Source organism: Hemicordylus capensis, chromosome 2 (genome assembly GCF_027244095.1).
Source record: "Hemicordylus capensis ecotype Gifberg chromosome 2, rHemCap1.1.pri, whole genome shotgun sequence".
Taxonomy (NCBI): Eukaryota; Metazoa; Chordata; class Lepidosauria; order Squamata; family Cordylidae; genus Hemicordylus; species Hemicordylus capensis.
Window position 1 is genome coordinate 64,621,261 of NC_069658.1, and position 120,303 is coordinate 64,741,563.

General features: G+C 43.0%; 1 protein-coding gene and 1 long non-coding RNA gene across 8 annotated transcripts; both read left to right on the forward strand.

The window, feature by feature from the left end:
• Positions 1–21,432: 21,432 nt before the first annotated feature.
• LOC128346687 (uncharacterized) lies at positions 21,433–27,509 on the forward strand. The gene is made up of 2 exons (XR_008317133.1): positions 21,433–25,278; positions 27,318–27,509. It is a non-coding gene; the product is annotated as an uncharacterized LOC128346687 (long non-coding RNA).
• Positions 27,510–36,151: 8,642 nt separating this feature from the next.
• Positions 36,152–118,434, forward strand: LNPEP (leucyl and cystinyl aminopeptidase). Of its 7 annotated transcripts, XM_053296112.1 has the most exons (19): positions 36,152–36,712; positions 58,176–58,269; positions 68,880–69,720; positions 70,650–70,788; positions 72,964–73,095; positions 73,953–74,073; positions 75,661–75,815; positions 76,791–76,904; positions 80,785–80,916; positions 84,588–84,719; positions 85,714–85,874; positions 87,366–87,451; positions 100,521–100,704; positions 101,720–101,876; positions 102,837–103,027; positions 103,390–103,551; positions 110,779–110,919; positions 111,496–111,577; positions 112,654–118,434. In XM_053296112.1, exons 3-19 carry the CDS (start codon positions 68,903–68,905, stop codon positions 112,783–112,785), a joined length of 3,039 nt encoding a protein of 1,012 aa, XP_053152087.1. In that variant the 5' UTR covers positions 36,152–36,712; positions 58,176–58,269; positions 68,880–68,902; the 3' UTR covers positions 112,786–118,434. The 7 variants fall into 7 exon arrangements, with proteins under 7 accessions (XP_053152087.1, XP_053152086.1, XP_053152088.1 ...); XM_053296111.1 differs by lacking the exon at positions 58,176–58,269 and having other exon boundaries at positions 36,153–36,712; XM_053296113.1 differs by lacking the exons at positions 36,152–36,712; positions 58,176–58,269 and adding an exon at positions 36,903–37,136.
• The last annotated feature ends 1,869 nt before the right edge of the window (positions 118,435–120,303 follow it).

Here is a 120,303-nt window from a genome sequence, read left to right on the forward strand (position 1 = left end):
CTTTCTTCTTGGTTGGCTTGTTATCATACAAATCAAGTGTTTTCATGGGCAACTGTGCCTCCATTGGCTGGGGGGAGGAAGGAGGGGAGGGAACATAAAAGGAGGGAATTTCAAAATGTATTCAAAGGGACTGGGAGGTACAGAGAGCCCTTCTACTGTGCCTGCCTCTCTTGAAGAAGGAGTACATCAGGAAAAGAGGAGGGAGGAATAAAGGGAGGTTTGATTTTGTGCTTTTCTTTTCTTAGCACTTTTAAAAGGTGCAAAGAGGCACCTTTTAAAAGCGGTGATTCTCTTTATTGAGGAGTGGGGGAGCAACTGGCCCTATCCATTCCCAGCACAGCATCCCTCCACTGGCTGTTGTTGGTGGCTGTCTTATGTTTCTTTTTAGATTGTGAGCCCTTTGGGGATGGAGCCATCTTTATTTATGTAATTTTGTTGAAAAGTGGTATATAAATAACTGTTGTGGAGCTATTGCTGCTATAACTACCTGGTTTTGCTGGATCTCAGATTAACAAAGGCAGAACTTGGATGCCTGCCTTGAGTTATGGTTTGTTTTGTTTATGAGATCTATCTATCTATCTATCTATCTATCATATCTTTATACCACCTGATATGTACATCTGTAGATAGTGTTGTGGTGAGAAATGCTCAGTAGCAGCTCTCTCTCCCTCTCTCTCTCTCTCTCTCTCTCTCTCTCTGATAGCTGTGATGAGCTCCATGTCTGGCCTTGACAATAACTTGTGCTTCACTCACTGCTCTGTCAAAATGTGGCTGAAGTTGCTCTAACTGAGCTTATGGCAATGCTTGCTTCTGAGGGTGCTGCTGTGGCAGTTGTTGCAATGCTAGGATGTAAGGATTCACACTTGTGTGAGAAGAGAGCAACTTGTGCCAATGATGTCACTGCAGCATAGGCACTGTGGCTGGCAGTGGATTCTGGGACAATGATTCTGTTTTTGCCATTTTTGGACTGCGTTTGAAATGTACTGTGTTGGGAGGGACAGATTCCCCTTTACTGTGTGCTTCTAATCTGCAGTGTTTTCCAAAGCAATGTTGCAAAATGCATTGCAAATTGCAATGCATAACTTGCAATTTGCATGCACTCTGTGTGTGCAGGCTGTTTCAGCCATAGTGAACATGGAAAACTCGAAACACCCCCATTGTTCCCCATGGGTAACTCCTAGGGACACCAAAGTGGGTTGAGTGGTAAGGCATGATGGGTCCTACCTACCACCCAACCCACAAAATAAATGGGCAAGCAGGTGGTTTTAAACAGTTTTTAAAGATTTTCCCCCAACCCCCCATAAGATCCTATGGGGGTTTGGGGGAAATATTAAACGTTTGTTTAAAATCACCCGCTTGGGTGTGTGTAGGAGCTACCCATGGGGAACAATGGGTTGTTTTGAGTTTCCCCATTGCTTCCTATGGCTGAAACACTCACAACACTGGGCAGTAATGGGCTGGATGAGGGATAACCCCTGCTAACTGGGCAAAGAGGCACCTTTTAACATGGTGATTCTCTTTATTTAGCAGGGGGAGAGTAACTGGCCCTATCCACCCCCAGCATAGTACTTCCAGTGACTGTTGCTAGTGTCTATCTTATGTTTCGTTTTAGAATGTGAGCCCTTTGGGGACAGGGAGCCATCTTATTTCTTTATTATTTCTCTGTGTAAACCGCCCTGAGCTATTTTTGGAAGGGTGGTATAGAAATCGAAATAATAATAATAATAGTAACAACAACAACAACAACAACAACAAACTGAGACTGACTCCAGATAAGATGAAGGTACTTATTTTTTGGAGTTGGTACCCAGAAGATTCTAGATAGGATCACACTTCTCCAGAAGGAACAGGTGTGCAGTCTGGGAGTGTTTCTGGATCCACAACTCTTGCTGCTGGTATCCCAGGTTGCAGCAGTGGTCAGAGGTGCTTTCTATCAGCTTTGGCTGATATGCCAGCTGCATCTGTTTCTTGAGATGAATTTTATTTATTGATTTATTGATTTGATTTCTATACCACCCTTCCAAATATGGCTCAAGGCAGTTTACACAGAGAAATAATAAATAAGAAGAATCCCTGTCCCAAAGGGCTCACAATCTAAAAAGAAACATGATAGACACCATCAACAGTCACTGGAGGTATTGTGCTGGAGGTGGATAGGGCCAGTTACTCTCTCCCTGCTAAATAAAGAGAATCATCACTTTAAAAGGTGCCTCTTTACCAAGTTAGCAGTGGTATGCTAACTCATAGGGGAATGCCCTCAGAACAGTGATATATATCCTGCTAACTTCCAGACTTCATTGCTGCAATGCGCCCTATGCAGGGCTGCCTTTGTATGTAGTCTGGAAACTGCAATTGGTACAGAATGAGGCAGCCAGGTTGGTTTCTGGGTCATCTCAAAGAGACCCTATTACTCCTATATTGAAAGAGCTACACTGGCTACTAATAAGTTCCTGGGCAAAATACACAGTGCTGGTTATAACCTATAATGCCCTAAACAGCTTAGGCTCTGGGTATTTACGAGAACGTCTTCTTTGCCATGAGCCCCATCTCCCATTGAGATCATACAGAGAGATCCATCTGCAGCTGCCACCAGTTCATCTGGGGGCTACGTGGGGGGTGGGCCTTCTTTGTTGCTGCCCCAAGACTCTGGAATGCACTCCCTGTCGAGATGAGAGCCTTCCCATCTCTGCCATCTTTTAAAAAATCATTAAAGACCTACCTTTTCACCCAAGCTTTTAAATTTAATTGTGGTTTTAAACTGTTGTAAGGTTTTTATTTCTGTGTTTTGACTTTTTACGTTGTTATGAGCTGCCCAGAAATGGAAGTTTGGGGCGGCATACAAATTTGATAAATAAAATAAATAAACATTTCAAGTTGGTTCCATTGAAACAGTTAGGGTCAGCTGCTGTTTCGATGCAATGTTTTGGCCATCTGCGTTTTGTTTCGAGCTCAAAACGGAACACAAAATCCATTTCGTGGACATCCCTAGAATCTGGAAATATCATGGTTCTGATCGGAAGATTTCTGTGGGCAGTAGTATATCATGCAGAAGGAGCTAAGTAGTAGTATATCATGCTAAGGTTGACTCAGCCTTCCATCCTTCTGAGGTCGGTAAAATGAGTACCCAGAATGTTGGGGGGCAATATGCTAAATCATTGTAAACCGCTTAGAGAGCTCCGGCTATAGAGCGGTATATAAATGTAAGTGCTAAGTGCTATTGCTAAATGTGTAGCTGCCAAACAGCTGGCCAGCGCTCATGTATTTGTTAGAAACTGGGGGTGGGGGAGAGGGCCAGGTTTCAGTTGCCCCTACACTTCCAAACAGGTGGTCTGTGCTGTCAAAGCTAGCAGCACAGTCTGTCCTTTTTCAATATTGTGTGATTCCAAACTAACAACTATTTCTTAGTTGTTTATTAGCCACTTTTCCATGGCAAGCCGTGTCATGCACAACACAATGTGCAGATAAAACATAATTTTAGAAATACACACTAGATTTTAAATATCTTAAAAACAGTATCTAGACATCTAAAATAAGAAAACACTTTTTTAAAGCAATAGACGATAAATTAAGTAGGACCATGTGTGCACATTGAAGGGGTATGTAGGTCTCAAGTTTCATAAGAACATTTAAAAATAAACTCCTATACTTATGGCCACTTAGCACATAATGAGGAAGTGATAGTAGAGGATTGTGAATGACACCTGCATCCTCTTTTCATGCTGATGGGTATTGTGCAAAGCTTGTTCCCACAGTGATAATATGCTTGCCTCACCATGGTGGAAGTGCCTAAGTTCGCCCCTTTGCATGTAACATTTAGTGACCTTTAAGTCTCTGACCACATGAATCTACTACTGCTGCAGTATTCCTTATTTATATTTTCCCACCATTTCTCTGCAAACCCATCTATCTCCCCATGTTTTACCTGTGGCAGATTGTCAAAATATGAAACAATTAATATTGAATCCAAATTAAAGATGAGCTTTATATTGTAATGTGCTTGTGGTGGTGAATCCCCTGACAATGACAGATTGCGCTGCTGTAATAGCTTGTAGTGTTCTGTTGCTCAGAGAACTTTAACAGTTGCAGTTCAGCTTCTGTGAGGGAAGGGGAATTCATGGATTTGGCTGGAATTAAACCCAATGTGGGATGGCTAAGGACTGCGGCCCCCAAGGGTAGGGAAGCTGCAGGACTGGGAGCCCAAATGCAAGGGTTCTGAAGGGATAGAGAATGAAAACAAGGAACCTGAAGGAAGGATAGGTGGAGATTGCACCCAGGTCCCGAATGAGATGAGACTGTTGTATGGGTTAAAATTCAGGCCACAATTTTAATTAAGCTTTGAACAAAGATCAGCAATGTCAGTCAACCTGTAGTGCAGGTATCATCCCATGGCTGAGACAGAAATAGCATTGTGATTATGGTCTCCTCCTTTCTTGGGAGAGCAAACCAGGCTTGCTTTGCCTGCCTAAAATATGCTAGCATCTCTTCCTCTGCAGTTCTGGGCATGTTGAGTGTCGGAGTCAAGGGAGAGGAGGGGCAGCTATGTGGCTTGAAGAAAAAGACGGAGGAGACTAGGAGTCTAGAAAAAAAGACGAATGAGAGAGAGAGGGAGCTCTGTAGAAATTTCACAGGGCTTAAGGAGTTCATTATGCTGTGGGGGAGGGGATAAAAAGGGTAAGAGAGGCTGGGCAGGAGACATGGTAGAAAAGCAGAAACTTGAGAAAATTTCTCAAATGGGGTGGTGGTGATGTGGAGTTGGCAAAGGATAAAGTGGGACAAGGGCAAAGCTGTACATACTAGTAAGGGCTAGAGACACAGAAGGGGCTGTGCCCGGTTGGCAGAAAGGAAGTTCATATGCAAAGAATAGCTGGAAACTGTGGGCTAGGGAGAGAAGCTGGGGAAAGGATTGCTAGGTCTAGAGATCTTGACATGGGTCTGGCCAGAGGTGATCAGAAGCGGGAACTGAAGATACTTCATATCAGTTAGTAGAAACCTAAGGGCAGAACCCTCTTGAGCCAGGTGACAGTGTGGGGAAGTCCCCGATGTACCTCAATGTGTTCTAGTTTTGTACTCCAGAATCTGCTGCAAGTCTTCAGTCCGACCAAATTGTCACTAGGATAATCTACTGGGCTGCTTACATTTATTTATTTATTTACTTACTTACTTATTTATTTGATTTGATTTGATTTGATTTGATTTGTACACCGCCCCAAACTTTCATCTCTGGGTGGTTAACTATAGCATAAAAAGTTAAAAACATATACAAAAAACTTAAAACAATTTAACAATTTAAGAGCCCCTGGTGGCACAGTGGTAAAACTGCCGCCCTGTAACCAGAAGGTACAAGTTCGATCCTGACCAGGGGCTCAAGGTTGACTCAGCCTTCCATCCTTCCGAGGTCGGTAAAATGAGTACCCAGAATGTTGGGGGCAATATGCTAAATCATTGTAAACAGCTTAGAGAGCTTCAGCTATAGAGCGGTATATAAATGTAAGTGCTATTGCTATTAAAAATAAACCAGAGATAAAAACCTAATTTAGGAAGCTGAGAAAGCTTGGATGAAAAGATGGGTTTTTAGGTGTTTTTTGAAAATTGCCAGAGATGGGGAGGATCGTATCTCAGCAGGGAGCACATTCCACAATCTTGGGGCAGTAACTGATAAGGCCCATCTCTGTGTAGCCACCAAACAAGTTTGCGGTAACTGGAGATGGACCTTCTCAGATGACCTAAAAGGGCGGTAGAGCTCGTAGTGAAGAAGACACTCTCTTAGATACCCAGGGCCTAAGATGTTTAGGGCTTTATAAGTTATAACATACTTCGTATTTTGTCCTGAAACCTATTGGCAGCCAGTGTAGCTCCATCAGTAAAGGAGTAATGTGGTCTCTCCGAGATGACACAGAGACCAACCTGGCTGCCGCATTCTGAACCAACTGAAGTTTCCGGACTACATACAAAGGCAGCCCCACATAGAGCGTATTGCAGTAATCCAGTCTGGAGGTTACCAACAGATGTACCACTGTTTTGAGGTCATTGATCTCAAGAAACGGGCTCAGCTGGCGTATCAGCCGGAGCTGATAGAAAGCACCCCTGGCCACTGCCTCAACCTGAGAAACCAGGGAGAGGTGTGAATCCAAAAGTACTCCCAGCAGGGGCGTAACAAGGCTGGAGTGGGCCCAGAGACACAACTTTAAAATGGGCCCCTCGTTGATACACACACACACATTTCACATGTGACTTGCCTCTGGGGGGGCCCTTGAGGCGTGGGGGCCTCCAGGCAGCCGCCTCCCCTTGCCTAATAGTAGTTATGCCCCTGACTCCCAGACTGCGAACCTGTTTCTTTTGGGGAAGAGTGACCCCATCTAGAACAGGTAGATAAAAATCATCGCGAGAGTTCTGACCCCACACAGTAAGTACCTACATCTTATCTGGATTCAGCTTCAGTTTATTCTCTCTCATCCAGCCCATTATTGCTTCCAGGCAGGCATTTAGGAAGGATATGCCAGCTCCTGAAGAAGTTGACGTGGAGCAGTAGATCTGGGTGTCATCAGCATACTGGTAACACCCAGCTCCAAATCCCCTGATGATCTCTCCCAGTGGTTTCATGTAGATGTTAAAAAGCATTGGAGAAAGTACGGAGCCTTGAAGGACACCATACAAGCTCAGATTTTGAAGAGCAACAATCTCCAATCGACACCATCTGGAATCTGTCCAAGAGGTAGGAGCAGAACCACTGTAGAACAGTTCCTCCCACCCCCAACACCCTCAGATGTTCCAGAAGGCTACTATGGTCAATATTTATGGAAAGCCGCCAAGAGATCCAAAAGGACCAACAGAGTCACACTTCCTCTGTCCATTGCCAATTGGAGATCATCCATCAGGCCGACCAAGGCAGTCTCCGCCCCATAGCCCGCTCGAAAACCAGTTTGAAATGGGTCTAGATAATCAGTTTCCTCCAAGATCACCTGGAGCTGAGAGGCCACCACGCTCTCAATTACCTTGCCCAGGCATGGGAGGTTGGAAACAGGCCTATAATTGCTCAGTTCTGAGGGATCTAATACAGGCTTCTTTAGAAAAGGTCTAATAATTGCCTCCTTAAGACAAGGAGGCATCCTGCCCTCCCTTAGAGAAGCATTTATGATTTCCCCCAGGCTGTCTACAACAGCCTCCCTGCTAGATAGAACAAGCCATGTTGGACAAGGGTGAAGAGAACAAGTGGTAGGCCTCACTGCTCCAAGCAGCTTGTCCACATCCTCAGGAGTCATAAACTGAAACTGATCCAGTCGAATTACATAAGAGGAGTTGTTGGGCACCTCCAGTTCAGACATCAAATTAATTGTGGGGTCTCCATCTAGGTCAGCCCAAATCCGAGAGATTTTATCTGCGAAAAACTCTAAACACATCGCAGTGGGTAACTGATGACTCCAAATTTTGGTTCAAGAGAGGGGGAGCAGATACTAGTCCCCTCATAACCCTGAACAACTCCACTGGACGTGAACTCACAGAGGCAATACGGGCAGAAAAGAACTGCCTCTTTGCCGCATATATTGCCTGAGCATAGATCTTTAGATGTGCTCTATGTCACAATTTGTTGGATTCGAGTAGAGTCTTTCTCCACTTGTGCTCCATTCGCCTACCTTGCCGCTTCAGCCCCCGTAGATCTTCCGTATATCAAGGGGTCTATTTTGAAGCGGGTCGGAGGGGACGCTTTTAACTGCTGGGCTACTCTTTTACCTTCCTTTTTGCCTCCTACTTGCTGGGCTTCACTTCACCTTCATCCAATACTTTGTGGATTCACTTCCTTGGCTTTGGATCCCCTTCAGCTGTCCCAAAGACACCACATTTGTATTCACTTTTCAGCCAGGATTGATGAAAAGCTTTCTTCTCTCTTAAATACCTGGAGACCTTGGATCCCTCGGACTTGAACAACAACAGGCCTGTCTCCAACCTTCCATGGCTGGGCAAGGTAATTGAGAGGGTGGTGGCCTCCCAGCTCCAGACAGTCTTGGATGAAACCGATTATCTTGACCCATTTCAAACTGGCTTTCAGGCTGACTATGGGGTGAAGACTGCCTTGGTCGGCCTGATGGATGATTTCCAACTGGCAATTGACAGAGGAAGTGTGACTCTGTTGGTCCTTTTGGACCTCTCAGCGGCTTTCGATACTATCAATCATAGTATCCTTCTGGAGCGTCTGAGGGTGTTGGGAGTTGGAGGCACTGCTTTGAAGTTGTTCCGCTCCTACTTCTTGGGCAGGTTCCAGATGGTGTCCCTTGGAGACTGCTGTTCTTCAAAATGTGAACTTTTGTATGGTGTTCCCCAGGGCTCCATATTGTCTCCAATGTTGTTTAATATCTACATGAAACCGCTGGGAGAGATCATCAGGAGATTTGGTGCAGGGTGCTACCAGTATGCTGATGACACCCAAATCTATTTCTCCATGTCAGTATCATCGGGAGAGGGCATAACCTCCCTAAATGCCTGCCTGGAGTCGGAGATGGGCTGGATGAGGGATAACAAACTGAGACTGAATCCGGCTAAGACGGAGGTACTCATTGTGCGGGATTGGAACTCGAGAGATGATTTTGATCTGCCTGTTCTGGATGGAGTCACACTTCCCCAGAAGGAACAGGTACGCAGTCTAGGGTTCCTTCTGGATCTGAGCCTCTCCCTGGTGTCCCAGGTTGAGGCGGTAGCCAGAAGTGCCTTCTATCAGCTTCGGCTGATATGCCAGCTGCGTCCGTTTCTTGAGGTGAACGACCTCAAAACAGTGGTACATCTGCTGGTAACCTCCAGACTGGATTACTGTAATGCGCTCTATGTGGGGCTGCCCTTGTACGTATTCCGGAAACTACAGCTGGTCCAGAATGCGGCAGCCAGGCTGGTCTCTGGGTCATCTCAGTGAGACCATATAACTCCTTTATTGAAGGAGCTACACTGGCTGCCAATATGTTTCCGGGCAAAATACAAGGTGCTGGTTATAACCTATAAAGCCCTAAGCAGTTTGGGCCCTGGGTACTTATGGGAACGCCTTCTTCTGCATGAACCCCACTGCCCACTGAGATCTGCTGGAGAGGTCTGTCTGCAACTGCCACTGGCTCGTCTGGTGGCCACTCAGGGACAGGCCTCCTCTACTGCTGCCCTGAGGCTTTGGAATATGCTCCCTAGTGAAATAAGAGCCTACCCATCTCCTACAGCTTTTAAAAAGTCTTTAAAAACACATCTCTTCACCCAGGCTTTTAATTAATGTTGTTTTAATTGATTTTAATGCTGTTTTAAAATATTATTTTAAAGGTTTAAATTGTTGTAATGTGTGTGTTCCCCATCCCCCATTTTTGTCTTAACGAATGTTTTATTTTGTTTTTGTTTTGTTGTAAACCGCCCAGTGGCGTAAGTTTTGGGCAGTATAAAAATGTTTTAATAAAATAAAAAATAATAATACCTGGACTTAAACCTGGAGAGAATTTCATCCAAAATGTACAACATACATACTGTAAAGCATTGTTCACTTTTGATGACACACTTACATGACACCTCTGATCCAGAGGTTCCTTGTGCAATCTGAGAGCTAGTAGAGGACAGTAGCTAAGAGACCGAGGTATGGATGAAGGGAAGTCCCTTGTTTGAATCTCACCTCTGCCAGGAATTCACTAGGTCGTTTTAGAGATGTCTCTCAGTCTCAACCCCCAGCTGCAATATGGAGATAACAATACTCACCTTACAAGGTTGTTCTAAGGATTAAAATAAAGATAATTACTATGACTATTGCTACTGCATATAATGTATTTTGAATACCCCCAAATCCTGCGCAAATCTTTATTATTATCCTGAAGCTCCTTTTCATGGCACAAACAAGATTATTTTAAACACTGTTCAGAGACACTGAGGTCATTCACACAATCAAAAACAGTATTCTGCTCAGGTTTGGGAGCTGTGTGTGCTTCCAATTTTCGATTGTGTGGAAGCAAGGTAGAAGGAAAACCTGGATAGAATAGACTGTGTGGAAGCAAGGTAGGAGGGAAACCTGGGTAGCTTTTCATCCTACTTTGCTTCCACACAACTGAAAATTGGGAGTACACACAGCTCCCAAACCTGAGTAGAATACAGTTTTTGATTGTGTGAATGACCTCACTATATTGTACCTGCATTCAAATTGTTTTTATGAATGAAAGGTTTATGAATTAAAATCCATTTTAAAAGTGAATCAGCCCTTTCAAATGCAGGTAACAGAATCCATATTCACCTGCTATGTTCAGCACTCATACAATTTGTGTACAGTGTAAACAGGTACAGATCTGTACATACATACAGATATTCATATGTCGTGTTGAACACAGATACAGCAGTACACTTCCTATCTATATCATGAATTTAAGAGACAGGTTGCTAGATTCACTTTTCAAGTGAATGCAGGTACAGTCATTCACACAAAAACATGTAGATGTGTACAGACATTTTAAAGCAAATACAACAAAATGAGGCTGTTCTCACAAGCAGCTGTGAGAACCACCGGGATCCACACAGATCTCAGTGGTGCTGTGGCACCAAACCCAGCACTGAAGCCCTGCTCTCAGCCATGGTTTAGGGTGCAAACACGGATTGAACCTGAGATCTTCTGCATGCAAAACAGATGCGCTATCACTGATCTATTCCTACTGTGTAACAGAACTGCCCCTATTAGTGTAATGAGTAATGAAACCAATGCAGGCTCATTGGAGTTCAGGATCAGGCTGAATTTTTGTTTTGAACAATACTGAGTGAAATCACCCTTGAAATATTGTATAGCTGTGGGCTGCTGGCCAGACATGTCTTTTGTTAGGGAGATTCCTGGTTAAGAGCCCATGCTGTGTGGTGTGTGTTTCTTAATTGGAACCTTTGGATAAGATATCACTTTGGAATGTGAAAAGCCACCAAACTTTGAAAGAGGTGGTGACCCCGCCGCCCCCCCTCCATGCTAAGGGGTGGGGCTGATGTAAGGCATGAGTGTAAAGAAGCAGCAATTTACTGATTTTGAGACCAACAGAATGAGAGACTGAACCAGGAAGAGAGCAGAGAGCTGAAGGCACCTTGGAGTGCAGGGAAAGAAAAGAAAAGAAAAAGATAACAAAACAAAAAACTGCCCCTAAAACAGGGGCATAGCAAGGCTGCTGGTGGCCTTGGGATGAGCCACTGAGGCCATTGCTGAGTGCGCTATCCCATGCCACATGTGGATGCAGGGACATGGCTGGTGCTGAGCACAAATGTGTGGTGGCCACTTGCGCTCTCCAGCTGGCAAAGAAAGCACTTCACTGACAGGAGATGGACAGAGGCCACCACACGTGTGTTTGAACTTCCCAGTGCCAGCCACACCCCCTGCACTGATAAGCTGATGCAGTGGGAAGAGGCATGGCCAACATGGAGTAGTCTGCCTGGTCTTGGCCGCAGGGGATGGGAAATGCAGTGGGGCTTGCAGGGGTACCCTGGGGGCCTAGGGGGTGCTGGGGGGGCTAGTGGAGACTCCACTGGGCCTTGCAGCACAGGAACATCCCCCCTCCCGCTTCGTTCCATTGTTCCTACATGCCCTGCCCTGATGCTTCTCACCATTCAGAATCATGGGGAGTGTGTGGCAGAATTTTACCCTCTTGAAAGTAAAGAGAAAGTAAAGAAATGGGGGTAGTACTCACAATGAAGTAGAGAAGAAAGAGGAAAACAGAGTACTCATGTATGAAGAAGATCAAAAATATATTTATAACAATGTCAGAATCTGTAACCATATACTGAATAATACAATAATAAATAGAGACAGGAACCATATTATAGACAGTATCCAAGTTTCCTATTTTTGCAGTGTCAGAAATTAAGAGAGCTATTCTACTGTAAGCCATGTTCTGGTCTCCATGAAGTATCTATAGTTGTGGATGAAGGTGATTGTTTTTCTTAAGATAAAAATTAGGTAGATAGATAGATAGATAGATAGATAGAAATGGGGGTGTTTTCATATTATTGAATTTTGTACACTATTATTACATACCTTTCAAGTAATTGGCGACGTATTGTTCTATGCTTTGTAGATTTACCTTGAGATTTGTCTGCTCTGAGCTTTTCCACTTGATGTATATTGTCACTCTGATGAAGAACTCGAAAACAATGTTTAGTGGTATGCATTTATGGTTTCTGTTCAACATTGTATAACTTAGTGCATGACTAAATATGGTCCTTATTTTGATTTTCATGTAACACTGTACTATGATGTTTTCTATCTATGGCTCTTACTTTGTGGCCTCTACTTAACATTGTATCACTCATTGTATGACTCTCTATAATGTGGTTCCTGTTTTGATCTCTATTTCATATTGTATTATTCAGTACTAGCTGGGTCAGGCACAAAGCATCTGTGCCTCTAGTTCTCCCCTGCCCACCTGCCCGCTGCTGCTGTTTTCTTTCCCTGCCTGCCTGCCACAGCCATTTTCTTCCCCACCCGCCACTGCCATTTTCTTCCCCCACCCGCCTGCCACCTTTTTGTTTCCCGCCTCGCCTGCAAGCCTGTCTGCCAGTGCCACTCCTTTCTTCTCCCCCTGCTGGCAGCTCACTTGCAAATTCTCGCAAGAGCTGCCACGCATGGGATTTGCAATGGGTACGCCTTAGAGAAATATATAGAGAGAGATGGTTACAGATTCTGACATTGTTGTGAATATATTTTTGATCTTCTTCATATATTAGTACTCTGTTTTCTTCCTTCTTCTTTATCTGTTGAAAGTAAAAAGTGTTAGCTTCTTTCTTGAGGAAAATAACTGACTATTAATGAGAAGTGCTATGACACTGAGTGGTAACCATTTATCCTAATTTTCTACAGTAAACATAAATCCAAGTACATTCTGTCCTTCAGAATTGGCATCATGATAACTAAGGGCTTACATAAGCACATAAAACTTGACAAGACTATCTGCTTGTGAGTCAAATATGTATCTAGAGCTTTCTGTGAAACAAGAAACACTTTTGATTGTGGAACTGGTTAGGCTGTTTGCACATGAGAATTCTGATGAACTGAATGCAGCAGATGCTGCTCTGCTTTCAACCACAGTCATTGCCTAATGTCAGCCATAGCTTACAATTGCTCTCAGAGTGTGGTATCTAAGAATTCTAGCTACTACAGTCTAGGAAACTCTTTAATCTGCTGTCAAGACCTGCATGATCAAAGATCTCTAGAGGTTTATAGGGGTATGCATTTAAATGAAAACATGAATGGAATGGGGCCCATTCATTTCATTTGTTATGAATTACGAAATGAATGCCAGAGGTCCTGAATAGCTCAATGAAGAAATGTAATTTGTTTCATTTGGAAATATTCAAAATACTTTTGCACGGGTGGCGGGGGGGGGGGGGAGGCTACCTGCTATAGGCAGCTAAGCACTGACCGCATGATTCTTTAAAAGCTGCATCATTTCATGGCATTTTGTGGGGAAAGGGCTGCCATTTTTGGTGGCAGCTGCCATTTCTTCCCCTGGCAACCTGAAATGATGCAACATCTGGGGAATCTGAAGGGGAAAGGACAGCCACTGAGGAAATGAAAGCAAATGGGAATGAAAACACTTGGGGAAAAATAACCAAAATGAATGAGAGTTCAAGAAATGAATCTTTTGTCTCAAATTACTGAGTCCCTGTCACAAAGCCTTATCAAATATTCAAAGATATGTCTTTCCACCAAATTAAAACTTGTAAATGTATGTAGGGCAGGGTATAAGCAAGCAAAGCAGAAAAACAAGTTGCAGTATTGCCCCCTTGTGGCTATGAGTTGATATAGTTAGTTATACGAAGGTTGCCTTCACACATAACGGCAAACCACAGGTCTAGTGGACCCATGGTTTGTCTCCATTCTCCCCCCCCCCCCAATCATGCTTCCAGATGATCACAATTTGGAGTCTGGGAAACTGCAAGGGGGGAAGAACTGGCTGCACCAGCTTCCTCTTTTGCATGAAGGAAAGCTGTGGCAGCTAATAGCAAAGGAGGGAGGGAAGAGCTTCCTACCCTCAGCTCCGGTTTGACACAGGCAGAACTCAGATGACACAATGCCACTTCTACACCTGAAGTTACAGCAGGAAACCAAGAGGTAACCGAAGGTTCCAATTCAGGTTTGGGGTCTAAAACTGACCTTCCATTTGGTTATGAAATGGCAGATTTGCACAACCAGATGGCCAAAATCTTAAACCTCTGGTACGGTTGCCTCTGGTTTTGTACTGTGTCCGAAGGCAGCCTAAAGGTCAAGGGATAGTGGTAGTTTGCACTTCTTTGAAGGTTGTTAAGGCAGGTCATGTATACCAAACATCATGTTGTTGAGATCTTTGGAACAAAGAACTTGAGTGCTTCCAAATCAATGGTGGGTTGCTTTGAAGGCATAGAAACGGACTTCCTTTGATTTAAGAATGAGGCTAATACAGCAGAAACTTTATTTTGTATTTATTGGACACCTCTGAGAATGTTTTAAAAAGGTTGGTTGTGAATTCTGAGACGTTGGAGGTGTAATTTAAAATTTAGTTTTATTACTTTTATTGTATCTGTGTTTATCTTATTGTTGTGAGCAGCCCCAAGCAGTAGAGCACTGGAGGGGTGGGGTATAAATAAATAAATAAATAAATAAATAAATAAATAAATAGGGTGTGGGGACATTTACATGTATAGTTTGGGTTTTTCATGTTATTGTTCCCTTCGGTTATCCAAAACCTTTGGTTTAAGATGAGAGTTAAGATGCTTTACATTTTCATTCATGTTCTAAAAAAGCATGGAAATTCCAGTTGAAAGTGGCCATCTTAACTTCCATGCCATATAAGCTGTAAAGACTTTGTACAGTCTGGCATATGATGCTGGCTTTAGAAATGAGGCTCCATGCACCCATACATTGCCTTGATCTTTCAGCTGGACATTGATCTGTGGATGGATGCATTCAGGTACATAAGAAAATAAGAACATAAGAAAAGCCCTATTGGATCAGGCCCCAGGCCCATGTAGTCCAGCATCCTACTTCACACAGGGAAGCCCACTGCAAGAGCTGAGAACATACCGTCTCTCCTACTGCTGCTCCCCTGCAATTGGTATTTAGAGGCATCTTGCCTTTGAGACTAGAGGTGGACTATAGCCCTCAGACAAGTAGCCATTGATAGACCTGTCTTCCATGAATTGATCTAAACCCCTCTTAAAGCCATCCAGGCTGTTTGCTGTCACCACATCTTGTGGCAGAGAATCTCATAGGTTGATTATACACTGAGTGAAAAAATACTCCTTTTGTTGGTCATAAATTTCTTGGCAATCAGTTTCATGGGATGACCACTGATTCTAGTGTTATGCGAGAGGGTAAAATTTAACAGGTATAGCTTCCTCAATCACTTCCTAGAGATGCCCCTGATGAATTTCTGCTTGGTGCATCTCTACAGGGCTCAGTGCTTCCCCAAAATATTACCATATTGTAACTCTGGAGCCATAAATTCAACATGTCCCTAATCCAGCCACAATCTCTTTTTACAGATACTCCTGATGGATTGCTGTCTGATATACCTCTAGAAGGCTTCCTCCAAATGCTATATTATAGTAAATATCCTGACAGAATGTCAAGATATATAGCAGTTTCACATATAATTCCTTCAGGAAGCCTTTCTTCCTCCTACCTTTGGGCTGCTAGAATTCAAGGACTCACTTGGCCTTCAATCTGAACAGAAGAGGGAGGCAAAATTGCAAGGACAGAACTCTTTCTGACTTCCTGCACTGTGTTTCAGGACATTTCAGTGCATATCAACTCAGAACATAAGATGGAAAGCATTGCCTGATTGCCTTACAACATGCTGACACATTTCCTCCCCTATAAGGGGGGGTGGGGATGAAATCTATTTTAGTGGCAATTAATATGTTTACAAATTATGTTCTATTCTTTATTTGGTGTAACTCTGAATGAACTAATTGTTGCCCTAGTTGCTCAATGTTTGCTCCTGTCCTTCAGTTTGTAGTAAAAGATAACTCCTCAATTTGCTTTACTCTTTAATATAATCAAAATATATTTCATTACTGTATTGAGTATTATTGAGTTCCACAGATCAGTTTGTAAAATAAATGGTAACTAGCTGGCCCAGGTACAGAGCATCTGTGCCTCTAGTTCTCCCTCGTTCTTGGGCCCCCTCCCTCGTTCTCAGCCCTCCTCTTCCCTCTTCCCCCCTCCAATGTTTTTTCTCTGTGGCCAGCTACCTGGCCAGCCACTTTTCCCGGCTGCCTGCCACTTTCTCCCCCCACTCCCACCATTGCTTTTGCTTTCTCTTTTCTCTGCCACAGCCACTTTTGCTTCCCCCCGCACTGCCGTGGCTTTCTCTCCCTGCCCGCCTACCCACCCACCTGCCTGTTTGCCCGTTCACTGGCCGGTCTGTTGATCTTATGTTCCCCACCGCTGTCACTTTCCTCTCCTCTCCCCTTGCTCGTGAACTCTCATGAGAGCTGCTACACATGAGATTAGTGAAGGGTACATCTAAGAGAATTATATATAGAGATAAATGGCTATGCAGTCTTTTCTATTTGCAGACACACGATTAATACATCACTTTTCAGATTTGAAGAAAGTTCCTCTTAAATGCTTAAAGGAATCAAATATGTGATCTAGCTTTCTCCATTTTCTCCAGCTGCTGTTACTAGCTTTGGCTGAGGTGTGAGCAATTAGTGTCAGCCTGGAAAACTTTCTGGAACTGAAACTGCCTGTTGAATCCAGAGCAGGTTATTTAAGGACTATAGCTGTACAAGTGACATTTTAGGGAAGCAGTGTGCCTTGTAGTGGATTGTAGTCAAGTGAAGTTTCCATATTTACAGGCAGTTTGGTTCTCATGTAGAACTTCCATGTTCAAGAGCAGTCTACTACTGAATAGTAGTCTGGTGCTACATGGTTTGTTTCTCACCCACATTTTAAAAAGAATGTTTTAGTTATCCCCCCACCCCAACACTATTATTCAGGGATTGTTTCACTATTCTCTCATTATTTGGAAGCAGGTTGCACTGCATTTAATGGTGTTTACATCCCTTTAGGTGTGTGAACATAGAACTGCAGGTTCAATTATTAAAAAGCTGCTTGAAAAGACATCTGTACGCCACCCCAGCATCCTCTTTCTCAAAAGTGCTCAAACACATGCTTCCAGAAACCTCTAAAGAAGTGCAGCAAGGAAATCCCAGAAACCATTCCCACCCAGTGCCAACAAACTATTATTCTGGTGTGCACTACCCTTGAACATGGAGGTTCTACATGAGAGCCAAACTTCCTGTGAAGATGGAGGCTTCATTTTCTAAGTATGGTCAAGTGAAGTTTCCACGTTTACAGTTTGGCTCTGGTGTAGAACCTCCATGTTCAAGAAAAGTCTGTACCAGAATAGCGGTTCTGGGAATGGTTTGGGGAATGTCCTTCCTGCACTTTGCAACTTCTTAGCATGGGATCCTTGGTCCCAATTCTCTACATATTTACTCCAAAGTCCCAGAGGAATAAATGGTTCCCACCCGCTCAATGAGGCTATTCCCACGACCAGCCAAAACTGGGCTAAGGGAGCCCAGCTTTGTTTTGGCTGGTCGTGTGCTGCCATGAGAGCCGTACGGCTCCTGGCGACCAGCCCTCTAAAGTGTCTCCCCAACGAGGTCTCCGCTATCCCCATTTTTGTGATCAAGTCACTGCAAGCGCTCTGCTAACCCCGTTTGTGTGAGCGTGAGCCGCCACAGCATGGTAACTCATGTGAAGACCCCCAGCCAGGAGGCTACAACAAGCCTCCTGGTGTCAGGGAGCTCCCCAGAATGCCGCACACACTCACATGGGGCATTCTGGGACTTCTGGGGACTGAGCAGCCCACGGTCCCCACCGCCCCAACCGGTGCCATAATGGAACCAGTAATCATGTGGGCAGCCAATCCAACCACCCAGGGTGGGCCCTCTGCTCATCTGTGGGGACAGCGGGCCAAGCCCACTCTCCCCACAGAACCATCTAAAGCAGGGATTCTCAACGTGTGGGTCCCCAGATGTTCTTGGACTTCAACTCCCATAATCCCCACCCCCAGTGGCCTTTGGTTGGGAATTATAGCAATAGCAATAGCAATAGCACTTACATTTATATACCGCTCTATAGCCGGAGCTCTATGGGAGTTGAAGTCCAATTACATCTGTGGACCCACACATTGAGAATCCCTGCTCTAAAGCTCTCCACATTGCTTGTGCGGTGAGCCTTAATAAGCTCTTCTATGCTTTGCTGAGGGCCTTTGAAGAAGAGGAAAGAGAGCCCACATTCTTACATAATATCCCTGCTGGTCCCAATTCCTATGTGCCATTACTCAGAAGTAAACTGCAGTGAAATCAATGGACTTAGTAATTTATTCCAAAACTTTCTGAGTTGTTTTGCTTCCCCCCTTTAGTGGGGGTAAGAGAAAAGAGAGAAAGGAGCAAAAAGAGAATACAAAAGCCCATAAAAGGAAAGGGAGGGTGAGGGAATGGTTCTTTAACTATACAAGTTTCAGAGTATTCATGAATTCTCCTGAACAGGCACCTGTACAGGTGGCCCTCATCACCTGTGGTCCTGACACATGCGGTTTCATGTATCCTGTAGTCAGGCAATGGAGGACTGAACTTGGTATATGTGCTTTTAAAAAGTTTAAAATTTGCCTATCCCACATTTCCTAGTAATACGCAGCAGCGTATCTAGGGAAAATAGCGCCTAGGGCAAGCACTGAAATTGCGCCCCCTGTCCAAACATCTGACACACATCTTTCAGATAACTTTACCATAATATCAGCTCAAAAATACAAGTCAAGCTCGTTAATCTTTTAATATTTCAAAAACTATTTAGCAGTGGACGTAGCCAGACCAAAAAATGCTGGAAAATTACAAATTTCAATGTGCTGGGGCTCATGAAATAGCCAAATACTATGTGGAGGTATACTTGGAAAACTAAACAGAAGTGCCTGTCTAATTCTCTACTATGCATTGTAGCATCACTATTATATAAGTTGAAAAAATAAATGGAGAATTTGACTTTTCCCAGATACTCTGAAAATAATTAAAGGATATGCAGAGTAAACTGTGTCACTGCTTGGGATATATTCTAGTATTTCAGAAAGACAGTTAAAATGAGAGAAAGAGAGCAAGAAACGCCCAGTGGCCTTATTAAGGATGTAACACTGATTCAAAGACAAACTCACCATTAATAGCCATATTATTAAGACATCACATTTAACTCACTTATCACAAGAAGCAAAGTAAGAGCAAATGAATCCAATTCTAGCTCATAAGCTTCAGCTCAGTATTCACAAGCCCTGATTCTCTGTACATAGTGCCGATCTGAATATGTGTACAGTGCCTTATATTAATTTTTTAATTTTTTTTTTACTGGTAGCCCCTTTGGGGGGCTTTCTAAAGACCATGGGGGGTCTGCAAAGGTAACCCCTCCCCCCTGCTGGCCTCTAGGGCCTCACAGAGGCCATTTGAGCATGCAGGGTGGTTATTTTGTTTTCGGCAGCCATTTTTTTAATTTTTAAAAATGGCGCCCCCTTCAAGTGGCGCCCGGGGCACGTGCCCTGCCTGCCCCACCCTAGATACGCCCCTGGTAATACGATAAGGAATGTGTGGTTGGTGGTGGTTGATCTGCCCCTTATCCTACTACACGCAGCCAACAATCTGCCTCAAATGTCCGTTTTCTGAGATTCATGGGTGATTTTGGAGAAGGAAAGAGGACACACATACACACTCACAACTGTGAGTTTTAATGGGCTTTATTAAGGCTAATGATTACAAGTGTAGGTGATTAGGCAAGTAGTTATCAATTTCATTTTTCTATGATTGTAGTGCAGTGTTCAGTAACAGCTAAAAGCATTCCTAAAATCCTTTCCCCTTTTGCCAAAATGCAGAGCTGCTAGCTAGGAAAGAGTTTTGGCCTCACCAAGAAGCTGGCAGTTGTGTTATCAGCTAAGCAAGCTGACAAATTCAGCTTCTGTGTGCAGGAGTGCCTTATCTTGTTGCTACTTAGCAGCAAGCCAAACAATTTCCTCAGCCTGGCAATTCAATCAGTGTTTCCCTTTTAATTTTGTCTAATAATTTCTATGACAGTAAACTCATACCAGTAATAAGTGCAAGGCATCTTTGACTCTTAATAGAAAAAGCATTTCTTTCTAACCCTGCTACTAAATGCTGAATAGTTTGAAACAGTTTCCTTTCATTAGGAGCAAGTAGTTGAAGCCCTTTTGCTATCTCCTCTTGGTTCCAAAACAATCCAGAAGCTGTGTTGGCAGAGACCAAAAAAGCTAAAGTACAGTTTTCAAAGAGGGAGGGAGACCAGCAAGAGGAATGTCCATTAAGGCAGCTTAGGAAGGGGGAGAAGGAGGGGCCAGAAGGAGGAGAGAGGGAGACAGATGCCATTTCTTGCCACCTGGCAAATAATGGCTGCAGCAGGGACTTCACTGGAGCTCAGGATAGGTAAGAGAGAAGATCCAGGGACATAATGGAGAGGGAGGAGGGAGGTAGATAAGGGGGAGGGAGGCAGGTGTATTAATCAGAAATGGTTAGTTGTGAAGGCATGTCTTGGGCAGTATTTACCAGTTCCTCGTCGGCTGGAAAGATCTCTGCTGGCTACTCTGGTGGGAGGGTGACTTGGCTCTGAAGGTGCAGGGAGAGGGCTGCACAGTACTATTTTCAATTAAAGCAGCACCTAGCATTCCCCTTCTTCTTTTTAAAGGAGAGGGGTTACATGGTGCCTCTTCTATGAAGTAAGCCCATGCCTACCCTTCCCCCATGAATGGCTGTCAGCAGCTTTTTATACCTCCTCCAGGGTGTATCCAATTTGATAAACGAACTCTGGCCCTGTTCCCCGAGTCCCTCTCTCGCCCTTCAGGTGGTGAGGGACTCGGGGAACAGTGAGGAGGATTGGTGAGGAGCCAATCAGGGGCTTGGTCTGGCTCTTTGTTTGATTAAGTTCAAGATAGAGACACCTTTTTTTGGTCCAGCCAACCCTGTCTTGTAGTCATCTCAGATCCTTGTTGATGTTCTTCAGCCCAGAGGAGGGGCAAAGATGGCGTTCTGGAAGGAAGCACCCGACTAACCTCTCTCGGGTGTTTTTACTCCCATTTGGTCTAACTATCTTTCATCGGTAAGATGAAGATCGGAATGTTTGCAGAGCTTGCCCCCCTGCTGGGGGAGTCTGGGGAGATTCCAGGCTTGGAAAAGTCTGGAGAACTCTGGATGAGTTCTGGAGCATCAGGCTGAACAGAGAGAGACTATCATCAGCCTTGTGAAGAATGACCTTGCCACATTTTTATCTCTTTTCTCTTTCCTATTAAATCTCTGAGATGACCATGGCTTAGCACTGGAATTTAAGTTAACAAGATTCCCTGCGTTTCTCTCTTTGATATTTTGATTTTATCTTTTTTGAGCCTCCATGGACCCCCCCCCCACCCCAGTAGATGAAATGGTGTTAAGAGGAAGATTGACTGGGAGAGAAATAGAACTTTGCATGACCCATGCTTGATTTTCCCCCTGCTTAAGTTTTCACAGAGCCCAGCATTACATTTCAACCATTTCTTAGTTGTACTTTGAAGAATCCCTGTGAGTGGTTTCTGCAAAACGTTTGGAGGCTTAATGGCAAATTACTTTTACTTTGAACTCTAATCACAGCACTGGAACTTCAGCATTAATAGAAGTGTTTTATGGCTGGTAATTAAGTTCTTTACTCTCAGTCTGTTTGGAACTTTTAGCAATATTATTGGAACTGAGATAGAGAAGGAGGTTTTTTTTAGCTTTTAGCAGTTTGACCACAGCATGTATGTGGAAGTTTGAATATTGTAGTTTTCTTTAAGCCCCTGTTTTTGGAACCTTCTGTGATACTATTAAAGTTGGGATTTTAGTTGTTAACGGAAAGGGGATTTCCCCCCAAAATTTTTAGCTTTGGATGCCTTCCTTTTATTAAACAATGGATTATGGATTATGGAGTTTGGAAAAGAAGGGAAAGAAAAGATTTTCATCATTTTAGTATGCCTTGGGGCTCCAGCAATTTCTTAATTTCCTGCTGTTTATTAATTGAATGAACATTTTCCACTACCACTGATGGAGTAAATATTATCCAGTACTGCAAATACTTTACAGAGATCCGACTTGAAGTTCAACATTTGAAATTAGAATGATTAAAATAGAAAGCATAGACCTTTTCTGCTTTTCACTGAAGTCTAATAACAAATTTTCCCATGCGTAAGCTTTCCTGTGTATGGAGTTAGATCCGGTGATGTTTTGACTCAGCTCTGCTTATCGGCACTCCATAGTTTTTATTTATTTATTTATTTATCCCCCCACAATCCGCCAGAGTATTTTTAGGTTAACCCCATGATGGACTGCTGAAGATTTTCAATAGTATCTACTTTATTTCCTTTGGGATTCTTTCTGTGTGGCTCTGATGTTGGGAAGTAAATGATGCCTGGGAATTAAATTAAATGGATAAAATACCCCTGAAGGGGCTACAGGTACTTTAATTTAATTTTTTTATTTAAAAATGTAAAAAATATATATTGTAGAACCCCCTGGACCAGACCGGGGGCGGGGGTTCGATGGGGGCTGGACTGAAGTTGGCCGGTCTGGTTTGAGTCCAGTCCAGACTCAAACCAAACCAGGCCAGCTGGTTCCGTGCACACTCCTAGAAACTATGTCTAGATTCCTTCTTCTGTTGTTTATACTATGAATCCATAATTAGAGAGATAGAAGTAGCTGAACAGAACTTATAGTTATTTACTGGGGATGTTTAGAGCAGAAACTTTCTTTTTGAAATAGGTCATTTATCTTGGATTTTTTCTGTCCATCAGCTTAATAAACAATATTATTCCTAGAACTTGTACTCACTGCATAAATCATTAGATTGGAATTTGCTGTTTAGGGAAGCTGGGACAGAAAGGAACAGAGGGTTTAAGACTACCTTACAAAAATTTTCCTTTTTAATTTAGCATTGGGGAACGTTGTAAACATTTAAAATTCATTTCTTTCTGTTAAACTTAGGATTGTAGCATCTGAGCATTATTCAATAACTTTTAACTTTCTTTCTTCCATTATGTGGGCTTTAAATCAGAATAGAGGATGGAGTTGGAATGAGGAAATTAATATCTGCTGTTTTGAGTGGATCAGTAGGTGGTAGATTTCGTGTGAATATTTAATGAAGGTTTCATTTAAATGGGCTTAAATAGTATCTCTCTTTCATTTGACTGCTGCTCTTTTACCTATTTTTATAAATTTTTAAAATCCTTTTCTTGTTTCCTGATTCTTTTGTTCTCCCCTCTTGCTCTTCCTTTATGGATTGGAGAAGCTAATCTTTAACACTTAATGATACCTTTTGGTCTTTTGTGAGCGAGAAGGAGGTGCTTGGTGCAGAACACTGTCGATGTTTGTATGATTTAATTTCTTTCTGTCATGGCTGGACTGGTTCTCTTCTTCTCAAATTACTTGATGGTTGGACGTTCAGCTGGTCCAAGGGGAGTCTTTCTTGTGAGGTTCAAAACCCTTTACTGAAGGTTAGATTTTAAATTTTTAGATTTACGAGATCTGTTATTCTAATATTTTTTTCTTTCACATATGTAACCATTCTTATTGTATTTTTCCTATGTATGGGGAATGATGGAAAAGAGCTTGTACTTGTGAATAAGTATGGCTATGTCTCAGAGATATAACATTTTCTGTTTCTACATTTTAAACTAATAAAAGCATTTAAATGATGATGATGATGATGATGATGATGATGATGATGATGATGATGATGTTCTTCAACCCAGAGAAATATGTTAGAAGGACAGAAAATGTTACATAAGCAAGGGGGAAAGGTTTCAGTGTTATATGAACATAATGTCCCCCATAGTAGAGCGTAGGCAGACTTATCTATACATGGTTTCTTATAATTTCCTAAATCAGCTAAATATGATTATACTTGACCTATGTCAAACTAGTTCTCATGATTGGTTTTAGCAAATCAACAAGCAGCCCAAGGCTTTTAGCAAGGCAGTCAACCGGCTTCAAGGCTGGGAGAGTGAGAGAAAATTCCTCTTCTCTCTCAAACCTCAAGAATAACATTTCTGTTCATTGGCTTGGCTGAGAGAGAGAGAGAGAGAGAGAAATCAAAGTCATGTTTCAGCTTCCTGCCAGAATCACAATCTAGACACAGGCCTCAATCTAGTATTTTGGCTTTTGGGGGTTTCAGAGCAGGCCCTGGTTCTAAAAAGGCGTCCACCTGCCTGTTCATATCACTAGCTGGCTGGAAATGACCTCCAAGGTCATTTCTGGCCACCGTTTTGCTGAAAGGAGCAATTTTGTGGCTCTTTATAAAAAAGATCCCCACAATTTTTCATGGAAAATTGCTGAAATTGTGGGTTTGTGGGTGGGTGGGGGGGCATTGCTGGACAGCTGGAGACCTGCAGAGTATGGTATGGCACTTTATTTTTCTTATTTCTTCCATTTTAGCTGTTTTTAGCTCTCCAGGAACCTAACCCCCCAATTCCCATTGTCTCAAGCTCTTGTTATCTGCCATTCTATTATCCTTGGTTGTAGCCGAGAATGGAACCCCTGCGGATAATGAGGGTCACTTGTATTCAGAACTAGGAAATCACTGACTAGAAATTGCCAGGAATTGCCTCTCTCAACTCTGACTTCAGAACCCTCACTGGGCAAAATCACTAGGTAGATGGTTTTCAAACCAACAAAAGGCACTAGTTCAGCATGGAGCTGAATTTTGGGGGAATTCTAAAAAGGCAAAAAACCCCAAACCCATTAAAATTATCTGCAGTGCAAAAAGGTTGCCAACACTAAGACTCCTCTTTTTAGGAGTTAAAAATTTAAAATGCTGTATTTTAGCCAGTGTTCAACCGTTTTGCACCAAATTTGGAGGGGTAGTGTCCCTTGCCCCATTGTTGATGTGTGCTAGATTTTAGGAAGATTGGACAGATACATTTGATTTTATAAGCAATAGAATGTTCAGGGCTTATAATGGTGGAATGTTGGATAAACCTATTTATTTATTTATTTCTCAAATTTATACCCCGCCCAAACTTACATCTCTGGGCAGCCTTCTCATCTTAACTATACTGGCACTACTGTGGCATATAGATTTTATCTCTACATCAGTAATTATGGATTCTTCAAGCACTGGGAGTTGCCAGAAGGATTATTATACATCACTGGAATGATAAATTGGCTTCTGATTTGCACCAGTGAATAACTGATATATATTCCTTTTCAGCATTCAAACTGTTTCCCCACTCCATGGAAAGGTAAAGAAGAGGGTCCCTTAGCAATTTGGTACGACTTTAATAAACTGCCTATATTGTGAAGAAGTATTATGTATCCTTTTTTTAAAGTATGTATATGTAGATAAATATAGCTAAAATAATCTTTTTAAAAATTCATTAATTTCACTGCAATCAGAATTCCCTCCTGAGTGAAGGGAGGAAATGTCATATTGGAAGCCTCAGTAATGCAGTCCACTTAGGGGGGGAAAGAATCTTTTACAGTATTTGTCATGCTAGAGGGTGCTTCCAACAATCACTGAAAAGTGGGATAAGGAAGCTCAGCCCGCTTTCCGGTGATCATGGGAATAGCTTCATTAACTTGATCCTAAACACACTGCAGTACAAGTCAATCCAACTCATTCCTACAGAATTTAAAATCTGCCTACTTAGGAGCACAGCCTCAGAATGACAGAGAGTTTTGATGTCATCAAAATCTTCCATTCTGACTTCCATGTTAACTTTCATCTTATCAAAATGTAAATGACATCTTCAGGAAGTCTGTAGCATTATTAAATGTTTATTTAACTATTTTTTCCCTAAAACTCTGAAATTTAATAACATTATGAAATTTACTAACATCAGCATCCCACTGGTCCCCCACCCCCAGAGTAACAGTTACAGTAGGAGACAAATTCTGCCACTTTTGTTCCTAAGCGCATAACCTTCATAAAATGTTTGGTGTTAAAACATTATCTGTCCTGCTGTCCTGAAATCCCTCCTCACTTTTAAATAATCCATTTGCCATTGTATAGAGGAGATACTATTACAATGAATGTAACTGGATGAAATATGATGACAGGAAAGGATGCAATCATACACACACCAGTGCACATCAATAAAACTGTATCTAGCCGTGCTTCCTGAAGATCCAATGTGAGATGAATGGTGCAGTACCCTTCTGTCACTGAAATTGGGAATCATAAAACTGGAAGGGACCTTAGAGGTCTTCTAGACCCACCATCTGCTGAGGGCAGGAAATGGCTACCATCTGTTCCTGTCAGTGTTATGTGGGTATTATTTCACAGCAGTAGTGGCTGGTGGGCATTGGAGTGGGGGAGCACTGCTGTCCCCAGGAATAAGGGGGAAATGTATTTAAAATATACTGCCTGAAGCAACCAGGAGGTGCATTTTAAACCCATTTATTGTTGTTCTTCCTGGGTGCAGTGCCAGGAGGAGCCCCCTAGGAATCAGATTGGTTGGAGCGGCTTGTGTAACAGCTGTTCCAGCCAGTAAGACCAAAACAAGAAGTAACAGGCAGAGGTGGGGCTGGAAGATGCTCCCTGTTCTGAAGGTTTTTCTAGCTGCTGGTTGGTTTGATCCTTTATTAGCTTGTTTGATTTTGTGGCAGTGGGTCCATCCTGCCCTTACTGACCAGCCACACTGGTTCACAGCCAGTGAGGCTATTCTCACGATGCGGGAAAACCGGGATAAGCCTGGTGGTTCTCTGGTGTCTAGCCTGCCAAAGTAGCCCTCCCCTTAGCTAACCCGGGTTTTCTGATTGTGTGCCACTACAGTGCAGCTCCGCGCCATGGTGGCACATGAGGAGACCCCTGCCAGGAGGCTGCAAGCAGCCTCCCAGGCTTGGGGATCTCTCCAGGATGCTCCACACACTTGTGCGGGGCATCCTGGAACTTTTGGGGGCCACGCAGCCCCTGATCCCCGCAGCCCACACCAACTCTGAGACACAGCTGGCAGTCGTGTGGGCGGCTGTTTGATCATCTGCAGGGAGAGCGGGCTAAGCCCACTCTTGCCACAGAACTCCCTCCGGCGCTTCACACCAACTGTGTGAAGCGCCTCAGTGACTGTTATGTCAGTGGGATAAGCTGGCACCAACATCATTACAGACACAGTGTGCATTCCAACATTGCAAGGGTACTATCAACCCTTTTTGCATTGTAGATTGCGTCCAGCAGACATCTCCATGTAAATCCAGCCCACACAGCACAGAAGATAGCACAGGTTTACTGTTTTACAGATTACAATGTAGAGGTTATGTTGAAAAGATTAATTTTCGTTCTTCTTTCCCTGATGCTATGCCTTTTCATCAAGGATACTGAAGATATACTACTCTATTCAAGCACAGAAAACAGCAGGACAGAATTATGTCAAGCCTGTTGATGTATGGCACAGAAAAGAACACAATCTCCTTTGCTCTGAAACACTGTGTGTATTGTGGAAAAAGTCACAAAGAGAGCCAGCAACTGAATTTGCTGAATTATTAAATAAAAAGTATATATGTTTGCAAGATGTTATAAAAGCACAGGCTTTTCACGGTCAGTTCTGAATCCTGTCAAGGAGTCATCATGTTATGTATTTTATTTAATTTATTTATTATTTATTTATTAAAACATTTTTATACCGCCCAAAACTTACGTCTCTGGGCGGTTTACAACAGGAAACGGTCACTTTGCTGGTCTGCAAAATGAAGGTTACCTGAAAAACTGTCTAAAAAATTCCATCCCTTACGTTATGTCAAAATATGCTGACCAAATTAGGGCCTTCATCTGACTTCATTATGGCTCAGTGTTGCTAGAAAAAACTTCTTGGCTACCAAAATCATACCTGCCAACATGTCCCTATTTTCCCATCCACATGAATGGAAAAATAGGGACATGTTGACAGATATGCCAAAACATGTCCATGATCCTACTGCTGAGTCCAATGCAACATTCAGAACTCTAGCATGGTGCAATGAGCCAAGAATTAACTATGGTGCTAAAGAGAGCATGTAGAGAAAACATAACAGAGCCACCTAATGGCACAGTGGGGAAATGCTTGATTAGCAAGCAGAAGATTGCCAGTTCGAATCCCTAGTGGTACTATATCGGGCAGCAGTGATATAGGAAGATGCTGAAAGGCATCATCTCATACTGTGCAGGAGGAGGCAATGGTAAACCCCTCCTGTATTCTACCAAAGAAAACCACAGGAGTCGAAATCGACCTGACGGCACACTTTAAGCTTTGGGTAATTCCCTCCACTCCACCCGTGCTAATAATAATTTCTTGAAATGCTGTTCTACTTCCCTTCATTTAAATTAATTTTGTTCAGTCTGAAAATGATGTCAAATCATGTTTTCGTTTTTCATAATTTAGACTCTGATTTAAAGCTGGGAGTTTCAAGAATTAGGACTTGCTTGCCAATGGAGTATTTTGAAGTGTGTGAAACAAAGCAGGAAAAAACATATTTATTGCATTTTTTGGCCTACTTTCTAGTAGGCTTATGAGATCACCCAGCATTCCATGTTTCTGTGTGTCCTTCCCATCAACTTTGCAATGCCTGGACCAATATGAACCAAACTGGGTACAGTTGTAGGGACACATAAGGACACCTCAACGGCGTTGTTTGTGGTGTCATCCACCCCGATTCAAGATAGCGGTCGAGTAAACTTTTGAGGCACAAGTGGGTTAACTTGTGGACTGTCTAGTCGATTTGAACCAAATTAGGTACATTTGTAGTGAGTGACACACAGGGACACCTCAACAGCATAGTTTGTGATGATGTCATCCACCCTGATTCAAGATGGCAGATGCATAAACTTTTGAGGCACAAATGGGTTAACTTGTGAACTGCCTAACCAATTTGAACCAAATTTACTACAGCTGTAGGGACACATAGGGACACCACAACTGCATGGTTTGTGATGATATCATCCACCCCAATCCAAGTTGGTGTGTGTGTGAACATTTGAGGGGCAAGAGATCTAACTGGTGGACCTCAATTTGAACCAAATTTAGTCCAGTTGTAGAGAAAGTGAAAGGAAAGTGGGCAGATCCTTACTAGAACAACTTATATCCTATTGAGGATGGGACTGTAGCTGAGTGGTGGAGCTTCTGCTTTGCATATAGGAGGTCCCAGTATCAATCCCTGAAATCTCCAGGTAAGACTGGGAAAGACTCCTGCCTGAAACCTTGGAGAGCCGCTGCCGGTCAGCATAGACAATACTGAGCTACATTGACCAATGATTTGACTCTGTCAAATGGGAGCATAGGGTGAGCTCTGGACTCTAAGGACTTTGGTGCAACAGTGGGCATGCAGGAGAACTGGGGGAGCTGCATGAAGGCTCCCAGCATGCCCTCACTGTTCCTCAAATCATGCCTGCTTCATTAGTTGGGATGTCAGCCACTGTAGCAAAGATTTTCCATAGGCCACTTGAACCTATCCCATGGACCACCCCCCGCCCAGTAGATCCAGGGACCCCAGGTTAGAAACCCCTGTGTTATAGCAAGAGGAAAGGTAGGGCATAAGAGTACTAAATAATACATCTGGGATTTTAAGAAATCTGATATATTGTGATGTTACTGTCTCTTCTTTCATTAAGAAATCAAAGAAACTTCAAAAGGCACAACTGCTTGACTGCTAAATAATCAGAAAATGTAGATGCATATTTAAAAATGCAGGGTAGTTCTTTGTAAATTTGCATACACTTTTGTTTTCCAGAATACAAATGAGATGCACCAGAACACAAATGAGATGCAAACAACATTATGCAATTTAGCAGTGGTTTTCAAAAATTGTAATGAGGAGTCCTCTATGGACAGGATGGAGTGGGGGGAACCCTATGAATTTAATTTCAAGATCCAGAGCTTTTTATAGCTCATTTATTTTTGTGTGTGCAACAAAGCAGCAAAGGAACAACAATATATATAAACACACTAATACACCACAAGAAAGGCTTAATGTTCCAACCCTTATTTAAAAGGCCACATAAAATTAGATGTAAATCCTGCTCCACGATTCTTTCAGGGCACTGGACAGAGGTTTTGCACAGAGCTTTTGAGGCCTGGGGATAACATCAGGAAGGCCAGTATACAAGAATAGTAGTGATGAATAAAGATGGTACGCAGGCAGAGAGGCATCCAAAGGGGGGCAAGCAAGGATCAGTAAGGGCAGACAGGCTACCAGGAGGGTCTCACTACTTGGGCAGCATGGAAAAAGAAGGGTCTTTATGTACTATGGGGAAAACTGATGAAGGACTCTGAGGTTATTTTCTCCTGTTTAAAGGGTCATGAGGGCCCATCTGAGGACACAGTGTCATCAGCTGTTTCGACCTCCTTATTCATTTTGGAAAAGCTGCTAACAGTGAAATTGAGTAAACTGGGGAAAAAACCATTGAAGGTACTATTATACCCTATATGGTTAATTGAAGAAGTGATGTTAAAAATCTTACAAAAGATAGCCACTAACTGGAAAGATATCTTGGGGACCATAGATGATTCTACGGGACTGTCTCCTTTTCTAAGAAATGGGAAAGATACACAGTCAATTCTGCCACTGAATACCTGGCTGGAATGGATGGTCTCCCTTACCAGATATCTGAAACAAAGGGTGAAAGCCATAAAGGGGAAGAGGGATCAAACCTTAAAGCTAATTGACAAAGAAGACATGACAACAACACTTGGCGACCAACAAACAGGTGGGAAAAGGAAGGGAAAACATCTGAGTAGACAAGAGCCTCAGGTAGGGGTGATGACTGCAACATCCTTTCTTAAGCACACAAACCAGTCAGGGTCGATCTTCCCTACGCCCAAAGAAGATGGAATAGAAGCACCCAACTGTGGAACAACTAAACGACCATGTTTTGACAAATCTGTAGGAAACATAGGAAACTGCCATATACTGAGTCAGACCATTGGTCTATCTTGCTCAGTATTGTCTTCACAGACTGGCAGTGACTTCTCCAAGGTTGCAGGCAGGAATCTCTCTCAGCCCTATCTTGGAGAAGCCAGGGAGGGAACTTGAAACCTTCTGCTCTTCCCAGAGCGGCTTCATCCCCTGAGGGGAATATCTTGCAGTGCTCACACATCAAGTCTCCCATTCAGATGCAACCAGGGCAGACCCTGCTTAGCTATGGGGACAAGTCAGGCTTGCTCCTGTCCCCAAAGAAGGCCACTTGCGCTCAACCTCCCCCATGCACGTGGAGGGAGAAGGGTGAAAATTGACAGCATGCTGGATGCACCTGCACCCTTTGAGAAACGGGGGGTGAAACCCAAATCACCAGCTAACCTGACTATGTCAACAACAGGCGTGATGACAAGATCAAGCACAGCATTGGGTAAGGCTGCATGGGGAGCCTCACGAACAGAAAGGGAAATACTGGGAACAGGATCTGGAAGTTTAATGAAGGAGACGGAGGGAACTCAGTCTACTACATCGGCAACTACATTGACAACTACATCGGGGATGGCGAAGTCATATGCTGCCATGGCTAATCCTATCAAAAGTTGGAGACCAATGGGTCTGAGACAAGGGAAACCTATAGCAGGGGTGGCTGAAGATGGACAAGCCTCCTTTGATGTAGAGGATGAAGCAATGGCAGCCATGCCAGATACAGTCTTCGAAGAGGAAGTTCCAAAAAAGAGGTATGTTATCAGATTTCGCTATTTGAGGATAGATCCACAAAAATGCACCAGAGCCTATGTGATTAGGACACTGAGTCACGACACAATGGATTTTCCCTTGGCGAGTCTGTGGGTGGTTATTCACCAGGCAGGCTCTAACGAGATAGACTGTCTTCGAACGCAAGCTGCTTATCATAGGTTTTGGACAACTTGTAAAAAGGTGGACACTCTGCATCCGAACTTACTTCCAGGGTTTCGTCTCATACCCTTTTAAAAGTCCAATACAAGGGTTTTGACAATCGCCCTCAGGACCACCATTCCGGCGGAGGATGTAGCCAAGTGGTTGGGACGCCATGTCAACGTTTTAATGGGGCCACATGAACAAAAAGATACTTATGGGATATGGACGGGGGAATACAGGTGCGTAGTAGCTCTGTGCACAGACCCACTCAACGGAAACATCATGCACCTACCAAAGTATTTTTCCCTCGGAGCCGATTGGGCAAGTTTACGATATAGTGGGCAACTTCCTGCCTGTTATCACTGTGGAGCATATGATCATATCAGCAGAGAATGTAACACCTCACTATGTGGAGGTGGAGAACGTGGACACAGTTCACAAAATGTGGAGTACGGAGACACAGTTCAATGAGCTGTAAGAAAAGTATAAGATGTAACCTATGCTTAGAGTGGGGTCACACGTATTTCTGGTGCCCCAAGGCCCACTACAACAAGACAAATGTGGAAAGGGCTGAGAAAGCAGTGAGAGTAGCTGAATCTGGGAAAAAGAGAGCACAGCGACAGGAGGAGAGAGGAGAAGACAAGGGTCTGGACACCAGCAATGGCAGGGACCTCGCGAAAGGACACCTGGGGCAAGAGATGGACATCAGCCCACCACAGAGGATGATAGGGAAGAGGGAGCTGGTCTCGAAGGGGAGGAAAATAGGCCCGAATCAGTGTGGGTTAAAGAAATTTTTGAAGATTTTGGTCAAATCTTGGGCTCTGAATTAAATGATGCCAAGAATAACCTGGTCAAATTGGATGCTAACAGAGGCCAACTCCTATGTACGCCCATCACGGGATGTGGAGAGGGAGACCGGCCGGCACCCGAACTGGCCTGTGCAGATTCTATTAAAATCTTAGGAATCCTCTTTGGTCTGAAGGCAAACAGTTGGGAAGAAAACTGGACTCTGTGGGAGAAAGCAGTTGAGATAAAGATAAAAGCAGTTGAGATAAAGCAGTTGAGATAAAGATAAAAATGTGGAGAAAGTGGGAACTACTGATGTTCCAAAAAGCAGTTTACGTAAAAACATATCTACTTCCTAGGGTATACAACCTCGCGGGCTGATAAAAAGAGTAGAAGCCCAAGTGTTTAAACTGGTATGGCATATGGTGTCCTTCCCCTTGGCCAGAGCCAACGCTTACAGGGTGATAGAGGATGGGGGATTAGGCCTACCCACGTTACATCTGCGGCTTCTGTCAGACTTTGTTGCTTATAATTTTGGGACTTGGGTGATTGCTAATGTTTTGGGGAAATGTCATCTGCTGCAGAAGCTCTGGGTCTCCCTTTTTGCCACTGACTGGCAGGGGACAAAGTGGGGCAAGAGCTGGTGGGACAAGGGGTCTTTCACAGGCTGGGTCACGGAGGCCGTGAAAGCGGCCCACCCAGATTTTTTAAGGGACACTCTATCCATACTTAAAAAGTGCAAAGTGACACCGGCTCTCCTTAAAGAGGGTACCACGATGAGAAATTTTAAAGTGAGAATCTATGAGGATGTAGTGGATACCATATATGTGCAGCCAGCTATGAGATGCAAAAAACAAAAAGCAAACTATTCTCAGTAGCTCTTAGGGTTGGAGGGGCCTATCCCCCCTTTCACAGAGAGGAGGAACAAAACCCCCTACTACTTATGGAAATTGAGATGGAGACTTTTTCACCAGGTCTTGCCCCTGTGTGGGGCTATGCCCTGGTTGCCTTCTGACCAAAAAAACATGCCCCCGTTTGAAGTGCCAAGATGAAGCAATCATCTTAAATGTCACTTACATAGAGGACCACCCGCACTTTTTAAAGCAGTGGGTATAGCTTTAGATTGGCCTACTGGAACATCAGTCATGGGAAGACATAGCTTCAGGCCATAGTAGCACGTCAAGTTTCCAAGGTCTGAGATGAAAGGCTCCGGTGAAGAGAGGAAGGAGGGGCGATACCATAAATACTCACTGGTCAGTACCGTTATTAGTTATCTGGTTGGTTGGTTAATTTGTTTGTAGTTCAGGCCATGCAGCTGCACAGAAACAGAGAGAGGAAAATGGGTAATGAAACTAGCGAGGATGTAACAGTAAAGGTCTTTTGGAAACGTTTCATTAGTTATGTTAATGGGGAGAAACGTACCAACTCGAGAACTGATTGGGAGGGGTGGACGGAGAAGGTGACCCCAGACCCCCCCCATCACTTGGATCTTTTTGTTCCATATCTCGAGAAGTGTACCCAAAACCGATTTATATGTCTAATTTTCACAATGCTGTATGTTTTCCCAGTGGACTGCTCTGTATTTCAACCTGTAAATACCTCTGTATGTATATAGTCTTTTATCTATATATATTTTGTATGGTGCTTTTGCTTCTGTAAGCATCCTAACTGTACCATAATTTTTGAGTAGTTTGATATTTCAATAAAACCGTTGTCCTAGAAAACCATTGTCCTGGGGAGCAACAGAGAACAAGTCCACCCCCTTCTGTGTGCTACGTGATCTCTCTCTGCCTCCCCACATGAATGAGTAGAAAAGGGCTGGGGCCTTTGACTCTTTAACTGACATGTCAGGGGGACAATTTGTAGGGTACACTTGGGAATATGAGGCAGGTCTCACTTGTGCAGCTGTGGGCCTAGACAGATGCGCTCTTACCTCTGGACTTCTGGGCCGAAGTCAGGGCCTAGGAACATAGGAAGCTGCCATATACTGAGTCAGACCATTGGTCTATCTAGCTCAGTATTGTCTTCACAGACTGGCAGCGGCTTCTCCAAGGTTGCAGGCAGGAATCTCTCTCAGCCCTATCTTGGAGAAGCCAGGGAGAGAACTTGGAACCAAGATGCTCTTCCCAGAGTGGCTCCATATCCTGAGGGGAATATCTTACAGTGTTCACACTTCTAGTCTCCCATTCATATGCAACCAGGGTGGACCCTGCTTAGCTAAGGGGACAAGTCATGCTTGATACCACAAGACCAGTTCTCCTCTCAAGGAGAGAGAGACCCCTGTGGGGCAGGGCCTCCACACCTCCTGTGTCCCCCCCCCCATCCTCTTTACTTTGCCTGGCCAAGTAAGATGATGCTTAATTTGGGGGTGGGGGCGGGGCTCCAAAGGCCTTTAGGTCCAGGCTCCAAATTATCTAGGTCACGGTGCACCTCTGGGCCTAGAGAGACTTCTGGTTTTATGGAAGGTTTTATGATTTCAAATCCAATTTTTAATGTTTATTTTAAATCCTCGTTGATCACATATTCAGGTTACTATTTGTGAATGGTTTTGTCAGCAGATCAGGGCTCCAGGTGATGACATCAAAACCATTACCCGATCTGGAAACGAAACAAATGGGGATATCTCCATTTTTACTGATGTTGACTTATCCTTTTTCCTGGCAAGACTCCAGAGCCCTAACAGCTGCGTGAGGATAAATCCATCAGGTGTCATTGTTCTTATCGCTCACTTGCACTCTGGTGAACTCTGCTGAATTTCTACTTGTTATGACAAAAGTCACAGGAACCACAGGGGCAGAAAGTTGCTAACTCCACTGGTAAATCTATGCACTATGCCTTACCAATGGTGCAGCGGGGAAATGACTTGAATAGCAAGCCAGAGGTTCACAGTTTAAATCCCCGCTGGTATGTTTCCCAGACTATGGGAAACACCTATATCGGGCAGCAGCGATATAGGAAGATGCTGAAAGGCATCATCTCATGCTGCACAGGAGATTGCAATGGTAAACCCTTAAAGCAAACCATATGGCTCTGTGGTTGCCAGGAGTCGACATCGACTCGACAGCACACTTTTATGCCTTACCAGCCTAGCTTCATTTTATAACTGTTTTGACACACTAAGAATGCAGGCTTTGTAGAGGTGGTGACGTGTGTCAGGGTCGGCGGAGGGTTTTATGTATAAAGATAGCAAGGAAAGTGAACAACAGAAATCAGGAGTGCATAATTTGACGTAAAAAGTAACCCCTAAGAACTTGTGAGCTATAGCGCTCACAATTACGGCCACTAAAGGGTGGTTTTAATGGAAATTTATGAAGTCCGATCACTAGCGTGTTCACTCGTGATTCAGTCGCACTGGATCCAGTGGATCTTACTCTCTAGTAAAGTTTTGCAGTCCAACTCGAGTCGAATCCGCTTATGAGAATTCCAATCAATGGTGGGGAAACCGGGAACTAGGGTGGCAGCTATCTAGGTGAATTGAGCCGAAATGCAAAGCAATGGTGTTATATGCCGTGTAAACGAAGCGTGCGTAAGAACTTGTCGTCTTGTGGATATGGCGGAGGAGATGCCACTAGATCTAAGACTCCAGTGTAGGCTAAAGGCTTGCTCTTCTCATTGCCTGCTCTTGGGAGCCCCCGCGGAGAAGAGGCGGCCGCAGCAGAAGCGGCTGCTACTACTCCTCGGTCTGAAGCAGCCCAGCCCTAGCAAGGGGAGGGGTTGGGGAGAAATCCCCCAAGTGGAAAATGGTCGGAGCGGGCTCGCTCGGAGGGCAAAGCTAATAAGAGCCGCGCGCGCCGGAGTCTCCTTTGCCGCGAGAAGGAAGCGGGCCGAGCCAGACTCAGCGGCGACCCTCGTCTTGGCCTTCTTCCTGCTCCCATCTGAAGAGCTCTTGTTGTTGTTGTTCTCCCGTTGGCAGCGGCGACTGCAACTGCAGGACCAGCAGAAGCGTTTGCTCTGGCAATATGCAGCAGCAGAAGCAGCAACAGCCACCCCGGGAGGAGGAGGAGGGCAAGAAAAAGGAGTGAGGAGGAGCCGCGGCGGCGGCGGCGGCTTCTTCTGCTTCGCTCTGTGCGTTTCTTTCCTCCTTGTTTGGGCTTCTGGTCGCCCCGCAGCAGGAAAATGGAGCCCTTCTCTAACAGCGGTGAGTACAACAGCCCCTCTGCCTGGCCTATCTGCGCGCCAGCTGTAACCCGACTCCCCCGCGCTTGGTGCTGAAGGACCTCTCGCCCAGCAGGAGCCAACTGGCCCTCAGGCTGCAGCCCGGGAGGGGCCGTGCCCCGGGCGGCGCCGCTGCCAGGAAGAGAAACTTGCTGCATCCCCAAGGCCGCACCGCTACAGGCCGCCTGAAGGGCAGGGGGTCTCCTCCCAAACGTCAGCTAGAGAGGCCGCCCCCGGCCTCCAGGCACAGTTGTTGAGGCGTCGGTGCTTCAGCCAGGGAGGTGGTGGACGAGGAGAAAGTGGCGGAAAGGAGAAGGCGTCTCCTTGGCTTGCCTGGCGCGAAACCGCCTTGTGTTAAAAGCTCCTTGGCTCTAGGGTGGTGAAGTGACCCTTTCGGAAAAGGAAGGGTGGGTTTACATGTTTTTGTGGAAGTGGAGAGGCTTGCTGCCTCTTTAAAGTGCGGGAAGGTGACTGATTTGACCACCTTATCCTTTGAGCTGTAAGCCCTCTCTAGCCAGCCCAGAGCTAAAGTGAGTGACAGTCGTTCTTCCTCCACACTTGGCTTGTCAGAAAAAGCACATGCGCGAGCAATGGAGACGAATGGACTCCCTTGCCCTGCCCAAGAGCCCACATGCTCTTGTTTATTTCCTGAATGAAGCCATGATAAAACATGGGGACTTGAGAAGGACTGACGTCCTTTCAGCAGGCCCTGATTCTGGTGGGTCTGCTTCAGTAGAGTGGGGTTCCTAGAGGCTGAGTTACTGAACCAATTACTGAACCACTTTAAGTAATCTGGGAGGAGAAGCCTTCTCCTCCACACCTAATCAGGAGCTCAAACCGAATATAACGATCGCTGCTATTTATGTAGTGTCAGTAAACCAGCCCTCATCTGAGTAAAAGGAATAAGAAATGAATACTTTTTTAGTTCTCGATGCAAGTGCTGTGAGCGGTTTGTGTGTGTTTGTTTATCCTTCGTAGAGATTCAGTGTCGTCATTGCTAAATTAATAATTTTCTCTCATACTGTGTACATGAGATAAATGTAGCCTTCATCAGTGTGTAAGAACTATATTCGCTGCAGTTATTTTGGCTGTAGTTAAGGTGGATTGCAATAGATGTCTTTAAAATACCAAAATTACACAGTAGTTTAGGATCAAAAATGTTGTTTCAGAGGGAAATCTATTGAGCAGGCTATAAGATTGACATAAAGCAGCAGGTGTGAAAATGTTTGCTTTCGTTTCAAAGCAACATTCTAGGTTCTAAAAAAGAGAGATGGTATCTTGGTAAGTTTTGTTTTAGAAGACGATAGATTGAAAGTTAAAATGGAAATGGTGGGATGTTTGTACAGCTTTGCAACTTTTTTTGCATTTTTAATTGAAACTCATTTAAGGGCAGGCTTGCCATTTATTACTGCCTTGTAGCTGCCCCCGGTAACAAATGATGGCATACATTCATGTTAGGTAAAAGGTGCCACTTTATTTATTTATTTATTCAATTTATATACCGCCCTTCCAAAATGGCTCAGGGTGGTATATAAATAATCTAGGCGAATGTAGATTTGAGAACATGCATTTGCCTAGACAACATGTAGTTCCATGTATTTCATGTTTTCTAGCAATAACATGTTCTCTCTGCTCTCACATCTGCATTTGCCAAGAAAATGTGAGGGAGCACTTAGGTAGGGGAGGAGTCAGTTTACCTTTGCAAGGGCCTACCTTTGCAACTTTAAAGTTCTCCCCTGCAAGTGCTCCCCTGAGGCTGTCTTTTCTCTTGCTAAGTTTGCCTTTTGGTTTCAGAACCTAGCTAAAGCAAAAATTATTTAGAACAGCCTGGAAGAAGCATTTACTTGAGTTGGGGGTAGAAGTGTGATGCACTGCTTCCTGCCTACTAATTTCCTGTAAATGACCCTTGCATTTAGTGTTGCAAGGAGAACATGGGGGTTTCCCAGTAACATAGTGAGTGGCGGGGGTGGGGGGACTCCTTTAGCTCTAGGATAATCTATGTGGCATTGCCTGTACATGAAATGCTCCCCTGGGGGCAGCCTGCTGAGACATGTCAGGGTTGTTTGTAAAACTCCTGTGGAACTCATTACTGCAGTTCTTGAACCACATAGATGGAAGTGTCTTTCTATGATGGTGGTAAAGTATGGGTGAGCAGAGTTACATTTTTTTTCCCTAATAAAGGAAATACTTTTGTACAGATGTAGAAATGCCTCCCTTCCCAATAATATTTCAGATGCACAATATTATCCTAAAATCTCTTTGGTTTGGGGATAGAAAGAAGCAGCTTTGAGGAATGTTACTTTGGATGTGTTTGCATGATCATTCATCCTGGCATAACCTATTTAAAACATTTATACCCAGTTTTTTTGTTCACCATACTCTCAAGGTAGCTTTTGAATTTCTCTTTCTTTCTTTCTTTCTTTCTCTTTCTTTCTCTTTCTTTCTTTCTTTCTTTCTTTGGCTCAGGGTGGTTTACATCAAACTAAAAACAATTACAATCAGTTAACAATTAAAATAAAAAACTAAATCAATCAAACAATTAAAATCATTTAAACATTAAAATCATTAAAATTAAAATCATTTAAAACCAACATTAAAAATTTAAACCATAAATCTAATTAAAAGCCTGGGTGAATTAAAATGTGTCTTTTAAGAAGTTGCCAAAGATGGGGAGGCTCTTATTTCAACAGGGAGCACATTCCAAAGTCCAGGGGCAGCAACGGAGAAGGCCCATTCCCGAGTAGCCACCAAATGAGTTGGCAGCAACCACAGATGAACCTCTCCAGAAGATCTTAAGAGGCGGTGGGGCTCATGGTGAAGAAGACATTCTCTTAAATACCCAGAGCCTAAGCTGCTTAGGGCTTTATAGGTCATAACCATTACCTTGTATTTTTCCCGGAAACGTATCAGCAGCCAGTGTAGTTCTTTCAACACGGGAGTAATATAGTCTCTCATAGATGACCCAGAGACCAACCTAGCTGCCACATTCTGAACCAACTGGAGTTTCTGGACTATGTACAAAGGGAGTCACACATAGAGCGCATTGCAGTAATCCAGTCTAGAGGTTACCAGCATATGTACCACCGTTTTGAGGACATTCATCTCAAGAAATTTTGGTTGTATAGCTTTTCATCAATCCTGGCTGAAAAGTGAATACAAATGTGGTGTTTCTGGAACAGCTGAGGAGGATCCAAAGCCAAGGAAGTGAGTCCACAAAGTATTGGGTAAATGTGAAATGCAGCTCAGCAAGTAGGAGGCAAAAAGGAAGGTAAAAGAGTAGCCCAGCAGTTAAAAGCATCCCCTCTGACCCACTTCAAAATGGCCCCTTGGTATACGGGAGATCTCCGGGGGCTGAAGCGGCAAGGTAGGTGACTGAAGCGCCAGTGGAGAAAGACTCTACTCAAATCCAACAGATTACAACATAGAGCACATTTAAAGATCTATGCTCAGGCGATACATTTGGCAAAGAAGCAGTTCTTTTCTGCCTGTATTGCTTCTGCGAGTTCACGTCCAGTGAAGTTGTTCAGGGTTGTGAGGGGACTAGTATCTGCTCCCCATCCCTTGAACCAAAATTTGGAGTCATCAATTACCCACTGCGATGTGTTTAAAGAGTTTTTCACAGATAAAATCTCTCTGATTCGGGCCGACCTAGATGGAGACCCCACAATTAATTTGATGTCTAAACTGGAGGTGCCCAACAACTCCTCTTATGTGATTGGACTGGATCGGTTTCAGTTTGTGACTCCTGAGGATGTGGACAAGCTGCTTGGAGCGATGAGGCCTACCACTTGTTCTCTTGATCCTTGTCCAACATGGCTTGTTCTATCTAGCAGGGAGGATATTGTAGGCGGCCTGGTGGAAATCATAAATGCTTCTCTGAGGGAGGGCAGGATGCCTCCTTGTCTTAAGGAGACAATCATTAGACCTCTTCTAAAGAAGCCTTCATTAGATCCCTCAGAGCTGAGCAATTATAGGCTTGTCTCCAACCTCCCATGGTTGTGCAAGGTAATTGATAGGGTGGTGGCCTCTCAGCTCCAGGCGGTCTTGGAGGAAACTGTTTATCTAGACCCATTATCTAGACCCATCTGGGTGGGCTATGTGGTGGAGACTCCCTTGGTCAGCCTGATGGATGATCTCCAATTAGGAATCGACAGAGGAATTGTGATTCTGTTGGTCCTTTTGGATCTCTTGGCAGCTTTCGATACTATCGCGACCATAGTATCCTTCTGGAACGTCTGAGAGTGTTGGGTGTGGGGGGCATTGTTTTACAGTGGTTCTGCTCCTACCTCTCTGATAGATTCCAGATGGTTTTGATTGGAGATCGTTGCTCTTCAAAATCTGAGCTTAAGTATGGTGTCCCTCAAGGCTCCGTACTCTCTCCAATGCTTTTTAATATCTACATGAAACCCCTGGGAGAGATCATCAGGGGATTTGGAGCTGGGTGTTACCAGTATGCTGATGACACCCAGATCTACTTCTCCATGTCAACTTCTTCAGGAGCTGGCATATCCTCCTTAAATGCCTGCCTGGAAGTGGTAATGGGCTGGATGAGGGAGAATAAACTGAAGCTGAATCCAGATAAGACGGAGGTACTTACTGTTCAGGGTCAGAACTCTAGAGACGATTTTTATGTACCTATTCTAGATGGGGTAACACTTCCCCAAAAGGAACAGGTTTGCAGTCTGGGAGTACTTCTGGATCCACACCTCTCCCTAGTTTCTCAGGTTGAGGAGGTGGCCAGGGGTGCTTTCTATCAGCTCCAGCTGATACACCAGCTGCGTCCGTTTCTCGAGATCAATGACCACAAAACAGTGGTACATCTGTTGGTGACCTCTAGACTTGACTTTTGTAATGCACTCTACGTGGGGCTGCCTTTGTACGTAGTCCGGAAACTTCAGTTGGTTCAGAATGCGGCAGCCAGGTTGGTCTCTGGGTCATCTTGGAGAGACCACAGTCCTTTGCTGATGGAGTTACACTGGCTGCCAATAGGTTTCCAGGCAAAATACAAAGTGCTAGTTATAACTTATAAAGCCCTAAACGATTTAGGCCCTGAGTATTTAAGAGAGCGGCTTCTTCACTTTGAGCCCCACCGCCCATTGAGGTCATCTGAGGAGGTCCATCTCCAGTTACTGCCAACTCTGATGCCTACGCAGAGACAGGCCTTCTCGGTTGCTGCCCTAAGATTGTGGGATGCACTCCCCACTAAGATATGATCCTCTGCATCTCTGGCAATTAAAAAAAAACATCTTTAAAATCCATCTTTTTAACCAAGCTTTCTCAGCCTTTTAAATTTGTTGGTTTTAATTTTGTGGTTGATTTTAAATTGTTGAGTTGTTTTAACTTTTTATATGTGTTTTAATTGTTTTATGTTAACCACCCAGAGACAGAAGTTTGGGCGGTATGTAAATGTGATGGATAGATAGATAGATAAATAAATAAATGAGGCTGTTCACATGAGCAGGCTGGCACAGCCCTACCTGGATAGGTCTACTTGTTTGCAGCACTGGGATCGGGCCTGATCCCAGCACTGCCCTATTGGATAGCCCATGTTTTTTACTTGGGCTTTTACTGAGGTAGAAGGGTGTGAGCATGCCCTTCTACATCCTTTTCTGCTCATGTGGCTGCTTGGGCTACCTGCAGCCCAAGCAGCCACAAAACCGAGTGCCCAGCAGTGGGGAATCCCCCAATGCATCATGCTCCTTGTGCATTGTATTGTGCGATTTCTGGAGGCTGGTCTGCATTTCCCTGGCCTCCAATTGGCTGCGCTGCTCCTGGCAGCACAGTTCATGTGGGGCACGCAAGCCGCATGGCCCAAGGAAGGGAAAATATCATCTGGGAGGAAGGTAAGTGCAATCCTGCCTCCCTCCCTGCCCCACTGTACAGGGTTGTGTGAATGACCTTTAAGTTCTTGTTTTCTCACTTCTAGGTTCTAAAAATATAGTTCAGTCCATCTTTATTAATAATAAAGGTGCATTTCTCAGTCTTGATGTGAAATGGTGTTTGGACAGGGAAAGGAGGCACAGAGTAAGGAGGCACATGTGCAAATGAACTAATCCAGCCATGTTTTGTTTTGTTCTCTTCAAATAAAAATCCTTCTCGGTAAGATACAAATGAGTTGGTTTTCAGCCAGGACCTCTCTCTTTCCCTTGACTGCCTTGTTATGCTTATTTTCAATCTCTGGACCTGAGGGACAGCTATCAAAGACATCCCTGCAAGTTTTTAGCAGAGTCATAACTTTTTAAAAGAAATTGTTGCAGCCTTGTTTCTTCAACTCTGATAGGTAATCTATCCAGTTCAAAATAATATTTTTAAAATCTGCTTGACTGTGTATTCCAAACTTGCACAAAATGCAAGAGTCTGATTCTCTTCATTTGCATGTACCAGCATCCTCTGTCAGACCCACACTAACACTAATGAAGTTACCCCAAATTAAGGTATTGCTTACCATAAGCCCATGGTAAGATTCTAGTTTTACCTGAAATAACATTGTGACACTGGAATGGACTCGAAGGAAACCTATTTTATTCTGTTTAAGGCAAGATCTTTTGTGTACAATATCTGTAACAGATTATCATTTTCACTTAGATCAACTGGTTTGTGTGTTGTGTTCCAACAATCCAGTAGTGGGTTTTTTTAAAAATTTAACAAAGCCTATGTAACTAGTGTACCTCAATCTGTGCTTGTGCTTGCTCTTGCACACTTCCTTTAAAAAAAAAATTTACTTCTATAAGCACATGAACTAGACTATTGGCATAATGAACCAATTGGATTTGAGGTGCCCCAGCTTTTTCCACCTTCAAACTACACATCTGGAATGGAGGCTATAATGTGCCAAGAGTAGGCTTTAGCAAGGCTCTATGTGTCCAAGTTAGGGCAAGGGCACACAAGCCTTTAAAAAACACACACACACACAAGAAGAATAGAAGTTACATTTATATTCTTGTATTCCTTGGTAGTTATGGCCATTTTCCATAATTGGCTTATTTGCTATAGATGAAAGTACATCTGAGACTATTGAGCAGTGAACACAGAAAAATATTTGGATGGCACAGTGGGGAAGCAACCTAGAGAGCCTAGAGAGCAGGAGGCTGTTGGTTCGAATCCCTCCTGGTGTTTTCCCCAGAATATGGGGAACTCCTATATCGGGCAGCAACGATATAGGAAGGTGCTGAATGGCATCTACTCGTACTCAGAAGGCAATGGTAAACCACTCCTGTATTCTTCCAAGAGAACCACATGACTCTGTGGTCGCCAGGAGTCTACACTGACTTGACAGCACAACTGTTTCTTTCCTTTACTAGTATGAAAGGCAACAGCAGGATCGAGATTACATAAATAATGCTCCAGGTAATACAAGCAATGACACTGGATGTATGTACACCCTGGGATTGCCATCTCTTCCTCATGCAGAAGTAGGGGACACACCAGCCTATTCAGATTTAACTAATATATGGAGCATGGGAGAATATAACTACACAAATGATTGATGATGAAATTAAGTGTATTGGCAGACTTCTTTCCCCTGAACTTTGGGAATACACCAGTATTGCTATGAGACTGAGGGAAAATGAGACACACTGATAACTTCTGATTCAGTAGTTCTGTAAACATTTTCTGCTGGTACATTTAAATGAAATGGATTAAGAGTGCTGATAAGCATAATCCATATCTCATTTGGCCTGATTTCTGTCTGCTCTGTTGACATTTTATATGCTATCTTGGTCTAACTTACCATAAAAGCATAAGATAACTTCCTCTCAGAACATTACTGTATGCATATTCTCAAAAATAATTCTGGCATAGTGGAGGCTGGCAGAGATATTGTTATCATCAGTGACCAAACATGATTATGTACAAGAGACTGGGGGCAACTGAACAGCACCACTATCCTTGGATTTCACTGTGGATTGCCAAAAAGAATAATATGATCTACTGATGAAACTTCTGATAGAATTGTTATGCATATTTAATTGCACGCAGCTTCAAGAATATTGTACAAATTGTTCCTTAGGTGTGAAAAACATAAACTCTCAGATTTTTAAGTGTATGCCTGGCTCACTTTCTGAAACATCAGAGCTAGAATATTTCAGGAAAATATTGAGGATTCCTCACTCTCTTAAAATGGGAACCTGTAGAAGAAACTTAAGTGGAGCTATCATAATTTTTTAAAAAAACCTTGAATCATTCCAAAAATGCTTTTAATTGACCTTTATTAGAAATTTAATGATGTACAATATACAAGTGTGACTTGCAACAAAATTTTGCCTTGTACTCCAAGCCTCTAAGGAGTGCTCTACAGGGCTCCAGTCAGCCTGGAATAAGAAGAGCCTTGTAGTGTTGTTTGGGTATTGTGGGTGAGAGAGTTTCAGAAGGAAGAAAAGAAAAAGGTCACCCTTTCCCTTTCCCACTTGAATTTATAGCACAGCAGTGGGATGCCTAGAGGAAGTGGGCCACTTCTTCTAGGCCTTCCCCTGCTGTGCTATAAATTGCAAAATGGACACATTTCAAATTGGGCATTTATTGCTATGTAGCATGGTCTGGAGAGCGAGAAAACGAAAAGATGACCCTTTCCCTTTGTCCTGTAACATCCTTGGTAGATGGAAGAAGAGTAATGGAATACTTGCCCCACATCCCTAATCCTCGTTGTGGATCACTCTCCATGAAGTTTTACAGACAGGGCTCCCCCCCTCCCCTGCCAAATCCAATCCTGATCGGAGTGTGCCACTCCACATATCCGCTGGATTTAATCTGACCTCCCTGCGGGCTATCAGGGACCAGGAGAGACAGGATTTAGATTCTCTCCGAATGGAGGCTACGAATTCTTGCTTAGCCCGAGTTATGTCCGGGGTAAAAAAATCCTCTATTTCCAGCAGCTTTTGAAAAAAAACAACAACTCTGGGGCTTCTGCTTTCTCTGACAGGTTTTGATGGCTATGCGAAGGAGGTGCTGATGGCTATGTGAATGGTCCATCTAATCCCTCGAATTAAAATGTCTCAAATCCTCTGCAAAGCAGATTCGTTCTTCAGATACCCCGAGGCATAGAGCCATGTGTGAAAAACCTCCATGAGACTTGCTACAAGCCTGTTCCATCCCACTTTCTTACCCTCAGTTTTCTTTCTTTAAAAAAAAAAAAATTGCTCTGACTAGAGTTCTGAACAATATGTAGGTTCTGGAAGCTTGCAAAGCTATGTATTTGTAGATATTTTTCTTTCAATGTATAAACATACTTCTGCATTATAGGAAATCTACCAAATATATAGAAACCAGTACTTTATTTTTGGTAGCCCTGATTTCACTCTAATCTGTTGGACACCTGATCACTGGAGTTCTGTATGAAGGGGAATGGTATATAGATTTTAAGAAAGGGCTTGATAACTATCAATTTCTATGGATATTTATCAATTCTATTGATAAATATCTATTTATCATTTCTATTGATAAATATCAAGTTCAGTTTCAGAGTATATATATATTACAAAGAACTCCAAAAGGCTCTCTAATCTTGGCAACACATTGGCAAATGAGAGTCAATGTAAGTGTAAAGTGATTTACATTGAGGCAGAAATTTCTAACCCTGATGGGGTCTGAACTGGTGGTAACTAACCAGGAAATAGATGTTGGGGACATAAATGGATAGCTTAGTGAAAAAGACCCAGTGTGCAACAGCTGTGAAAAAGGCAAATTCCATGACAAGAATAATTAGGAAAGAGATTGAAAATCTATGGTGTGGCCACACCAAGGATGTTGACTGATGTGCACATATGTGTGGGCCACTTCCAGTATGATGTTGACTGGGGCTGCAGGGAGGTATACTACAGCCCCGCACCAGTGGTTTTGGGGAAAGCGCCGGTGGGGGGAAAGCAGCGGGGAAGGTAATGGCACCCTCCCTGCCCCTTAAAGGGCCCCCCTGCCGCCGAACCGGCTTAAATGCTGGACTGGTTCGAGCACATTCCTATTGGCAACCTATTTTTGGCCAAGAGTAGCTTGCCTGTCTTTCATTCTTGTCCCTTTAAATACGTTCAGAAATTTGGGTCAACTGTGGGATGCGTTTTTGTTGTTTTGGAGGGGGGAAAGTGACAAATCAATTTTTCATCTTATTAGCCTTTGAAGACCCTCTGCCAATATGGCTTTGTTGAAAAAAGACAGTGCAAGCTTAAAAATGGGTATGGGGAGGAGACTGCAATCCACCCCAGACCTTTCGCCTCAGAAAGTTTTCAAAAGTGGATTGCTCTGATTTTATTGGAATTGTATTGGCAGCAACCAATTTTATTTTGTTGCATTCTAGTGCAAATGGTAATGCTATGTATATCAGTATAATGGTATATTTAAAAATAGTGCAAAAATAAATTAAAATTAAAGGAGAGCAAAGAGCATTTTTTAATCAGCTCCAGCTGATATGATGGCTCCATCTGTTCCTCGAAGAGAATGACCTCAAAAGAGAGATGCATCAGCTGGTAACCTACAGGTTGAACTACTGCAATGTGCTCTAGATAGGGTTGCCTTTGTAAGTAGTCCAGAAAGTTCAGTTAGTCCAAAATGCAGCAGCCAGATTGGCCTCCAAGGTAGTCCAGAGAGACCATATCATGCCTGTTCTTAAACAGCTGCATTGGCTCTTCCCAGGCAAAATATAAAGTGCTGGTTATTACCTTTTGAAGTCCACAATTGCTTGAGCCAAGATTATCTGAGAGAGTGCATTTCTCTTCAAAATCCCCACCACTCATTAAGATCATCAGGGGAGGTCAGTCTTCAGGTGCCATCAGTTCATCTGGTGGCCACTTGGTATCAGGCCTTCTCAGTAGCCACCCCTTGGCTGTGGAATGTGCTTTCCATGGGTATGAGAGGTCAGTCTTCCTTGGAGAGCTACCTAATGGCGCAGTGGGGAAATGACTTGAATAGCAAGCCAGAGGTTGCTAGTTTGAATCCCCGCTGGTAAGCACCTATATCGGGCAGCAGCAATATAGGAAGATGCTGAAAGGCATCATCTCATATTGCGTGGGAGATGGCAATGGTAAACCCCTCTTGTATTCTACCATAGACAACCACAGGGCTCTGTGGTCACCAGGAGTCGACATCAACTCGACAGCATACTTTATCTTATAGATAATTTTATTTTTGTATTGTAACCGCCATGAGCTATTTTCTGTTGGGTGGAACATAAATGAAATAATATATAAGTTCTGGTAATGCCAAAGAAAGGGTAGCTGTCAAAGTGTCATTGTTAATGACATTCAGGAGAGTTGATATAAAACAGAAGTGGCAGGGACAGAATTGATGGGGATAAGACGGAAAGGACAGATGGAAGAAGCATGGTCATAGGCTGGGCCCAACACACATCACTGGTCATTGCTTCATAATGGTGGAACATATGTGTTAAATATTTTCTAAACAGGACACGATCAGAGTTAGGGATGTGCACGGAACCTTGGAGGTGCGGGCCGGCGCTGGCGGGGGTCTCCCTTTAAGGGTGGTGGGGTTTGCACTTACCCCTCCCGCTGCTTTTCTCCTGCCGGCGTGCTGTTTTTGCGAAATGTTTTGGGAGCGGCAGCATTCCTCCCTGCCCCCATTGTTGTCCGAAAAAACCAGAAGTAGCGATTGCTTGTGTGCTCGCTGACCCGCGCACGCCTACTGCGCATGTCGCAGGTTGCATGCGCACACAACATGCGACGTGTGCAGTGGGTGCACGGGGTGGCGAGCACACACGCAATAGCTACTTCTGGTATTTTCGGACAACAATGGGGGCAGCAGGGAGGAATGCTGCTGCCCCAAAAACCTTTCGCAAAAATGGAGCGCCGGCGGGGGGAAAGCGACGGGAGGGGTAAGTGCAAACCCCCCGCCCTTAAAGGAAGACACACACCCCCGGTGCCAGACTGCTGGCCTGGCCCACATTCAAACTGGTTCGGAGGCCTCTATAATGGCCTCCGGTCTGGTCCATGCACATCCCTAATCAGCGTCCAAAAATAAACATAAATTAGTTATAGGAAAATAAACAAACATGGTAAAAGACTGGATAAATAATGTGACCAGTTCTGTATGGACACTTCATAAAAAGAAAAAACAAGTGGTGGCAATTTGAGCGAAAGGTCAGTGTGGATGGCCCCAGAGAGAGGAGAGATATTGTTGAGTGAGAGAGTGAAAAAGAAAAGGAGTGAGTGTCTACTCAGAAGTAAGCTCCATTGTGCATGGTAGAGATCTCACCTAAGTCTGTGTTGGGCTCTACCACTTGCTTACTGTATTTACCTGAATCCAATACTAGTTTTTTCCAAGTTCTTTGATGTTAGAAATTGCGGGGTTGTCTTAAGAGCAGAGCCCTCTTCCTTTAAGGTAAATACGACTAAACCTGTATTTGACCTTTATTTTTTAAGAGGGCTGTCTTACATTCAGAGTTGTTTTCTATTAGGTAGATAAGGTACTACAAATCTAGATGTGCAATCATAGCACTATAGGCTTTTTGGAAAGGACTGTACCAGTTGTAAAGCATTAAAAGTCCCCCCCCCCCCAAAAAAAACATATAAGCAGTAGGGATGTGCATTGAACCGTATCAAGAGGAATAACAAAAACTTCTTTAAATACATCAGAAGCAGGAAACCTGCGAGGGAGGCAGTTGGACCATTAGACAATGAAGGAGTGAAAGGGATTATTAAGGAGGATATGGAGGTTGCAGAGAAGCTGAATGAGTTCTTTGCATCTGTCTTCATGGCAGAGGATACTGAGTATATACCTGTTCTTGAACCAGGCTCTTTAGGGATGGAGGCTAGAGAGCTGAGTCAGATAGAAGTGACAAGAGATGATGTTTTAAACTGTCTGGAAAAACTGAAAGCTAACAAATCACCAGGGCCGGATGGCATCCATCCAAGAGTCCTCAAAGAACTCAAATGTGAAATTGCCGACCTCCTTGCTAAAATATATAACTTATCCCTGAAATCAGGCTCTGTACCAGAGGACTGGAGAGTAGCAAATGTGACACCGATTTTCAAAAAGGGGTCCAGGGGCGATCCAGGAAATTACAGGCAGGTTAGCCTAATATCCATTCCAGGCAAATTGATGGAAAGCATCCTCAAGGATAAAATTGTAAAGCACCTAGAAGAACAGGCCCTGCTGGGAGTGAGCCAGCATGGCTTCCGCAAAGGTAAATCTTGCCTCACCAACCTTTTGGAGTTCTTTGAGAGTGTCAACGAGTGTGTGGATCAAGGTGATCCAGTTGATATACAGTAGTATACCTGGACTTCCCAAAAGCTTCTGACAAAGTTCCTCATCAAAGACTCCTGAGGAAACTTAGCGGTCATGGGAATAAGGGGACAAGTACATGTGTGGATTGCTAACTGGTTGAAAGACAGGAAACAGACGGTAGGTATAAATTGAGAGTTTTCACAATGGAGGGAAGTAAGAAGTGGGGTCCCCCAGGGATCTGTACTGGGACCGGTGCTTTTTAATTTATTCATAAATGATCTAGAAGTAGGGGTAAGCAGCGAGGTGGCCAAATTTGCAGATGACACCAAACTCTTCCGGTTAGTGAAATCCAAGACGGATTGTGAGGAGCTCCAAAAGGATCTCTCCAGACTGGGGGAGTGGACAACAAAATGGCAAATGTGGTTCAGTGTTAGCAAGTGTAAGGTGATGCACATTGGGATGAAAAACCCCAACTTCAAGTATATGCTGATGGGATCTGAGCTGTCGGTGACTGACCAGGAGAGGGATCTTGGGGTGGTGGTGGACAGCTCATTGAAAGTGTAGACTCAATGTGCGGCAGCTATGAAAAAGGTCAATTCCATGCTAGGGATCATTAGGAAGGGGATTGAAAATAAAACTGCTAATAGTATAATGCCCTTATACAAAATTATGGTGCGACCACACTTGGAGTACTGCGTACAGTTCTGGTCACCACATCTTAAAAAGGACATTGTAGAACTGGAGAAGGTACAGAAGAGAGCAACCAAGATGATCAGGTGCCTAGAGCACCTTTCTTATGAGGCAAGACTACAACACCTGGGGCTTTTTAGTTTAGAAAAAAGACAACTGTGGGGAGACTCTCCCCAGTCCTTAGTTATCCCCCCCCCCTTCGAATCAGCCAAACTGCTGGTCTGTCAAACCAGTTCGGAGGCCCATAAAGCACCTCCGAACCGCTTCCATGCACATCCCTAATAAACAAAGATCTGGAATGTAGTTGAAACAAAAGTCATTATAGGATTTGGTTTAGTTGTTTTTGCATGACACACTATTGATCCGTGGAACTCAGTGACACTAGATATAGTAATGAAATATTTTTTATTATGACATTAACAAAGCAAATTGAGCTGACATCGCTGAGTAGAACTGAAAGAACTCTAAGGAAGAAAGGTAGCACTAGCTTTTCAAATTAAAGCTAACTTGAATGGGGAGAGGAACATGGCTCACAAACGTTTTCAGTTGCACTGCAACAGAACTCCAGTAGTCTCCTTGCACTGAATTTCCTTGCCAGCCAATGCAAAGAAATTCTTCTAAGAGTTTATCCTAAGAAAGTACTTAGAAACCAACTGCAATGAGGCATTTTAGCTTAAAGTCTTATTGTATGAGATCCCAGGTGGGCAAAAGAAAGAGGCTTGAGAGATGGGGCCCAAGGACTTCTGGGCTGCAGACTTTGGCTCCTTCAGCATGGTGGGGAAGCAGGAGAGTTGTGGAGATTAGTAGAGGGAGGGATGCCCACGAGAAGGGTTTCTCCACGGGTCCAGCTTCCTATGGGTGTGAGGCAAGCTGCATGGATTGGTAAAAGGACTGATCCAGATAGTGATTTCAAACTCCTTGTAGGTTGCAGGAGGGCAAAAGCAGTGCCCAGTGGAGACCCAAGTATAGCATACGAGGGAGCACAAAGATTGCTTGATGGGGCCTTTGGAGTCTCCAGTGTATAGCACGGGAGAGCCCACTGAGTCATGGAACTGGGGAGACTTATATCCCAAAATGTGCCTTGGGGACACATTCCTACTGTCATACTTGGCTGTCTAGAAGTGTCAGGGTGGACCTGCACGGAATGCACTGTGTCTAATTGTTCTTTCCTGGTGTAACAATAGGGGGCGGGGGGGGGGGGTAGGCCTTTTGCAAGTAAGGCTGATTGTGATGAAAATCAGAGTATGCAGGTGTGCCAGAGAGTTTCTGTGCTGGGATGGGCTCTCCAGTAGTCCTATCAATGATTTCAATGGGGTACACCTTTAGGTCTATGACTCATCTCCTTTGTGATGGGGAGACCTTTGCCTCGCTGCCTTACCTACTTTTCTTCCTGCTTGGAATAACTGGCTCCTTAGCATGTTGTTATCTCTTGTGAGAGGATGAGGGGAGTTAAGATAGTTCACTCTGCATTCAAAGCGGCCTTGGATGTCAGTTAACTCGCTATAGTTAACTCTTGAGTCTACTTAGTTGGGGCTCCCACATGGGGAGGGATAGTGCATCTGGTCCCTGTTCCAATTCTCTTTGTTTGCAGCCAAATCTAGGGGTGACTAGCCAACTGCCAACTAAGTGACCTGTCTCCACTTGTACTCTAAACTGAGAGCTCACATTGCAGTGAAGTTCCTGAGCATATCCAGAGTGCAATCTCCAAGCCTGGAGATGCAACTGCAAACAGGAGGCTCCTAGTAGCCATGTAGAAAAAGTGTAGCTGGTAATAGTATAAATAAATGGACAGTTTTCACAATGGAGGGAAGAAACAAGTGTAGTCCCCTAGGGATATGTACTGGGACCAGTGATCTTTAATTTATTCATAAATGATCTAGAAATTGGCATTAGCTGCGAGGTGGCCAAATTTGCTGATGACTAAACTATTTAGGGTAGTGAAATCCAAAACAGATTGTGAGGTGCTCCAAAAGGATCTCTCCAAACTGGGAGAGTGGGAGACAAAATGGCAAATGCAGTTCAATGTAAGCGAGTGTAAAATGATGCACATTGGGTCAAAAATCCCCAACTTCACACTGATGGGGCCTGAGCTGTCAGTGACTGACTAGGAGAGAGATCTTGTGGTTGTGGTGGACAGCTCATTGAAAGTGTTGACTCAGTTCGTGACAGCTGTGAAAAAGTAAAATTCCATGTTAAGGATCATTAGGAAGGGGATTGAAAATAAAGTTGCTAATATGATTTTCCATGGTTTTTAACTGTTTAAATATTTTAATTGTTAATTAGTTTTATGCTGTTTTATAGTTTTGTTTTTAATTGATTTTAATTGTTTTATTTTGATGTAAACTGCCCTTAGCCACTTTTGGAAGGTATTTAAATTGAATGAATAAATAAATATTATTATGCCCTTATACAAATTTATGGTGTGGCCACACTTGGAGTACTGAGTACAGTTCTGGTAACCATATCTTAAGAAGGACATTGTAGAACTGGAAAAGGTACAGAAGAGGGCAACCAAGATGATCAGGGGCCTGGAGCACCTTCCTTATGAAGCAAGGCAACGGTATCTGGGACTTTTTAGTTTGGAAAAGAGGCGACTATGGGCAGACATGATAGAGGTGTATAAAATTATGCATGGAGTAGAGAAAGTGGACAGAGAGATTTTTCTCTCTTTCACACAACACTAGAACCAGGGGCCATCCCATGAAACTGAAGGCCAGGAAATTTAGGACCAACAGAAGGAAGTACATTCCCTTTTCACACAGTGCATAATTAATCTATCGGAATTCTCTGCCATGGGATATTGTGATGGCCACTAGCTTGGTTGCTTTTAAAAGGGGCTTGGACAAATTCATGGAGGACAGGTCAATCAGTGGCTAGTTTGGTGGCTATAGACCATCTCCAGCCTCAGGCAAAATGCCTCTAAAAACCAGTTGCAGGAGAGCAACAGCAAAAGAGAGGGGATGCCCTCACCTCTTGCCTGTGGAGGCATCTGGTGGGTCACTGTGTGAAACAGGATGCTGGACTAGATGGGCCCTGGGCCTGATCCAAGCAGGGCTGTTGTTATGAAAGTGGGATTGGGGAAGCTAATTCTGCAGAATTCTGCCAGGACATTTTACTGCAGTAGGTGACATTTTGGGAAATCACTGTGCATTGTACAGATAATCAATCAGAAGTTCCATTAAATGCAGATATAGCATGTGATTGAAGCTGTACCTGTTGAATTTCTTCCTGCATACATTCCTTCCCAGCCCAGTATTGAGTTGAAAGACCAAGGCACAATATGGGTGCATGGAGCCTAATTTGTAAAGCCAACATACTATACAAGTCTGTACAATGTTTTCTGTGCTATTTAAGCAGTAAAGATGACTAGTTAACTCACAATTTCCATGCTTTTTGGAATAATAGTTAAAACTGCAAGTCACATAAATCTCATCTTCAAGTGATTTTTTTTTTTTAATTTACCAAGATTTGTTATGCAGGGAACATCTTTCTTGTTCACCAACTGAATAACTCTCTGAGCATGTTGACAGAAGATTTAAATTACTAGCATAATGTTGCATATCATCTTGTTAACTGCATCCATTTTAATAAATTTATTTTGGTGGAATGCAGATTGTGGGGGCACACCCTGAATTCTCCAGTGAGATTTGTGTGGCCCACTTTGAAGTCATGCTCAGATAATTTCAGGGAGATTTCATATGAAATATAATCCATTATAGGATTATATTGTACGCTGCCTTGAGTGCCTTTGGACAGTGAAAGTGGGTAAGGCATGGAATAGAAGATGCAGGGAAAGCTGAATAGTGGTTGGCTTCAAGGGTGCTTTTGTTCTTTTTTCGGATATGATTTGGAAAATAGTATTTTGCACGTGTCTCATATTTTGAAGAATTGGTTTGGTTGGTTGCTTTGCATGAAATAGACATACTTTCTGATGACCTGCTTGGTTGATTAAGTGCCATCAAGTCAGTGTTGACTCTTAGCAACCACATAGGTAGATTCTCTCCTGGATTATCTGTCTTCAACTTGGCCTTTTGTGTCTCTCAGTGGTGCATTCATTTTATCGTAATTGAGTCCATCCACCTTGCTGCTGGTTGTCTTCTTCTTCTCTTTCCTTCAACTTTTCCCAGCACTATGGACTTCTCAAGGGAGCTGGGTCTTCTAATAATGTGTCCAAAGTATGATAGTTTGAGCCTGGTCATTTATGTCTCAAGTGAAAAATCGGGATTGATTTGTTCTATGATCCGTTTGTTGGTTTTCCTGGCTGTCTACAGACACCAAATTTTGCATGAACAATCCTGCCACTTAAATTTGCTGAATACACTACTACTTACACTAGAATATGCTTGGAGGGAAAAGTTTAAAGAATGGTTTTTGTAATTTTTTAGAAGAAATTTTGAATATCATATTTTAATAGTTCTCAGTAGATATTTTTAGCACTCGGTATTCAGATCAATAATTCCAAAATGCATCATGCTCAAGAAAAGCAAAAGATACTTCTCAGACTCAAATTTACTATGACTCAAACTTACCATATATGGTAATTAGCTGATAAAATGAAGAATATTTGATGCTAAAATCCTACAAATTTCAAACTTTTTACTTCCGTTTTGCAAGCACATTAATACATAATTCTATGACGTATACAGGTGGCCCTTGAACAGCAGTTTTGCCTGTTGCAGGCCACCTCCCTGTATTATTAATTTTGTTACTGCAGGGGGTGGTTTTGGTTATTCATGCTTTTCTATTCCCTTTCACTAAATTGATATACAGTTTAAATAGCCACTCTCCCCACTTCTCAGCTGGCATGTAGGAAGAGTGAAAGAAGCAGTTCAAGAGGTGTGTGTTGCTCCATCCCCTCTTGCCTCTTTCACCCCTTCTTTAAATGTCCCTGTGCATTAGCTGAGCGGCAGGGGGAGTGACTATTTAATCTTTACACCTCCCTGCGCTTCTCAGAGGATGTGTGGCAAAGTTTAACGTTTAAATAGCTTCTCTCTCTCTCTCTCTCTCTCTCTCTCTCTCTCCTTCATCCTCTCTTTCTGCCGAGTTCATTGTTTAGCTAAGGAACCTAACCCCATTTGGGGGGTTAGGTCAACCACTCCATTATTGCAGTTTCTGTAAATGTATTAGAGCTCCCTGGATTTCATTTCTTGAACTTTCTTAGCATTGTAATCTACACAAAATGACTTTGCCTGGTCAACAACAGGCCTCACTCACTCTCTCATCTGCGCTCTCTCATATTCGACATTCATCTCTGGTCAGCAGTTCTCAGGTTTTTGTATAGCTTAAATCCGATGGCAGTGGGGCAAAAGAAAAGTCCGTGTACAAAGCTTCTCTCAAACTCCTATCAGTTTCTGCCCTGGGTCAATTTCACTTTGCTTGAAACCTGGTCTTGCACAGGTCCAATTCATAAGATCAAAATCTTGCATGAAAGGCACAGGAAACTGAATTCCAAATGTAGTTTTGCAGGTGTGGCTTCCTGCTGTGATTATATCCAGTGAATAGGACTTTTATGTATTTGTCACAAGACTAATTGTCCATGGGATTCCTCTTGTTTTCTACATGAAGAAGTTAATCTTCAGGCTGGTAACTTTTACATGATTGGGAATGGAAAACTCTTCTTTTGGCAGCAGTCTGGCTCTAGATATATGACTGCAACATCTTGCACAGTTGGAGCAACATTAGTAAGTAATAATTTGTTACGGTCAACATACACACCAAAATATAAATCAGCATAAAGCAAAACAAGATCAAAACAGTAAAACTTGATAACACCACATGAGGTTATGCAAAAATCTCTGTTACAATTAAGTTGTTACCATCTCAGTTTTCAGGCTGCTGCACAGAATCTTGCTGGCAACATTATTTCCATATAGAATGCAATATTCTAAAACTCCCCTTAGCACGCTGATTGTGAAACAAAACTGGGATATTACAGACTGTGCCCTAACAAACATTTAATGGTATGTACTGGGGAAACCTTTTGAACTTTTCAGAAGAAGCTAGCCATATGGGCAAGGCTTTCTGACAAAATGAGTGCTGGTTGTGATAACCCCACACTCTTTGAGAAAGTAAACTATGTTCACACTGCATAAGGTACAGGTTTATGTGTATCATGGTAGTTGTTGTGTTTTGTTTTTTTCAAAGAGGTACTTGGGAAATGGTGGGACTCCTGCAATATTATGCACATCCTCTTAGAAGACTGTGCAGGCAGCCAGTAGAACAAGGCTTCTCTGCACACATCACACCAAACCTGAGGTACAGTGGTGTGTCTGGAGCCCTGAGAACGTGCCCTACTTTCAGTTTTGAGAAGAATATGCTGAGATCAGGTGTGTCATATAGACCTGCTAATCTTGGCATGTTCTTCCCTGTTTGTGATTCAGAACCCAACATCTGTCCCTCACACTGTGTGCATGAACTCCTAATTGGGGCCAACCCTGTTTTTGTTATATTGTAGCTTTTAAACAACATTTAGAAAGCTTGACAGACTAACTCTCGTTTTCATGTGCCTAGACAGAGATCCTGCTTTGTTGTATTCTCTGTCTCAACTTGCTTCAGTATCCTGAATCTTCCTCATTTTTTATTTTTTATTTTTGTTGCCTTGTATAGTTTTTCCCTAGTTTGCATATTTCTTATAAATACTACTTTCATATCCTCCTTTCTCCCGAGGAGACAACGTCATGCACCTCTGGTCCACAAAAGCTTGTCTCAGTATGTTTATGATGATGTGCTACAGGATCATCACTGTTCCCCACCCTCTTGTATGCCTTTAAAAAAAGAAACCACACTCTCAGATATAATTCATATAAAATGTGAAAATTGTTTTTTAAAAAAGCAGATTTCTCTATGAAAGCCTAAGCACATAGATTCACATACTTTCTAGGAAGCAGGTCTGTTATGTTACAGGCAAGATCTCTAGAGACTGGTGGAAAGGATGATTATATATAACGAATCATTGAAGATACATTGGGGCTGTGATAATGGAGTTGGAGAGGATGGAATCAATAGACTGATTCCCATACATAGCTTTTGTTGCATCCAGCAATGCCGTAAAAGCATATTGATTATGTCCTGAATATATGTGCCAAAGTATGTTTCATTTAGTTTAGCTTTATGGGGGGTTTTTTGGTTTAGTTTAGCTTTAGGGTTTGTTTGTTTTTGCTTTAGTTTAATTTTTTTGGTTTAGTTTAGCTTTAGGGGTTTTTTTGGCTGGTTCTATGGGGTACAATTTCAGGGTGCTATGTTACTTGTCAATGAAACTGTACAAAACAGTAGTAATAATAACCTGACTCTGATATGTAAATGTAATTTCTACTGATCGCAACACACTGATTCAGATCTGGACATGACAAATCCTGTGTATTAGAAACTTGCTGAGCTTTGCATTGTGGACACCATAAAACTTAATACAGGAGAACCTTGATATCTACAGATTCATTATCTACAGGTTTGCGTATCCGCAGTTGGGTAAAAGACAACTGACCTTGGAATATGGGGGTGTGGAGGGAAAAGACCACACTCGCATATCCGTGGGTTGGAGGTGGCCAGATATGATCAGGGAGGCCATTTATGGAGGTCATTTTGTGTTTCAGAGCTTCAAAATGGCTCCATTTTTTTCAATGGCCATTTCCAGCTGATTTGGAGGAGATTTTCGGACAGTGCAACTCAGGGGACCAGTGAAGCATGGTAGGGAGCTCCGCCCCGCATTTCCCACCAAAATTTGGCTGATTTTCTATCATTTTCCCGATGACCGGCAACCTACCCCCTGCAATCCTATAGCCCCAATGACTTGATATTCATAGTTTCCGTATTTGTGGTTGCAGCTGGGAACAGAACCCCCATGAATATTGAGTTCCTCCTGTATCAGGGACAAGGCAGATTGGCATCCATGTAAGCCTTGGTTGAATACTTGACTCGTGAATCATTGAACTGGCTGTGCTGTCTATGCATAGCAACCATGTTGAACCACATTGCAAAATGCTTATGGCAGTGACAGTGGGGTGGTATTAAAATGTGCTAAACAAATCTTCACTATTTTCAGTGAGGGCTATTTTGGCCACCAAAAAAAAAAAAAAAAAAAATCTGAGTGAGAGCCATTTCCTACTGTCTGACCTCTGTGAGTGCTGTGCTTTCCTAGCAGTGTGTGTGTGTGTGAGGGGGGTGCTTTAAGAGAAATGGAGCCCTATCAAGCCCCAGCACTTTCTAGGAAGATACACTCGGACTGCTGGGAAGTGTAGTCCTTCCCACACTTTCCCTATAGAGCTCTATGGGGAAAGTGCTGGGAAGGACTACATTTTCCAGTGTTCCATGCACACCTTCCAAGCTGGTACTGGGGGTGTTCAAGAGAGCCCTGGCAGTGCTGGAAAAAGTACAGCACTGTATGGTGTCAGGAGACCTGTGTGGAATATTTGGCTGCAGCTGAAGCTTTTTACAGGCCTAATAAACAATTAGTCAGGGAGCTGCACTTAGGGCTGATAGGAGCAGTCACTGGCTCCTGGGCCTTTCAGTGATGAACACTGGCTTATTGTACAGTGATAGGGGAGCACATCTTTCACAACTCGTTGTAGTATTTCACACTGGCTTTCCTCTGAAATTAAAATCCTTGGGTTAATATTTTTGTAACTAGGGAGCACCATCAGAAATATTAGAATTGCAAATCTGTCTTTAAGAGGGGTTAAAACTCCTCTGCCATCCATGTGACTCTTGATAATATCCAAGGGGAAAAGTCTGGAAATGAATTTGGGGATGTGTATTTGTCTCTGTGAGCCTTATGTCAGCAAAGCATTTGTCATGCGCCTGAAGACAGCTGAATGTGCACCTGCCTTTCCTGAAGTAAAGCAGGAAGTGGCTCTTTATGGAGAAACAGGTGTATAACTGAATGTTGGTTCCTTAATTAGAATGGGACTCTATTTGCTGGGTATAGAACCATATTTAAACCTTTCTCTGGGGATACATAGAGTAGTGCTGGGGAGTATTTTGATATTATTATTAAAAGGTTGCATATTAAGACTATTTGCAGATTCCAACTTTGAAAATGCTTTCCTCTGGACAAGGAGGAGCAGTGCTGAGGGCACCTGACTGTGCTCTTGAAGACTGTGGCTTTTAATCTCACTTGGTCTTGCAACCAGTAGACTCAATAACTTTTTTTTATGATGAGGTGTGGCAGTCAGAAATGGTCAAATGTATCCAGGCCAGATCTTTCCTCTTGCTTTAAGTTATAGGATGAGAGATCTTTGAGACCAACAGAGTTGCTCAAGGGATGCCAGAGAAGCAGCAGCCTTCCAATATATGTGCCTCAGCATCCTCAACCAACATTGCAAAGGGTTCTGAGATGCATCTCTGAGATCACACAGTGCAGCCACTATGAGGAGCAAAATCCTTGGAGCAGTTGTGGGGGCAGGCTGGAAGAAGATAAATGCTTTTACACTACTTGATCAGTAACTGCGCAGTTCTAAAATACCTTATCACACTTGTTAATTAGATAACAAATGCTTACCTTATTTTAGATCTCACCCAGTAGCCAGAATTTGCTGGTGAATTTGCATAGCAGCAACACAAAATTTGGCTTTATTGTATATCTCATCAAATCATTGATCTGATGAGATTTATGATTCATCCTCTTTCTCTCTGTGGCATATTATTTTAAAGTGGAAAAATTAATGATACACCCAGATCTTGATAAAATCTACAATATAACAACACATGACCAATATTCTCTATAGCATTAATTCAATACAGACAGAATTGTTCCTTATAAGGAATCTTCCTCTGTATCTACCCTCTGAAACCGCACAGGACAATACATCAAACCTAGCCAGTGCATAAGCTATAAAATATTCTGGAATCGCAAGTTGTGAACAATAATACTATAGGTCAGCTTCCAAGCCCTAAGGTACATTGGAGCCAAACTCAAATCAATTTGTCACTCTATGTCCAAAGCATTTTGGCTCATAAACAAGCAAAAAGAGTCCTTATCCCATATCTCTTACCACATCTAATAAAAGGCCATATAGGGCAACAGGCTTGAAGAATATTCTGTATGTTAGCCTCTGCACCCCTTGGATGTACTGAAAAATTCTAATATGGAATACTTCTGCTTAAAGAAGAGAACTGGGGGTGATGGGGGTGCACAAGACAACCAAGCATTGACACAGTTCCTGATATATTGTGAATATAGACACTTCAGTAGCACTTGTCTGCTTGGAAACTGGGTAGGTCAGTGTGCAGAGAATTCAAGAACAGTGTGGATAATTTCTTGTGCCTTCTACTTCCTACCAGAGTGGACTTACATCTTGTAGGTTGGGGCTGTATGCATTTGGAGCAGGAGATCTGTTAATTTGGTGACTGCCTGATTTATTCCGTTATTCTATGGAATATACTAGATTGTGTTAGTGTCTATTTATTCTTGAGAAATTTCTTACATTACACTATTAGCGTGTATTACTTGCATTTGTATCTGGAAGGCATATAATCAGCAAATGCAAATTGCTGCTTCCTGGGTCTTATAGCAAACTGGGGATGCCTCAAGAAGGTAGGGTTGTGCACAAATTGAGATTTGTGCATGATTCAAAGGGGCAGTCCAGGCACTTTAAGATTAAGGAGAGCAGGTCCACCATACCTGCTCCTCTGCTGCTCGCCGTGGCTTCTTGCGGTGCGGTGGTGGCGACACACGTGTGGTGGTGGTGGTGACACACATATAGGTCTATACCTGCTCCTCTTCCACCGCACATGACTTTCTCATTTATTTATTTATATTTATTCATCACATTTATATACCGCCCAAACTTAAATCTTTCTTTAGACCGAAGGAGTCACTAGCCTTTTGAAGCTAGCAGACAAAGGCTGAAAGCTGAGTGTTTTTAGTTGTCACTAATTTGTTCCATTGCTTTCCCTTAGGATTTTCATTGGATTGAGGTCTAAGTGTGAAATGTCTGTCACTGGCCTCACTGTAATCATTTGTAGTTGCAGGAGTTCTTAGTTTCATGTAGAAGATTGTGTAAGAGGGGCTACAGAGGAGTTTTAGACTCTTAACTGGTAATACTATCTGTTGCAAGATTTGCAACATGGGTTTAAGTTTAGAAGTTATCCTCTGAGGCCCCATAAAACTAGTTTTTTAAACGTCTATTCAATAGTCTTAAAAGTCAGGAGTCTTAAAAACAAACTCTGCATTCAGACTTGCTGTTCCCAAACATGTGTTTTCCTCCTGCAGAAAAGACCCCCAGCCAGAAGAATAATTGAATTTTATGTTCCACATATGTGATATCTTGGCTAGATCAGAGTTCCCTTTCTGTCTCTTCTTACATGTGACCCCTGCAGTCAGAATAGCTGATTAATTATAGGATTGCTCACTGGGATTGTAGGATTGCATACAGTCATACTGGCTAATTACATTAGTGTATCTTGCAGTATTACAGAATGTTTTCAGAAAGAACTGGATTCAGGAATTTGTCCAAGACCAGGAATGCTTACCCTTCTAAATACAGAATTAGAAGTTTCCAAGAATAAATCCAGAAAAGCATAACCAGTTTGAGTAGTTGGTTACTTTCAACAATGCAATATTAATACTTATCTGTACTCTAGATAAATGTTTTTCCTTGGGGTGGGAAATTGCCTACTATATTTCCCATAGAGTCCCAATAGTGCAGATGCTCCTAGGATTTGTAAGGGTTTTCCCGCCCTGAGACTACAACCCTTGCTGCAGGTTAAAAATGCTGTACCAAGAGCACCCTCACCATCTCTTGGGACTCCATGGGAGAAGGTAAAAGTGTGTCCTTTAAAAAAAAAGAAGAAGTCCCAAAGCACGACTATTTGCTCTCTCTCAGGAAAGAAGGAAGAGAAAGACTAGAGCTTTATCTCCTAGCCTCTGCTGGTCCTGGTAAGTAGTTTGAGAGGTGGGGACGGTGGCTGAGCTGAAGAAAAGCTGTGAGGAGCAAAAGAGTTCAGCCCCGTTTGCTTTGCTTGAACTCCACTTCAGTGCTTCAGGCCCAAAAGGTTCAAGGCAGGTAGAACCTGGATAGACCCTCAAGCTTTGCACAGTCCTAATCCTGTGCTTTGAGGACACCCACCATACTTCAGATAGTGGGGGAATGCAAAGGAGTGAAGATCACAGATGGGTTTAATAGGGAAGAGACAATTATTGAGACACCTTGGTTCAGGCTGCTTAGGACCTTAAAGATCATTAAAACCAGCAGTTTGAACTGAGTACAAAAACAAATTGGCAGCCAATGGAGCTGGTAAGGACTGGCATGATGATCTAATCTGCTGGTTCCCGTTAAAATATTGGGTGCCATATTCTGGACTGATAGAGGTTTCCAGCTTGTCCTTAAGAGTACGTCTCCATAATGAATATTACAGTAGTCCAGCCTATAACTAACCAGAACATGAATGACTGTGGTGTTACAAGGCAGCCTCCCCTAAAATCCTGAGTAATTCCCTTAGCTTTAAAGTATAGGGTGTGTACATGTATAGGATGCGGATATGAGCAAGTGCAGTAACAGTGGTCAGGTGTGGTTTCTTGGAGGAAAGGGCACAGCTGACATACTAGAAGGCACTCTTAGGTACTGTTGCCACCTGGGCATCCAGAATGAATGGATGCAGGACTATCTGCAAGTACAGACCTGCTGTTTTAGTGCCACCCCTATCTAGATCAGGTTGCATTCCTTATCCAGAGCCAGGACCCTCAGCTAATAGTTGTATGGATTAAGTGTGTGTGTGCGTGCGCCCATGCACATGCATTTTCACCTCATCTATTCAAAAAGCTGACCCTAGACACTAATGAAGAACTTGTATTGCTTTTGCAGGGGTCAGATGACAGAAATAAGAGTATTGGAACATAGGAACATAGGAAACTGCCATATACTGAGTCAGACCATTGGTCTATCTAGCTCAATATTGTCTGCACAGACTGGCAGCAGCTTCTCCAAGGTTGCAGGCAGGAATCTCTCTCAGCCCTATCCTGGAGAAGCCAGGGAGGGAACTTGGAACCTTCTGCTCTTCCCAGAGCGGCTTCATCCCCTGAGGGGAATATCTTGCAGTGCTCACACATCAAGTCTCCCATTCATATGCAACCGGGGCAGACCCTGCTTAGCTATGGGGACAAGTCATGCTTGCTACCACAAGACCAGCTCTGCATATTGATAAGACACTAAAGCCCAAATTTCTGCACGGCCTTACCCAGCAGTGTCATTTGGATGTTAAAAAAACAACATTGGGGAAAAGCTTGATCTCTGTGGAGCTTTATAGGCTAGAGTCCATGGGGTAGAACAGCAGTCCCTCAGTACCACTACCTAAGACCTACTGACTAGGAAGGAATGAAACCATTGCAAACAGGTGTATCATAATCCCAACGTAGCAAGATACCCTGGTCATTAGTACAAAAGCTGCGAGAAGCCAGGAGGATCAACAGGGTTGCATTTCAAATTCTATGTGAAATATTTGCTGATAGACAAAATTCCAAGGGTAACCGTGGCTAAATTCTTGTCGCCAGTTGCTATGAGGAAGCAACTTGTGAATTGAAATTGATGGAAGTACTGTTCCGTGGCTCTGGGGTAGGGGTTATTTTTGATCATCTGAGGTGTTTTTGTTATGCTCCCATATCTTTGTTTCTGGTCTGTTGACAGCAATAAATTTACTGACTGACCACACCTTAATGCAATCAGACTACTGTTCTGAATTGGCACACATAAAGCCCTGCTGCCTTTGTGTTCTTGCTGACTGCTGCTTGTGCATCCACAGGGTTGCATGACTCCCAATAACAAGTCATTAGCATGTCTGCTTCTGTCATTGAGAACCCCTGCAAATTCCCCATTTGGGAGACCTCGTGCCCTTTTGTTTTCTATGGTCCCTGTCATTGGCTCAAGCACTTAAGACCATGTGTTCCAAATGTGAAATTCCTAGGTGTGCTCTCTGCCCAGTACTGCCCTGGAACTTTCCAGCTCAGCACTTCTCTTTGCACTCACTCCTCCTTGGTCTCAGTTTGTGACATACATAGTCTAGGTATCACAGCCTGATACTCAGACCCTTAGGAGTCTGCCCTGAAGCTTTGAAGACTTCTTTCCCCCTCAGTGAAGGTCATACTGTGGCATAAAACCCTGGATCTCCCTGCCTGAGATCCACCTTTTGCATCACTTCAAATCCAGCAGATTAGAAATGTAAACCACTCTTTCTTTTTCTCCCCTTCCCCCCCCCCCCTCACTACCCAGACTATGGGGAAAACACCTATATTGAGCAGCAGTGATATAGGAAGATGCTGAAAGGCATAATCTCATAGTGCATGGGAGATGTCAATGGCAAACCCCTCCTCTATTCTACCAAAGAAAAACCGCAGGGCTCTGTGGTTGCCAGGAGTCAACATCAACTTGACGGCACTCTTTACCTTTACTATTTCAGGGCAAAGTAATTCCGCAACTTTTGTATGGGGTAGAGATTTGGGGGTGGAATGTAAAAGTGAGTGAGAACTTAGAAATAGTCCAGAACAATTTCCTGAGGAAAACTGGACAGCCTTCCAGAAGACCATCTAGTTAAATCATGCTATTGGCACTACCAAGCGTGGAATCAGTGGGCAGATATGCTATCTCATATTCTGCAAATGTACTCTTTCCCTTCACTAGAGGAACTGAAGTCCTGGGGTAGAGGAAGAATCTGTAATTGGCTCCATGAACAGGATGCCAGCCGAGAGGCTGGTTTGTTCCAACATTCAAAGTTTTCCCTATGGTATCTTCACATCAAGAAAAACAGATTCACTTCACAGTACAAACTCAACCTCACCAGCACACCACTAAGGAAGGCATTTACCAGTTTACATTTTCAAACCATCCCTTCAGCATATCTTTAATTAATTAATTAACACATTTGTATATCGCCCAGAAAGCAAGTCTCTGGGTGGTTTATAACAAAAGTAAAAAGGTTAACACATTACAACAATTTAAAATTTAAACAATGTTAAAACTATTTAAACCCATCAAACTATTAAAACAGTATCTAATTAAAAGCCTGGGTGAACAAATGTGTCTTGACTTCCTTTTTAAAAATTGTAAGAGATGAGGAGGTTCTTATTTCAGCAGGGATCACGTTCCAAAGCCTAGGGCAGCAATGGAGAAGGCCCATTCCTGAGTAGCCACCAGACGAGCCAGTGGCAACTGCAGATGAACCTTTCCTGATGATCTCAATGGGAGGTGTGGCTCATAGTGAAGAAGATGTTCTCTTAAATACCCAGGGCCTAAGCTGTTCAGGGCTTTATAGGTTATAACCCAAGACCTTGATTTTGCCCGGAAACCTATCGAAAACTGTTCAAGAAAGGCCATGTCCTTGCTCTTGTACTAGAACCCTAAGGGTTGTCTTCCGCTTTGGACATGGCACCATCTGCATCTGACCTGGAATATATATTGCTCCCTAGGAGTAAGCTGCCTAATTTCATATGGCAACAGAAGTAATTACTTCATTAAATAAATAAATAAAATAATTAATGGAGCTAATTTAGGCCAGCTGTGACTCTGCCAGTCGTGGCTTCTCTTTCCCTCCTTTCCTTCCTCCAGCAGTAACAGCTGGGAGTTCTGGTGAGGTGGTTATGATATCATAACCACCTCACCAGAACTCCCAGCTGTTACTGCTGGAGGAAGGAAAGGAGGGAAAGAGAAGCCACGACTGGCAGAGTCACAGCTGGCCTAAATTAGCTCCATTAATTATTTTATTTATTTATTTAATGAAGTAATTACTTCTGTTGCCATATGAAATTAGGCAGCTTACTCCTAGGGAGCAATATATATTCCAGGTCAGATGCAGATGGTGCCATGTCCAAAGCGGAAGACAACCCTTAGGGTTCTAGTACAAGAGCAAGGACATGGCCTTTCTTGAACAGTTTTCGATAGGTTTCCGGGCAAAATCAAGGTCTTGGTTATTCCCTATTCTCCTTCCCTATTCTCCAGAAGTTTATTGGCATGGATGCTCAAAGCATAGGCTATTTTATCTTGAGTAATGTAGCTTAATGGCACTCTAAACTACTATTTGTCCAAATTAAACCTAACTGTATGAATGTTGTGGTATATGAATACATTACAAAATCTTCTTTACTCCTGTGGGGAATTTCCAGTGAGAAGCATTGAGTTGTAAAACTGTTTCCTGTGTATGATGCCTCTACTTAAAGCCATTGGCTTGCATATAGAACAATGATGCACAAGTGCAGTAAGAAAGAGTAGCCTAACAGAATTAACTGTACCAGTGCAGTGGGAGAGTGGCAATATTTGACACCTTCTCCTTCCCCAGGAAGCCCTCTGTGCCACCCAAAAATATGTACACAGAGATATATTTTCAAGTGGTTTCCTGGAAAGGGGAAGGTGTCGAATTGCCCCTTTTCCCCGTTACACCAGTGCAGTTAGTTGGGAGGTTCTGTTAGGCTACTCTCTCACTGCACCAGTGTATTTCTGTGTGTCATAACATCATCCCCGCTGGATCTGACTCAAGGCCTGTCTAGTCCAGCATCCGGTTTCATACAGTGACGCACCAGATGCCTCCAAGAAGCTCACAGGCAAGAGGTGAGGGCATGCCCTCTCTTTTGTTGTTGCTCCCCTGCAACTGGTATTTAGAGGTATTTTGCCTCTGCGGTTGGAGCTGGTCTATAGCCACCAAACTAGTAGCCATTGATAGACCTGTTCTCCATGAATTTGTCCAAGCCCCTGTTAAAAGCAACCAAGCTAGTGGCCATCTCCCCATCCCATGGCAGAGAATTCCAAAGATTAATTATGTGCTGTGTGAAAAGCGACTTCCTTCTATTAGTCCTAAATTTCCCAACCTTAAGTTTCATGGGATGACCCCTGGTTCTAGTGTTGAGAGAGGGAGAAAAATCTCTCTGTCCACTCTCTCTATTCCATGCATAATTTTATATGCTTCTATCATGTTTCCCTATCGTCACCTCTTTTCCAAATTAAAAAGTCCCAGATACTGTAGCCTAGCCTCATAAGGAAAGCACTCCAGGCCCCTGATCATCTTGGTTGCCCTCTTCTGTACCTTTTCCAGTTCTACAATGTCCTCCTTCAGATACAATGTCCAGAACTGTACTCAGTACTCCAAATGTGGCTGCACCATAGATTTGTATAAGGCAGTGCTCCCTGTAACAGGGGTTCCCAGATGTTCTGGACTACAACTCCCAGCATTCCCAATTGCAGTGGCCTTTGGCTAGGGATTATGGGACATGTAGTCCACAACATCTGGGAATCCCTGTTACAGGGAACACTGGTATAAGGGTATTATAATATTAGCAGTTTTATTTTCAATCCCCTTCCTAATGATCCCTAGCATGGAATTTGCCTTTTTCACAGCTGTCACGAGCTGAGTCGACACTTTCAACGAGCTGTGCACTACAATCCCAAGCATTCTCTCCTGGTCAGTCAGCTCAGACCCCACCACTGTATATGTGAAGTTGGGTTTTTTTGGTTTTTTGTACAATATGTATCACTTTACACTTGCTTACATTGACCCGCATTTGCCATTTTGTCGCCCAGTTTAGATATATCCTTTTGGACCTCTTCACAATCTATTTTAGGTTTCACTACCCTAAATAGTTTAGTGTCATCTGCAAATATGGCCTCTTTGCTGCTTTGGCTTATCTGTTAATACCCGCATGTGAATTTGCCTAGTCTATGTGAGAGTAGTTATTACAGCTCTGTCTCTCTTTGATGCCTCTCTGATTTGCTTCTTCAGTTCCAGGTCACTCTCAGTGTTTTGATCCAGAGAACGATAGCACATTCCTAGTAACACGTTTCCTTTCATTCCTCGTATTGTTACTACTAATGATTCTGTGGAGGACTCCGGTCCCCCTAAGTTTTCTAGCTTGTTGGATACTGTCCCTTCTTTCATATATAGTGCTAAGCCACCCCTCCCTTTCCTTTCTGTAGAGTTTGTATCCAGGAATCGTTAGTGTCATGCTGTGTGTGACCAGTGTCACACTGGCCAATGTATATGGTACAACTTCCATATAGAAGGCTATTGGAAGTATTTCCAATGGTGGTGATTTAATATGGCTCCTGTAATGGATAAGAGCCACTCACAGTGGATAGCCTTGATCTCCACACTACCCCATTGGACATTGTTAACTGTAGCTGGTGCAAAAACCTTTCCAGCACTCTGGGACATCCACTTGGTAACAATTTATTGCTTATAACAGCTGCTGTGTAGAGATGTGACCATAGAGAAGCATAACAAGTTGCTTTTTACTTGAGTACTGAACATGGGACTCGACACTTGGTATGGAAATATGAGATATGTTACACAGTTATTCACCGTGTAATATGTTCCTTTTTTAGATCGAATTCAGTTACCCAGGAATATGATTGAAAACAGCATGTTTGAGGAAGAGCCTGATGTGGTTGACTTGGCTAAAGAGCCTTGCTTGCATCCTTTGGAGCCGGATGAAGTGGAGTATGAACCAAGGAGTTCCCGTCTCCTAGTGCGTGGTCTTGGAGAGCATGAATTGGACGAGGATGAGGAGGATTATGAGTCATCAGCCAAGCTTCTGGGAATGTCTTTTATGAATAGAAGCACAGGCCTGCGCAATAACAATGCTGGTTACAGGCAGACTTCAGATGGGTCTTGCTCTGCACCATCTGTCAGGACCACAGTGATTTGTGTCATTGTTCTTGTGATTGCTCTGTCTGTAGTAATGGCAATCTATCTTCTTCCCAAATGTACCTTTACCAAAGAAGGCTGTCATAAGAAAAACCACACAATGGAACTTATATATCCTTTGGCAACAAATGGAAAGGTCTTTCCATGGGCGAATATTAGGCTTCCAAACACTGTTATGCCAATACACTATGATATTGTTTTGCATCCGAACCTAACAACTATGATATTTTCAGGTTCAGTTCAGATAACTGTGAAAGTCCTCCAGAGTAGTCAGTATATCATACTTCATAGTTCAAAACTGAACATTACCAAGGCAACCCTTGCTTCACCAGGCTCGAGCCAGCCAAAATCAGTTGACTTGTTGGAATATCCAATAAATGATCAGATTGCAATTTCAGCATCAGAGGCCCTCCTTACAGGACAAGTCTATATTATCAGCATGGAATTTTTTTCTAATTTATCGAACAGTTATTCTGGGCTTTACAGAATTGGCTACAAGGACGACCATTCAGAAAAAAGGTAAATGTAGAAAACAATTTATTTCTGCCTTGTTTTGCATCTCCTCATGTGCATATAATGCATGAATTAAAGTTGTGTTCTCAGTGATGCAGTTACCATGGCTGAATATTTTCTTCACTCCATTTAGCTAACCCCTAAAGATGTGTACCAAAATAGGTGTTGAAGAGAATGATACAGCCCAACTCAAAAACTGTCTACTGATTCATAGTTCAGTTCAGTTTACTATTAAATTATCCCTGCTGTTGTCGATTAGGAAATTCCAGTCTGAGAAGAATGTATTTTTCTTTTACTAGAATCAGTATACACAAAAGTAACTTTTACATGGATTTGTTCTCAAAATCTTTGTTCTTCAGTTATTACGAGAACTCTGTGTATGTATGATGGGACTAATGTTGGCTTATGGCAACTGCGTCCCATTGACAGATGTTGGTGTATTGTGGGAACCTGATCACATACTACAATTATAACATATGCACTGGTTTGTAGTTGCATCAAAAATTGAATTTTGAACATGTTTTGGTTAACCTCAGTGTTCTGTTCTAATACTTTAGGGGAAGCAGATGTGTGGCAAGGTTCACTAAGACAGGGCAGGAATCAGAAGTCTAGATGCAGCTGGTGGAAATCTACTCGGAGCAGACATAAGGGTGGCTCTGGAAACATTCTTTTAAGGATCATGGGAATTGAAATCCTATGAAGTAGGCCAAATATTCGGAACAATTCCAGGGATACCACAATGAATATTTATTCACGTGCACCTAATTCATAGTGATCACTCTGACAAATCTTTCTGCTTCCTTCCTTGAACAGATGGGTAACCAACTGAGGACTATAATGATTTGTCCTTAATTGCTTTGAATTTTTGTTTTTAAAACATGTTTGCTTTTAGTATATTTAGAAATAATTTGATGACTACTTGTGCTTTTTGTCAGGTGGCTTGCAGCAACTCAGTTTGAACCCCTGGCAGCAAGGTCAGCCTTCCCCTGTTTTGATGAACCAGCATTCAAAGCCACTTTTCAAGTCAAGGTCAACCGAGAGAAGCAATATTCTGCTCTGTCAAATATGCCAAAGGTACAGTTATGTCATTCACTTGTTCTTTTTGGAAGTGGGATGGGTGTTCATACTATGCTCTGGTGTGTGTATATAGTTACATGTCCAGCTTTGCACTGGAAAACAGAATTTTGCTGTTTGGTACAGAATGCTGATATGAGATTGTCTGCTTTAACTTTTCATGTAGAGATAAATTTGAGAACATACGTGCAATGTTTGAAATTTCATTGATTAAATAACTTGGGTATTCTGCTAGACCACATTTAAATTCAATCTAGTATTCAGTTTTCCACAGTGGCTACCTGGATGCTTCTAGGCAGGAATCCACAAATTTAAGTTTGGCTCACTAGTCAGACATTATTTGTGGCCGTCACCAATCCCCTCTCTTCCCTTGGATCCTTTTGTGGCACACAAGCAAGAGGTCTTAGAAAAGTGGGCCTTTTTTCATCTTCACTGGGATATGGAGGTGGTAAGCAGTGTTCTCTCTAACAGGGATTCCCAGATGTTGTTGACTACAACTCCCAAAATCCCCAAACAAAAGCCATTTCAGCTGGGGATTCTGGGAGTTGTGATCAACAACTTCTGGGAATCCCTGTTAGAGGGGACACTGGTGGTAAGAGTTAGTGGGAGTCTTTTAACTGTTCTGAAAGGGATTTCTGCTGTTCCTTATCTTCTCAAAAACAGTAGTGGAAATGAGTCATCTGGTGAGGAGCTCTGTGTGGTGCTGAGTGTCCCATTTGCCAGAGGGCTCAGGGCACTTGTCACTGATGAGCTGGCAAGTGGATTTATAGATGCTTGCTTCGGGGGAGCCCGTGAGTAGGCGTGTGTCCGAACCGGTCCGGCGGCCATTCTATAGAATGGCCGAACTGCCGGACCGGTTCTGCCCTGGTTGGTCCGGGTCCGGGTGGGGGGGGGTATTGCTTTAAGGGTGGGAGGGCTTGTTTACCCCTACCGCGCCTCTTTGCCCCCGCCAGTGGCCGTAATCTACTGTAAAATTGGGGTGCTGGAAACCAGCCGCCCCAGCCGCCGCCGCCGCTTCCGCCGCGCCCCCCCCGCGAGCAAATTAGAGATAAAAAAGGCTACTGCCTACAAGGAAAGGCTACTGCCGCCCTGCCGCCCCCCCACCCGCCACCCGCCACCCCCCCACGAGTGCTCACCAAGTTAGAAGAACTTAGAGAGGAGCTCGCGAACAGAGCTCCTCTCTTATCGAAGCCTCCGGCCCAACTGGGGCCTTGGGCGTGTGCGCACGCGGACTAGAGCTCTTTATCCTATAGAGCTTTTGCCGGAGGCCCGGTCTACCCGCCGGGAGGAAGCTTCCCGGCGGGTAGGCTTCTTCCTGGCGGGTAGACCGGGCCTCCGGCAAAAGCTCTATAGGATAAAGAGTTCTAGTGCGCGTGCGCACGCGCCCAAGGCCCCAGTTGGGCCGGAGGCTTCGATAAGAGAGGAGCTCTGTTCGCGAACTCCTCTCTAAGTTCTTCTAACTTGGTGAGCACTCGTGGGGGGGAGGTGGGTGGCGGGTGGGGGGGCGGCAGGGCGGCAGTAGCCTTTCCTTGTAGGCAGTAGCCTTTTTTATCTCTAATTTGCTCGCGGGGGGGGGCGCGGCGGAAGCGGCGGCGGCGGCTGGGGCGGCTGGTTTCCAGCGCCCCAATTTTACAGTAGATTACGGCCATTGGCGGGGGCAAAGAGGCGCGGGAGGGGTAAACAAGCCCTCCCCGCCCTAAAAGATAGGCTCCCCTTTGGTGCTGGTCCGGACTGTTCCGGACCATGCACATCACTACCCGTGAGCAGGGCATGAAGCTAATAGCCTTCTTATGTTGCTTATCCCTGCAACTGGTATTGCATTTTGTAACAAGCTCTGTGCTTGCAAGTAGAAATATAGTAAGATGCTGTGAACCTCTAACTGGGACTCTCTACTCTCTGTGCCCATGTTGTAGTTGAAGAAGGGCTAGATTATCTTGCTGTGGTCATAAGAAGCTGCTTTATACAGAGTAGGACCATTGGTCCATCTAGCTTATTCTTGTCTATACTGACTGGCAGCAGTTTTCCAAGGTTCCAGGCAGGAACAGCCCTGAGATGCCAGGATTGACCTTGGGACCTTCTGCGTGAAAAGCAGTTTTCTAGTCCAAGATGGAGGCCTTAGCTTTTTAGTTCTGCAAATAGCTGGACTCCCTTGATATCCTGTTTTTGTGTTTTCAGAATGCAACCAAAATTCTGGCTGATGGAATAGTTCAAGATGAGTTCTCTGTGAGTTTGAAAATGAGCACTTACCTGGTAGCCGTCGTTGTTGGAAACTTGACATATATCAGTAAGGAAACAAACAAAACTCTGGTATGTTGTTTGACTTCCAGCCCTTGTACATAAATTGACTCTTTCCTTCTTAATATTTTGCTAGGATATTCTTAAGAAGTACTTGCAGTATGTGGAATAAGTGGCATTTCTTAGTTTGTGTCTGCACAGAAAGTAGTTTGGCTCAGGCTAAGACACCACATTGCTGGCTGGTTTCCCAGCTGCTATAGTTTTATGTCAAGTCAAATTATTAGGTAGGGCCCCAACATTCAACTAAACTGATTTAAACCATAAGAATATGCTTTTGCCAGTCTGGTGGAGAGGATTTGTATTATGAAGGACCTCGGAGAAGGAAGGGTAGATGCTTCCTTGTTTCTGCTGGCATGGGCAAAAGATCTCATTGCGAATAGATATGATGTATGTGATGACAGCAAGCATCTCTCAAGTTCTCTGTTTTCCCAGTCCAAGTGATAAGCCAACTTTAGCTCCCCATTTTTCTCATCTGCTCTCACCTTTCTGAATGTTTCCAAGCCCAAAACGGACCTATTAGCAGACACTTCTGGAGCTACCTAGCAAATAACATTGAGCTAAATTTTGAACAAGTCTCTATTAATACAGTGGAAGTTGCTCCTTTGTCAGAACTTACTCTCTTTTAGATGTCATGAAATGCAAAATAATTTGTATGTTAAACAAATAAGTGGTTATAAGGGATATAGAAGCAGTCCCGTCATTTGAAGAGCAGAAATGTGAGCAGTCTTACAAATGCTTTGTTATCCAGCATAGTAATAATTACATTTATGACTTTATATTTTTTACTCTTTGAAAGGCTAGACAAAGCCTACACATCCTTTTGAGACTTTCTTTGCCTTATGTCCCTCTCCTCTCTTCCATTGTGACAGGTATCTGTCTATACTGTACCACAAAAGTCAGGACAGGCTGAATATGCCTTGGACACTGCAGTGAAGCTTCTTGAATTTTATCAGAAGTATTTTGGTATACTATATCCGCTTAAAAAATTAGGTGAGAGATCCTGTGTGCTCTTCTTTGTGGGACTATTTTAACACTTTGCAGAAATCCATTATATTACAGTTTTTGAAAGTGTTGGAGGAGGGGCAAGTTTTAGGAAGCCCTTGGGACTCTTTTTCTGAGTCTTTCCTCTGGTAGTTTGAGTTAACTTATTTTCAGAGTCTGATGTGGCTCACAGAGTTTTGCCCTAATCATTTCATTTAGAACACACTATTTCATAGGGGAGATGTTAGATGATGTGAGTGTTATTTATTTATTTATTTATTTAAAGGTCAAGACCAGTACCTTGAATCTAGCCCGGAAGCAGACCGGTAACCACTAGTAGATCCCAGACTTATTTGAAATAGATCTCCAGGACCTTGAGCAGCTTGAAAATTGTAAAAAAGAGATAATTCTCTAATGTGGATTCATGGCTAGCCTTGGGCTTCTCTCTGTCGCAGTGTTCCACTCTGTCTAATGAACATTAATTGGTTACCTCTGTTCAGATATCTGGCTATTTGAGGGGTTTTGAAATTAAAATCCCTTTATCTGTAGATAGATTGGGTTTTTTTTTAACAAGCTGCTGTTTTGCAACTGGCTCCTTCTACCCAAGCTACCAGTGCAGTGTTAATTTCTTAGTGTCTTTAATTCTAAGGGGTGCATTCTGCCTATGCTCCTCACATTTAAGTACTTTATTTTGTATTAGGAAGTGTGAGGAGGTCAGTGAATACCAGGGGCATAGCAAGGTTGGAGTGGGCCCAGAGACAAGATTTTAAAATGCCCCCCTCCCGAAGTTCAGCTCATGAAGTAAAGAAATATTAAATGAGGCTGAATACTGGTAACAAAAAGCATAGTAAAATGTATTTTGTATGTACATGTACATATAACCTATGTGCCACAACAGAACATCATCCTAAATTATTTTTTAAAAGGTTTTGTAAATTGTGGACGATGCAAGTCATTTAATGGTACTAGAGAAAGACATGCTGTTCTGGTAGCTCCAGGTCTTAACACCCACATCAGTTTCAGAGGATAAATACAACTGAAGGAAGCCCGGGCGGGTGTGCGGCTGGGGGAGTCAGTCATGTGACTTGCCTCTGGGGGGGGGCCCAAGGCAGTGGGCCCCCAGACAACTTTCTCCCCTTGCCCTGTTATAGTTACGCCCCTGGTGAATACTGGTGTTAAAGAGGCCATGAGCCCTTTCTCACAATCATTGAGAAAGGGCAAGAGGGTTAGCAGGGAGGAAGCCTTAAAAAGCTTACCTCCCCACAGACAACCGAGGGCTCCTTCTTGTGCGAGCTGATTGCTCGCCCACACAATTGCTGGTTACTGTATAGAGGGTTGTGATGCGTCCTCCCCCCCCGGAACTCCCATAGTGCACCACATGAGTGTGTGGTGCATTATGGGGATCCCCCCCTCCGCTCCCTGAAGCCGACCAGGAGCCCCACAGTCTTCTAGCTCCAGCTGCTTGCATTGGGGCCAGAAGATAATCCAGAAAATGGGGTTAGGAGATAGCAAAATCAGGATGTTTGGTATGCTTAATAAGCATTAAGATTTATCAATGTTGGCTTTAAAAAAAAATCATGGTTACTCTTTGTGCAGATTTGGTAGCTATCCCTGACTTTCAGGCTGGGGCTATGGAAAACTGGGGTTTGATCACTTTCCGAGAGACAACACTCCTCTATGATAACAAAACCTCTTCAGCAATGGATAAAAAGAGAGTAACCACAGTGATTGCTCATGAGCTGGCCCACCAGGTATGACGTGCTTTCAATCTCCTCTGTTATTGCAGGAATTCTTGTTTCTAAATTATTGCACTTCTGATTCATGTTGTTGACTTACAAGAGAACTTGCCTTTTAGTGTTTGCTTATTCCTGTATTCTCATAAAATTATACCAATTTAATAGGCTTCCCCTTTGATACACCTTTAGCCCAAAGTGGTTTTTCTCCTCCTCCTCCTCCTCTAGTGAGAACAGTTCAGTCATATACTTATGCAGTATTACAGCAACTCTATTGTGACAGCCTTCAAGGATCGTATTGACTTATACTGAAACTTCTTATAAGCAAAAAGAGTGAGAGAAACTGCAAGTTAGATCTGAAAGAGGATGCACTTGACTGCACATGTTATCTTTCATACAAGGGGAAATAGAAAAGATGGCAGCGATAACAAAGTGCTAGGTCACAAAATGATTTGCTTGTGTTAAAAGATTGCAGTGGCAGAGTTCTAGGGATAATGTGAAATGTCTGCTTAAATTTATAGCAATTAAATGTAACCTCTCTTCAGAATTGTCTTCAGACTAGAGGTGATTGCAGCCGGAGGGGGGTGGGGAAGGGATGCCAGTTTACAACTATATGCCCTGCAGGTGAGATGCTTGTTACACGGTTGTTAATGCATTGTAAGCTGCCAGACCAGAAAAGTCCTAGATATAAACACCTCTTTAGCTTTAATGTGGCTTTGTTGGGCGAGGGAGTAGTGTAGTGTATATAGTCTTAGAAGTCAGAGCAGGGCAGGTGGTTGACTTCCATCAGGGCAGCAGGAAACAGTGCAGTCTGTGGAGGTGATAAATTGGTTTCCTGTTAAGAAACCTTGCTGTTTTTCTAATATGTGGATACAGTATTTGAAGCCAAGGACCAAAGCAGCACTTTCTGAAGGTTTTATTGTTTACACCTTTTGGCCCCAGCTTTTGATATGGTATCTAATAATGGTAATGTGTTCCTTTTTGCATTTTCAGTGGTTTGGCAATCTAGTAACTATGGAGTGGTGGAATGACCTGTGGCTCAATGAAGGGTTTGCCACTTTTATGGAATACTTTGCCATGAAGACGATTTTTCCAGATTTATGTACTGTAAGTGCCTTGACGGGGTGAGGAGGGTTACAATTTTTGAAATTGACTTTGTATTCCTCTTTTAGAACCTAGGTAATGTTGTATATTTTGTAAGTCTGTGGTTTAGAGAAGAAAATGATAACTGAAGTTTATGGTTCAAGAAAAATTGCTTTTTCTTAAGTACCAGCTATGGTAGAGTTCAGCATTCAACTCTTTAAAGACTCCATGAGAACAGTATCCCCTTTACTTTCACTGTTTCCTTGCATGCAAGAGAATGCATCTCGCTTCTACAGTGTTTCTCCTAGATCTCATCAGGAAGGGTAATTTAGTTGCCTAATCTTTTGTTCCATCCCTTGTCTAGCTCAACAAGTAAAAGGCAAATTAAAAATTCCTGTATTCAGCTAGGGAGAGCTGTGTCAGATGGAAGAAACTGTGCTTTTCCTCCAAATAACCAAAAATGGCTGGTACAACTCACAACAGTATTAGTTGTAATTACTACAGTAGTAGTAGTACTACTACTACTACTACTACTTATAGTGCTTACATTTGTTACAAATATTTGTACACCGCTTTTCAACAAACAAAAAAAGTTCACAAATCAGTTTACATTAAAAAAAAAAAAAGATGGTTCCTTGTCCCAAAAAGGGTTACAATACAAAAAGAATCACAAGGTAGACACCAGCAATAGCCACTGAAACACTGTGAGGTTGAATAGAGAGAGTTGTTCTTCCCCTGTTAAAAACAATGTTTGCCCCTATAAAAAGTACCTTTTTGCTTAATTAGCAGGGTAAAGTACTCATAAAATCGAACAGAGACTTGCTTCTTCTGCTCTGGGTTCAGCACACAACAGAGGCTTCCTTCTTAAGTGATTTTTTCCCCTCTTAAGTGATTTTTCCCCCTTTCCATCTAGGTGCCTGAGTGGGCCCAGATCAGGGCTTGACAAATCCCATACACCAGGGAGCCATGGCACCTAGAAATGTAACCATGATGCTTAGACTAGGATATTCAGAGTGATTGAATGAAATCTTTCAACCAAAGAGAAGCCCAGATAGATAGATAGATAGATAGATCTGACCCAGGTAATCACAGAAGTAGTTGGGCCATTCAGGCACCTAGTAAGACAGCTCCCACCCACCCCACCCCCCGCCAGACTCAGAATGGCTGTGGACATTTACCTGGGCCACTTACAGTAGGCACCTAGATAGATGGGTAAAGGGGGGAAAATGTTCTCTTCAAAAATGAAGCCTCTGGTGCTGCTTCTAGAGCAAAGAGGAAGCCAGGCAGCCTGTCTCCTTCCCCACCTAGTTACAGGTGAGGAAGAGAGGGCAGGGCAGGGGAGGGTGTCCAGCAGACACATCAAAATATCTGTGAGTTCTGGAATGACAGCAGGGATCTTAGCTGGAGATTAGGCTTTCAGAAGCTCCCACTGTTGTTGCGGAACTTCCTCTGACCGAGGGAATGTCAGCTTAGACATGTCAGTCAAGCTGACATGACTGTCTAATATTTACAGCTAGAATTCTTAATGTAAGGCATTGTTCAGTAAGCATATTTTTGAATTTAATTTTCAGTCCGGATCCCTTTAGTTACTGAGCAATATTTGGGTCAGGAATGCCCCTTATGGGTTGCATGTTGACATCCTGGGGCAATGACACACAGAGAACTGGCATTTCTGATAAGTTGTTGAAGAAGGGGAAAGTGGGGCAGGGGAGGAATTGCTGGTCTGTTGATCTGCACTGCAGAAGGTCTTGGAAATGCTGCCACATAGATGAGCCCAAGCCAATGGTCTCCTCCTATAGCCCCACATACTAGGGGGGACAAATGCTGCCCACCCCCTTTCTCTTAATTATTCAGGTTTGCAAAGCAATATTCATTTTGAACGATGGATTCTTATGTTCCAGGTACATGTTTACTTCCCTGGTGTTGTTAGTTTGTGCTTATGGGAACTAAGTCAAGAATAAAACTGCTGGAGGTTTTGCTAGTGTTTAAAGCAGATCAAAATAAAGATAGAGAGCTTAGCTGGCAGCTGCTGTCATCTCGGGACAAGTAGACTAAAAGACAAATACAGTAAAAGAAGGGAGGACTGAGCCTCATGGGCTCACAGGGCTGCAGTGTTTGGGAAGGAGGAGTGTTTGGAAGCACCATTTGAATGTCTGTGGAGAATTGTGTTGATAAATATTACGTTCCATAAGCTCTTACTGTGCTATAAGAAATTGTGTTTAGGCACACATAGAGCACCATGCATGTACATTGCTGTCCTGAAGAAATGAGATTTCACCACTTGGTGGTGCCAGATTGCTTTTATTAAAATACATTTCTCTTCCTGTGTGGGTGAGTTAAAACTTTACTAATTGACCAATGCTATTTACTATCTCCACCCCGCCTCTTCCTGCCTTTTTCTTAGCAAAGTATGGCCATTTGGAGCTGGTCTTGAACCGTGGGGGCCTCTGCACCCAGAGCTCTCTGCCTGTGGAATATGTATTCAGGAACTGGGCCTAAAAGTGTATGTGTTAAAATCTGGCTATGGGGCACACCAGTCTGTTTTCAGGTTTTTGAATGCACTAATAATAGCTAGTTTTAAAAGGAAGGAGTTGTAATGTTCTTCCCAGATGAAGCTAGTGAAACATGTTCCTGGCTCCTGTTACAATCTGCAGTACCAATTGCAATTATAGATTGTGGGCACTGCAAGGCTCTGTATTGCATGCAGCAAAATGAAGACTGAAGAACAATCTATATCTTACATCTAAAATATTGAAATGGACTGTGGCCCATATGCTAGTAAGTTATCCATTTTATCGTTTGCAACCTGGTCAGTTGGAATTCTATCCCGGTGTTTCAACCTGCACATCTTTCCTGGGAAGCAAAAATTTCAGGCTTGTGTGCTGTATTAAGGCCTTGCCAGGTATAAGCGAAGAGACCAATGTGACTTGAGCAAAGTGAGGCTCGGGGAAAGAAGAGGAGATTGGAAGTGAAGTTGGTCACTATATAAACAATCCACTCTCCAGTTTTCAGAGCCATAAAAGACAAATATACTAAAGGAGAAAAAGAAAAAGTGGACTGAGCTACATGGGCTCACCACTGCTTTAATGTTTAGGAAGGAGGGACACTTGGAAGCAACACTTGGACATCTGTGGAGAATTGTGGTGATAGAGAAATATTATGTTCCATTAAAACTTCCTTCACTATGAGAAGTTGCATATATGTGCATGCACCCAGCACTACGCATGTACATTGCAGACCTGAAGCAAGCCACAAGTGTGGCCAGGAAACTTCATCACTTAGAGCTCCTAGTGTACCTATCTAGGAGCATCTGGCAGCTTGTTCCCCAAGCCCCTATTACCCAAGCTACTCTGGAGAGAGTAGGAATAGAACTACATGTGAAGACTTGGTGAAAAACAAGCTGTTAGAAGTGTTTAGGCATGTATGAGAGCACGTCCAGCTAGCTACTCTGGATTGCCATGCTGGGATATGGCTAAGCAGCAGCAGCAGCAGCTTCAGGGGAATGGTTAGGAGAACAGACCTCTCATAATTGCTCTGCACCATGTTCTTTGTGTACACAGGAAGCAGGATAGTGATCTTGGAGCTCCCTACTCATTTGGGTAGAGCAATAGGCCCCCTACTTCCTAATTTGTCATTGAACATTACGATAGGTTTTGAAGAAGAGTAACCATAGTGAGGCATAGTTAAGATGCTAACAAAAGCACTAATTTGTCCAGCATCAGAAATGCCATGTGCCTTTTGTGTCTTCATGTTGTATTACATTCATGTCACATTGGTCTGGAAAAGGGAATGTATCAAAAGACGGAAGCTATTTCTCCAGATTGGTGGTGAAATAGTATTTACTGATCAAATTCCTCAAATTAGTAATTGTTCAGTTGAATTTAAATTTCTTCCCTTTCTTCAGGATGATAACTTTCTAGATGACCGATTTAAGACCATGGTGAAGGATTCCATGAATTCATCTCACCCCATCTCGCTTGCTGTCCAGTCACCAGAAGAGATTGAAGAAATGTTCGATGCTGTTTCCTATGGCAAGGTAACATCAAAAGTCTGGCCAATGTGCTTTTAATAAAATTTTAAATGCACTTGCAAAGTTCATAAAATATGTTTCAAATCACATTCTTTAGTGTGGGCAGCAACAGGTCAGGAGCTAAAGGGGGAGAAATGTGTTGGGGTGGGATGGGAGGGAGATGGTGAGAGGATTACCTAATAGAAAACACACTCATCTATGTGAGCAATTTTTGATCTGAAATCTCAGCCAAACTTAATCAAAAACTTGGCTTCGGGGGGAAAATGGTTTTAAAAGAGGAAGTTCTTGCTCATACACATTTTCACTGAAATACCAGGTTACGCAGTGCGGACACAATGTTTTCTGAGTTCTCTTGACTGCGATTATGAAATCGAGAGCACCCCGTGGAAGCATCCTAATGCATATACTTTTTTAGGATGTCAGTCACTGTACTTTTGTAAAGATTGACTTGTAAATGCAAGATGGTGACTTCCTATCCACATTTGATTATTTGCGAACATAGGAAAAAGTGGATTGGTAACTGAATCGATCTTGACTTCAGTACACATACATAACAGTTAAAATTATCCTATAAATGTGTAAAAAACAGATGTATGTGAACTGATATTTTTTCCTTTTGCTATTTCCAATCAGTCCCAATCACTTCTGGCCGGACCACATCTTGCTCAAATTAGAGGAATGGCTGAGAGCAGCTTTTACCTTCACATCTGTTAGCATGGCTAGAGGTGAAGTTTCCAGCATATCCCGAGCTGTTGATATGGGGGAATGGGGGCTCATAATATGAGGAGATATGCTTCTGAAGCTTAGCTATGTTTATCTTCAGCCATCTCCAGCTGCTCATGATCTTCAGGCCCTTTCCAACCTGCAGACATCTGGAAGCATCAATAAATGCAAAATGAAAGCGTGGTGGAGGCTGCTTTAAATTACTCCCTGTTGCATCCGCCTCTGTGTGGCAAGCCATTCCTGTGCCATAGCTGACTATATGGATTCCCCCCCTCCCGCCTGCCGACTGCTGCAGCTCTGCCCCCTGCCCCCTCTGCCATTAGTGGCTTGAGGTACTAAGTATCCCATTTGCATGTAAACCGCTCTCCACATGGAAGAAGCTACAGCAGGGCAGTTTAAAGTGACTTACATGTGGCAGCTGCTTCATGTTCATTGATCTCCACTGGTATAAGACTGATGAAGCTCACAGAATTCTGGTCACTGTTGACATTAGTTTGCCTGTTTTGTCACTTGACTCAAGCAGAAAGAATGTTATTACTAAATTTCATTGGAAAACTGCATACAAGTACAATAAAGACACTCTTTATTTCTCTCCATGTTTTCATCCCTGTGCAAAGTGGAACTACACTCTACCTGAAAAAAATAAGCTTTGGCTTATGTGTTTAGTATTTTGTACCTTTGCTGATACCTGTGCTGGTATCTTTAGATACACATTGCACAACTAGAATAGCAAAATTACTGCTGTATAGTTTAACAAATAGTTCTGGTAAGAACTAATCTGCCTACTTTCTGTTCACTATCCCTACAATTGGAGTAAATTTGGTCCAAATCAGTTAGGTAGTTCACAAGTTAGCCCACTTGCGCCTCAAATGTTCATGTGTCCACCATCTTGATTGGTGTGGTTGCCTTTGAGGTGTCCCTACAACTGTACCAAATTTGGTCCAAATTGGTTTCTATTTGCATCTCAAACATTCACATGTCCACCATCTTGAATTGGGGTTGAATAACATCATTACAGATCACATCGCTGAGGTTTCCCTATGTATCATTCACCACAACTGTACCAAATTTGGTTCAGATTGGTCAGACGATCCACAAGTTAGCCCACTTGTGCCACAAATGTTTACATGTCTGCCATCTTGAACTGGAGTGGATGACATCATCACAAACTATGCCATTTAGGTGCCATGTGCCCCTACAACTGCATCCAATTTGGTTCCTAGTGGTCCAGGTATTGTAAAGTTTATAGTCTCTCACACACACACACACACACACACACGATGCTGGGTGATCTCATAAGTTTACTTTCCTTAAGGAAATTAGGTTAAAAATATCTGGAAAAATGTTTGCTCAAAGGCATAGTATTCCTGTGTCCCTGAAACCAGTGCCAATTTGATCCCTGGTGCCACCTGAGATGTCTCCATGACACCGCCTCAATACTGATGCACTGGCATCTGGGAGCATGACTAGCGTTTGCAAATGCACTGCCCATACACCTGTACTTCTCATCTAACCAGTGTTCCACTAACCCCTGCTAACTTGGTACCCCTGCTAACTGGGCAAAGAGGCACCTTTTAATGTGGTGATTCTCTTTATTTAGCAGAGGGAGAATAACTGGCCCTATCCAGCCCCCAGCACAGTACCTCCAGTGACTGTTGTGGGTGTCTATCTTGTGTTTCATTTTAGATTGTGAGCCCTTTGGGAACAGGGATTCTTCTTATTTATTTATTATTTCTCTGTATAAACCGCCCTGAGCCATTTTTGGAAGGTCGGTATAGAAATTGAATAAATAAAATATGGAACCACTCTAGGTTCCTAGCTTCCTAGAGAAAGGAAAACATGCAGGCAACTAGTGAAGTACTGACTAGCCCAGAAATGCAAGTGCACAGGCAGTGCGTTCCCCAGTGCTGTCCATAACCCTGATGCCATTTCATCAGCACCAGGGCAGTGTCATGGCAGCATCTCAGGTGGCACCAGGGATCAAATTGGCACTGGTTTCAGGGACCATGTGGGCGTTGAAGGCATGGCCAGCAATGGGGCATGTACCACCTGCCCCCTGTCTGTATTTCCCAGCTACGTGGTGGGTGGGTGGCAGGATCCCTATGTTATCAAACACAGGCTGTTGCCTCATTGGCGAGCCACCCTTGCCTGGAACTTTTCCTGTTTTAATTTTCTGTGTTAATTGAACTCTGCTCTGGGAAAGATAATTTGTTACATAACTTTTGAAAATAAATGCACTAACATTTATTTCTTTGTACAGGACTGTAGTAGGATGCCTTTAAGCTCCAGAACACTCTTATATGGAAGCTGAACCCTATAGATGTTGTTTAACTTGTATTCCAAAATTAACAATCTGTGGTTGGGTCAGTGTTGAATTGAATGGTTGACATGATGCGTAGCTTTTGGAGGACACAGGAAGAGCTCTGCTCTTGCAAGAATTTAGCAATGTTTTAGGTTTGTGTCTGCTTGCCATATAGCTGTAGGGCCTAGGGAGATAAGGGCGGGGGAAGTGATTTTTGCTTCTCTCTCCTCCCTGCAGAAGCCCTCTTTGCACCCAGGAAGATGTCCACAAGGATCTTGCAATCTTCATGGACATCTTCCTGGATGTAGGAATTGGGGAGAGAAACAAAAACCACTTTCCCCCTTCCTTTGCACTTGCATGATAGCAGATTCTTGCAAGGACGGAGCTCTTGCTCCATCCTTCTAAGGCCGTGTGCAGCATGTCAGCCAACATTTTTTAAAATTCCTCTTTCATTTATTTTACTGAATGAGTTTACAAAAAAATGTCAATTTGCATTCCTCAAATGATCTAACACTTCTACTATACCAAGTATCTCTTCCCAAAAAGGATCCTGTTTGAACAAGTGTGTCTGTGAAAGAGCCAGTTTGTATGCACATATAACTGTGCATTACAGGTAACTGTATAAATCTGTAACCTATTTTTCTCAATACAGGGAGCTTCTCTTTTGTTGATGTTGAAAAAATATCTCCATAAGGATATCTTCCAAGCTGGCATCCAAACCTATTTACACAACCACAGCTTGGAGTCTACCCGCAGTGATGATTTATGGGATAGCATGAATAAGGTAACTACCTTGGGCAAGACAGGGTACCTGGAGAAAAGCTGCAATAATATTAATTGGAGCAGTAATGGCAAGTGTGCTGTGAGTGAAATACCCCATCCGTGTCAGTTCCACTGTAACAGTCAGTATGACAACATAGTGATATTGCAAATACTAACCAACAAATAAGTTCATCCAGTAATTTAACATATATAATCGTCAACACTGCACAGTTGCAAAGATGCAGCCTTTGAGCATTGGTACTCTTGTATTTTTTAATACTTGAATGCAAGAAAACAAGAATGTGAATCCTACAGAAGAACATTCATTCCTTCTCTTTACACTCTCTCTCTCTCTCTCTCTCTCATGGTGGTGATATTGTCCAGTATTGCTCCCATTTTAGAGTCAGAAGATTGAGCAACTTACTGAGGCCAAAGTATGAATTCATGACAGAATATTCTTACACATTGGCTAACATACAGAATAATGTTGCTCATTTGGTGCATGTAACAGGAGAGGGGCCATTTTTGCAGTTCCCCGATTATTTTCTGCAGTCCTTTGGGCCTCCCAAAAATATGGTTTTAATTTTGTAGCTTTTCTCTTACATTCAAATTTGCTGAAAGCAGGTTTCCTTTTACTATGAAAATGTGTATGTCCATATGGGTGGACATACATATCTTTCATTCATACCTTTCAGTTCCAACAAGCTACAGCTTTTAAAAAGCCACTTAAAATACATCTATTTCACATGTGACTTGGCAGGATTATCCAATGAAGCAGTTACCGAAACAGCAAGCAGGTTGTCTTCAGTTCTCTGTAAATGTACCATCTTTAAACAAAAAACATGTGTTCTCATATTGATGTTCACAAATTTGCAGTCCAATATAGACTTCTTTCAAATGCTTATCCCTGGGTATCTCTTTAGTGGATCAAAAAGGGAAGTACTGATGTATCTCCTTCATATATCTCCTCTTAAAAAGTGAGGGATTTTTTTTTGTGTGTGTGTGTATCTTCCTAGGCAACAAATGGTACAGTAGATGTAAAAAACCTTATGAAAACCTGGACTACCCAGAAAGGATTTCCCTTGGTGACCATTAAAAAAAATGGAACACAGATCCAGCTGAAGCAAGAGAAATATGGGAAGAATATGGAATTGGAAAATCAGACCATGCATTCAAGGTTTCTTTCTTTTTTCCTCTTTATTTTCATTTGAGTAGTTTTTAACTCTTGTCTGCAGGCTACACTCTGCTTCAGGAGGAGTGTCTGAATCCAAGACTTGCTCTTGAGAGCAGTGAATAAGAAATGAATTGATAGGTTACCTAATAATCAAGATGTATTTATTATGTGTGCTGAAAAATATAGTTCAGACATCTGCCTGGTATGGCAAGGAGATGCTGGATGTGTTGGAAGTCTGGTCCTTGGGGAGGATTAGAAAAGAACTGCAGTTTCCTTACCTTCATAGGATTGGTTCAGAGGAACAGTAGATTTTACCAACCCCTACATGTGATAATGCAGTGGCTGTGGCAAGAGTGTACCTGCTCTGATGTGCCTCAAGGAACACAAGACTAACTCGGCACATTGTTTAATCACATATGGGAAGTGATCATCCAAGTTGTCCCTCTAGATATTCTCTAAAACCCTTTTAAGTTGGTTTAATCTGAACTGGCCCCTAGTGGACCTCAAATCTGGCATAAAACCTATGGATTCAGGAAGTAGTTGCAGCATGTAAACAAAACGTCAGATTTTAAGTTGACCAGGCAGAATGCACTGTGGGACATAATAGCGGTCGCTCTCTCTCACACACACTCACACTTATACACACTCACTCACTTTAGGAGTGGCTGGGCTGTTGATGTGTGGTTGTTGGTAATGTCCTTTGCTCCTTATGTACTTCTCATATTTTTGTTTGCACTTCATAATAGACTACTTTTGTAATGGTCTCCCCCCCCCCAGTTTTAGGAGAATGTATTGTACCTAGGCAGTGCTTGTAGACTTAACTACAAACGAGCAAGCAAGCAGATTAAATTTGGGAATCTGACAGGCTGCATACTAAAATAAAAGACAGATTATTAAAATAGAGCCATTTTGAAGTTGTCCAAAACTGGAAGTGACCTGTGATGGTTTTTCTTTATTTCTTATTTATTTAACATCTTTCTATACTGCCCAAAACATGCATTTCTGGGTTGTTTTCCCATATTACACCAGAAGGGAAAAGTTGGATTGCAGGTTTCCCTTACACATCCTCCAATATACCAGTAATGAAACACTGCAAGTTGTTTCAAAAACTTTTTTTGTTGCTTTGCTGACCCTATGGACCTTTCTTTAGTGGTGGTGTTCAAGAGCAAATGCCTAGAGAGAAGAGCCTACCAAACCCAATACAAAATAGCTGTGTTTGTGTGTACACACACAGACGTGCGCGTGCGCACGCACACACACAGAACTCTTTTTAAATGCTCATTGCACCCTTGTGTCAGTAGTCACAGGATCGTCATAGGATTCCCAGGCGAGGTATGAGGCTTGTTTTAACGATGGTACATATTGGTAGGGTAATGCATACACACAGTATGCAACTTTTCCTTAAAGCTGGAATACATTAACAGTTACTGAGTGTGTTATACTGCAGTCACACATAACCTGAGATTAAAAAAAGAAATGTTTCTTTCCTTCTAGTTATCTGTGGCATATTCCTCTTTCCTACATCACCAGCAATAGCAGCTCATTTAGTACTTCTGAATACATGCTGGACAAAAAGTCAGGTATGTGGTGTTGAAGACTTAAGTTTGCCAACTGTTAAGACAGCATATATATATAGTCTTCTGCTGGAGAGGCCCTGAGCTCAAGTATGAGCATTTTTCACCATTATGGGCATTTAGTCACTGTGGTTAAGTTGGCAGGGGGATAGAATTTTAATGTGTTTGAATTTCATTTCACCCAACTCATTATGCTTTTTATGTAAAGTGCCTGCTCTAAGAGAAGAAAGATAATATGAATTCAGTTAAACTGCATATTTAATTCTGTTACCTTAAGGGATGTACATTGCATATTAAATCAGCAAGTACCATCTGTCTGTGTGTTCATATTTCAAAACTAGTGGACTGATTTTCACCAACAAGGTGCATTCAGATGCTCACAGTGGACTGATTTTTAGCATGGTGACCATACTTAAATATTTTAATTTAATTTATATGGTCTGGCATTATCTTCCAGCATAGTGAGAGTTAACTGGCCTGTGATGTATACATCTTGCATACAAGAAGAGTTAGCCAGCCTCGGTAACTGGGTAACCTAAAAACTAGTAGTTGAACTTAGAATTCTGATTCTGAGGTCTTCCCTGCCCTCTCCTAAGAGTTTCACTGCCTGTTCCTAGATTGCCCAATACCTCTGTGACATCAGAGCAGCTAAGCCAATGACGGCTAGTAGATCTGTGGCAATTCTGTTTATCCATGCTCCACTAGGATATCAGAGCAGTGGTGGCACCAGAGAAAAAATTAGGGGTGCGGAATGGCAAAGTACACTTATGGGTGGGCAAGATGTGTCCTCCACATTAGAACTCTGAAATGGCGGGGGAGGGGCACTTGCATCAGAGCAGATCAGCCAGGGACATTGAGAGACAGAAATAATAGATCCTGAGAATGCAGGAGTGAAGAGTTCAGAGCTGCGGTCCAGCACTGGGGTGGGGGTTCCTTTAAGGCGCAGGAGGGTTTACTTATCCCTCCCATGGCTTTCCCCTCTCTGGTGCCCATATTTCTTTGAGTAATCTTCTAAAAGCCTTTTGCAGCAAAGCGAAAGAAGGGGCGGCAGGGAGATATCCTGCCGCTCTGTTTACTCAAGAAAATACGTGTGTGTGCATGCACAAAAGGCTTCTTAAAGCTTTTTGCACTGCACGCAAGCGGGGGAAGGGGTGGCCGGGAGGTATCCTGCCGCCCCATTACTAAAAGAATTGCTGCAGCAGCAGAGTGCCGGAGAAGGGGTGCTCAAAGAAATACTCAGAGAAATTACTCAAAGAAATATGGGCACCGGAGGGGGGAAGCGGCAGGAGGGATAAGTAAACCTTCCCCTGCTCTTAAGGGGACCCCCCACCCCGAACCACCTGAATTCGAACCGCCCATGTCCGGACCGGTCCGGAGGCCTGTAGAATGGCCTCTGGACCGGTCCGGGCATATCACTATTCAGAGGATGAGGAAGGGAGTGCCAAATGAATGGGAGAAGTTTTAAAGCTACTTAAATATATGCTTTCTTCTAGGACTTGAGATTGTGCACTTGGTCATGAGGATGAATTTTATTTAGATACAGTATAACCACCTTTTTTTTGTTTTGCATTGTACCTGCCAGTAGCATTTTCTTTCTATATCATTTCATTATCTCTCCTAATATGTAAAACCTTTAATACTGCTAAGAGACTAGAATATGAAATTAACATTTTGTCTAATTGCTCTAATAACTATTACTCATAGTTGTTTTATAAATTGGTTTTTGTTTTTGATTGTGGTTCACACATGGATTAGTAAAATCTCGAAAGGACCATCTGTTTTGCCTTGAGGTGGTGGGAGATTGACTGGGGAAATGGCTATAGCACCCACCATTGAAATGTGATCATCTCCAGAATGAGCAGGAATACAGAAATGACATTTAGTTAAAGTGTTGTGAATTCATTATTCATCTGGAAGCCAAGTAAAATTATACTTAGTATTGTACAGTATTGTCCAGTGTTGAAGCAATTTAGCACCCTCTTGCCTGTTGGCTTCTCAGAGCATCTAATGGGCCTCTGTGGAAAACAGGATGCTGGATCTGGCCTTGGGCCTGATTCAGCAGGGCTGTTCTTATGTTGTTAGTTCAAATCTGACATCAAATTAAGAACCTCAGTTAAATGACAATTCTGACTACTTGTGTTTGAATATCATGGTGGCAGTGGCATGCTTTAAATGAATTTTATTGCTTAGAACCAACAACTTGGCCTAACTTGATGCAAGTGTAAATTTTCAAAATGTCTGTTTGTTCATTTTGCAAATAGACGTTTAAAAGTGGGAACAGACAAAATGAGGGCTCTTCCAGGTGGCAATAAACTGTGCTTTGAAAGCAGCTTGTGAGTGAGTTGAAGGCAAGAGCTTATACAGCACCCACAGACTCCTGGTGTCTTTTCCAGTGCAATCTCACTCACAGTTCACATGGCCAACAAGGCACTAGTTGCAACTTCCACAGCTCCACCTACTGGCCAGCTCTTGCTTTCTGTGATTAACCCACCACTTTTCAGCATGACTGCTCTGATGAATAGGGAGTAAAGGTAAAGTGTACCATCCGGTCGATTTAGACTCCTGGCGCCCACAGAGCCCTGTGGTTTTTCTTTGGTAGAATACAGGAAGGGTTTACCATTGCCTTCTCCCACGCAGAATGAGATGATGCCTTTCAGCATCTTCCAACATCGCTGCTGCTCGATATAGTACCAGCGGGGATTCAAACCGGCAACCTTCTGCTTGTTAGTCAAGCATTTCCCCACTGTTCCACATAGTGGTGGGTTAATCACAGAAAGCAGGAACTAGCCAGCAAGTGGAGCTGTGGGAGTCACATGAGGCCCCTGCTGGCCATGTGACCTGTGCGTCAGATTGTGCTCAAAGACAACAGGAGTCTGCAAGAATATGTGGATCCTGAATAAGCTCTCACCTTTAACATGAGAGCCAGCGTGGTGTAGTGGTTAGAGTGCTGGACTAGGACCGGGGAGACCCGAGTTCAAATCCCCATTCAGCCATGAAACTAGCTGGGTGACTCTGGGCCAGTCACTTCTCTCTCAGCCTAACCTACTTCACAGGGTTGTTGTGAAAGAGAAACTCAAGTATGTAGTACACCACTCTGGGCTCCTTGGAGGAAGAGCGGGATATAAATGTAATAATAATAATAATAATAATAATACTCATAAGCTCTTTTCAAAGTGCTGTTTTTATTACTCTCTGGAAGAGCCCCAAGTTTGACTCAAAAAAATGTTTTGTCTTCCCATAGTCTTATTGGATTTGTCTAAGTCACACAATTATGTTCTTTATAAAGAGTGTACTGCACAATTAAAAGTCACCTGACAGCAAACAGCTGCAGGAGTCCATAAAATATGTCATTGACTAGCAGAAAAAGCAACTGAAAGTAGGGGGAAAAATCTGGAATCATAATTGCATCTGCAGCTGTATTAATGATAAAGTAGCTACAGTAACTTTTGTTCTTACTGCCCTTCCTAGGGCATCTAGGATTATTTTAACATCAGTTACCCTTGGATTTATATCCTTGATTTACTGTATTCTTTTAAATGTTTGACAGTTGGTCTGTAGAATCTCTTTTACCCAGTCATTAAAAGTAAAACCTTCTTAAAATCTGGAAATATTAGCATGCTGTGCTGTGGAAGTAGAATTACTATGCACTAGGACTGATAACATCAATGTTCCTGAATTTTAAGAACGTAAGATCTCTGTAGGGATCCATGGTCCCTCACAACTAGGTCTTCTGCGCCTGTGCAGGAGGCTGTTGGAAGAATCTATAGCTCCATATAGGCGCTCTCTGGCTCTTTAAGGTGTAGTGATATCGGAGCCTACAAAGCTGGCTGTAGAGCACCTCCCTCTTCAGTTCCTTCTCATCTGCCGCTTGTGCTGTCTCGGGAAGGATCTGTTCCTGTTCCTTCATTCTTGTGAGAAAGTGAATATTGTTGTTTGGTCTGTTTTCTTGGTTTTGACTTGGACTGTTTTCTGACAACTCCCTATCTAATTCCCTGTGCTTTGACCTGGACTGTGGTTTTGACTATTCTTCTGCCCCTCAGATTTACTGTTCTGTTTGGATGTTTGACCTTGGGCTGTTTTTGACTGCTCTCTGAACTGTGTTTCTAGACTTGGCAATTTATCTCTGATTGGGCTGGCCTCAGATAGTTTTTTGGACTTGGCTACGTCTACTCCTAAAAGTTTTTAAAGCTGTGTGACCTGCAGGGGCACTATGCCCTCCTCTGACAGCCATGCTGATTGCCTCATATGTTAGGGGGATAGTCATAGTACCAGTACCTGCAAGGTCTGTTTGTTATTTAAGAAAAAGACCAGGGAATTACGACTGAAGGTCCCTTTGTATGAAAATATTCTCTGTCGGGGGACCCCGAGGCGCCATCACCACTGAAGTCGGTGCCATCTAGCCTCTCGGTGTCATCAGCGACCACCGCAGCACTGACCCCATCGACTTCCACAGCGTCTTCAAGTACAGGTTTTAAGAAGCCCTTGGCGAGAGCCCGTGAGCAGTCCCGGAAACATAAGCATGGCCAACACCACTCATCTATGGGAGAGCCACACAAGAAGTGTGAGAAGCACGTGTTGTCCTCGACACCGAGTTCAACATGGTCTATTTTGCCGAAGTCACACTCGGTCCAGAGTTCGACGCCTAAGATGTCTACGTCGTCTACCATTAAGACTCTGTCGCCTTCTACAGCGCAGCCGTCCACTTCATTTTCACCTCTGCCTTTGTACTCTTTGAAGCCTCCGATGTCGGGAGCTTCAGTTTCGACCCCCTCAGCGTCAAGGGGCTTCAGCACTCTAGGACATTCTTCACGCTCAGTGCTGACCCCACCAGCATCGACTCCTACTCCTTCAGTTCCGAGGTGTTCAACATCTTCGACGCCTGTGCCTCTTGTTTCAACATCAACTCCTTCAGGACTGAGACACCCGCCCTCATCGACATCAATGACTTCGACCCCAGCATTGATGCCACCTACTGTGAGGTCAACACCACAGACGAGGACCTCTCTCAGCGCCATGTCAACTGCTCTTTATCTCTCGCCTGTACGCTTGGCGCCGCCTTAGCCCATTGTCACCTCTCATGAGCTGACACCTGCCTGGTAGTCTCTCCACCTTTTGCCGCTGCCGCCTGCTTCATCTTCTTTAAATTCTCCAGTACTGGCAAACCTACTTCAACAAGAACTGGAGCACCTACTCAGCTCTGCAAATTCAATGCCATCAGGCTCCACTTTCAAGGGTTTCAACTTCTCCCAAGGTCTTGACACTGATGAACCCAGCTCGCCTCTGCCTATTCCCAAAACTCCTACGGGTGGCCTTTCCACCTTGATGCTGGTTTGTCCATTGGCTGTTCCCTGGAAGGAACATTCCACTTTCCTGCTTCTCATGTCCCAAGGCACCCCCTGGACTATAGCAGCTCCCCAGGGGCCTTTGACCCACCACATTTGAGGGCAAGGGAGCATTTCTGCATTTGCTCCCTTTATAGCTCCCCGGCATTGCCATATGACTTCCAAGAATATAAGCTATGGAAATAGATACACCTTCGAGAGACCCTTCCAGACCCTTACTCTGGGTCTGGCTGATACATTTAAACACCTTGCCACACCATCTGTCCTTTTGAGGCCTGCTACACCGTTGCCCAGGGCTCCACCGCCTCTGTGTGTGCTATCATGCAGGTAAGCCTGCATCTGCTTACTTGAGGATCCTGATACTGATGGGGAGTCTTCTTATGCATCCAGCCCTGACTCTGAGGTCTTGGAAGCTTCACCGGGCACGTCTCTGGAAGATTTTTTTAAAAAATTCAAAAAAACTTTTGAAAACCCATCTTTTCGCCCAAGCTTTCTCAGCTTCCTAAATTTTTAGGTTTTAATTTCTGATTTATTTTTAAATTGTTAAATTGTTTTTAGTTTTTGTATATGTTTTTAACTTGTTTTATGCTATTGTTAAATGCCCAGAGATGAAAGTTTGGGGTGGTGTACAAATTTGATAGATAGGTAGATAGATAGAATAATAATGTAACTGCCCAACCATCTAATTCTTCAACAAAGGAGACAAAATCTTACCGAGTGCAAATACAGAAGATGGCAAAGGCCCTAGGCCTGGAGGCTTCTCCTCCTGAGTATATGATCAAAGATCCTGTTCATGGCTGCCTGGCTTTTACATTTGTAGTTCACCCTATGGCACTGCCTATGCTTCTGGCCTTAGTCACTGCTTCTAAAGCTGCTTGGTCGGCCCCAGTGACATCCACTCTTCCTTGTAAAAAGTTGGAGAGTCTGTATCAGGTCCAAGAGGCTTCTTGCCCATTTCTGTTCAAACACCCGGCACCAAACTCGCTGGTGGTAGACTGCATGCTGTAAGGAAAGTCCACACGTAAACATTCAGCACTAGTGGATAAGAAGATGGCAAGAAGTTTCTACTCCTTAGCTTGCCTTTCCTTTAAAGTTGCCAGCTACTTGGCCTGCATGACCAAGTATCAACTGTCCCTCTGGGGCACATTGAAAGAGGATGTTGCTGATGTTTCTGAGTCCTTTAAGATCAAATTCCTATTGACACTCCAAGTCTGCCTATCTTACCAGGCATCATCTGAGTACAGCTAAACACCTAACGGAAGTGGGGTCCAAAGTGCTGGCTGGGTTCATCACTCTCCATCGCCATGCCTGGCTCAGGTCCACCCCTTTTTGGAGCCAGGCATGAAAGATGAAATGGAAAATCTGCCATTTGGCGAGGCGCTATTCTCTAAAGACACGGACGAGACGATGGAGAAACCGAAAAATTCTAGATATACTACTAAGACTTTCACTCAATCTCAAACCTCGTCTTTCTAGCATAGGTACTGCCCTTATTATAAGCAGCAATACCAACTCCGGCCTTCCCAGGACACGGGAAATTTTAGAGGTGGGTCTAGACAGTGCACTAGGCACCCCTTTCATCAGTGCCAAAAGGGCCAACAAAAACTGAAGCCTCAGGACCAATCCAAGCAGTCCTTTTTAACGACGAGGACCTAGAAGTATCTATCCCCATTCCCTCAGCCTCTCTCTATCTCGCTCCCTTCCTGGTGTCAAGTGACATCAGATGCCTGGGTGTTGTGCATAGTGGCCAGTGGCTATGCTATTGAATTTGATTCTCTACCCACCCATGCGAGCATAAAATATACCCACTCAACTACTATCCTTAAAGAAGTTTCTTCGCTGCTCCATAGAACCATTCCCTCATCTTTCATGCATTCCAGCTATTATTCTAAATACTTCCAGGTTCCTAAGTATGATGGCGGGATCTGTCCCATTCTGGACTTAAGGGAGTTGAACAAATTTATCAAAATTTCCAAGTTTCACATTATCTCCCGCCTACTTTCACATCTTCATAAGGCCTCAGCATCGCCAATTCCTACGTTTCTGCCTGGGCACAAGGGCGTACCAGTACAAAGTGTTCCCATTGGCCTTTGTACTGCCCCTAGAGTTTTCACTAAGTGCATGGCGGCCGCCATTGCCTATCTGCGGGGACAGGGAGGGCTAGGGAGAAGTCTATCCTGTTGTTCAACCTACAACTTACCCTATCTCTGGGGCTCGAAGATCTGAAGATCTGGGGCTGTGTCAATCTGAAGAAATCTGTCCTGACCCCCCAAGCATGTCATTCAGTACATCAGTGTGATCCTGAATGCCAACCAGAAGCATGCATACTTACCTGTAGAACACACCCAGGCCATTTCCTCCGTGGTGATCGCTTTCCAGTCTTCCCTCAAGCAGTGTGCTCAGTCCATCCGACTTCTGCTGGGCCTCATGACTGTGGCAAACGCACGCTTGAGGATGCAGAGACTGCAACTCTGACTGCTGGCTGTCTTCCATCCAAACCTAGATAGTCAAAACAAGTGGTTAGTCATTCCAGAGAATATCTTGCGAGACCTGCTCTGGTGGTCTCTGCCTGATTCTGTTTCGCAAGGGGTTCCCTTTCGGGATTGAACCCTACAATATCAGTCACTACCGATGCTTCCATGCAGGATTGGAGTGCACACTGTGGTTCCCTCAGGGCACAGGGCCTTTGGAACTCCCAGCAGCAGGAGCTCCATATAAACTTTTTAGAACTCCTAGCATTTTTCCTTGCTTTCAAGGCATTCCTACCTGTTATCCAGGGCCAAGTGGTTCAGGTCCATATCGATAATACTACAGCTATCACCTATTTGAACCACCAAGGGGGAACTGTATCTAAGTCCCTGAACAACCTTGCCCTGCAATTGTAGAGGTGGAGCCTGAGATTTGATATCCTACCCATGTCTATACATATTAAGAGGGAGGATAACAATTTGGCTGACTCCCTTAGCTGGGATCTCTCCTTCTCTACCCTTCATGAGTGGGAACTGAATGACTCTGTTCTGTCAGATGTGTTTGACTCCTGACAATGTCCCTGACATTGACTTATTTGCTACCGCACAAAATGTGAAGTGTCTTCTGTTCCGTTCTAGGGTGGGCATCAGCCCGCACCCACTCGGGGATGCCTTCCAGCTTCAAGGGAAGGAGAGGTTGTATTATCTTTTCCCCTCCTTCCCGCTAATGTCTAGAGTGGTGGGGAAGATATTGCAAGAGTGCACACAATGCATCCTGGACTGCCTCTAGTGGCTCAGGCAACCCTGGTTCTCAGCTCTCTTTTTCGCTCTGTGAAACTGCTATGCATAAAGACTGCCTGCCTTGTGGCCATCACGTCTGCAAGACATTTAAGTGAGATTACGGCTCTAAGGGCTGATTCCCCATATACAAAATTTTACCCGAACGAGGTGGTCCAGCATCCAGACCCTGCTTTTTGTTCAAAGATTGTTTTGTACTTCCATATCTATCAGGACATCTTTTTGCCTACATTCTTCTGATCCATCTACACCTCTCGAGCGTTCTATGCACTTCCTATATGTCCTCAGGTGTGTCCTTTATTTCCTGGATCGTACAAAGGCATTTAGGCGTTCAAATAAGCTGTTCTTCTCCTATGCAGGAGCTAGTAACGGTTTCACCATTTCTAGACAAAGATTGTCCACCTGGCTGGTGCAACTGACTTCCTTTTTTAATAAAAAGCAAGGCATTCAGCAGCCCTCTAAAATTTGGGCGCATTCCACTAGGTCCATGGCTGCCTCAGTGGCCCACATGTCGGGCTTCAGTATGAAGGACATTTGCAGGGCTGCCACCTGGTCCTTGGACCTTCCCTTTGTCTGTCACTATGCTGTGGACTTGCGTTTTGCTTCAGAGGCCAATTTTGGTCAGGCGGTCTTGAAGTACTGTAACTGCTAGCACCCCCCACCTCTTTACGGGAGCTAGTCACTCACCCAGTTGTGAGGGACCATGGATCCCTACAGAGATAAACAGGTTGTTTACCTGTACCTTATGATCTCTATGGGGATTCATGGTCACTCACAACACCCACCTGGCCATCCCCTCTGCTAGCTTGCCATGAACTGTTTACTTACCTAGGTTGCTGTGGCTTATCTGTTGTCCGTCCTTCGCAGCAGCCGATTCAGGAACCAAAGAGGGAGGCGCTCTACAGCCGGCTTTGTAGGCTCCGATATCACTACTCCTCAAAGGGCCAGGGAACATCTATATGGAGCTATAGATTCTTTCCAGCACAGTATTCTTCCAGTGACTGCTGCTGGTCTTGCACTTGTTTCTTTTTAGATTGTGAGACCTTTTGGGATAGGGACCCATTTTATTGTTCCTTTTGCTTTGTAAACTGCTTCATTGTTAATCATACTGGCCTAAATCCAGACTAGTGTTATGGTACCATAATTCTGTTGAAGTTTTTAGCATGTCACCTAAGTTCATGTAGATGTAACTTAAATATCCACATATTCCTCGCCTGCTTCATTCCCTCTCCTTCCGTTGTTTTTCCCCATGTCGCTACCTATATTTTAAGCCACTCAGGGCAGGACCCTAATCTCTCATTCTTGTACACTGCCATATATGAATGGTATATACAAAATACTATTTTCTTAATCTTACCCTTCCTCCAGGTAGCTCAGGGTGGTGTGTATGTGTCCCATTTTATTCTTACAACAACCCTGTTGTTTAGCATAAGCAGGGGTAGTTTCCGGAGATGTGAAGGCTCCGGCAGGGTAGGGGGTGGGTGAAGTTGTATGTGTGGGGGTGTAGTTTTGGTTCTTTCCCAAGGTCAGGCACAGGAACATTAGATTCTTTTCCAAAAATTAAACATTTTCCCTCTTAGAATTATGGTTGAAATGGTTTACAAGACAAAGCTTTATAATATTATAACTTCCTGCTCATTGATCTTTCAAAATGCACTCTAACAAATATGTAATAGGAACATGCTTATGTAAAATAATGAAAAATTAATGTTTTAATCCTGTATAATAAATCTAAAAACTCTCAGATCCAGACACATTTTGGCCTTTGCCCCTCACAAGATGCACTGTCATCTTTATTAGAGGAACATACAAACCTAGATCATTCATATATATATTTGCAATTTGTTTAGTATATGTATGAAATGTAAAAGTATAAATTCCTTAAAAGAAAATTGTATGTGCTAAGCTGTACATAGTTCATTTTGTATTTTTAAAACAGTAAAGGAAGTTTAAAGATGATAAAAAATATATATCGCATAGATTTCAGTGTGCCCCCCCCCCCCCCCGGTCTCATTTTTCCCAGGGAAAAAAGCTGTTTCCTTCCCCTAGCTTCAAAATTTCTGGAATTTTACATTTCTGGTAGTTACTACCTGAGCGAGGAGTTAAACCCAGTCTCTCTGGTTTTAGACTGTCATTTTACCTATATGCCTCACTGGTCTCTTTGTGTGGCATAAATGATTTCTTCCATCTTCTGCTTATATTCAAGCAACTTTCTTGGAAACGTTTTGCTTTTAAATCCTTTTACCGGGGGAAACATTAAATTTATTTTCATTGGCAGAACGGCCTTCTGCAGGTACACAGAGGTATTGTCACTTCAAGTTTCTCTTTAATAATACTCTTACCTGACAGTTGTAACGAGGAGATGTTTCCCAGCTTTTTCAATGCATGCTGGTTGAAGTTGAGGATGGGGGTTGTTTCTGAAAGGCAGCAGTCCTTCAATTTAAAACTCACCAGACATTGAAACTCTGGTCTACTCATAGCAAACTGACCACTGTCATAGATGCAGGGTGAATTTGGGGTTTGGCTCCAAAAGATCTAATAAGGGCAGATTTCCCATTGAAATGAATCGCAAGTGGAGCCTCTTTTGCCCTGGGAAAGCTTCAATTCTGGAACACTTTCTTGTTGTATGAAATTTAAAAGAGGCTTCCTGTTTTTTGTTCATTTGGAATTTCCTTCTGTCTGTAGGCTAATCAAGCTTATAGTGACAGCCCTTCTTGCTGCTGCTTAGTAGGTTTTTTGTGTCTGTGAAGGAAGAAGAGGGTGGAGTCTCCTGCTTCCTTATATGGGGGAGGAGCTCATGAGGGGTTGAGAGAAGGGAGATCTCATTAGGTCCCCCATGCAATTGGGAGTGCAATATGACCTGAACTGGGTCTGGTCTGAACTGAGCACAGGGAAGCTTGCCTCTCTAGTCTTTAGAAACTTGTGATGTGTAACAACGAATTAGTTTAAACTGAACTAATGGAAGTTTTTTTTTGAAACTCTTAAAAACCAGAAAGAGACTTCTGTCGCTCTCAACTAGTTAGTCAACTGTTTTTGCATTGTGTTCCTCTTCTCGCCCCCCCCCCCCCGCCTCACCCACAAGATGAGTAGTTCCAGGACTTGCTTTGATGCACAGTCTAAATATACCTTCGGTTTGCCTGGAGGTACATCCTTGGACACACTAGCCCTGTTTCATGGTAGAGATGGGAATTAAATTTGTAATGGATAGCTTTCTGTAACCTGGTCTCTTTAAAATATAAAAGGATGGGGCAATAGTGCCAACCACAGAGACGCAAGTAATTCACTTCTGGACAGATACATTTTTATAATTGAAAACTGGTTTCCTGAGAAGATGAAAGCAGCGTGTGTTAAAAATATACATATACTACTGCCAAAATCTAGGCTGCTGCATAACTGAGATGTTAAATATGCTAATGAAAAGCAGTAGACCTGTTTTAAAGAGAAATGCCACCCCGTTTCTGTAAAAAATATGCAAAAGAGTGGGATCAGATGGTTCTATCAAATGTACTGCTACTAGATCAGCTGACCATGAAAAATATCTTCGTAATGGCATTAACTTTGGAAAACTTTACACGAGGGTGGAATGTTTTTCCTTTTACATTATGCAAAGTGAAATGCAAGATTGAATTTGGCAAAATGAGTTAAACATTTTGTCAGTGGACCTATTTCTTGCCCTTCTATCCTTTCAGCAAATAAATAAAGCTGAGCAAGTATCTTTCCGGTTGTTCAAGTTGAGAAATACATAATTATGATGGGAGGTCTTTTTCTGGTACTACTGCATATCAGCACAATACTAATTTTGCAAATTGGCTGCTTTCATTGAGAAAATACAATCATTTCATACAAAACACACAGAGCTTTGGCCATTTCCCATACCTTTTGTATGGAGGCTGGTGACCAGTGGGTGGGTGGATGTAGCAATTTGTGCAGCTAGTATGTCACTTCTAGATTGAGAGTATCATGCAGAAAGACACTTTTGTTCAAGGGCTGTTTCCCATGCACACCATCTTATGCACTTAAGCGTTTTGACTGGGAGTATGGATGGATGCTATGTAGACATGCCTTGTGCTGCTGAAATGTTTCATCAAGCATGTTACATTCCAAACTGTTATATTTTGGGAGCTAGCTGCCATAATGGTATGTCTGTTGGTATGACTCCTGGCAGTATGTCTATAGAAAAATATTTTTGTGATGGTATGGGCCATTCCCACACATGATGGTTAAAAAGGATTCTCTGAACCTCAGATGGATTTCTGGATAGTTGTCTGAAAGCCAGTTGCATCCAAAAGGAACCCTTTGGCTATAAACACTGGGTACAACTACCCCCAATCTCCCGGAAAAATGAGGATGGATAGCTTCATGAGTGATGCTATCAAGAGCTCTTACACTTATGAACGTTAGCAAGGATACTGAGTATTTGAAGCAAATTGATGCTATGTTTTCCCCACCCCTTCTTTTTCTGTGTAGCTGTTTTCAACCTTCCAGGTGAAGTGGAATGGGTGAAGTTCAACGTAGACTCAAATGGTTACTATATTGTGCAATATTCTGATGAGGATTGGACTGCCCTAATTAAACTTCTGAAGGGAAACCCCTTTGCTCTAAGTTCCAGCGACAGAGCCAATCTAATCCAAAACATCTTCAGTTTGGCAGGGTAATTCTTTACCATTTCATTTTTCCTCCAGACAGGGTCTTAAAAAAACACATCTAGGTCATTAGGAAGACAGTACAAACTTAACCTGGATGTGTTAATTACTATTGATCTTGATGTCCACTTGTGTAAATGTGGTTTTCCGTAAGACAATTATAAAATTGCAAATGTTTTAGGGTAGAATTTTTGTTTTGTTTTCAAAAGACAAATGACAGAATCAGTGACCAGAGTTAGGGACGCATGAACATGGCCCACAGTAGATCATAACAGCACTTTTAGTTTGATTTCTTCTCGTTTTGAGCCCACCTGCTATAGAAATTTTCCCTGCAGGTAGCAAATATAATAATATTAATAAAGGAAGTAAAGTTCTTATTCGTGCAAAGGGTGACCAGGCTAGCATGAAATTGTTCTCCAAAGTACTAAGGAAAGCTTTGTCTAAAGCTTATAATGGTATAAAGAATTATGGAGATAAGGCAGCATGTGGACAGGGGTGTGTGTGTGTCAATATTTGTGGATCCTCCCTTCCTAATGCAGTCTCCTATGTTCTCAGAAAATATGTCTCTGAGAGTCCCCCAACCCTCTTGGACATATTTTTTGGGGTGCAAGGGACATCAGAGGAAAAAGGATTGCCAAAAGTTGCCTCTCTTCCCTTGTGCGAGCAGAATGTTCTTCTTGCAGAAGCAGAACTAGCCTAGATGCTATCCACTTTCATGTTTAAGAATGGGACAATCTTTTTTAATCATTCCATCACAATATGCTTTAAAAGGGAAACTATGCCAGTCTGTTTCTTCTCAAACAATCTCATGCAGGAAAATATCTTTTTTAATCCACATCTTTAAAAACTATTGCAGTAGTTTACTTTTGCCAGTGGGATTATTTCAGAACCAGTTGGGACAAGAATTTTTTACATTAAGAACTTTCTTAGGAATTAGTATATTTTACCACTAGAGTGTTAAGTGTGTGTTTAGGATTTGGATATTATTCAGGATGCTTTATTTTTTTTCTAATATACCTTTAGGCTAGGACAGGTATCAATAGCCAAGGCCTTTGACCTGATTGAATATATAATGAAAGAAAACAGTACTGCACCAATTGTACAAGCTTTGTACCAAATGAGTCATATCTACAATCTAGTTGATAAAAGAAGACTGCAGTACCTTGCTTCCAGAATATTGGTAAGTCCTTGAAATTAAGTAGATATTAACTCTCTGCGAAAGCTTCAGAGTTCCAATGGTGTAGTAGGACAATTTCTGAATCAAACCTTTTATAGGGCAACCTCTCTAATTTTTATAAATTGTGTATGTAATGAAACTTAATTCAGTTAACAGATCCTGTCCCTTAGAAGTGTATTGCAGTCTTCAACAAATGCACAGGCCATCTGCTTGTAACTGCATCTTTTGTATCCCAGGAGCATAGAGATAGCTACCCCAAAGAAGCAAGAAGAAACAGATGGTTCCTTTGCATTCTCCCCCCCCCCCCGGTCCTTCTAAAATCCATAACATGCTGCTGCTTATTCTAGTCATATGGTGAAGAAGGATGATGCCTGTAAAGACACATTCTGAACAAACCTATTAGTCTTTAAAGTGTTAGTCTTTTAGGTGCTAAAGGTAAAGTGTGCCATCAAGTCTATTTTGATACCTGGCACCCACAGAGCCCTGTAGTTTTCTTTTGGTAGAGTACAGGAGGGGTTTACCATTGCCATCTCCCACGCAGTATGCAATGATGCCTTTCAACATCTTTCTGTATCGCTGCTGCCCGATATAGGTGTTTCCCATAGTCTGGGAAACATGCCAGCAGGGATTTGAACCAGCAACCTTCTGCTTGTTAGTCAAGCATTTCCCTGCTGCGCCATTAGGTGCTACAGCAACCTTTTTGTATGTACAGTTCTGAACTTATTTGAACAGTTTTGAACTCCCCTTAAAATCAAATAACCTAAATAAAGTTCAGCAAGTAATTTAAAAATAACTTTGATATTGAGGGATACATCTTTCCATTATTTCAGTGCATGAGTACTCCAGTGAAATCTGCTCTTGGGGACTGGGAACAGCATTCTACTGTTGTTCAGTAGCTTTTCTTGATTTTATTTTCTCCTCCCCCCCTCCCCCCCTCCCTTTTTTTTTTGGCTGCTGTTCTAGAGTAAGATAAGAGACCTCCTTGGAGACAAGATTGAACAACAAAAGTGGACAAGTGAAGGGACCATCTTGGAACAAGAGCTGAAGTCCAATCTACTAACCTTTGCCTGCTCCCATAACTTGCCAAATGTGACAACCTGTAACACAGCTGCTGAGCTGTTTGAAAAATGGAAGAACTCCAGTGGCACAACAAGGTAACTTTAAAAACAACCCTGGGGTTGGTTCCCTGCCTCTGGCAAGTGTCCCTGCCACCTTCTGCCTGTGGGCAGTCACACCAAAAAGGCACTTTGTGGTAGTGTACCAGGAGTGTTCCCTGCATGTAGTGGCAGTTGCTCATGCCCAGCTTAGCAGGGGCCAGAAGTCAACACAAGCAGGCTTTTTAAAATCACTATAGTCTTTGCTTCCCAATTGCTATGAATCCAAATGAGAATATGTCTATGCAACAAACTGTATTGAGAAGTTATCACTCATACCACTTTAGCTAATGCTTTGATATGGCTGCCTTTTTCTTTTTTACTCACAAAAGTTTGTACACTCTCTTCTGTTCTCTCTGTAGCCTGCCCACAGATGTTATGAACATCATATTCAGAGTTGGAGCAAAAACGGAAAGTGGCTGGAACTTCCTTTTAGCCGTGTATCATGACTTGGCTTCTGAACCAGAAAAGCTCAAAATCCTTGAAGCGCTCGCCAGCTCAGATGACGTTAGAAAACTGATATGGTATGAAGCCTCCCCCCCTACGAATGAAAATACTAATCACCATCTTTGTCAGCTTTTTTCCAGTTTATGGTTGCCTTTTGATTTTTAGCAAGTCTACTTGATTACTGCATGTATCTTTGTCACTGTAAAGGGTAGTCAAGAAAATATGAGAAACACTTGATATGCTTTCTCCCCACCACCACCACCTTGTGAACTGGAGAGACACCATTATTCATCAATCATAGTGTTGGTTCAGATTTGAATACAGCAATTTTCTTTGAATCCTTCCTTTCTCCTTGCTTATGATGTCCCTTATCAGCACACGTTGCATTGTTTTCTGGTGCAGTGTTTTCTTGTAATTAGAATACAGTTAGACTCTCAAAGTTAGGAATATGCAGAGTCTCAAATCCTGGGATGAAACATTTAATTGAGAGATCCAAAATTCTGAAATTTTTCTCCTTCTCCCAAGTGAGAAGGATAGGCAGTCTTCGCTAAAAATGTATAAAGCAGAAGTTTAGTTTTCTCTCTAAGCTTTTTGTTTTTGTTTTTCCCTCTCCGTCGTCCTCCACTATTGCTGGAGGACCCCTTTTCTTTTCCCTCCTTTGGATGGAACACGCCATGTGCGTGCTCCACATTAGAATCAGGAAAGAGAAATTACAGCAGGGCCTGCCAAAGGTTCTTTTAAAGCCAGCAAGCTGCTCTGGAGGTCGCAGAGCTAAGCTTGCAGTTTGGGAGGGGAGAGCTCCCAGCAGAACATGGGCCCTGCTGAACAGCTGTCGGGCGGCGCTCCAGAATTTCCACCTACTCAATCAGGCATTTGGGGGCCAGAAGAAAAAGAGAACTCAGGGCAGAGCGTGTGCCCCGCTGAACAGCTGACAGGCGGTGTTCCAGAGTTTCTGCCCACTCAATCAGGCGTTTTGGTGCCCGAAGGAGAATGGAGCATAATCCACTTAAGAAGTGGATTATGCTCCCCGCCCCCCGCCAAACAGCGAATGGGTGGCACTCTGGGGCTCCCGCCTGCTCAGTTGGGTGCGTTTATCAGCAGGGGGTCGAACCAGGCTCCGACCTCATTCCCACCCACTGCCAGCTCCCAGGGCCGAAGACCCTTGTTTGATCCAGCACCGTGGCTTCCACCTGCTCCCTCAGCTGCTGAACCCAGCTTCATGCAAGCACAGATGGCCTCCACAAGCAGCCCGCAGGGCAGCTCCCCAAAAAGTCAGCAGCCACTGGGAGGATCTGGCCAGGGGGCAGCTAAACCTTCATCCACCAGGACCATGGTGACCAGGAGTGCTGCAGCTGGAGCAGGCATGCAAATGGTGACATCTGGCCATGTTGGGCCTTCTGAATTATCTAACACCCCACCACCCAGGGGGACCTAGCCTGCCCCAGCTCTCTCCAGTGCTGCAATCCCTCAACCAAATGCCACCTGCTTGGTGCTCATGGTTTGAGGATCTGTTGGCGCAGTCTTCTGAACACTATGATCAATTAAAGTCTAAAAAGTGAAAAGGGCTCAGAAGGGAACAACCACCTTCCTCAGGAGACCACCTGTCTTCTGTTTCTGAGACTCCAGTCCCTAAGAAGGCAAAGAAAAAGTGCAAGCACATTAAAAAGACAAAAAGGGACGTTCTAAGTCTAAACAGAGGGGAGAAAGTACCCATTCCTCTGAAATCTCAGATCATGATTCTCCAGACCGCAGGGCCCCCACAACCAGAACTCCTGTGGGGCCTCTGTACAGGAATCCGTAACACCCACCAAACAAAACGTCGTTGGCACTGATTCCAGTTACTCCTGTAGATGAAGAACCAATTCCAAGGGGAGACACTCCAGAGGACCTTGGGGGAACAGACCCTGACCAACCTGACAAGGAGAAGGGAGAGTGGTCAGATGGACAGGAGCCAGAGGACTCAGAAGCACCCCAGAGATTTTTTTTTTTCAAATTCAATTTTTATAAATTTTAACAACCGTAATATTATCATTCATTACAAATACACACAAAAAAGGTGGACTTCCCGCTCATATTTCTTCGTGAATCATCAACTATAAAATTTACCCTTGCTATAATAATAGTTCAAAATGTAAATTCAAACCCTTACAAACATAATTAATCTAACCAACCTGCGATTTTTACTAAATGTCAAACCCTGCTGTCAAGTCCATAATAGGAAAATAATTCTTTAGATACAACAAAAATGGTTTCCAATCTTCTTTAAAACATTTCAAGTTTTGATCTCTTAATAGTGCTGTAAATTTTGCCATCTCTGCATATTCCAAAATTTTTATCAGCCAGTCTTCTTTTGAAGGCAGTTCACTGGTCTTCCATTTCTGTGCATATATAATTCTAGCTGCCGTAGAGGCATACATAAAAAATGTTAAATTAGTTGTAGAGATTGCACCTTGTGTTACTCCCAGCAGGAAGGATTCTGGCTTCTTAGGAAATGTCATTTTAAATATTTTCTTTAATTCATTATATATCATATCCCAATAGGCTTTAGCCTTCCCACAGGTCCACCACATATGAAAGAATGTGCCTTCAAAATGTCCACACTTCCAGCATTTGTTTGAAACATTTTTATACATTAATGCCAATGTTTTTGGTGTCAGATACCATCTATACATCATTTTATAATAGTTTTCTTTTATAGCATAACATGCAGTAAATTTTAAATCATTTTTCCATAACTTTTCCCAGGCTGCCATTTCTGTATTACGCCCCACATCTTGAGCCCACTTTATCATAGTTGTTTTAATACACCCCCAACAGAAGCCCCAGTGGTCCAAATGCTTTCTGGCTTGGTCCTCTCCAGGGATGGGTAGTCCACCCTCAAACAACCTGTAGACAGGTGCATGAAAGGGGCCATGAAAAGGTCACATGACTCCTCCACTTTAGCAATGAGAGCCTCAGCAGCTGCTTTCATGGTAGCCAGAGCTTCTCTCATATGGCTGGACGATCTCATCCAGGACCCGGTCTCTGACCCGGCACGTTTGAGACACACCCTGTTAAAATTACACAAGGTGCAAGCCTTTATCTCTGACTCCACCCTTGACTCCATGAGGAGTCAGGAGCTGCTTCAGTACTGAGCCGCCGGAACCTGTGGTTAAAATATTGGCGTGCAGACCCTGCTTCTGAGACGATTTTGGTCACAGTACCTTTTGATGGGGGGAAAACTCTTTGGGGATGCAGCCTTAAAGAACATTTTAGTGGAGTCCAAAGATGATAAGAAGGCTATGCTCGCCTCATTACATAAACAAGACTACCTGCAGGGGAGGTGTTCTTTCCATACCTTTCACCCATTTCAGTCCTCCTTTTTCTCTCAGGGAGCAGGGTTTCAGGTCTCAGCATCCCTTCTGGCAGATCCAGACCTTCCAGATAAGGGTTTGAGGACAGGGCAACTTTTTCCACCCAGGGCAAGCAACCCAAACAGGAATCCTGACTCGGGCAGGTCGCCCCTGGGTGGTCACCTCTCCTTTCACTTACACGTTTGGGAGGGCACCACCTCAGATTGTTGGGTACTTGATGTCATAAAGGGGGGCTACTGCAGAGAATTGACTGAAAACCCACCTCACTGCTTTCTACCCACCCCAGCCTCCTGCCTACCTGCCAAACACAAGGGCCTCCGGGAGGCGATCCAACATATCCTATCGATCAGGGCAATAGAAATTGTGCCAGCAGACCAACAGGGAGTGGGTATTTATCCCATCATCTTCACCGTGCCCAATAGGTACAGCTCCCTACGGGCAGTTCTGGACTTAAAATACCTCAACCGTTTCATGAAAAGGAGGAGGTTCCGTAATAAAGGGCACTGCCTTTTGGCCTCTCCTCAGCTCTGCGCACATTCATGAAAGTCCTGGAACCAGTCATAGCACATCTCTGATTTCTAAGGGTCAGGATTTTTGTTTATTGGACGACTTGTTGGTCCAGTCTCCGTCTCTACAGTCTGTCCAGAGGGACCTCAACATCACACTACAGGTTCTACAGGCCCACAGGTTCCTGGTCAACAGGGAGAACAGCCAGTTGCATCCTTCGCACCAGCTGCTACACCTGGGCATTGTGATAACTACAATACCGAACAAGCTCTTCTTACCACCAGAGTGCAGAGCCACCCTGGAGACAGAAGTCCATCAGGCCTTAATACAGAAGTCTATGCCATTACTCTCCCTTTCCAGGATCCTGGGACTGATTATGGCAACCTTGGATTCAGTGCTGTGGGTGCATTTCCACCTGCGACCCTTGCAGTGGTTCCTGCTACCCCATCACCTGGAGATTGTAATGAAATCCACCAAGCAGGTGAGCCTTCCACCCAAAGTGCTGCAATCCCTAAGATGGTGGACTGCACCTCTCAGTGGGTACGGTGTTTCTGGACCCTCCACAAGTCATCATAGGAACATAGGAAACTGCCAAATACTGAGTCAGACCATTGGTCTATCTAGCTCAGTATTGTCTTCACACAATGGCAGCGGCTTCTCCAAGGTTGCAGACAGGAATCTCTCTCAGCCTTATCTTGGAGAAGCCAGGGAAGGAACTTGAAACCTTCTGCTCTTCCCAGAGCGGCTTCATCCCCTGAGGGGAATATCTTGCAGTGGTCACACATCAAGTCTCCCATTCAGATGCAACCAGGGCAGACCCTGCTTAACTATGGGGACAAGTCATGCTTGCTACCACAAGACCAGCTCTCCTCTCCTCCTCTCCATCGTCACCATGGACGCAAGCAAGCACAGGTGAGGTGTCCACTGCCTCCATGAGTTGGCTCAAGGAAAGTGGGTGGTCAACGAAAAGCAACACAGCATCAACTGGCTGGAGCTCTGAACGATCTGATTGGCACTTCTGGAATTCCACCACATGGTCCAAAACCAACATATACTGATCTGCACGGACAACACCATGGCGAAAACACATGTCAACCACCAGGGAGGAACCAGGTCAAAGTCTCTGCAGGTGGAAGCAGTTCTTCTGTTCCGGTGGACCGAACAAAATGTGGTGACAATAACAGCCCACCACGTGCAAGGTGACCTGAACACAGTGGCAGACTGGCTCAGCAGGAAGGAAATAGGAATGTGCACGGAACCAGCAGTGGCTGATTTGATGGCGAGGGGGTGCAGCTTTAAGAGCTGGGGAGGATGCCGCCCCCGTCGCATCCCCCCCCCATCACGGTCCCCCACTGGCACTCAGTTTCTGAAACATCCATCGGGGTAGCAGCATACCTCCCCACCACCCCCTTCACTATGTTTTCCAAAAGTACCCAGAAGTAGTGGACATGCCTGCGCAAGTCATGTAGCCCCGTTCTGGTCTTGAAGGCCCTGGTTTTCAGAACTCCCAAACCTGGCAACAGCAGAACACCTGATACTTCCAGTCATGGCAGACCTACTTCAGCAGGGCCCAGTGTACCATCCAGTTCCAGGCTGGTTACAGCTAGCCTCCTGGAGACTGAACGGCGCATCTTGAAACAGCATGGCTACTCTACAAAAGTGCTTGACACGATGCTGGCTTCCAGACGCCCTTCCACGAACAGGATCTATTAATACATTTGGAGGGTGTTCCTCCAGTGGTCTGCAAGATATGGAGTTCCTAAAGGGGTAGCTACCATGAAACATCTGCTGCAATTTTTTCAAGACAGTCTGGACCAAGGTCTCTCCACAAATACATTGAAACGGCAGGCCGCCGCCCTGGTCGACCTCATTTCAGAGGGCTTGCGATAGTCCAAGCTGAGACACTTGCATTTGAAGCGCTTCCTCAGGGGGGCAACCCTAAAACTTGCCTTTTTGATTGCTGTCACATCGGCATGTAGAGTGTCTGAGCTCCAGGCCCTTTCAGTTCACAAACACATTTGTATTTAAAAAAAAGAAAAAACTCTGTGAAGCTCATCAGTGACCCCCCCCTTTTTTTTACCCAAGGTGTCCTCGCCATTTCATATGTCCCAGGATGTTGTATTACCATCTTTTTGTCCAAAATAGATACATCCAGCAGAAAAAGCTTGGCAAAAGCTGGATGTCTGTAGGTGCCTGAAGACCTACATGAAATGCACAAAACACATCCAGACTGCAGAGTCATTGTTTATTTCTTTTTTGCCTCAAAACATGGGTCAGGCCATGCCCTCCGCCACTGTAGTTTGGTAGCTCAAGGCGTACATTGCCCTAACCCATGAAACTCAGAATCTTAGGGCCCCCACTAAAGTGTTCATTCAACCAGGGTGGCCACCACCTTGGCTACGTTTTCTATGACTGCTACGGCCGCTGACATTCGCAGGGCGGCTACAAACCTTTATATGCACTACAAATTGGATACCTTCACCTCTGCTCAAGCAGCTTTTATGACACGGGTACTCCAACAGGTCCTTTCTTCAGAGTAGGCATGTGTGCTCCCCCCCAGTTGGGCTGATGGCTGTGGTATGTCACCACTCAAGGAGATGCCCTTGGATGCCAATAGCAGAGAATGGAGCATTGGTTCACTTACCGTTAAGGCGTTTTCTTGCTGCTGCATCCAAGGACACCTCAACCCACCCTTTTTAGTACATGTGCCTACTCCACAAGGACCCTCGGGGAGTATTTCTAAATTATCTGCCTAGAAAACAAAGATTCTCATATGGTCCACCACTTTAATGGACACTGTCAGTTTTCATTAATTTTTATTAATTTTCTCTCCGACATACTGTTAGTTTCCAGCCTTTTGGAGTGGGGGGGGGGTTGCTCCTAGTTAAGTGTGTTTTCTGGTTATTTCCACTAAGTGTTTTTTTCTTCTTCAAAGCACTCTTGGCTTTCCTGGCCTAAAAGAACTGGGTGGGGCCATGCTTCTCCACCTCTTAGAGACTCTAGCTAATTTGCATAGTCCTGCCTTAGGGAGCCACATGGAGAATCATAACCCACTCAAGAGGATTCCCTTGGATGCAGCAGCAAGAAGAAGCTTTCACAATAAGTGAACCAATGCTCCAATTTCTGTGTTTCAGGAATTCATGTAGGATTTTTATGAAGTCCTCTTAATTTTGACCTGGATGTGGCAATCCATATAACATGGTTAATTAGTGGGCATTTTTTCCAGATAGAAAGTTTTATATTTGATACTTGATATATAGTCAAGTATTCGTAAATAGTGGCTGGACTGCTATGAATTGCCTGGCTCAGATCTCTGAAAAGTCTGTCTATTGTATTGCATTTAGTTAGTAGAACAGAAAATTCTCCAGAATATTCTCTTCAATTCTAATTTATGCATTGGCAACTATTCTTTCCAAGTCTAGCCCAATTTGCTTTTTCTTATAGGCTATTGAAAACAAGTCTGGAAGGAGACATCATCAGATCACAGGATTTTTTACATGTTATAACTACAGTCAGTCAGAATTTGCCTGGACATTTACTGGCCTGGGACTTCGTCAAAGAGAATTGGAACCAGCTTATACAGAAGTAAGCCTTGCACTTCTTGAACCTCCCAGCATCCATGAAATTGATCTCTTCTCATCCATGAATTTTATTTCTCTGTGAAAGACTTAAGTATGTGCTACATTGAACAGGGGCATGGATATAACAGCAACGGTGTGCAACTGAGGCAGGGCAGCATGTCGTTTCCCCCACTCTGTGTGCATGGAGAACATTGCTGAGCTGCCCCTGGGGGCAGGGCGGTTGTGTAGCAGAAAGGTGGCCACAGCAAAGTCTGGTGGCATGGCCCTTTTGGGCATCAGAGCAGGGGAATGCCCTGCCTTCGAGTGGCAGCAGGACTTCACTGCCTGAGAGCGAGCCCTGCCCTGCTGGAGTGCGGCTATCCTGGGCACAGACAGTGGCGGTGGTGGCAATGATTGGGTAGGGTAGGCAGGTGGCAATGAGGGGGTTAAACAACTTGGAGGAAAATAAGTTGATTTGAATGTTGGCTGTCTAGTTAAGAAATATTGTAATTCATTATGAACCTCCAAAACAAATCAGGTGCGAATGAAATATATTTTGAATAAACATTGTCCTGCCTTGATTTATTCTCCTAAACCTCAGGTTTCACCGTGGATCATACACCATCCAAAACATTGTGATCACGACAACTAGTCAGTTCTCAACACAGGAACATCTGCAAGAGGTTTGTCAGATCAAGTATTAGAAAAATATTTGTCCCCTTTTTAATCTTCTCTGTGACTCCAAAATATGTTCACTGTATGTTCTCTGTTTAATGGTCATGAGAGAAGGGTGGATACAAGGGGCACTGGGTTTTTTGTTGCTCTGTTCTGAATGTCTTTTTGAGAAAGAAAGAAAGAAAAACTGAATAAATTTTAACCTTAAAAAAATTAAGTTACTTTCATTGATATTCCCAAGGTGTTACCTTGTAGAGGCTAAGATTCTGTACCATGATAGTCACTTCATTAAATGCATACTCTTGGTGATCCCACACAACCGTTAGTATGATGTGTTGTGAAATTTGGAGCTCTGCTTGTGAGTTCATACACTTTATTACTTCTGCAATAAAGACAATTTCAGTATTGGAGCCTGTTCTCATGACCACATCCTTGAGTAGGACGGCATTAACCCAGGAATCCGTGGTCATTTGGGAAGCTGGGAGGCCTCCCGCTCCAGCAGCTCCGAACCTGGAGAGCCCAGATCCATTACCCAGGTTAAAAGTTAGGTAGGAGGGAAACTGAGCCTGTCCTGCCTTCTCTTCTGGTTGTTTGTGCTGCCACATGGCTTTAAAATGATTCTGGGCAGCCAGAAGCCAAGTTACCCATAGAGTCCTGTGGCTGGCGGAGCGAGGGAGAGGAATGCTGCTGCAGTGGCTGCCTCTCCACTGTTCCTGCAATGCATTGTGGTATATGTGGAGGCCCCAGCTCCAGATTTCAGTAGAGGGCACTGCATCCGCATTCATGTGGGTGCATGAGTGGAAGCCCAAAGGAGGCTCTGGTCATCTGGGGGGCACAAGCTAGGAGCATGCCTTCCCTCCATCCCACCCCCATAGGGTCGGGAGAATAAGCCTTTTGTCTCTCTCAAGGTGTGCATCACTGTGATTAGCACTGAACTGTGCAAATTGTTAATCTTTAAATGAAGGTTATTCCTATTTACAAATATAACATCCTATTAGGCTATCCTAGATACACAGTAAAAAGTTAGCTTGCTGTTTCCTGAATTTCTTTCTTTCTTTTTTAATGTGTATGTTTGCTTCCACAGGTCAAGGCATTCTTTGAGTCAAAGTCAGAAGAGATGGCTCAGTTACGGTGTGTCCAAGAAGCTATTGAGAGAATTCAGTTGAATATCCAATGGATGGCGTTGAACTTGGCAAATCTGAAGCAATTGCTATAGTGATCACAATGCCACCAGAGTTTGATTTAGCCACATGGAATGCTGCAACTCTTGCTCTTTTGCTTTTGCAAAACCCAGGTTGAAAATTGGCAATGCAGCTTTCTTTGCACTGTGAGAAGGTTCTAGTTAGCTCAGGGTACATCTCTTCCCAAGCTGGGCATCATTGCTTGTTAAGGGGGTGTTTGTTCACTGACCAAACTTCCACAGAAAACAAGAACAATAATTTTTATAACTGTATTGCAGTTCCCTTCCATTATTTGGATAATGGTGGTTCCATTTTCTAGATATTGAATGAAGACTTTACAATAGAGAGTAAGAAGACAAGAACACCACGGAGAACTGCTTTTCTTTGCAGAGTGCTGTTTAATCAGCTTTCCTCATTGTCAGTAGCATATTGAAATGTAAATTCTGTACCTGTTGTGAAGCACGTTTTTATTGCCATGATTATAAACAGCTGCTAAGACACACAAAATGGAGGTGAGAAGCTAAAGTTAAAAGGTTTGGGGGGCAGGTGCTTTTGGGCTTTGATTTATCTAAGTATTTTATGACAATTATACAAATATAAGAAATTAGTAGAAAAAATATTTTTGACTGCAGTATGGTTGGGTACTACTGATATACAAATAGTTCTTGTGCAGAAAAAATTCATCAGGATGGAATGTTCAATGTATAGTTTGAAAAATTAATAGGTTTAAGATTGGAACTCTTAACTCATTAGGTTCTTATGGGAATCCCACTTTTCCTCATAGTCCCTTAAAAGTAATTTTTAATTGATTTTTTGCCAGTGCTGTGGAACAGTGCACAGACCATTGTTCTTGCCGAATCGATACTTTTACTACTGATTTCTGGCTTCATATTTTTCTTGGGTTTTGTTTTTTTTTAGAGGGTCCTCATTAATGCATGCTGTGGACGTTGTTGATCTTCATTTTTCTGTGCCACAGAGTTCAGCATAATCAATTGCTGCAAAACTCACTTTTTTGTTGTACATTATGTTGTCCTGTGACTAAGAAATATCACTAGGACAAAGCTGAAACATATTTTTTGTACCAACGGCACAAAATGGGGAATAACCAGTGGATATAGTTTTCAGAACCATTTGGGTCACTGTGGAGCAAGTCATAATGTTTAGAATATTAAGAGAAACATCCAGTACCAAATTTGGCCACTTTACCATACATTTATCATGTTCAGAAATGCAAATGCTAAAAACCCTAAGCTGCATTTCAACATGCTTGCAGTGCATATCCACCTGTGTTGTGATTTACAACAGATGTGACTTAATGGTGATAAAATAGTATCTCTTCAGCTACGTTGAAAATTGTAGGGGGAAGAAAACATACACAAATGATGCAAAAAAAGAAAAAGTAGTACAGTTTTCTGGAATATCTTGGGAATTTTTTTCTTTTTTTAAATAAAGGAAAGTTGTTCTCTGTTCTCTGCTCACTTGCTGAATGGGGAAAGAGACCACACCATTTCAGTGTGCTTTGTTAGAAGTATTGCTGTAACTTCTGGATGTTGAGGATTGAGTCTACATTGTTTTGCTTTCCCTTACCTTCCTGATCCGTACTCTAGCCTAGTATATTGTCCTATGCACTGATCCTCTTTTCAGTTGGTTTACTTTTATAGCAGTACTGAGGCATAGCAACCTGCAAAATAATTGTCCACCTAATTCCCTTGTTTGGGTCACTTGATACCTATCCTATGATATATAGATGCAATTGCTACTGGAAATGTGAACTGTACTTGAAAATATAGTGCACCTGCATTTTAGAATTAAGAATATGATGTGTAAAGCACTGTTGCTTTAAGGATATTTTTCAACTATTTATCTTTTTTGGATTATGAAGTTTGGGTTATGTGATTGCTACTTAATATTAATGCACATTCAGGATTGTGTGCTCTTGTTTGGACCTGGGATTCAACCTCTAGTGAAATCAAAGTTCTTTCATTTCATTTATGTAATTAAAATAAGAGGTGAGATCAAGCTTGAAGTCCAACAAGTACCGAGTACCTATTCAGTCAATTGAGAATTGACGGGGTTGGACCCCTCATGGTTTTGTTTTGTTTTGTTTAACGTTAAAGCCATATGTGAGAGCTCACGGATTTATGTTTCATCTTAAGCTTATGTCAGTCCAGTAGTGACCCTTTCAAGAGAAAAAATGTACTGTAATTTGTATATATATCCTTTCTGCAGTTTAATAACATGAGTTAACTTTTGGTGGGATATATATATATATATATATATATATATATATATATATATATATATATATATTTTTTTTTTTTTCCCCTACAATGCCCGAGACACATCTAGGGCTAATGTCAGGAACTAGGGTATACTTTTTTCTTAATGATGAAATCTCAGTTCTGTTCAGTATTTCTTAACTTGAGGGGGGCAGGGGGAGTACCTGCCATTCAGGTCCTATTCAAAGCTTTTGTGCTATTGTATGTAATCCTCTCTGTATGTTCTTTGGCTTTGGTAGTATTGTCATCTTTCACTTGAGTTCTGTATAACAGATAAAGATAATTCATTAATATTTTCTAAGGGTATTTCCCCCTCAAAAGGGAGAGAATCCTCTGTGCAGAAAATGGACTATTGAAATTTGCAAGCTGTATTTCTTTAATCAAATTCTTTATTTGATTTTAAATCTTTCTGGGTTTAGGGGGTTTTGTATGGAAAGAATCTGAGAGATCATTTTGATGGTTTTATAAATTGGAAAGTAGCAAAGATTTCATGTGCCTTATGGAGTATAGTGACTGCAAAATATATAATATAATATGACTGCAAAAGGAATGTGTTATACAAAATAAGTCTATTTTTGTAGAGCCCTCCTTTCATAACCATCTTCATATCATCTTAGATTATGGAGAGGCATATGCTTTCCCAGTGAATGAGAGCTTCTTAGCCAGTCTACAAACCTGATGTTCTGAAAGTCTTAAAATAAAACTAGTTTTTAGTCCTTTCAGACCATGATCCAAAGCTCTGTAGAATTCCGACATGCACCCACAAACCTCTGCGCAAGCAAGGGCTTCCCTATTTATCTGAATCTTATAAAATATTTCATATTCACCTCCTTCATGTGGAATACTTAAGGACCCTGGAAGGGAGAAGTATATGCTTATATATGTTCTCTGGGTATGGATACTAAGTACTTATCCAAGCCCTGGATCTGGGGAATTGTAGTTAAATAGGCTTCAATCCAAAGAGAATGGTTAAGCCAATTTCTAGGTAGCACCTTCAGCTGTTCTTATCTCCACACACTTAAAGCACAACTCTAGTAGTCCAGTGTTAACCATTGAATGTTGTTTTCCCCTGGAGAAGCATTAGCTGTCTGCATCTTGCATTTTTACATACATACCACACACACAATATGTAAAAATACACAGAAGTGCATCTTCTATCCGCTTTTAAAAAAAATAAAAACTAGATACAGAATGGTCCAGTCTGATCTTTAAAAAGAAATTGATTGTTTGACTTCTTTTTATCCCCATTTCTTTGACCCAGCTTCCTGAAAGCACATTTTCATATTTGAAATGAGTTCATGGCAGTCAATATAGCTGCTTGTTTTCTGTGGATGGTAAAAACCTTTTGGTAACTTCCATTAAGTCTGTTAACACATACAGAAGCTTGCATATATCAAGCTGAACCATCCATTTTTTATCTCACAGAAACAAAAGGGAGTGTCCCAAGATGCTTTATCAATAACATGAATATCTTTTGAACATGTATTCATTTATTATATAACATTTCAATGTATATAAGTTGAAGTAAATAATTGGAACAGTGTCTCTCTCTTCATGCACATCTGTCTGTTTCCAGTTACTGTGTGTGCTCCAGAGAATTCTAAAATTGCACTGTAAACTAGTTTTCCTTCTCCAAACTTTTGAATATTCTTCTCCATTCAGAAGGTTGGTGGAAGAAAAGAAAATAGTTTTCTATGCAGCAAAAGTCTCCGGAGAAGAGCACACAGTAGCTTGAAACATGTTTCAAGAATTCCTACAGTAAAGTTTGTTGTTGGCTCCTTGGAACACCCCTTCTTTGTGTCTTGTGAAATTTTTGCCATATTTTTTTCCCAGAACTGTACCTAGACTCACATTTCCACCAGACTATTTTGAAATCACCTGTAGTTGAAGCAGTGTTGCATATTTTCTCAAAGCACAGAAACTGCTATCAGCCCTCTCATGTCTGAAGTTAATTATTTTAAATTCACACAAAGCTGCTGCATACCTGTTCATGTTAATTTTAACTGCAACAGCTGTACCTGTGTAAGTGGGGATAGTGTGGGAGATAGTATTTTTGTTATAATGGGTCTCACTGCTTTACTTTGAAAAGATGCCTACTCCATTAGCTTTGTGAAATTGAACATTCATTGCAAGTATAATGCCCTAAGAACTGTAGTTGTGGCCTTAATTATTTTTCCTTGGTAGCAACATGCTACAGAATACTGACCCTTGAACTGAATTGTCTTTGTATGGCTGCATATATTTCACCTGTTCTCTATTAGATAGAATATTCTTCCTTCTGATAGATTGGTTTTCTTAAGTCTCTTCTAGTAGATGTTTTCTTTATTGCACTCTGAAATTTAAAATAATGTTGCCTCATTCTAAGTGTACACTGTCATGAATTGAGACCCCTATGAGTGTGTTTAAAAGATCTCTTCGTTAATTTGTATTCCAAAGGCTGTCTTCACTTGAAATACAGTAAATTTCAGCCCTATTCCACCCCCACGCCACTGCAGACAGCACTCACAAAAGAAAGTGCATGGGTATACTGTTTGCATTATGTCTGATTCTTAGTCATGGTTTGCCATGATGCTACTAAATGTTGCTGTCTTTTATCCCATTTCACAAAACAGTTAATGTTTTAGCCACTTTTTAGGGGGGAAGTGTTTGCCATACTAAGCTCTCAGGTCCTAGTCTTCAAGAATTTAAACTTCCTTGATTTGCTGTGTTACTTAAACCTGCTGTGTAGTAGAAATACTACAGACCTTCACATATGACATTGCTTTGATCAAAGCAATGGTCTGGCATCTTTTTTAAGTTAGTCATGGCACCATGTAGCAAATTACTGTAGAAATCTAAAATAGTTACCTTTTTTTCAAAATGTGGAATGGTATGATGAGGTTGGAATGGATGTTTGAAAGCCACCAAAAGCTTTTAATTTACAAAGGCTTCTAAAAAGAAGTGGATTTGAGAGTAAATTTGCACCAGATCTGGGGGAAGGGGAGTTGCAGTTCTATTGATAACAACATTGGCTTGAATAATGGTAGCATCAAAGTAATTCTGGAATATCAAATACAGGAATCTGAAAAGGGATTACACTTTTGTGTTTAATACTTTAGAGATGCATAGTGCAAGATACAATCATATATAAACAGTAAAACTCCAGGTTGTACAATACTTTGTACAATATTTTGAAAGAGATTTTTGAAAATAGTGATGTGTATATCTATGCACATACACATTATATGCAAATCTTGGTTTTCCTTAATTTGTAAAGGAGAATTAAAGCCTATTCTTTATATTCCAAATAAAACCGTGTGTATATAACTAGCACTGAAGGGCATGTGTACTACAAACACGGTTGCTGGTTTTTTTTGTTTTTGTTTTTTGGTGAAGTGAATTGAAAATAAAAACTTTAAATACAAAGTAGTGTGCCTCTTTTTGTTACCTTCATCTCAATTTCACAGATGTATTGATGAGGATAGGAACATAGGAAGCTGCCATATACTGAGTCAGACCATTGGTCTATCTAGCTCAGTATTGTCTACACAGATTGGCAGCAGTTTCTCCAAAGTTGCAGGCAGGAATTTCTCTTATCCCTATCTTGTAGACGCCAGGGATGGAACTTGGAACCTAGATGTTCTTCCCAGAGCAGCTCCATCCCCTGAGGGGAATATCTTACAGTGCTCACACTTCTAGTCTCCCTTTCATATGCAACCAGGGTGGACCCTGCTGAGCTAAGGGGACAAGTCATGTTTGCTACTACAAGACCAGCTCTCCTTTTCTAGACATTGAATGAGTTTTCAAATTTCCTTTTATAGGTACTACTTTGATGAAGGTACAGTAGCATTACAGACCTGCTGGGGGTGACCTAATTGGTATGAAAGGATTCGGGGGTTGGTGGAAGAGGGAGCTAGAAGACAAAGACAGGTGCCCTGAGAAGATGGCAAGAAAGGAGGCTCCCAGGCCAGGGGAGAGCAAACATCTGCCCCCATAGAGACCAGCACTGGCAGTGAGGACTATTGGGGCAGCTTCTCCCTCACCTTTGCAGGAGTATTGAAAGACCAGTGTGCCCTCAGAGGAAGACAAGAAAGGAGGTACCCAGGCAGGTGAGCTCTTGTCCTCAGCTCCTGGAAAGACCAACAGCCTGAGATATTGCATTAATCTCATGTAATTTCTTTGTTTTTAATAAAGTGCTTTGAGTGCCTTTGTCAAGGCAGAAAGGCAGTATAAAAATGCAACCAATAACTAAACGGAGAAAGCTCCATCAGAGTGCAAGGAAACTCCGTTTCAAGAGTTTTGTTGGCATGCCCATGCCCAGAACAAGACTTGAAGGTTATCAACCTCCCAGCAATAAAAGTCCTATATCCCAGCATTATCAAATGGTATTTCTGTCTAGGAGCCTTTCCTAGGACCCCTCCAACACTTGCTTGAACCTCCTGAGTGGTTGGATACGCTGTATATTTCTCTCTCTGCTGAAATAAAAAAGACTGTGTTTTGACTCCTAGAACTGGGTTAGTGTTCATTCCTCCCCAATCACCAGAGGAAACCAATAGAATACAACTTTTTTTCCCCTTTTGGTCAAGCAGATTTCATGATATTTAATGGATTGGAATATGTCATTGGTTTAGGTAACTCATGGTTTACATTTGCTTTTGGGAACCAATGTTGGCATCTTCTAGATTATAAATTGTAGCTTCTGCCTCTAGCAGACGTTCACCTTCCCCCCCAAAAAAAATATTATGGTTAACGGGGGGGAAATAGAAGTGCCCTAGCTTTTGGGGAATTTCAGGAGGCACAGGTGGTTGCAAAGCGCAGAGGAGATCACCAAAAACCACCCCTCCCTGCCGTTGCACAACACCATATAAACCACCACCCTTTCCCCTATAATATCAAAATGGCATACCATCATAGGAAGAGGGAAAGGAAATGCTATATGCTTATTAAGGCACGGGGCATGGAGAGGTCCAGTGTGTGGCCTGTAGGCTTTTCAGTCCTCTGGTTGTGCTGGTTATGCCTACAACATCCATGCAGCCAGTTCTTTCAGCAATCCAAAGCAAAGAGTGGACTGCCTGGCTGTTTCCATTCCTCAGGCATATAGGGTGCCTTTTGCTATGGTAGCTATAAATTGGTGATTGCCTGTTTTAAGTACCAAATGTTCAAATTGGTATTTAAATCATAGGACTTAAGTCAGCACTGGCACCTTACAGGGCTAAATGGGAAGGTTTCTGTCCTTTTTTGACTTTCTGTTTTCTTGAAATGGGGGTGGGGGGGGCAGAATTATTTCTCCCTGCT

Coding starts and splice junctions, on each gene's coding strand:
- LNPEP (XM_053296111.1), top strand. CDS start 36,691: ATGGAGCCCTTCTCTAACAGCG. Junction 74,074..75,660: donor ATATCCGCTTAAAAAATTAG/GTGAGAGATCCT, acceptor CTCTTTGTGCAG/ATTTGGTAGCTATCCCTGAC. Junction 80,917..84,587: donor ATGCTGTTTCCTATGGCAAG/GTAACATCAAAA, acceptor TTCTCAATACAG/GGAGCTTCTCTTTTGTTGAT.